This window comes from Pogonomyrmex barbatus, unplaced genomic scaffold (genome assembly GCF_055798465.1).
Source record: "Pogonomyrmex barbatus isolate J1 unplaced genomic scaffold, ASM5579846v1 scaffold2, whole genome shotgun sequence".
Lineage (NCBI taxonomy): Eukaryota > Metazoa > Arthropoda > Insecta > Hymenoptera > Formicidae > Pogonomyrmex > Pogonomyrmex barbatus.
Genome location: NW_028297116.1, coordinates 9,065,670 through 9,194,198, shown reverse-complemented (window position 1 = coordinate 9,194,198; position 128,529 = coordinate 9,065,670). Strand labels below are relative to the sequence as shown.

Here is a 128,529-nt window from a genome sequence, read left to right as displayed (position 1 = left end):
ACACACACACACACACACACACACACATTCTCTTGTGTTACCAGTTTGATTTATCATAACGTGTATTATATGAAATCCGGTCCATCCGGCATTATCTACCCAACTCTATTCTCATTGATGAAGTTATTAATAATAGTATCTCGCTCACATCAGAGCTCAGAGCTCATCACAGAGCTATCACTTTTCACGTACATTACGTAATTCGATTATTTATTTCTCAAACATTTTCATCACTGCGCGAAGAAGCGATCTCTGTCTTTCTTAGTGGGGGACCTCCTCATTTTCTCTCTCCATCGTTCCTCTCTCTCATAGATGTGAGAACCCACTGGCCACATAGATACGACTCTCACCTATGCATCGCAGCGGCAACACACTGTGTACCGAGATAACGCCTCTCGCTTCTCATTGGCGCAGCCTCCGACTCTTCGGCCACACCCACGACACATCTGTGCGAGTAGAATCCCTACTCCTCTACTCCTGCGGAAATGTAGACCCTTGTGTTCTCTCTCTCTCTCTCTCTCTCTCTCTCTCTCTCTCTCTCTCTCTCTCTCTCTCTCTCTCTCTCTTTCCTCCTCTTCTCTTCTCACTCACTCTTTTTCATCCTTTCTCCCTCCCTGCTATTGTGATCCCCGTAGTCGGTAGTCCTCTTCTTTCGAGCTGTGTCGCTACCGCCACTGCCACAGCCGCCGCGCGAGCATCTTCTCCATTTCGCACTGGTTTTTAATACTCTTGCACACGAGCGAATGCACGGGGATGAATTCGCGCCGGGTCCTTCGCATATCTTCCCCGTCGAGGACCGCGCCGTTCCCACCGTTGCAAATTTTCGCCATCCTATTCGGGAGTTAACGCTTAAATTCCGTAACCGGGATGGAAAACGTTCGACGGATCGTCGAAGTTCATCGAGATCGATTGTCTTCCCGGCTACAGGCGCTGTGTTACTCAACGTTTATTGAAGAATATTGTGCAATAAACTTGTGTTATAAATGCCCATACGCCCTCATTCGCACATTATGATTAAATTCAGTAAATTGTATGTAGTATTAAATGAATATAAGTTTTATTGCGCGTACGCCTGGCGCAATCAATAATGAGAGATTTCATTACCGTACATTTCATACTTAATTTCATTTTAATTTCATTTTAGTATAAACTATAAGTTTTATATATTTCAGTTAATTCACATTGAAAATAAATTAATATCTTGTTGAAGTGATAATATAAACATATAAAATTAATGTTATTGAATTTTATTTGCATATTTATTTTATTTACAAAAATTAATTATACTTTTCTGCATGATATGATTGTTGATTATTTCTACAATATATTTAATGCCAAATGAAATATACCTTAGGCTGAAATTTAAATATTTACAAATTTAACATTTTTTTACATCTTAATTTAATATCGTACAAAACAAAAAAAAAACAATTGTACTGAAGTATCTAAAAGTCTAGCCAGATTTGAAATATTATAATAATTTTTTGGGGCTAAAATTATTATATAGAAAATTATTATATAGACCTTAATTTTGATGATAAAATAGCAAAAATTGTTATTCTAGTAACCAACCTGAATGTCATAATTAACATTCAATGTGATGATACATATTTCTATTGTGGATGTAGCGCTTAAACATTTTCAGATAATGAAAGAGTTAATATAAATGCATCATGATGGTGTTTAAAACTATAAACACTATAAATATTTTTTTAAGCGATCAGAAAAAATCTTGATAATATAAATAATATATAACATTATAAATTTAGTGAAAAGTTAGTGGTTTGAAAAGAATTTCCAGTTTTCAAAGTTTTTTGAGTTATTACTTTTACAGCACACGCGATCGTTTATTTTCTCTTGTTGCACATGTTCTTTGTTTATGTCACGTACGTGCAGTTTACGGATTCACCTTGCATAAAACGAAATGCTTTAAACACCTGAAACATCAAAAGTCACACTGAGATGAGCAGGTAGCATTTTTCAGAAAAAACATTACCTTCAAAGCTAGCGGTTGTTCAACGGTACAGACTAATCCTTAAATTCTCACGTTCGAATAATTATGGCGTATTCAGAGAAATCGAAATAGTTCCATAGGAAGAAGTGTATTTGAATCGCCAGTAATATATACTTTTTGAAATTCCTGCTTTATCTCTATGCCGTATTTCTTTTTCCACTCTTTATTTAAAAGTTAGTTTAAATTTTAAAATTAATTAAATATTTTACAGTATTAAAATATTAATGACTGGACAATTATTTATGTACCTTAAAAGTTAGAAAAATCAGTTTTTGATAAATATCTTTTTGAAAATTAAATATAAATACCTTTCTCTTTTTATAAAAATACTTGTCTTTTATGGCAGAGTTTTTTTTATTATCTTTTTTTATATTTTATATTTTATATTTTTTATATTTTTGTATAGTATCTTTCGCAAAAACTTAAAAAAAATTGTCGTGATTTTGTATTAGCAAATTATCAAAATTCTCGCACTTGCGTGACATATGTTTAATTTTAGAATAATTAGAATATTTTATTATTTATATATAGAATGTATATCTCTACACATTCATAATTAATTAAAATAAAATATTTAGTATTATTAATTTTAATATTACATTGTTTTTATTATTTTTTATAATAAAATTTAATTAATATTAATTTAGCTAATATAAGCATTACCACCTATCTTTGTTTATTTTATTTTTAATTTTGTATAAGAATTTAATCAGTTATTTTGATATTATCATAATGTTTTGATATTATCATAATAATGGCTGCATTCTAATATTTACTGCCATTTGAAAATTTATAATATGTATGACACAAATTACATAAAAAATTATGTATTTTTGGTATTAGTAATAAATATCGAAATATAGCTAATATTGACTATCATTTATCAATGTAGAACATCTGTTTACAGTTTTAAATATCTTATCACGCAGCAACCACGCTTAACTCCACATGCTTAACTCCATGTCCACAATAAATGTAAGAGGGTTTCGTCCGTCATCTACCTTTATATATCTAGATATATTCCTTATAAATAAAGAAAGATAGTAGATGGTTTTGATATTTTCTTTGGGCCATAGTACATAAAAAACTTAAGCAAGAAGAGAAATTTAAGAAAATCAATGTTATGAATTTGCTACTGCTTATGTTACTACCTTACGTTCTCGATTGTGATTGGCTGATTCGTTTACTGTTTAAGTTTTTTGTGTGCTATGGCCCTATTATTTGATGATACGCAGATGGAGTGGTTCTCGATTGTCCAATTGATCAATTAAATATTAAATATTAAATCTTTTGATAGGTAATCCATTAGAAAATTCCTAGGAAGGAAGGTCAATTGGCCAAAAAAAGCAATTGGCCAAAGGCGCCATTTTAAACGACGCATAGATACGCGTGGCATATACTTTTGTACACAGAGAGAACGATTTCTTTGGATTCAATAAGGAAATTTATTTTATTAAAAGTTTTTAACACAGCAGGATTTCCGCGCAAAAAAGCATCGTGTGCCGCCAGCTTTAACAAGTACATACATATTTTCTTTAAGAAACTCTATATTTTTTTCTATATTAATCGATTCGATTTATATTGACTAGAAAAGTCCGATATCATTTTGTGATTTTCGCAGCAATTAAAACAATCCAAGAAAGAAGATAAGATAACTATTGCCAAAGAGAAGTCTGAGAACCAACCATCCCGGTCTTTTTCATGGGATCATCGGAAATCCCTATACACTAGCGCCCTCGACTTGCTATTTTAGGCATGGTTGGAATTAAATAGCCATTTTCTGACACTGTCGATAAAATCTTATTCTAGTATCCGTGCTACGAACTAGAATAAGATTTTATCGGCAGTGTCAGAAAATGACTATTTAATTCCAATCATGTTAAAATAGCAAGTCGAGGGCGCTAGTGTATGGGGGTTTCCGACGACCCCATGAAAAAGACCGGGATGGTTGGTTCTCAGACTTCTCTCTGGCAATAGTTATCTCCTTTCTTGGATTGTTTTAATTGCTGCGAAAATCACAAAATGATATCGGACTTTTCTAGTCAATATAAATCGAATCGATTAATATAGAAAAAAATATAGAGTTTCTAAAGAAAATATGTATGTACTTGTTAAAGCTGGCGACACACGATGCTTTTTTACGCGGAAATCCTACTGTGTTAAAAATTTTTAATAAAATAAATTTCCTTATTGAATCCAAAGAAATCGTTCTCTCTGTGTACAAAAGTATATGCCACGCGTATCTATGCGTCGTTTAAAATGGCGCCTTTGGCCAATTGCTCTTTTCAAACTTAATAATTATTTTAGATTACTATTTTAGTATTTAGACTACTATTTTAGTATTCAATTATTCAAAATTATAATTATTTATAATCATAATAATCTAACTTTTTTTGTTATATTGTTATATCTATTTCACACGAAATGTAACAAATTGTCAATATTATATGGACGAAAGAAATTTTTTAATATTGTCAAAACATATAATAAAAAGTGTTATTTTTTTCAAACAATTTATTAAACAAATATTTTATTTTAAATAAAGCTATTTATTATTTGAAAAACTAAAGAATCGAATTTATTGAATCAATAGTTAGTTGAACTATTTCAAAAGATAAATTTCTTTGAATCTAAATTTAAATCTAAAGGAAATTTATCTAAAGGAGTTTTTTGTATGTGTATTATTGATAAAAAATGAAAAAAAATCAAAATTAATGAAGCAATAATTTAAATAAAAATAGGAAAAAGTTATTTTTTTTATTATTTATATAAAAATTTATTAGACAAATAAATAAGAAATTTGAAATTTCTAATAAATCAAATTAAAATTATATATATATGTAAACAATATGAGGATAAATGAGAAAAATAATAAATTTAATAAAATAAAATAATTACAAAATAAATCATGTATAAATAGTAATATAAAATTTAATTTAAAATTAAGTTGAGAAACTAATATTTAAAATTTATATTTTTATATAAAATTGATGCACATGGCACATATTTCTGTATAGTTCGCACAAGAAAATAAATTAATTTGCGATTGGCCAAAGCGTTATTTTATGCAACATATAGATACATCACGTGGCATACATTTCTGCATGTAGTTTGCAATCATTAACCTTTATAGAAAATAATTAGAAAGCAAAAATTTATTTTAATTAAATAAATGTCACAAAATTTATATTTTATTGTTATTAATGTTAATTATTAATATAGTTCTGTTTGAAATGTATATTTCATTGGCGATTGGCTAGAGGCGCCATTTTATGCAACGCATAAATCCATGTAAACGTTTCTCCATAGTTCGTAAACAGTTAATACTCATAGAATAATTAAAGAGCGAAAATTAATCATGATTAGATATATGTCATAAAATTATGTACGAAGGCTGACAAATTAACAAAATTTATTATATTGTTAATAATGAGAAGTTCTGTTTGAAATGTTGAAAATATTAATTAAACAATTTTCCAATAAATTCTGATACATTATGTTTTTATCTTATCACTTTGTTAAAAAAATTTTTCTAAATTCATAAATTTATAAATTTAAATTAGATTTTTAATTAAATTGAAATTATTTGATTGTTGTCAAATTTTTGATAATTATTTTATTTTTGATAATTATTAGACAATTCCAATATTCAATTATATTCGGATATTTATAATTATAATAATCTGATTTTTCTTTTTATTGCATTGTTATATCTATTTTCCACGTTTCGCGCAAAATAGATATAACAATACAATAAAAAGAAAAATCAGATTATTATAATTATAAATATCCGAATATAATTGAATATTGGAATTGTCTAATAATTATCAAAAATAAAATAATTATCAAAAATTTGAGAACAATCAAATAATTTCAATTTAATTAAAAATCTAATTTAAATTTATAAATTTATAAATTTAGAAAATTTTTTTAATGTTACAAAGTGATAAGATAAAAACATAATGTATCAGAATTTATTACAATTTTAATAAAAAAGTAATTGAAACAAAATTAGTTTTATGCGTTTTATAATTACACAACAAAAAATATGTAAAATTTGCACATTATTAATATTCTTTGCAATAAAAATTCTTGTTAAAATATATTAAACCATTTTTCTTAAAATATATTAAAAAATTTTTTCTTGTATTATTTTTAAATATATCAGCCTTTTTTTTTATCAAAATTTATGAAATATTTAAAATATCTTTTTTATACTAAAAATTACCGTTTTAAAATACATATTTATTTCTATCATGTGAGACTACATGATATACAGAAAAATATATTATGATATACATGATATTCATGAAAAATATATTTCTATACTTGTATTATTTCAATTTAAATTCAAATATTCATATATTCCGACCCAATAAATCCGAAGCACGACCTACTGCACCTAGCTCGACGTCACCGCTCATTGGTACGAATATTTTATTTTACTCGAAATTTAGAGCGAATATCACAAAATGGTATTAGATTTTTTTGTTTCCCTTGATCTCTTCTACACCCCCCCAAAAGCAGCTCGTACCCCAACCCTAGGATACTCTGTATATTTATAAATTTAAGTGAATTTGTTTTTTCGAACATGGACATTCAAACATTGATTTTACTCGAATAGTAATTATTTTAAATTATTTGCATATTTCATTCGAATATCAGAAAATTCATATTTATGATTTCATATTTATGATATCATATCTATAATAAATACCTTCCTGATTTTGCTGTTTTTTTCGAATTCTCCAGTTGTAAATATAAGGATCGCTTTTGGAGATAGTTGATCCACATCCGTAATTTTCCATCGGTGTCATGCTGCACACATTAAAAGAATTTTTATCGCGACTAGCTGAACTCTGACGTCACCAGAGTAGGTCGGAACACACAGTATTTTGCACGTGCCGTCAACGACGATAAAACTATCTACTCATCAATTCCGAGCACATATGTATTAAAAAACTGCTCTGACGATCGATCATTATTGCGACTTCCACATCACCAAAAATTCCTAACAGTGAATCGATCGTCGATCAACGTGCGTTTAATGATACAATAACTATCCGTGCCTTTAATAATATCGACGCGATTTTCAGTTTAAAAATAAAATGTTTTAAAATAAAATTGCCGTCGATGTTAGCAAATCACTGTACAAATACACTATAATAAAGACTACTTGCGTATCCTCTCTTCTTCACCTTCCACTGAACTCTCTACTAGTGCGCATTCATTTCACAACTCTCTCTTTTACTGCCGAAACAATGCTCTCCTCTCTCCTCTTTCACCTCCTTGCTCATCCCATCCAACGCTGTTTCCCAATGGGGCAGGTAAGCGAGAGACACCACCCTTATTTTAAGCTCCACCTTTGGTAGTCAGCCGAAGGATCTTCCGCACAATGATGTGCACGCACAATGTACGAACGTTCGCTCTCTCGACTTTCAAGAAAGCAAGCAAAAGAAGAATAAAAAGATTTATGTGAAATGGAATTTATATCGTTATACCTATGAGGTATTATTTATATTTGAATACTATTTTCATGTCTGAAAAGACAACGTAAAAGATTTCAACTTTAACTTAACTTTGCCCTTTTAGTCCTCAAAAAATTCATGCATTTAATAAATAATTTTTATAAATATACTTTTTATACACATTTTATATATATATATATATATATATATATATATATATATATATAATTGCAAACACATTAATGATAATTTAAATATTTTCGGTTTTTGTTTATTTCATTTTTCTAGCATAATTATTTATTTTGTAATTTTCCTAAACTTTTATAAGATAAGGAACAAAATTGATATTCGAATAATGAAAAGCACACTGACTTTATTGTTGACGCATTGGATTTTATTGGACGCATTAAATTCGTGTTACGTGGAACTTTGCAACGCACACAAAGAGAACCACAGCAATTTCTGATTTATTAATCAGCGATTCCCGAGATTTCACTCATTATTTTCGAATTATTTTCAATTGTCAAAATCGTTACCTAGTCGCAAATTTTCACAGCTACTACATACCATTACGACTATAATCCGATATCTACCGATATAGTAAGTAAGCGCGGCGAGGGAAGATGAGGCAATCCAATTTGTGGCCACTACGGTATCCCTACTGAAGTGTATTGAAAACAATTGAATATTGTTAGTCGGAACAAAGGATATGCTTAAATTAGAAATACACATATTGTCTATATGGCATACCTAACTATTTATTCCGATGATGAAAACGTGATGGAGAAGTATGTAACGATCCTCATCGTTAACATCCAGTTTGATTCTTTGGATCAAAAACCGATTGACTGTCAGCTTAAAAGCGCAGAGCGCCGATAAAACTTCTGAAAATAATCAAGTAATTAATCACGAGCCGTACGGCGGATCTGCGTTACTTAGCGCGGCGCGGTGGAAATGCCCGAGCGCGCCCGGAAATGTAATAATATACACAAATGTAAATAAGTGACAAACAACTTATTTATTGTTATTTCGATAATTAGGGAAAAATAATAACCGTGGATCGATCCGAAATCTCTTCCGAGAAACCGTCCGAATTATCGATCCGCGGGGTATAAAAAGCATACAATAGTACGTTCGCTGTCGCGAATGGCCGTCACCTTTGTTTTGTCCTCCGAGAATCTTCCGCAATCCGCACCAGCGTCCGCGACAAGATCGACCGTGACGAAACCGACCAAATCCACCGTTAGGTCCGGAACAGATCCGCGCCTGTGTCCGCATCGAAACCATTCGTACGCGCCGTTCGTACGTCACCGTATTCTATACAGTAATCACCCTGTAATCCGTTGTAAATAACCGCGGGGCCGCATTACCGAATATAATAGGCCTCGTGCAAATTGTATTGTAAAATATCGCTGTAAATACTCGTGCACTAATCGAATGTAAATAATCGCATTAATTAATTCTAATACTACTGTACCGAACTGCGTAAAAGTAAATTATAACTCTTCGTTATAAATATCTAGCTGCGAATTAAACAAATTATAATTCTTCGCTGTAAATATCCGCGCTTTCGTCGATTCCGTCGTTATCTAAGTTGATCTCAATAAATAATTAATAATTAAACCACACATATTCGCCTTTCCGTCTTTCCGAATCCGGCCTACCCGACGAGCATATACATCTGCATATACAAAAATTCACGTACCGGCGAAAAAACAACCCTTTTTAATCCTGTTCGTTTTACCTATCCGTTCTTACAGGTGTAAGACACATGTGCCTCACATGTGCAACACATGTTCGCCATATTCCCAAGGAGCACAAAGTAAGTTTTAACTTTTAAAAAAGTTTACATGATTTTCAAAACGCTTATACGAGCGAATGACATTGGTTTGATCCCAGATTTTTCCTCAATCAGCGGATTTCGGCGGTTCGGAAAGGATTCGAAGAATGGCTCTTGCCAATAATTCCTGACCGAGACTGCGAACGCATAATCTAGTTCTTAAGCCTCTCTTCGTCGGGATCGGAGTTGGTCTCCCTTACGTGAACCCGGTGAATGATTCCAAGAAACTCGAGAATCTCGTCTTATCGCTCGTCTTATCGAATCGGGCCTTTTTATATCCCGCGGATCGATAATTCGGATGATTTTGAAGAGATTCGAATCGATCCGCGGGTATAATTTTTTCTAATTACGATAATAAAAATAAATAATTTGTTTTCCAGGTATTTACTTGTTTACCGCGATTCAAATTCTGCGTTCGAGTCTCTTCGGGCACAGATCCTTCGGGTTCAGATATTTTCGCTGCGCCGCGCTAAGTATCTACGTACGACTTGTAGGCCGTAATTACACGCAAAAATATTAAGAGGTTTAGCGGCGTTTTTATCCAATCCTGTTGGAAGTTGATCGGAACGATGCTAGGCTGCATCGTTATACAGATCGTTATACAATATCGGCCGCTGTAGATCAACGAAATGTTCGCAACGAAATGTACACTGATGTAGATAATATGAAATCATGAAAGGAATGATCTTCATAAAGATAAATTGAAAATGCAGTTTTTCTAATATCTTGATTAAATAATTTCATTGCTCTCTTTCGAAAAACGAATATTGGTGTTCTCGTATGAACGCTGCGCCGCGCCTTTGTGTGTATGTGTGTGTGTGTGTGTTGCTGTCTCAGTGCGGCATTGTTAACTGAGCAAAACATATTTGTAACATATGTTTAAACACAGACACCTGTATCTTCTCAGAGTCCAGTATTCACGCCTAGTGTTTTGTAATATTAATCATGCATTATAGAGAAGAGAGTGACAGCTTCTCAATGTTAAGCGGATACCACAGCGGATTCGCAGGTCTCTGCATTACACATCGGTGTACACAATGGTACACAATGGTACACAATGGTAGTGTATTAAATTTGGAAATTAATATCAAATCTCCGTTAATATACATGACGATGCCAAAAACACGGCCGCCGCAGTGGTCGTAATTCATAACATAGCCGTCGCATAAATTGTAAGTGATACGTTGGCGTGCAATGAGAATTTGCTAAATTGGCATTACTAATTAAATTCAGCATATATTCGCCGGCACATACAGTCGTACAGGTAGATATAATTAATTCGAGTTTGATATTAAAAATAAAAGCTACATTTTAACTACTACATTTTAATACTTTGCGGTCCACCCAAAGACGCTACGTAGTTGGCCACGCTTATTTGGTCAATTTTCTTCTTATACAAATATTAATATCTAAAAAACTATTGAACATAGCTTATTCGAAAAACTTTTATCGTGAAGACTATTTTTTTCTCTATTATTAAACATCACAAATGTTAACTTTTCTGTGAGAGCTTTATTTTCGGAGACAATCAAAATCACGGTCTATTTTGAGCTGAAAAAAAGTTCAAACATTAATATAATCGATTTTTTAAGCGCATAAATAAAGAGGATTGAAAAAAATAAAAATTTTTTTTATAGTATTTATATATATTTCTCTTTAGTATGATAGATTTCAAAACAAGATTCAAGGTATAATCCTACATTACACCGTGGACATATAGTGTTCACAACTGCTAAGATTGTCGATCCACTAGCTTCGGAAAAACAATCCTAATCGTTTGAGTGCTCGTGAATTGCTTTGACATAGCTACGAATCACTATTTATTTGTTTCACGTGTTGCTTAAAACTGCATATATTTTAATTTATCGATAAAACAAATGCTGTCAAATTGCGACGGCACAGTGCCGTCGGCGGACCGTAACGACAAAATGAACGCTACGGCATCATGCCGACGGATCGCAAAATGTTAAAATATCTTTAAAATAAGAATTCTTTATTCACTTAAACGCATTAATTTAAAAACTTTATGTATATAAGAATCTTGTACACATTGTATGATTGTTATTGTATACGATACATTCGATCGATTTTTGTGTAATGAACATACTTGTTTTCAATAGATCCATTTACTATCTTATACATATATAAGAAAATTTCTATTTTTATTTTATTATTTAAAAATTCTTAATTAAATATTAATAGTAACTATTTACATCTAGTATTATATAAATACAATTTTAATATAATATTTATAAACAATATTCTAATTCAATTTACAATTGATAAAGTAAGTGTAAATTATATTGTAATTGTAATTGAAAATTAATAAATATCTTATAGTTAATTTCACAACTAATATTTCCGAGATTTTTAATTTTGAAATCGCAAGCTCTAACAATTTTTCTACTTATTAATTTTTATAGTATTTCTAAGTCAAGTTTTTATAAATACAATTTTAATATACTATTGGCAAACAATAATATTTCAATTGAATTCTAAATTAACAAACATTTTTAAAATAAATATTTTATAATTTACATTTTAAATAATTTTTTAATTTGTAAATCTTAAATTGAAACATTTTTCCTATCTATTTGAATCTTTATAAAAATAATTAATCATTGACACAAAGAACGATACGCTTAAAGTAAAAACACATGTTGTCCAGACGGCACACCTGGGAGTTAATTGTGTATCTTGAAATAATGTAAAAAGTGAAGAATTTGAATAGAGTATCTGTTATTTTATAGATTAAAATTTAGTAAATTTTCTCACTTTTAATAATTTTTACCTCAATTTAAGATACACAATAAATATATAATAATTTTTTTACTTATTAATTTTTATAGTATTCCTATTGAGTCAAATTTTTATACAATTTTAATATACCATTTGCAAACAATATTTTAATTAAATTCTAAATTAACAAATATTTTTAAAATAAATATTTTACAATTAGCATTTTAAATAATTTTTTAATAGTTTATAAGTCATATTTTAATTCAATTTTTAATAATTAAATGTTTTATGAGTTAAAATTTTATAATTAGTATTTATAATTAGTATTTTCTTTATTATTAATATATAATTTTTTAATTTGTAAATCATAAATTATAATAATTTTTCGGTCTACCCAAATTTTTGTCCTTTTTGTTCCTCACAAATACTCGTAACATTTTTACCTAGATTTAAAATAAAAATACATAATTCATACATTTCTAATATATTTCTACATGAAATCAGCTAAAAACAATTTTTTTGAATGTAAAGATAAAATTCTTATGATTTGTTTTTACAAATTGCTTTTATAAATTACTTTTATAAATTTATAATTTAAATAATAATAAGTAAAATTACTATATTATCTGATAGAAGACATTTTCTAGTTTATTTTTATATCTTCTTATGTTTAGCTTTTATTTAAGAAATATCTAAAAACAAAGTGATATAACCGTATTGGCGACTTTTCTCCATATATCAAATGAATTCTCGATGGATAAAGAAACTTCTAGTCCGATCATTTGTACACTTGACACTTCTAAATGAACGATACGATGAATTAGTGTAATTTATTTTATTCATTTAAATTAATGATAAAATGTCGATTAAAAATCAACGATTAATACATAAAATTCATTTAAAAGCCATTGAATAACTCGTAATTATATTGTGTTAATATTAAATATTTTTAGCAATCTTCTCTCTCATACATGCGAGAATCTAGCATTTATGACAATAGCATCTATTCCCACCATACAGCAATACTTTGTATAACGCCTCTTACTTCTCATTGGCACAGCCTCCAACTTCTTGGCCACATCCAACGTCACACGTTTTTTCACGTATAGAATCCTTGCTTCTTTTCTCTCCTGCATAGATCCTTGGATTTTTCTCTCTTTTCTCTTGCCCTTGTCTTCACTTGAAAGAATTTATGAGTTAAAATTTTATAATTAGTATTTTCTTTATTATTAACATATTAGTATTATCTATATTATTAACATTTTTTAATTTGTAAATCATAAATTATAATAATTTTTTTGCCAAATTTTCTATCCAAATTTTTATCCTTTTTTCTCCTCACAAACTCGTAACATTCTTACCTAGATTTAAATTTAAAATAAAAATACAATAATTCGTACATTTCTAGTATGTCGTTTTTCCGTTATAAATTTCACATCTTACAGAAATCCAATTTAATACTGACCAATTGTTTAGTTTGAATATTAAAAATATTGAACAACAGTATTCTAATATTTAAAATAAATAATTAATCACTCTTTAAACACTGCTTAAAATTCTACTTTTCTAATTTTATTACTTAAAATTGAAAATTATAGGGAACTTTAAAGATAGAATGTTCAATGTTAGAATTGTTGAAATGTTCGTTAGAATTACTTAAGACTTATTGAAATTACTTTAAAACTATTTTTCTATTCCTTTAAAATATCTGAATGCTATTTTAAAATTATTTTTTAAAACATTTGTGTTTTCTAAGATTATACCTTAAAATCACTCTTGAGAAATATTTAAAATTTCTGAGATTATTTTAAATTAACTTTTTACACACTTTAGATTATAAAGATAATATATAAATATTTGTACGTGTATGTATAATAAAGATAAACATTTTCTTATTTTTATAAAATCTTTTTAATTAAATTTTTTGCATATACTTATGTATTATAATTATTTTTCTTGCACAAAATAAACTTTGTTATTTTGTGAAAAATATATATACAATCACTTGATAAATTTTCCATTCATAATTCGTCATAAAATATCACAAAAAGTATCACAAAAAAACATCAATATATACAATACAACATTTCATCTCACGAGCAAATGAATTTTTAATTTCTTCAAGCGTTGAGACTGACAGCTGCATTTAACATGCAATGATAGTGCTATTTAATTGCAACTTAAACGCATAAAAATTGTTACAAATATAACACAAGACACTGTTTCTTATCTCTAAACTGTACTAAAATTTTTTTTTTATTTTTGCCAAATTTAAAATTAAACATACAACTATTCATTTTAAACACAAATGTATGTACATACACTAGATTAGTTATAAAAAACAAATTCTTTTAATACTGTCAAAAAATCATATAGTTCTTCATATGTAGGCGTTCTCCCAAATATAAGATATAAAATTCGTCGTTATCCTTCTATCATTTTGTGCCAGTAATGAATAAATACATAAGTAATGGATACGACAAAAATATTTTAAATATCTGACAACAGAAAAATTAATTTATTGAGAATTAACATTACTTTTTAGAATAAAGTTCTTATTTCTTTTGTTTAAATATTTAAAATATTTTTTTCAGTTCAAAAATGTTTATCGAATTTGTTAAATATTTTAAAATACATGCTCGAATTGCAACATTCGTTTCATTTAAAAATTTCTTATTTAAAAATTACTTAGATGCAACTTTGTTTTAGAACTTAAAATACCTCCTATGATAGAGAGTCTTTCTATGGGCACGAATTTTAGAATATTCCGTATGACAATCTAATGACAATATGATAATGTATTAAAATTTATTTATAACAATTTTATAATCTAAATGTATTTATATAAATTTCTTATTTATATAAATTTCTTACCGATTTTATGTTACATTAATAGTCATAGAAAATCTGTGTTATCGATATATATTTTTTTTCTTTCACTTTCAATCTTTCATATATCGCTTTTATATTCAAATATTTTAATATTAATATTTCACATTTGATAGTCTTAATTTATTCTTCGTGGCATAATTTGCAACCATGCGTACAAAATATTCGTATAGAATAACTTGTATTACCTATACAATATTTATAATGATTATTATTAATTATAAAATATTTAATTTTGATTGAATTACATTATCCTGAATTACTGTTTTTTTTTTTTTTTTTTTTTTTTTTTTTTTTTTTTTTTTTTTTTTTTAGATGGGGAAATATATTTATGCATCAACTCCTCGGTTCCTTCCGAGGAAGTGTGGGACTCAGGAGCGCAAAAACCACCCCCACTACCAACTAAAACTCCACCGTGATCCACTTCTGATGCTTTTATAGAAAAATACTAAAAATTATAATAAATTATTATCTCATCTTGAAATATATAATACAAAATATGTACAAAGGGCTTCTCTACTTACTCGTAATATTATGCGTAACATAAAATCATTACCTTTTTTAAACAACACATATCATCCGCATTAATTTTCCCTTGATAGGATGTGTAACTTTGGAAAACATTCATCACAGAAATACCTTTAAGTATCCTATTCCTCTTATATCATATTTTTATCGAATTCGTGTAAAAATGATGTTTACTTAAAGCATTTGCATGCAGAAAATACGTAGATAAATTTAAACTTGATTTATACATCGAAAGAAACTTGATACTCAAGAAAGAGAACTTTATAGATTATAGTAACATTTAATTACCTGCAACAAATAATAATAATTATTATAATATTGATCTTTTAACAACAAGAATGAATGAACATGAACATTACCTCGCTTCATTTCTCCATCTTCCAAAGTCGTTTGCAGGGCGTAACTTAACATAAGGTAAAACGCAAGGTGACCCAATCAGATGGCCCAATCAGAATTCGTTATTCATCTGATACTCAGCATACTGCTTTCTACCATATTCTGACGTTGCTCTCGCTGCTGCTGTTGCTGCTATTGATAATGATGATCATGACGATGATAATGATGATGATGATGATGATGATGATGATGATGATGATGATGATGATGATGATGATGATGATGATAATGCTCGCACGCGTCGTCATTGCAGTTCTACGAGCAACGCACTTCAAATTGATGTTAGTGAACAACAAATTGGTATATTTCATAATGAGGTTGATGTTGCAGTGGCGGCATGCCACCGTTTACCAGCGCGGTAACGCCTATGCAGACTTTGAGAAACAGTGTTACTGTACTGTAGGGGATCGACGATAACATTGGTATAACCGGTCGACGAAGCCTCCACATGGTGATGATGTGGGTGCTTCACCATACAATTGCCGTTATTGTGGTGGTCTTGAGGATGGTCCTGTTGGTAGCCATCGTGATGCTGCAGCGCTGCGGCATTGTAGCTCTCGTTATTGTTGAAGCCGCAATTTGGATACATGGTGACGCCGCTAGTCTCGTTTGATGTCGTCAACGACATTAAATCCGGCGATATATGATAATCATGCGACGAATAGTATCCCAATGGATTGGACAAGGGATTCGTCAAGGGCACGTCTAGGCCGTCATTGCTACCGCAGAAATTCGAAGACATCGAATATGATTGCATCTGCTGGCCGCTCTGTGGATTATACTGTTGTTGCTGTTCGAGAGAAGTATCACCTCGATGCAATAAATGTTGAATGTGTTGCTGTTCCTGCGGGTTGTGCTGCTGAATAGTCAAAGATGCGGCATGATGCAGAAGGTGTTGACGATGCATCTCTTGTTGGTACGACATATTAACAGGATCTTAAAATTAAAAAAAAAGTTAAAATTGAATAAACTGTAATCCTCTTTTATTAGAATAATGAAAGGCTAGTAATTAAAATTAATAAAGAAATTTATAAAGAATTCTATAAAAGAATATATTTTATAAAAGAATTTTATAAATTAATAAAGAAAAACAAATTTTTTAAAACAGTAACAAGATCATAAATGACATTAATCAGCGGATAGAGTCTCAGTGTCGAATAATTTTTCTCTCGTTTCTTTGAATATATATATATATATATATAAATTCAAGGCAAATGCGTCATATTGCAAACTACGTGTCGTTACCGAACTTGCAATGCCCACTTAAATATTACCTGGATTCACTTCTTAATAAATCGACGATCAATTTTCAAAATCGATTAACTTTCCACTCAATGAAATTCTTATTGCAAATAATATCCAGCCAGGAATCGAATGTGGGTCACTCGCTTTTCGAGTATCTCCCAACCATTTCGATCACTGAGGTATGTGGTAAAAAATTTATCGCAATAATCAGATAAATAATGAAAAAGAACACTTGCCAGTACCACAGAATAAACAATAATCTAAGCCAATACATATTTTTAAAATAACAAAAAGATCATCATTTACAAATTTTTTTATTTCAATAATAGCAGTAATGTATATTAATAATAATGAGTTTTATAAGTTATACAATAATATTTAAGAATTAAATAGCTCTAAAAAAATAATGACTATTCCTTTTTCCCTCTTTCAATGAGAAAATAATGAACATTTCTCCTTTAATATCTACTTTCCTTTTATATATTTCCGATAGTTAATAGTCTATATAACTAATAAAAAAATATATAAAATTTATATATTATTATTAAATTATGCAAAATTTATTTAAAACAATCTATTGCATGATATGTGTAATATGCTGTGTGCAAACTAACCCGCAGGCAGTCGAGATTGCAGGTACACGAAGCTCTCCCTTTCCAGACTCGAGCAAGACGATTTTTGCTCGTAACTTAAAATCAATCCTGGGTTCTCAGTGTCTGTCAGCACATAATTGACAGACACGATGCAGACACGGTGCGGACGTGAAAGCATCCGTGAATTATGCACAATCATATATGACTGCATCCACACCCAACCGCCAGTTTTTGTTAGAAATCTGTAGTACCTCGTTGTCACTTGACCCTTGAGCAACACTGTCAACAAATTAACGATGATTTGTTTACAAATTCTTAATAAAAATTAAAGTCACATTTGATATCTCGTAAATATGTATAACTTATAATCTATATGTTATTTACACTAATAACGTTAAATTAAAAAAAAAAAATTTATTTTTTAAGAATAGTGTTTGAAACAAGAGTAAATTGTTGGCTCAATTTCGTTAGATACTATCAAAAATAATTGAAAAGAAAGAAAGTTATTTAAAGTTGAGAGAGGGAGGTTTTAATAATTCAAGAAAGTTTATGTTTCTCGTTTGTGACTTTTCATTAAAAGTCTTGCAGGTATTCATGGAAAGTCATGTGCAATCACGTAAAAAGATATCGAGTGACAACGATGTCATGCAAGGCATAGATATTTTTGCATATCATTATTCTCTTCGAGTCACGTTCGTGAAATTGCGAATCTGCTCAAACAATGATAGCTCAAACAACATGACAGTTTGTTCACTTCGCTCACGGGTTTCATTAAAGCTCCTCTCACGGCTCTTAACGTCAATCTTTTTCAATCTCTTCTTCTCTGTCTTTTATTCTCTCTTTCGCGCGTACCCATATATAATAGTCGTCTCTTTTTGTTGCGTGCAACACGCGAGATAGTCGCAAGATTTTTACGCGCACGCGCGTGCCTCTCTCTATGTAGCGTGCGCACAAATAATGAAATACTCACAAACTCTATGAGCGTGTTGTAGCTGCAGTATATCGCATCCGTGTACGTAGTGATACAACGTTTTGGTGACTAGGTCCGCTGGATCATATCCCGTTAATTCAATTATGCTGCAACACACAAAACGTCATACATAATATAACCCGTATATCCTTCTTCGCTTTAATTTACTTTCTTCGTCTTGATCTACGCATCTTTTAAACTCCAGTATATATTCTCCACGTATATATTTTAAAAATACAAAGAAAAAAAAACTGTTCTGCTGAAATATTTATATAAATTAAAATTATAAATTTGTACAAATACAAATTTGAAAATAATTTTATTCGATAATTAATATAATTATGTAAAAATTGGTTGCCAGAATATTAAAGTTGTTTGTAGTATTGTTGTCATGCTTAAACTGCTAAATCATACATAATTATTTTGATAGTCCGTCAAAATTATTTTTAGATCGGCCAAATATTTAAATATTTCAAGCAAAACCGTTCTTTCCATGTATACATGTTTTATTTCAGTTAGAAAGGACTCTAAAAATTTATACTAACTCGAGTTTCATCTTTTTTAATTTTCTCAATACATTTTTGCCGTAAAGAGGTGCATTTATTTTCATATAAAATTCCATATAAAAGTTACGCATTTATTTCTCGTGTAACATAACTCACAGCTATCTGATATCACTCGCGTGTAGCATTCCAATGGGGAATTTATTAATAAAAGGTTACAAAAATATAGATCTACTGATCACTTTTCGCAAACCAATCTCGTTGGTCATCGCGATTTTAATGTGCACAATCCGTGTAAGCCGATCGACATATATGTATAAAATTTCATTATGCGTTTCTACCCACGCTTATATATATTTATATCGTATATTTATATTTACATTCATATATTCATTTCTAGTGTAAACGTGCTAGTGTGTAGGGCTTGTCAGGACCGGTGGTGGATATTTATTTGCGCGAAAAGGGAAAAAAAAAACACGTGGTAACTAATTTTAATAGCTATATCCCGGCCGAGAATACTACGCGAATCTTCCATCGAAATATTAATGGCGCAATATGACACCTAACTATAATTACATTTGGAAATAAGTAATTCACTGTGTTCTCACTGAGTTAACACTGCTCGCTTCTTTTAGCAGCGCGAGAAGATTGAAGCGAAAAAAGATTTTTGCAAGAAAAATCATAATTGTAGGAAACATATAATTTTCTTATTTATTATTTGCTTCTACCGAGAAACTTTCGTGTGATTCATTGATTAATCTTTATTTATTTTTTTTTACTGGTAGAAAAATATGAGAAAAGGTATCGGTAACTTTATTGACAACTATTCGTGAAAAATATTTTTGGAAGTAAATATTGTAAGAGGTTTATTAGCCATGTGTGTGTGTGTGTATGTATATATATATATATATATATTTGTAAAATCTTACCTTGTATCGAGGAATATAAGCTGCAAATCGAGTGAAGCTCGAAACATGAACATGTTGTGATGCAGTTGTATTTCTGTTTGCAACGAATGGCCGATAACTATTAAACCGATGTTATGGCACCGTCCAACACTGTATTTCAGTTTTAAATAACCGGAACAATGTATAGTCTATAACATAAAATGAAAGTATTGTGATTATGCTATGCGCTTTTAAAAATTTCTCAAAAATATATAATTGTCTAAATTATTGCATATTGAAGTACATATATACCTAATAAGCGAACAATGAACTAACAGCGAATGCAAATTTTTGTTGCTATAATTTGGAAAATGCGTATGTTTAAAAATGCGTAATGAATCTGAATGTTTCGAACTATTGGCTTATAAGGTGGCTCATCAGATGGTCTTGAAGGAAATTCGCGCGCGTTTAGATGCGAATATCTCACTTGTTCGTTGTTTTTTCGTTATTTTTTCGCTAGGTGTACACGCACCTTTAAACACCTTTAAGTAACATGTTAAACTTTTTATATATATATATATATATATATATAATTATATTATAATATATATATATATATATATATATATATATTTTATATTATATATATAAATATTTTAAATATTATTATCAAAAATTTAAATACATTTATTTTAAATATTTGTCATATTAACATGCTTTTTATGAAAATTTTATTTCTTTGCTTTCTTTACCTTGTATCCTTTCGTAACCAGGCCCGCTCTTCTTTTTCCTAGAATGCACTTCATCCTGAGGAGGAAGGCACGTTCCAGATCAATTTCTCCTCGCGAATTTGGCGGTGAAAATGTAAAATCTGCGAGACCTGCAGGGCTTTGCGGAAGATTCATTATGGAAACCATTTCGTTGCGGTCATCCGGGTGAATATATTCAAATATGTTTTTTCCCGTTAACTCCACCTGCACGTACAGACAATTTCCGTCAATAGTTTAGATTAACGCGGATTTCCATTACGCAACGTAATAATATAACATGTACACGACGAGATAATGTGACACATATACAAATCATATAATTTTGTGAAAAGTAAATGAAAAATTACTTTAAAAAATACTTTTGACATTATTCATCTTTATCTTTTAATATTTCGTTGGTGTGTACATATTTAGAGAGAAATAATTAAACTATATCAAGTATGTAAATGTAACCAAGCACGTTGCTAAGCACATCTTTCTGAAACATTGAATTATTAATTAAGTTTGATAAAGGTGTACCTTTTACCTGGGACAAACCTAAATGCACACTAACTGTCTCGCTGATGTATATAATTTTTCTATCCGGTGCCACGACAAAGATAAAGCCATCCAGTGTCTGCAATCAAATAATTATTATTATGTTATGTGATAAGTCGGGGTAAATATGAATAATGATCACTTACTTGTAAAAGATGGCCTAGTTCATCGACGATGGTTTTCAAAGAATTATCGGGCGATGGTGCGCCACTCCGTCCATTTCCTAAATCTGCAAAATTAATGATTATCTGCTTTTATTATCAAACACGAGCGTGCAAAAATATATACATTATATTGATTATTAAACGTAACATTAATTGTAGCATGCAATTCAATAGAAGAATTTTCTAAGATTTTGTGAGAAATGAGCCTTATGAATCGTCTTTTTATCAACAGAATTCAATTCTATTCTCGTATTATTTTCAAAGTATTTTTTGAGGCATATTTTGAAGTTTACTATAAGAAGACAGCACGAATTAAAAGAACATCTTGTAGAATTATTAAGATGCGTAAAAAAGCATTTTAAGAAATTTAATTTGATTATGAATTTTTTTTCCGATATATTACTTTTTGCTAATTCTCGGGTGATTTTTAAGAATCGTTCTATATCACGTGCTATGTCTATATTCGAATGGGACATTTTAGACATTGTCTTTTGGAGTTTTCTTTGAATTTGATTATCAACTGACACGAAAAATCAATAAAGCTGTTTCAATATATAATACGTCTCAGATTTTACAATCTTTATTATTGTACATACAACAGCGCGCGTTTAAGAGACAACTCGATCTATCTCGAAGGAAAGAAATAGTCATCGTCGTGGTTTAAAATCTTTCGCTATAGTCGCGAATCAGAATTCTAACATTAATGAAATTTGATTAATGAAATTATGACGCATAGTGAATATGAAGCATAAAAAAATGAAGTGTGAGAGAAAGTGTTATAATGGACTTCATCGAGATTTGATGTAGACGATTATTTTTAAATAATCTTAAAATCTAAACTGATATTGCTATTATCACAGGCAAAAGATTTGAAATGGCGATGTAATAATATTTAATATCGATTTATTTTCGATAGTTGTTTTGAATTATAGAAAGTTAATCTAACAATGGTAATCGACAGCGATCGAGAAATTTCACGTTCGCTTTTCGGCAAAGCGAGTAAAGAAACGCCTTCAAAAATGTCCTCGTGAAAGTTCTGTATCTCTTTTGCCCTGAGAATAAAGACGGGACGGTCGTTTTAGAGAGATGCAGTCACTTGAAATTCAATTCGTCGATGTTATAAGAGGAGGAACCGAACTGAGGGATGTCATTGTAACATTATAACGATCCCCGTGCTTTGCTTACAAAGCACCAGGGATTAAAAATAAATGTATTAAGTGCGCAATCACATATCTATCTTAATCAATATTACTTGTCTTTTGCGCGTAAGAATTCGGTTGCTAAATTCACGAATATCAGCTCTATACAACCGATTAAAAATAAAAAAAAAAAAAATCACGGATCGATTCGTGATCGTTAACGCTCATTTAACGCACTGAGGTTAAGTTAGCGAGATTAAATAGCGTGTCTTTGGTTTTACATGATTTTAAATAAAGTGGCATTGCTTATAGACATATCAATATTTTGTCAAATTAAACGCGTTTTCGATTATGACAAATACAAGAGATTTGGATAATTGTTACATTTCTTACCGTGAAAGATAGGTCGCATTTTCAGATAACTGATAGTTAATCTGATAACGCTGGCCTTATCTAACTGCTTAGTAATCGTGGCCGGAAGTAGCAACAGGCTTGCCAGCTCTTTAGATATCCGAGTTTCATTTTTGCGGCGCTCTCGCGCTGCTTCCTTATTTTTTTCTTTTATTTCTTGTAAACCATCAGACGTGGTGGAGTTATTGCTGTCTGAAGAACTGCTATCTGCAAAACAGAAAGAATATTAGAAAGAATAATTTTTATTAAATATATGTCTTCTTATTTAAATTATTATTTTTATTATACGATTTAAGAAACTTGATAGATATAATGCAAATATCGATTTAATATTTATAATTATTGCAAATGTATATATGTGCAATTAATGTAAAATATTCTACAATAAATTGTTTTTATGAAAATATAATAATTCGAAATAAACTTATATGATTATTTTATTTATTGGCTATATAGATCAAAAATTAACATCAGTTCTGATTTTCATATCTGATTTTTTTAAATGTTATTAGCTCTTACAAAACAAAATGTAGTTCTTCTTTCTGTTAAGTTTTTGTCTATATTACTCATTTCTCGTTTATTTCATTTTATTTTAGTTGTTAAATATTGCTTATATTAAATAATAATATGAAATATTTATGAGATTTAGGTAACCGGTATGCATTTCGCAACTTCATTTCGCAACCTGTCTAATATCGATTCTCGGATATTCCGAGAAAACACAGCTGTTCATCATATGTTCACCATATTTGCACCATGTGTGCTTTAATACAAAGAATATTATTATTTAAAGGAAATAAAAGTTAAGTCTTGGAACTAAATAATATAAAGTAAAGTCTTGGAACTAAATAATATAAAGTAAAGTCTTGGAACTAAATAATATTTTGTTCTGCTGAATTAAATATTATATAAATGAAAGAGACTTTTTAATATTGTCAAAACATATAATAAAAAGCGTTATTTTTTCTAAACAATTTATTAAACAAATATTTTATTTGAAATAAAGCTGTTTATTACTTGGAAAATTAAAGAATCGAATTTTGTTGAATCAATAGTTGGTTTGTTGAACTATTTCAAAAGATAAATTTCTTTTAATCTAAATTTATTAAATTTAAAGGAATCGTTTTCTGTGCATTATTAATAAAAAATGAAAAATGAAAATTAATAAAGCAATAATTTGAATAAAAGATATTTTTTTTTATTATTTATAAAAATTTATTAGACCAATAAATAAGAAATTTGTAATTTCTAAATCAAATTAAAATTATATATATAAAGAATATGAGAATGAGAGAGAGAAATAATAAATTTAATAAAATAAAATAATAATTAAGGAATAAATCATATGTAAATAATAATATACAATTTAATTTAAAATTAAAGAAATTAATATTTAAAAATTTATATTTTCATGTAAAATCGATGTACATATATTTCTGTATAGTTTGCATAAAAAAATTAATTAATTTTCATAGAATAATTAGAGAAAGAAAATTAATTATGATTTAGCTGTGTGTCACAAAATTATGTACAAAAATAGACAAATTAACAAATTTTATATTGTTATTAATAGTAGGAAGTTATTAATATAATTCTGTTGGAAATGTATACATTTCATTAGCGGTTGACTAGAGATTGGCGCCATTTTATGCAACGCATAAATTCACGTATATGTTTCTGCACATAGTTTCTAAGCAGTTAATACTCATAGAATAATTAGAAAGCGAAAATTAATCATGACTAGATATATGTCATAAAATTGTGTACAAAAGTTGATAACAAATTAATAAAATTTATTATACTGTCAATAATGAGAACTGTTAATAATGAGAAGTTTTGTTTGAAATGTAAAATATTAATTAAACAATTTTCCACGTTTTGGCAAAACAAACATAACAATGTAATAAACTACTTACCCATTAATTCCGAACACGTGTGTATAAGAAACTGCTCTGAAGATCAGTCGTTATTGCGACTTTTATATCACCAGATTCCTAACAGTGATTCGATTGTCGATCGACGTGCGTTTAATGATACAACTTTAATGATATAACTATCCGTGCTCTTAATAATATCGATTTTCTCATCGATTTTAAAATAAAATTGCCGCTGATGTTAGCAGATCACTGTACAAATGTAAAAAAGACTTGCGTATCCTCTCTTCTTCATCTTCGCCACCTTCCGTTGAACTCTCGACTAGTGCGCATTCATTTTCACAATAAGTCTCTCTTTTACTGTCGAAACAATGCTCTCCTCTATGCTTCAACTCCGCTCCTTGCTCATCCCATCCAACGCTGTTTCCCGATGGGATGGGTAAGCGAGAGGCACCACCCTTATTTTAAGCTCCACCCTTGGTAGCAGGGTCAGCCGGAGGGTCTCCCGCGCGGCGGTGTGCACGCACAATGTACCAACCTTCGCTCTCTTGACTTTCGAGAAAGCAAGCAAGAGGCCGAAGAATAAAAAAGTTTATGTGAGACACGAAGAGAAGTTTATATCGTCATACCTATCGTTTATATTTGAATATTATTTTCATGTTCGAAAAGACAGCGTAAAAGATTTCAGCTTTTATTGATCCCCCAAAAATTCATGCATTCAATAAATAATTTTTATAAATATACTTTTTGTACACATTTTACATATATATATATATATATATATATATATATATACAGTTGCAAACACATTAATAATAATTTAAATATCTTCGTTTTTTATTCATTTCATTTTTCTAGTATGATTATTATTCATTTTGTAATTTTCCTAAAATTGTACAAGATGATGAAAAAGATCAGTATTCGAATAACAAAAAGCGTAATGTCTTTATTGTTGTGACGCTCGCATTGGAGCCATTAAATTCGTGTTACGTTGCACCTGCGTGAAACTTTGCAACGCGTACGAAGAGAACCGCAGCAACTTCTTTCAATTTACTTCTTCGCTGCAAATATCCGCCGTGTATTAAACCGATTCCGATCCTTCATTGTAAATAACCAGCCGCATATTAAACAAATTATAATTCTTCGTTGTAAATATCTGCGCTTTCATCGATTCGTTGTATCTAAGTTAATCTCAATAAATAATTAATAATTAATCCCAATATATTCGCCTTTTCGTCGTAATTCTTTCGTAATTTCGAATCCGACGAGCATATGCGCGTATACAGAATATTAATAATTCACGTACCAGCGAAAAAGCAATTCGTTTAATTTGTTCGTTTTACTTATCCATTCTTACAGATTTCCCTCACATGCGCATCATGTGCTCGCCATATTCCCAAGGAGCACAAAGTTGTAAAAAAGTTTACATAACTTTTAAAAACGTTTATAAAACATTTATACAAACGAATGAACGTTACCCCGGATTTTTTCTCAGTCAGCAAATTCAACGGTTCGGAAAGGATTCGAAGATTGGCTCCTGCCAGTAACTCCTGGCTGGGATTGCGAACGCACAATCTCGTTCTCAAGCCTCTTTTCGTCGAGATCGGAGTCGATCTCCCTTACGCGAGCCCGGTGGATGATTCCGAGGAACTCGAGAATCTCGTCTTATTGCTGTCAGAAATCGGGCTTTTTATATCCCCCGATCGCGGATCGATAAATTCCGATGGTTTCGAAGAGATTCGGATCGATCCGCGGGTAATTATTTTCCCTAATTACGATAATTAAAAAATAAATAATTTGTTTGTCACATATTTATTTGTTTATCGCGATTCGAATTCTGCGTTCAGGTCCCCTCGGGCACGTTCGGATATTTTTGCTGCGCCGCGCTAAGTGTCTATGTATGATTTGTAGGTTGTAAGTCGTAATTACATACAAAAAATATTAAAAAGTTTAGCGGCGCTTTTATCCGGCGGACATTGATCGGAACGATGCTAGGATGCATCGTTATACAGGTATCGGCCACTTTTACTGTAGATAATACGTTTTCGAAATCATGAAGAGGATGAGTCTTTAAAGATGAGTTGAAAATGCAGATTTTCTAATATCTTGATTAGACAACTTCATTGCTCTCGTTCGAGAAACGAATATTGGTATTTTGTATGAGCGCTGCGTTTCTGTGTGTGTGTGTGTGTGTGTGTGTGTGTGTGTGTGTGTGTGTGTGTGTGTGTGTGTGTGTGTGTATCGTTGTAATTAGTGCGGCATTGCCAATTGAGAAAAACATATTTTCTCAAATCACATAGAGAAGATCGATGGTTAATCGAACTGTTGAGAGTAGTTGATAGAATAGTTGAGAGAAAAAAGAAATTAATTAAAGAAATAAAAATAACAATATAGAACTTTGAAAAACTACAAATAAGATTAAATTAATTATTTGCGTTAAAAATTTTTTTTTTTATTTTTTTAATTCTTTATTATTTCATACACATATATTAATTATGCCTTCTAATTCTTGTACAATAAATAAAAGAATTATAATAAGATTTTATAATTCAGATAATTCTTTATTATATATAAAAAATACATTTCTTTATTATATGTATTATTATATTTATTATTATATGTATTATTATATTTAATAGTTTTTAACATGTAATTACAGTGATTCGATTTATACTTTTTTTATTGCCTTTATTGCCTATTCCTATTGCTGTTCACTATATGATAAGTTTTACATCACAGTTGTCTCACAAAATTAATTTTATTAGTTCCCTGAAAAGAAAGAGCAAATAGATAATTCGAAGCTTATGCGGTAAATCTATATTACATCTATTTGTCTTCGCGTTTACTATATCAATCGATTTGAAAAACTCTTGTACCGTACATCATATTTCAAGCAACAGACGCGATATATGAAAAATTTTGATAAGAATGCTGATTATCAATCAATGATTTTTTAAAGACATTTTTGTCAAATATTTCTAATGCGTTTTAAATTGTGTAAACAAGAATTTTTCAAAAACATCAATCATTTATTTTATTTCCCTTGTTATACATTTTCTTTGTTTATGTCACGTACGTGCAATTTGGAATTACCTTGCATTTGAAACACCTGAATCATCAAAAGTGACACTTGAATAGATAGATACTGTTTTTCAAAAAAAGCATCGTTTTCAAAGGAAGACCTAATGAATAAACGATATTCAAATTTATTTTCTTGGTCTCATGGGGACAAGCATGAATCGTCACAATAATATGCATTCTTTTGAAAACCTTGATTTTTTTTTTAAATATATGGTTTAATATATATTTTAATATATATTTATATGTTTGTTTTTGTTTTCTACATTTTTTTAGAAATTTATTTAAATTTTGTATATTTTATAATAATAAAATATTTAATAAATAGACTAATATTTGTATATTTTAAAAGTTAGAAAATCAATCTTTGATAAATACGTTCGATAAATAAATAAATATTTCTCTTAAAAATTCTTTTCTTTTTTAATACATAGTATCTTTTATTACTTTCTTTTATAATATTTTATTTCTTTTACAGAGGTTTAAGAAGAAATCTTCATAATTTTCCACTATCAATATTCTTGCATCGTGATATATTTAATTTAATTTTGAAATAATTATAACATTTTATTATTTATGTATAAAATGTATACTTTCACATTAATCAATAAATAAAATATTTACTTTATTGATTTTAACATTGATCTTGTTTTTTTTCTGATAATGTGTCAGTTAATGTTAATTTAATTAATATAGACGTCACAATTTAGTTTTAGTTATTTCATTCTTGTATTGTATAAGAATTATGTTAAATCTTTTGATAAGGATGTAAAGATGTAAAGATAAATAAAATCTATATTTCTTACATAATAATAATAAAATCTATATTTCTTTATAAATGATAAAACAACTTATAATACATATCTTCAAATATTTCGCTATGCTTCTATAATATATGTGACCTGAACTATATTTTCAGTACTGGCAATGAATATCGGAATGCAGCTATAATCAAAAGTATAAATCTATTAGGGGTGCGTTCGAGGAGCTCGCTCAATCCAAAGATTTTAAAGTTTTTGATAAATTTCGATAAAAAATTTAAAATTAAAAGATTAAAATTTAATTTAATTAATATAAATATTATTTATATTATTTATATTTTTTTTATATTAAAAATTTATAAATAATTTTTTTTAGAATTAAAATAATTGTTTTAAACTTTGTTTTTTGGATAATTTTCGATTCTCGGTATATGTCTTCTTGGATTTATATTCCTTTTTATTATTTCTAATTTTTTTCGCATTCGATAGTGCTATTTTGGCTCTGTGAGCTCAGTCGGTAGCGTTGATGGCACGGCGAGCTCCCCGAACGCACCCTAGAAGTGAAAATCTACTATCAGAATGAGGTTAGGTCTCACAAACAATTGAACAAGTTATACTTGGAAAGATAACTTGATTATTTTTGAAATTTAATTCATGCAAAAATAAGCCAAAGGTGTTTTTATAAAACAATTTGGAAGTGCTCGAGGACATTAGTAAACCATAAACGAATATGAGTGACAAGCAAAAAGTCCTTATTTGCGGCGATGTGGAAGGACATTTCAAGTTCCTGTTTTCCAAAGTAGAAGTTATCAATAAGAAGAACGGTCCGTTCGATTTTCTGTTATGCGTTGGCAATTTCTTCGGTGCAGATAATTCCGAATTGGAATCGTATAAAACTGGCGAGAAAACCATTCCAGTACCGACGTGCATCATCGGTCCCAATCGGGAGTCAGATGTGAAAAATTATCCTGATGAGGAAGGATACGATATATGTCACAATCTTACATATCTCGGAAAACGTGGTCTGTATACTACTAGTTCGGGCCTTAAAATAGTATATCTTAGCGGAATAGAAAAAGTCTCGATGAAAAACAAGGCTATTCACTTTGACGAACACGATGTTGTATCTGTCAGGAACAGTTGCTTAAAAGGGCAGCCGAGTTTTCGCGGTGTCGATATCTTGTTAACGTCTCCATGGCCAGAAGGCATTATCAATTTGGATCCTAACAAGCCGGAATACAAGTATGAAGGTTCAAAATTAATCGCTTGGCTTGCTACTCATATTAAACCTAGATATCATGTATCGGCCTTGCAAGGAATTTATTACGAACGGCCACCATATCGGTAAGTGTTATCTTGGAAACATGGAATTGTTCAGAATGGATTCTAATTGAAAATTGTTCAGTTACTTCTCAGATTTCTATTGTCTTCTTTATTGTTTTTTTATAAATAATACTTCTAATCAAAATCTAGTTTGAACACTTTCATCTCCAGAGAGATTCATAAAGACAGAATTGTTTGGAAAAAATGTTGAAAATTATTACAGAAATCAAAGTCCGAGTGATGAAAGTATGGAAATAGCGACTAGATTTATAGCTCTTGCACCAATACTGAATGACCAAAAGAAGAAATGGTTATATGCATTGAATTTAACTCCCGTCGATAGAACTAGACTGTCAGATTTAGTTATGAAAACGACAGACGAAACGCCAAGTCCGTATCCTAAATCCATGTTGTCCGACAATCCAACTTCACAGAAACAAATTCAAACACAATTCTTCTATGATATGGATTCAAAAGACAATGCAAAGAGATCACGGCATCAGAATAGTGGCAATAAGAAAACAAAGATGGAATTTGATCAATCAAAATGCTGGTTCTGTTTATCCAGTCCAGTGGTGTCAAAGCATCTGGTGATATCTATTGGTACAGAAATCTACTTAGCATTAGCAAGAGGTGGCTTAGTAGAGGATCATTTCTTAATTTTGCCGATAACGCATCATCAGAGTCTGTCGATTTTACCAGAGAATGTAAAGGAGGAGATGGATCTCTATAAAAAAGCTGTGACTCAGTACTATGAGAGTACCAACAGAGTACCTGTGTTTTTTGAGAGAAATTTCAAAACATCCCACTGTCAATTGCAAGTGGTACCTGTTCATAAAAACCAAGCACCCGCACTGAAGGAAATGTTTGAGGTATATTTCTTTTCATTACCACATTGAAAAATATTTAATATCGTTTACTTTAGCATCAAACGTTTTTAATTTTATTTTTAGGAACTGGCCGAATGTAACAATTTCAAAATATCGGAGCTACCGCCGCACACAGATTTGCAGCAGATTGCTAAACCCGGCGTACTATATTTTTATGTAGAATTACCAGATGGAAAAGTATTGTATTATAGAATCAAGACGGATTTCCCGTTACAATTCGGTAGAGAAGTGTTAGCATCTGATAGAATATTAGATATCAATGATAGATCCGATTGGAAAGATTGTCATATGAGCCAAGAGGAAGAGACTGAACTGGCAAAGAAAATTAGAAAACAATTTGCGCCATATGACATAGATACTTGAAAATATCCATATTATTTACATCTGGCAAGCATACAATGGTGTATATAGTTATGTAAAATATGTGTAATTATAATCAAAATTTTGTAATTTATTTTAATTTTTATATATATTCTAACAAGCATATATATCCTAAAATGCATGTAGCTCAAAAATATAGAATTATGGCAGCAAAAGAATCAACTTTTAATTACAGATTATTCTAACATACTATTTGCTTGATATTTTAATTCATAATCATTTGGAGTTTTTAATGGATCTAATCCATGTTGTTTCATTTGAACTGCAATATCAAGCAAATAATCGTAACATTCCGTCCTACAAAAAAAAAGAAATACATTTTAAGACAAAAAATTACACAATATCATTGCTTCATGTAACATGTAATAGAATAACTTACTAGAACTTACATAGTTTTTGCCTGTTGCCAAGAATCGCCCCATACGTAAATTCCATGTCTGCGTACCAACACTGCACATGTTTCGGGGTAACGAACGATAGTTTCATCTAAATCGTTCGTTAAGTCTCTCTCAAAGGGAGTATTTTCTATAATGGGTATCACCAATTCCTCGTCATAACGATATGCTCTGCCTAATTTCTGATTCCATATGCCTACATAAGTCAAATAGTTTTGCATCATTATTAATTTGAAATCAACTGCATAGACTCGGAGATAACATAGATGTACCTTTTATCATTTCAAGATGAGTGAGTCTGACTTCCTTGCCAGGCCATAATAATGTTGCCATCACAGCAAATTTGGAATGCGTATGAATCACAGCACCTGCATGCCGTTTTAAATATGCGCACATAAACAATGGTGTACATTGTGACTTCTTGAGTTTCTTTTCTGACGGAGGCAGTTCCAAATCTGTTCCATTGATATCTTGCACAAACAAATCATTGGGCGCCATCCGTTCTTTTTGCACACCAGAAGGTGCTATGTAGATTTTATCTCTGTAGAATAGGAATTTTAATAAATGTCTTTATATATCTTTACATAAAAAGAGACGATCGAGTCTTTTCAGGACAATTTATTATATTGACATTAACTCATGTTTTATGGAGATACCGCCACCGGTACCAGTCACCCATCCAAGATGATAGAACTGCCGACATAGTTCTGGAATAAGATTTCTTGGATGTTCCTGTGTAAAAACAATAAAGTAATATCATTAAAATAAATATCTACATAAATTTTAGAATTAAGATTTTGTTACTAATATATTTTTATCATGCATATGTGAATGAAAATTTTTGAAAAACTTGCTATAAAAGAATTACGATTAAAAATACATTTGTTGATTAAGTAAAGCTTAATTAAATATTTAATATTTAAATATCTTATATAATAAATATATTTAATAATTAAATATCTTAAAAAAAGAATATACTTCAATATATATTCAGATACTTTTTATACCTTGTCGTATTCAGCATCATAAATTTCCGACATTTTTGGGAGCACTAAACCGAAGAATAAGAAATAAAAGTAGCACTCTAAAACAGTACAGTCTACTAAAAAGCAGTTATCAAACATGTCATATATAAGATAACAAAACCAATTGATAACAAAGGAATAAACATACACTTATGTCTTGTTCTATATATGTTCTATATATTCAAATATCAATACATTGCATATGTTCATCTATGTATGTGACAAACAACTTTTATGTCAGTCTATAAAAATTGTTATTGTGCTTCTTGTCGTCATTGCATAAAAGTCATAATAAAAAAAATTAAAGAGAGATTAAAATTAATTTACATTGATATAAATAAACATTGACTTAAACGTCAATGTTTATTTATATCAATGTAAATTAATTTTAATCTCAATTTTTACTTATTTACCTTTGCATAGTTTTAAAAATTAGAAAAAGGCTGAGAATAAATTAAATAAAGATTAAAATTAATAGACACATTTAGAAATGATAGAATACATTTTCTCAATGTATTGCTCAAAATTCTTCTATATGTCCTGGCTTTTATGACTCGCATTAACAGTAAAAGAATCAGCTAGTAAAGTTGTAAAAATTATCAAAAGAGCAAGATTATCATTTTAAAACTCTTGGCCATGATTGGTCAATTTGCTTATAAGTTTATGCCTTTTTTTATAGCTACACTGTACTAAAATTTGTTTTCTCGCTTTTATCAAGCATATATATTTTATCAAGCATCTATTCTTCAAACATATATCTATTTCACTTTAAGTTTACATACAATAAGTGAACATTGGTTCAGCTATAAAAACAAATTTTTTGACTTATGCTTTTCTACGTACTAGCTGAAGAGCAAGAACTATTTTTTTTTCCTGACAACTGGCGACCTCAAGTTTTAATAGATGCACAAGCAAGATGATAATGAGGCCATCTATCGTACAAAGTTAAAAAACATGCCGTACTGTTGTGTAAATTGTGTACATATGCTAGATATTTATTATTGTTGATATGCAGTCGTATCTGTTCCAATTTTATTCGTACGATTTGATTTAAGTGAAATATATACATAAATTTTCCTGACGACGCTGCGTACGTTTTAAACTTCTTCCAGAATGTTTCGACCGGTCTTCTCCAAACCGGGTAAGGTTATGTCATTCGCTCATGTATTTATTGCGATTTTGTCATGCCAAATTGATTTCAGATTTTCATATTGAAATATGCATTGATCAATAACGATTGTCTTATCATTTCGCGCAATATATGTACTTTACATACATACTTTGATAATTCATCTTTGATTATTTATTCTAACCTGTACACTAAACAAAGATCAAGATTATAAAAAAAAAAGACTGATTTTTACATTTGAAATTATATTTAACTTTATCAAAAAGAAATTATTTTAGTAGTAATTATTTAAAATGAATAATGATAGAACCAGCTTTCAGAAATACATAATGTAAAGGAGGAATTGAAGAGTTTGACAATCAAAAAGATGCATAGAAGTCTTATCTGATTCGCGATTCAAAAATTGCGAGAAATCGATTATTAATCGAAAAATTTTATTACTTTCAGGGGACAGCATGTGGCAGGAGGATAAGCCTGACATTGATGCTCATTCATCGACACAGTTCGTTTACAATGCGCATCATTCGCTGGCACTTGACATGCAGCGTCAGCGGCTGCCCATATTCAAAAACAAAGAACATATTATCTATTTATTGGAGAAATATCAGACACTAGTGTTGGTTGGTGAAACAGGTTGTGGTAAAAGCACACAAGTACCTCAGGTAAGATTTAAATCAGATATACATTGAAATGTATAAGATATGAGAAGGAGTTTTGGCATCTGTATTATATTCATTATATTTACATAAATATCCTATAATTTCTATAACTATAACGGTAATCAATAATCAAAGTCAGTATTTCTGTAACAATATAAATTAAATTAAAAGGTTTTAAAATTTTGTTAAGAGAGACAATGGCTACTTTACCAAACAGCCAATGGTTTCTTTATTTACAGCCAACGTGAGATAATTTCTCATTGAGTAAAGAACTTATCTGAAAGAAACGAAGTATAATTGCCAAAGATTAAAGTTACCAAAGTTACCCAACCGGTTGGAAAAACCGGCCCTTAAATTATAAAACTGAGGCATCTTGTAGTTACCTATGTCTTAAAATAAATACATAAAATGTTAGAAGTTCTCGTTTAACATACTTTTCATATCAGATACTTAATGTATATTCAATATGTATCTAACTGTAATCAAATATAATGAGTATGTTGGAAATATTTATATTTATCATACTATCACAAATATTAAAAATTATATAATGACAAGATTAAATGATAAATATTTATATGAACAATTTATATGATAATGAACAATTTATATGATAAATTGTTCATTACAAAAAGTGTCTGTATCGTGCTGATCTCACGCGCGGAATAAGTACTTTTTCATTTGCATTAATTATCTCGATGGATCACAAAGTGTAAAAATTGAAACTCTCAGGCCTCCTCTTGGTTCGCATTCAGTTTCAAGCACGGAAAGCGTTGTACAGCATTTTCCGCTTGTACATACACGACCTTTACATGACTAACGAAATTTAACACCGCGCAGATATAAATAGAATTCTGCGCAGGAGAGTTTGGGTCTAACTAGAATTTAACTGTGAACCAAAAGAGTTTGGTCGTGGAAGATACTCCTCGGGTGAGAAAAGTAAGAAAAAGCGCGTGGAAAGACACTTCTTATCTCGTGCTTGTTTTATCTCCGGGCAATGTAACGCGGATCTGTTCATCCGCGAGCGTTACATCTTAACGCGATCCGCATTCAACATTCATTCACAGCGGACGCGGAAGCGGACGAGCGAGTTCTCTCGGATTGGATTAATGATAATCGCAATCGAATCTTGATATTGATCTATTACGGAATAAAAGTGAAGCCCGCAATCGGGGTGAAGGTAAACGTGGGACAGGCCAGCCGCCTCCTACCACCGATGCGGCCCGCGCGGTTCCGTGAATCGTCAATCGCGCGCGATTTCTCAAGGAGAGACGGAAGAGTCGGCGGACGGCACGTGCGTGATCCGGTCGTCTTCTTTCTATCCGGAGTAGACCGAAAATAATGCGGTGTCATAATCGCGGACACGAGGAAGACGCTGATAATGTCGGCTTAGTCGGAAACACGAAATCCGTCACGAAATTGATATTTCCAAATAATTCAGAACGCGCGCGACGTTGACGTTTGACGCGACAAAGGCTGAATGGGACTTCGTCCACGAGTGTCCTGCGACGACGAAAGTGACGTTCGATTCCGACGGCGCGGATTTATTAATTTTAATTTAAACATAATTTTCGTCGCTGGTCGAAATAATCGCGCGGTCATCACGACGAAGAAAACAATTTTCGCAAAACGAGAGTTTCCTTGCGTAAAAAAGTTGGAGCGATTTAATCTCGAGTCGCTGCTGACGTGAGCACACGTAAAATCAGAGAGGAATAAAGATCATCGAGGACCATCGAGAAAAATGTTATAGCGGTCGATCGACGAGGCGACACGAGGGCATGGTACTTAAATCAAATTTTTCGTCACGCGTATAAAATGCAAATTATACTCACTGATAAGATTAAATAATAAGGATAATCATCGACCGCGACAAAGTACGGTCAATTCTTTTAATCAAATGGAAAATGATTTGACAAATAACAAGTCACTGGTCAGAAAAACTGCAATTGAACAAACAGAGGTGCGGTGTTATAAGAGGCGAAAGTCCAGAAAGATGATGCGCTTAGCGGCGTTCGTCAATAGCACGTGTCTGGCGTTTTTGCTGGTGTTCCTGATGTACTTCGTCGGGATGGATCTGCTGCTCTACTTCAGAGTGCAGGACTACGACGTGCGTCCGCGCAGCAACGGCACGCACGTCGCGTATTATTCGCCGATCTCCTGTGACCTGAATCCGATTTGCACGGTGACGGTGAAGGCCATGACGCTGGACCACCCGAATCATTATATTCTAAGCCCGCTCGCGTCCCTGGTGGATTATCTGCTGGATATCAGCAATTCCTGGACCTGGCTGACGCCGAACTCCATCAGCGTTTCTCACGTGATGGTGGCCGTGATTGGCGCCCGGTACGTCACGCGGAGTTCCCTTTTTCACAGACGAGTGGGCGTCGTTCTGTTTCAAGTCAGGGCCTGGCTGGACAATCTGGACGGCCACGTGGCCAGGACGAGGCTGAACGTCAAGGGTGAGAGATCGGACGTCGGCTCGGTCGGTTACCTCGTGGACGGCCTTTGCGACGGCCTCGGCTGCATCGCGCTCACAGTCGCGGTGTTTTTCTTCCTGAGACGCAACAATGTCAATCGCCGCGCCGGCTACGAGCGACTTCCCGTACGAACATTATCGTCACTATCCTCGTCGCCGTCCTCGTCGACGACGTTGTCGTTGCCATCGTACAGCGCCGTTCTCTCTACCTCCATGCCTTGGAAATCACCTCTGTACAGCATGTTGATGGTGGGCCTTCACCTTTCCTTGACGAGCATCGCTTGGAACCGGTATATATTCGTGTATCAGGATCTCCTGGAGTCCGACAGGACGGATGCCTCTTCGACGATCGACCGGCAGGATCTCTACGATAGGCAGACCGTCGTTTTCAGAAGTCCCTCCTTCTGGACCGTCGCTCTCGCATGGAAGATCTTCAACTTCCACGCGATGATGGATTATATGCTTCTCGCGATATTCTTGGATCGTATTTGGGAATACGTTAGGCTCGCGTGGTGGCAGCTACCCGCCTTTTTATTGCCGCTTATTTTTGTCAGCGAGCTTCACTACATCAATGCCTACACTTACGTGGAAGTATCGTCGGCGAATGAGAGCTTACGGTCCTCGTACGCGTTTCCTGATTCATAACCGATTGTTTCTTGTTAACGCGCCTTTACACGATTCCAATAGTGGATGTTCGATCGAAGAGCTTATTTCTTCAACTCGTCTCGAATATCTACTTCATTTATTAAGAAGATCTATTAAGAAAGATTATATTAGTAACGGTATTATTATTATTATATATATTTTAAATAAAAGTGAAAATTTAAATGCGCTGCTAAAATTAAAAGAAATTAAAATTAAATTTATTTAAAAGAGATTAAATATTAAGCAGAAATTTATTTGAAATGTCGTTATCATAAATTATTATTTTATTTTTGAAACCGTTTGATCTATTGATGTATGATTAAAAAGAGTATTAGATATCTCATCTTATTGATATCATGATTTGTTTATTTTTGATACATGCAAATATATTTTTTATATATGTGATACGTGTTATATTACAAGCTGTATTCTTAAATTTTAATCGATATTAAAACGTTTAAATGTTATCGTTAGCGTAACAAAAGTTCTAAAACGTAAATGAAACAATTATATGCAACGCGTTTTAACATTTCCTTTTTTTCTTATCGCTACAACACAAGATGACTTGTATTATATTTACATATGTTGAAGTGGGTCAATTATTGACTGTAGTTAAATATTTTTATCTAATCTCCGTTGCCAAGAACACCTAACTACGCGTATAACGAACATATACAAAAAATTGTTACGTGAGACGAAAAACTATTAGCCTCGTTATGCTTTGGACAATATGCAATCAAGTGTCGACAGCTGTGACATAAAATTCCGGCTAGTTTTATAATGCTACGCCTTGTATTATTTTTATAATGAAAATATGCAATAAAATGTTTTTATATAAAAGTGATTTATCTCTGAAATATATATTTATTTGTTTCATCATACATTTACTTGAAAATATATTCTTCAGTGAAAATATTTTTCAGAATTAGACTAGTAGATTTTTACTACAAACGTTATATGATAAATTTGACACCCGAGACACTACAGTGTCTCCTGATAATAAATATTTATTCACATACATATTAATATATAATAAATTTATTAATATATACATTTTCATATATATATATTTCATATATTTTAATATATTGTCTTTTTACATGATAATATGTCTATATGAACATATTTATCATCGAATATGTAATTTTATATCTTAACATAATACATCTTGAAGCAAATTGATATTGTAGTATGCATACAAATTACTATTTCGCTTTTCAGTATCTTCTTGAAGCAGGATGGTGCGCAGATGGGAAAAAGATCGGCATCACGGAGCCCAGAAGAGTTGCAGCCACATCTCTAGCAAATCGCGTGGCTGACGAACACAATTGCATTTTAGGAACCACTGTGGGTTATTGCATACGTTTCGATGATTACACTGATGAAACGACTAAAATTAAGGTATAGCATCGTTGAATACTTAATTCTGATTAAACATTCAGCACTTAATTCTAATTAAACAGAGTAATTCTCTAATTTATTATTGTGAGACGTCATAGATCTTTGAATATTAATAAATATGAATGTGTATAATGTTTTTGGCAAACTGTTTTTCTGTATTATTTCATTAACCAAAGATTAAGCTAAATCGTCTTTGCAGTATATGACAGAGGGTATTCTTCTACGGGAATTAATGAGCGATCCGTTATTAACAAGCTACTCGGTCATTATCCTGGACGAAGTGCACGAAAGAACGCTTTTGACTGATATCATAATGGGATTGCTGAAAAAAATAATCAGGGTAAATTCATTGACGTTTATTGATAGACATAATTTCCCTCGCGCGGAACGTGATAAATTGATGCTTCTTTAATCAATGTTATAGAAACGGAAGAGTCTGAGAGTTATCGTTTCGTCGGCGACGGTCGATGCAGAGGAGCTACGAGATTTTTTTAATGTGAATACGACGAAGGACTCGAGTAAAGATAGCGCCGTTATCATGAGCGTCGAGGGGCGGTTATATCCGGTAGATGTGTTTTTTCTAAAAGGTACATATACGCACACATACGCACGCACGTAGAGCCGCACTCGTGACTTTATAACTCTTACTGTTTAATTAAGGTCATATCGCGTTACAGAGCCGGTGGCGAATTATGTTAACGGCGTAGTAGACACCGTCCTAAAAATACATGAAACGGAGGAGTCGGGTGATATCCTAGCATTTCTCACGGGACTCGATGAAGTCGATCAAGCTGTCTCTCTTTTGTCGGAACACGCAAAGCTCATAAAAGATGGCAAACGTAAGTAAAACGATGGAGCAATTTCTCTTTCCTGGGCAATACTTATTATAGAATGTTTAATATCGAAGAGTCTAGAGAAAAGAAGCAGAATCTTAAATTATTTTATTAACTCTTAAAGTTTGATTAAAAGAACCGAGCTTTAATTCTTTCATATTTCTTCAATAACACTTGAATTTAATTCTCTGTTATTTTATTATTTTTCATTGTTATTCGTTATAAACGCATTAACAAGAGGAAATGTACTATTGATAAAAACTACTGGGCAACTACTACTACTATTTGATAAAAATGGGGAAAAAAAGTTTTATTATATTTATAAATTTGTTATTAATTTGAATAATTTATTTTTAGAAAAACTACTTCCGCTACCAATGTACGGATCGCTTCCGAACGCGGAGCAACTTAAGGTGTTCTGGAGGGCCGCTAAAGACACTCGCAAAGTTATCGTAGCAACCAACATCGCGGAAACATCTATTACTATCCCAAATATTGTTTACGGTATATTAGCCACGATATATTAGTGCGCTTTTTTCTCTTTTCGGCGCTTAATTCGATGATATTAAATAATTGAGACTTTACAATGCGCAGTAATTGATTGCGGCTTCGTCAAGATACCTTGGTTTGAAGCGGAAACGCAGACAAACAGCCTTGTTATTGTGCCTGTATCAAAAGCTTCCGCCGATCAACGAGCCGGCCGCGCAGGTCGCGTCCGTACTGGAAAAGCATTTAGGTAAAGAAAACGAATTAGCAATCGTATTAATTCGATAAATTCTTTTTTTATATTTATTCTGAACATAGATGCTATTGCATAAAAAACTGATTTTACAATTTTACAATTTTATAATAGATTGTATACAGAAGAGGCTTACATTGGATTGTTTGAAGCTACCCCACCGGAAATGCAACGGTCAGATTTGGCGCCAGCGATATTGCAACTTAAGGCCCTAGGCATCGATAACGTATTGCGATTCAATTTTCCATCCGCACCACCCAGCAAAAATTTAGTTACGGGATTGGAATTACTTTATGCATTGGGCGCGATCGATAGTAATGGAGATTTGACAATGCCGTTAGGTTTGACGATGGCTGAAATGCCTTTGGAACCTGTGCTTGCAAAATCTTTAATTACATCCGGTACATATTAACAGATTTTTAAAATAATACATTAAAATATAATGTAAAAACGCAAAATTCCATTAGAAATCAGTAACATCTTGCAAAGTCGAAATTTTTTAGTCTCTGAAAAAATATAAAATATACAAATGTACAAATGTACAATGATTGTAATAAATTATATACATACACACACACACACACACACACACACACACACATACACACACACACACATATATATATATATATAATTATAATGGTAATAAGTTTTCCGCTAATTGATGATAGGTGAAATGGGATGTTCCGCGGAAATCACGACGATATTCGCCATGCTACAAGTTCAGAATGTTTTCGTGCAACCTGGCGGAGGGCAAGCGGCTCTAAAAGCAAGAATAGCGCACCGCAAATTTGAGGTAGAAGAAGGAGATCTTCTCACGTTGTTGAATGTTTATACAGCTTTCGATCAGAATAAAACACCCATTTGGTGCCAAAAACATTTTCTCAATCACAAAGCTTTGCGGAGAGCTATGGAAATTCGCGTGCAGATGCATAAAATGCTTAAACGTTTGGATATTCCACTGACATCCTGCGATGGTAGAAATCTAAATCTAATTGGAAATGTAATTACATTTATATTTTCTAATTTTAATAAAAAAAATAATTATGAATTTTTCAGGAAATATTCAACAAATTCTCAAATGTTTGACCGCTGGTCTCTTTCCCAAAGCTGCATATCTGCATTATACAGGCACTTATAGAACAGTTCGAGGCAACAAGGATTTGTATATTCATCCAAATAGTTGTTTATATACTCTGCAGCAACCGCAATGGTAAATATTAAAAAAGAAATACTTTTAACTTATATTCTAATAGACCTTTATTTATTTCATTTGACATTATATTCCAGGTTATTATTTTGTGAAATTCTGCAAACAAATAAAACTTATATGAAGGATTTGACTGTCATTCAGCCAGAAATGTTATTGGAAGCGGCACCTCATTTTTATGAAAGAACATCTATTGAATCCATTTAAAATATCAAATAAATGATTATTGCAACAATTTTACTTGAGATACGCGCATCACAAGTTTATTGCAACAATTTTACTTGAGATACGCGCATCACACATAATATTTAACATTCATTCTTTCTTGTATATATGTGTTGTATATATGTCAACTTGTATATGTGTCGTTTAATGTAAATAACGAAAAAAATAATTATAATAAACTTCGAGTATTACAATCTTTGTAATTATAATACTCGCAAAAATTCTAACTCAATTTATAAATTCAATTTAAAAAAACAATAAGGTAAAAATGTTGATACAAATCAAAACTTCGAATATTATAACTTTATGGTTCTTTGTACTATTTATTAACTTTATAGTTTCTTATGAATTATAATACTTAGACTTAGAATTATAATACTTTTTTGTGAGTTGTATCATCACATACAACATTTTAAGAATTTCTGTCATTGCAATCGCTATTTCTTGTCTAATTATGTTGTTCTGATATTTTGTTAAGAGATTTCTGAAAATAAATTTGATAATTTTAAAAAGTAGATAATAGATAGTAATAAATTAAACTTGAAACAGGTATCAGCTAAAACGCGAAAGTGAATTTCAGGCTTCTCCACTATGATCCATACATTATCGGCATGTTATCTATAACATTATTATCGAAAATGCATTAACTTATAGTTGAAGAAAATTATCGCTAGGTGCATAGCATTCTTCGCGTATTTCTAGAATTGCATTCCGATACTCACTGTCAGTACTGAAAATATATAATTCATGTCACATATATTATAGATTTTCAGTACTGAATATTCCGGCACTGAATATCGGAACGCAGTCTGAATTTTTATATAGTCCATGCTTGTCCTGAATGAAGATTAGGTTAGGTTGCAGATTTGTTGGAAGTTCCGGTTGATCCAGGTCGATTCACATAAGCTGGATGCAATTTAAGACGACTACGATTATCTGTCATATTTTCTACCAGTATTGATTTTGTGCCTGAGCAATTATGACGTACGTATCTTATACAAAAATTTTGCAAATTTGTAAAGTAGATTTGAAACTGTTCTTGTATCAAAGTATATAAACAGTATTTAAGAAACCATATGCTCTCTCAAGTGAGACATCGTACAGAACAATGAACACAAAATTTAAGAAAATATTGATTATACATTAATAAAGAAATTCTAGAAATTTAGAAAAATATAAATCATATATCTTATACTTGCATTATTTAAAATATCAAATAAACTTGGATTGTAAAGAATTTAAAGTATAAATAAAGTAACTTGCTTTACAATTTAATAAACCGAAAATATTATTCAAATAACAGAATATAATAAATAGCAAATATTCGTCGAAGCAGGATCTTAAATGCTTAATAATCTTATATTATTGAATTTATGTAAATTTAAAAAATTAAAATGTTATATATAAAATTATATTGTTTTGCTAAATATTTGTCATGTATGACATTCTGTTATTAAACATTATTTTCAGCTTATTATATTAAATTATTAAAACTAAGTTATTTTATTTATATTTTCATTTCTTTATAATCTACCTTTATTTGATATTTTAAATAATACACATATAAAATGTATATATGTTTTCCTAAATTTTTAGAATTTTTTATCATTTTTAATGTTTTTAAAAAGGAAATATTTGTAATTAACATCTCTCTTAAAAGAGGATTAAAAACTTTTGATAATGAATATCTTTGAAATCAACTGTAAAAAACGAAAAATGATATAGAAAAATTTTAAATTATAGATAAATAATTTACACACACAGAGAGAGAGAGAGAGAGAGAGAGAGAGAAGAAAGTGATGTATATTAACAATGACAAAATGAAAAAATTTAAAGGTTATAAATTATTTATTATAAATTATTTAGTTTCAACATTCAATAGTTTCTAGGTTATTCACAAAATTGTTCAACTTTTGCATAGAAATTTATTAAAATATGGTACAATTACAAAATTTTTATGTTTTTATGAATGTTTTGATTTATTTTACACACACACACACACACACACACACACACACACACACACACACACACACACATATATATATATATTCTTAATATGTTGCAGGTCCAAAGTTACTTTCAGAATAACTCTCACATCCGATCCTAATCTGCCATATAAAGTGTAAGTGACTTTAAGATATAAATGATATGTCCAATCGCATATGTTAACATGCAAGCCACTGGTTCTGAGATTTTTAAGACTATCGATGCGTTTCTCGCGCTATTGCAATCTCCAGTTGCTACTGAACAAATGACTATAGAACATGTGATGCAAGGTTTCAATTGTGCTCATTTTATCGAGATTACCATTGCCAAAATGCAAGCTGAAGACAAAAAATTACTTTTCGAAAAGTGCTTACGTCAAAAACTGGAGCGAAAATTATATCCACATGAGAATATTACATGTTCTGATTTGGAGAAAGCCTGTGACAAATTGTTGGAATGTTATTTGAAGGACAATCATATTTCTACGGTAATGGTAGACGAATATCTAAAACTGTATACTCAACATTTTGGACAAGACAGATTAAACGCCTACCTAAAACAAACAATAAGTCATGCTTTTGCCGTGAACATAGTTGTTAATTGTTTAGAAGAATTAGGAGTACCATTCTCTAGTATGGAAGACGAAGCATTAATCATGTCATGGCAAATGGCATTAGCTAATGGCGATCAAGACGAAGTAATGAAATGCATAAACAAGATGATAAACGATGGTTGTGTTTCAAGATTGGTGTGCTTAACAGTTGAATCGCATGATGATACTATTAAACAATTGGTTACGCAAACCTTTACTTCAAAGCTAGTGGACTATGATTCTGATATATGTGTAGCTCTAGCAAATACCAAAAAGAAGTCGCTTTTAAAATTGCTTCAAGACAGTGATCGATTTTGCATAGATTTCGTCGATGCGATATTCTACTTTGGCCGAAATATGTGTCTAGTGGATGGAAAATGGCATTCAGATTTTACCTTTGAATACGAACATCTCTGTCAAATGATGAAAATGTTATTAAATGGTCCTCGCGTAATTCGAGAACCAATATACAACAGAATATCCATTGTTAAAGCTCAACCTGGTAGCGAGATATGGACTGATATTGAAGCAGATATTTTTAGTTAATTCTCTAAATTCGATGTGTTTTGTAATATGAATTATGCTTGTATCGTTCTACAATGTAATTTTTGCAAAAAAATGAATAAAATTTTTTTTACACATGGAAATCTGTTTGACAAAATAATCATCGATCCTTTATCATGAGAAACATTTAAAACAAAAAATTATGTATTAATTTATATATTTCGATGATATTTCTCTTGGCATTGTATAAAATAATGTTTCGAACATTTTGTAAAGTAAGAAAAAAATATGTATTTTTTTATTAATTGCAGACTTAGCGTACCAGAAAATACTCCATTCACTGCCGTACTAAAATTCGCTGCTGAAGAATTTAGAGTGCCACCAGCTACGTCAGCCATAATTACAGACGATGGTGTAGGAATTAATCCTCAACAAACTGCAGGTAAAGCTTATAATATGTCATGATCTCTGTTTTTTAATATGAGTATCAATCGTACAATTTCTGCTCTTTCAGGAAATGTATTTCTTAAACATGGCGCGGAACTCAGATTGATCCCGAGAGATCGCGTTGGATGTACTAGATGAGTCGTGTAATGTATTTATTTTTATCGCGTCTATGCATATTGTTTAAAAAATGAAAAAAAAATTATTGCCAACGGAATATTATAAAAATATATATGTATATGTATATAGATCACATCCAATTATAAAAAAATTATTCACATTATTAGTAACATTCCATATATTTTCTGAAACTGATTGATATCCAAATTTTAATAAAATACACAAGTCTACTATTCAAATCAGAAACTTCTTTATTTCATATTTCTAAGACATAAGTAAAATTTATATTTATTAGATAGGAGATATTTGGGAATCAGACATTATTCGAAATTTTTGATAAAAAGATTTTATAGCTGAAATACATGAACGTTATAAGATCGAGATATAAAGGTACATCATTATATGATAAAATTATTTAGCTAGCAATGATTTACAGGATACGAGATTGAGTGATGAGGAAATGTTCAGTATTTCATAAATTTTCTTTTTTGTTGTGCATTTCTATCTCAAATCTCGTGCTGCAAAAGATCACGCTTTATTATTCATAATCTGTAAACAGATAGAGCTTGCTGAAAACTACAAATTGAATTATAATTACGTACAATACATAATATATGAACGATCAAATGTAATGTATGAATAATCAAATAAAAAAAATTACATTAAGATATGCTATATCGCCATACCTTCTTTCTTTTTTATAATGCAATATAAAGTCAGTAATACAGGACATAAATGGCAGCGATAAACCAAGTTTCATCGTACTCTTTATCTTTGACACGTATAGAAAATTGTTTTAATACTTTCGTAACGTTTTGGAACATCTTATAGGTCTAAAATGTGCAAGATACAAAAAATACTGTCGATAATGGATTTTTGGCACTATGTTGATCAAATATATTCGTGCCGAGATATGAAGAATGAGATAAAGAAGATGTACATAATCGTTATTATTAAATTTCTCAAAGAAAAAAGATAATATTGGCATTTTATATTATTAAAACTTGTTTTTAAAGGATCATCATAGTACCATCATTTTTTTATAATTCGTAAAAACACAAAAAAAACGAGATGAAATATTTTGATCTGAATATTTATATGATAAGATTATCGCTTGATAAATTGATAATTATTATATTCGATATTATGATAAAAAAGTTCATTGTAAAAAGGATCAGTCATCTTCTTTTCTTAATTAATATCGTTTGGATCTTGCAGATTACTCAATGCGATGTCGACAGAGCATAAATTGAAGTATACTTCACCATACAATTCAATTATCGGCTTACGATTACTTATTTACGCGCTGTATTTATTTTGTATAATGTCTTTTTTTTTATATGTGCGTATAAGGATACGAAATATCGTAAAAAACCTCTGCTTCACAATTCTGTGACAAAATTGTCATTTGCTCTATTATCACACAGATACGATGATAGATTATATTATGACATATACATTGAGACCATTATTGACATCTGGTGTATCTGGGCAAAACGAAAATAAATCTGGCACTGATGTGGCAATAAAATAAATTAAATAAGGAATGTCGATTTTTATCACGGAATAAGTTAACATTTAGAGATCTAATGATATTGATTGTAATACTGTTTTTTTTTCTCTTTTTTATTAACGACAGACTAAATACTGCTTCGCAAATGGCACATGTTTCGAATCTTCTTTTCTTTAGAAATTCATCGTCCATTCTAATATATATATTCGATATATAATGAATTAAATATTCGTCAATAATTGTCTCTGACACAATTGATATTGTTCACACTTGGTACTGAAAAGCATAATAAATATACTAGCATATACTTGCTCTAAGAAGAAATATTCATCCATTGAACTCCCAAACTGATATTCATTAAATAGATGGATGAAACTATTGTCAAATCGTAATACAAATTTCTCAATTCTCTTGACAATAATTAAGCATACCCTATATCTAATAATCTCTACAGTGATATATTATAGAATTATTTGTAGATAGAAATACGTACGTGAGAGAAATTAGCAATTAAAAAAAGATGATTTGGGACTAGAGCTATAATCGCATTTCGATTTTATAAGAACAGTGTTATCATATCAACACTGCATTCTGTATCAAACATTGGATTAATTACATCGCCACATTAAAAAATCTCTTGTGTCTTTGTTCTTTTTGTTTAGTGTTTTTTTTACTTTAAATTAATGTGATTTAACAAGGCCTGAATTCTTATTTCTACGCGTTGAAAAATGCGTTTACAAAATCTTAAGCTAGATTTACCAAAAAATGAGTATTGTTGTAAATTGATATAAAACACTGTACTTATTCTCTTACTTCCTCCACAAAAGAAAATTGTTGGAAGTATATCACTCAGATACAATTTGCCTCTTGCTCTATACACAGTAACACTGCGATACTCTTGCCATTCGCGCGATATATAATTCTAACTTATAAATAATTTACGCGGCTTGAACAACTACATTTAGATATTTACTTCATCAGTTTGCATCTATCCACAAGTCTTCAATTTTCACTCATCCTAAAATATAACAAGTTTTATTATTAATTATTATTTATTATTGTCAATTTTTATAGATAAACGAATTTCTTTTTCCACATTTATTGTTTATTATTTTTATTGACGTGTAAAAAAAAGAGTAATATGATTCTACATTCACACATAATATATGTAGCTAAAAGTATAGAAAATTAAATTACTACATGATGAATCATTACTTAAAAACCCGAATGGTAACATAGCGAATAGGATCACCTACCCATTCATGTTCCTCGACACCTTCCATGTGATCCTGTTCTAATGAACATTGGATGACATCTCCCACAAAATGGCTCATAGTTTTCTGGATCTAACATACCACACAATACACTCAAACATGATATTACATAGAAGCAAGAATCGCGTCGCGATAGAAATTTTAACAGAAGAGAAAGATAATTTTTCAAAATAGTTTTGAAGCAATTTTTCAAGTAATTTGCGTCACATCTTGTATCATTGAATAATACCATCAATCGAAAGAAATAATTTATGATCAGGCTTGTGTCACACTTCACAATACCGCAACTCATTAGAAAATCTACACATCAATGTTGAAGCTTACACATGCAGCCGTTCAATTGTGATTTTATTCTTCAACAAAATCTGACATTATAAATATGTAATTGTAATCTTGCAAGAAATAATTTTTACGCCCAATGTCCATTTATAAAGTACATGCAAAACGCGCAAATTTAATTGTTAGTCTTACCTCTTCTTGTTTTGCTTTGATATCCGGATTCCATCCTAATCTATTGAATGGTTGTGCAGTAATACCGAAAGGAGTTGATAATGGCTTGCTTGCAATTTGAGGAGGTGTAACTGCATTTTGGGACTGATTCTCAGTTACTATAAATAAACATTCATGTGTATCAGATATTTCATCAGACATTTCTCTTCTATCATAATAATATGATATCTTTTACTTACAATTATCCATACCAGGTGGTTTAAGACTTATTCTAGATGGCTGCTTATTGCCACCATTAAACCACTCTGATGCGGATAAAGTCGATTTCCAGATAACTTTAGTTGGAGGAAAGAGATCATCTTGGAATAATTCGCTCTAAAATACAGCAGGGATATACATTAGTATTTTCATGCTATTGATTTCATCATATACATAGTGTATATGTATGTATTAGTCATTCATAGTATATACCTTTATACGCGGTACAGTAAAGCTTAAAGGCTCTATTGTATTATTCGTTAACCTCAAAGCTGAAGCGAACTCCACACTGGCCACGTCACATTTATTTTTTGGAAGGAATGACAAGCCTTGATGCAAACTACTGCATCTGTGATGACTCAATGGGCAGCAATAAGGAGCTTCCTCAGTTACTTCAAATGCATATATCGTGGAATCACCCTAAAAATAATATTTTCATTTAATTCAATTAAATTTCTCATGTAACTTATTTAAAATACTTGAGTATAAAAAAAAATCTTACACGTCCAGTTAAAAAAAGCGTGGAACTGTCTTCATCATAATATGGCATTAATATGGCAGGTGAGACGTCCAATCCAACAGTATTCAAGGGAGCATTCAAATTGTCCACTTTAAATACATAAATCTGTCTCTCGGAAACTCTGAAAAATATAAATTTTGATAATTTCTTTCTCTATATATTTTTTTTTATTATGCCAACAAAATATGCAATTCTTTGTTATACTTACTTATCAAAACCCATTACAACAAGATATTTGCCTTCAAGCGCCCATATAACTCTTGCTCCTCTTGTCCCAACGGGACCTTTTCCTTCTTTCACAGGAACATCGCTTGATCGAGGTTTATAGATTCGCAGTTTACCATCCTTGCATGTGCTGGCAAGGTATTGACCGCACGGTGACCATGCTAAACTAAATATTTGATCGGTATGACCAGTCAATGTGATTTTTGCAATCGCTGTTTCAGTAGATGATAACAGTGATAGATCCCAAATCTTCACGGTCATATCGTATGAAGCGGATGCGAGAACATTTGCCGCCAGTGGATGAAATTTAATCAGATAAATCTTGTCAGTGTGGGCTTCTATGGTGTGTTTCGGTTCGTTTGTTGGTTCTGCTAAACCAGACTCCGGTATTTCCCACAAACGAATTATTCCATCATCGCAAGCTAGCACAAGCAAATATTAATCTCTTTCAAATCTGATAAAATGATATATTTCTTTTTATTATAATTTCCAACTTCTATACTTACCAACTGCTAATCGTTGATTATCAAATGGATCCCATTGAAAGTCCATCACAGTCGCACCGTGAACTAAAGCTGGCATAACACCATCCGGCAGTCTTCCAGTCTTTTTCAATTCCAGTACCGCTATCTTTCCACCTGGACCACTCAAAGGTACTGCCACTCGATCGGGATTAGCTGCAAATTTACGGAATAGAGACGCCCATGTTCATCATATTTAAAAATTTGCTTCAGATCTAATCTTATTGAGAAAGAGATAATTTTACCATGAAAACCATCGCATTCACCGGATATCTGGCGACTGATATTGCGTATATTTTCAATATGCGTAGATTTGTGTCCCGGAGTACCTTTCAAGTGCCGGAATTTGGATACTCTTCCTATATAACAGTCAAAGAATTTGCATTAAATTAAAAAATTTCAAACAAGTTTTGAAAAAAGTTTTGAAAAATCAATTCTTACCAAAAACTGTCGATGTTCTTTTTGATGCTGGCGTAACAACAGGCTCCACTTTTTCCAATTTAGGATCCATGCTCTGCTGTCGTAACATAGGGATAGTCTTCTTCGTTTCGTCTTCTTTAATCACTTCGCTTTTTGCCTTGAAGGAATCCCTTCGTCTCAACATAGTTGGCGAACCCATCGCTTTCTCTGCTAGATTTCCATCAGTGACGGACACAGATCGACTTTCATAAAGACGCCGCCTTTCAGCAATTGAGTTTCTGTTCATGCCGCCGCGTTCAAAATTCCCAGCATCCTCGTTCTCGGGCGATTCATCTTTCATTTTTGTCTCGAATACCTTGCGTCTTTCCGCAGTACTCGGTGTCTTCGGCTTGTAACCAGAATCGCTCGAATTAGCATCTTCCTCGATAGAACTCGAGTCACTCTTGCCATTTTCCGTGTCTTTCGTGCGATCATTCGATATTAAAGTTGGCGATTTGTCTGTTTCTGTATTATGCTCTATAGCGTTATTAATTTCATTCTGATAACCATTCGTATTGTTGTCATTATTAGGTGCAATTGGTACTGAGAAAACTTTATCAAACGAGAACTCCTGGCTACTCGACTTTGCCTGGAACGGTTTAGGACCGAGTCGGGGCTAAAATAAAAAAAAAAGCAAAAAATTTTTAATTACCTCTCCTTACCTCTACCCTAAGAATTGTTGTAATGACCGTTAATGATGATATGATAATAATGATGACATGAACGTGATAGGAAAAACTGGCTGTATGCAAAAAATCACGTGTTGTCACAATAATCAAATAATACCCCTTATATAACATTAGTGTGGTTCTTTTTTAAGTTGATTACAACCTTATATCCGCCAATCGCATTAGGATTCACTGATGTAACTACTGATCCAGGATTTGGCGATGTACGAGGACGTGCCACCGGTTTTGGTTCCTCCTCGGAGATACTGTTGGTTCTTGATGCTCTTGGTAAAGGTTTCGGTGGAACGGTTTGTCCATTCTGTATCTTGGTTTTGTCTTCTTCTACCTCAGGTTTTTCGGGTTTTTTCGTGTCATCGAGTTTCTCAGTGTCGTTCTCTATATTGCTGTCATTTTCGTTCACGTTGCTCGGCGCTTTCATGAATCCCTTCGGCGCGGTAATGACCAAGGGTTTTGGCGGCCGGTTGTTCGTTTGTTCTACTTTAATTTCGCGTTGATTGTCTTTGAGCACCGCTAAGTTCCCTTTGTGTACCTGGAGGTACGGTAAATTCCTTAATGACCGCAAACCGCATGCAAACCAAACTACACTGTCCGATATTTCGCACTTTATTTATGTACATTTCTGCATATTTAACGCGATTATTTAATAACAGCGCCAATTTAGCTACATCTACATCATTTTTACATACATATGTACGCATGGCTCGCATTTTTGTACAAGAGACAGCAGTATATAAAAAAAGAACACACAAGCTCCAATAATTAAAGCTTAAAGTATCTCACGATTAAATTTGTTGAAAGCAAATTTACAGAAAAAGATCATCTCATGGCTGTATAGACAGTACAAATGTTTTTTTACATTTCATTACTATTACTTACACTGTAGAATAAGCTACAACATCAATTGCCACTTATATTACACGTGCCAGGAATAATAGTTTGAATGGTGCTAATGTATAAATTATAAAACATATATCGGATATCTGAAACGTGAAAAAAAATATACACAGAATATAGAGAAAGAAATTGAATGGCGCAAAAAAAATGTATATAATTATATGTAATAAAAATAAATTCCTTTTAATAATTCCGCAAAAGATTAAATATAGAAGATATGTAAGATATGTAAGATATGTAAGAAAAATATTTTAATGCTCAAATCGTATTCTATTAATTTCTTACATTTATGACATGTGATATTGTACTAGCAGCCACTGAAAAATTTAGCACTTTATATATAAAAAATACATTGCAAATATTTGTTATATAGAATCGTCTTAGGCACCAACATTAGTTTAGTTTTACGCGAGATTAATATGTGTCTGTCTATTTATTTAAAAAGAAAAATAAAGACAGATATATGTTTAAATCTCGCTTAAAGCTAAAATAACGTTGGTGCAACCGAGCCTTATATACTTAGAAAAAATATTTAAATTAATATTTAAATTAATTTTAATATTTAAATTAAGTTACATTTTAACATTATTATTGTTTTCTTTATAGAATAAAGAATCTTCCATAAAATAAATGACACCATCCCAAATTAATTCCTTTTTTCGTATTTCAATTTTAAAATATATAACATAAGATTCATTTAAAAATATGTATTAAAATAAATATTGTAAGCAAATGCATTGACATCACACAACCCAATATTGATTCTTGAAATCCAATTATTTTAGAGCTGATAATGCAAATGAGATGATAATGCAAAAAAAAAAAACATTGTGATGAAAAGCATGCGATGATTGATGATTTCCAGTTTAAAGCAATCATATAATTGATATATACAAAATGAGCAAATGAATTTGTTTAACGGTCAAAACTACTTCATGTGTGCCAGATTATGAGCGATATTTCCATGACATTTATCAAAATGTTTACTCACAGTAATCAATTCTTCGCCTTTGTTTCTTTTAGCAGGATCTAGCGATATTTTTGGGACAGGCATATTATGACCCTTAATCCATGCTGTTGCATTATTTTGAGCAATGGGACCAGACGTGTCTGGATAAATGTCTGCGTGAAAGTCTCTGTATGTCTAAAATTCAATATTTATTGAAAAGTTTAGATATGTGTCAATTCATATATAGATAGCATTAAGCACAACCAACCTTTCGTGGCACTTGATACATGATCGGGATCACCATATTGGAAGTGAGTTGTAAGAGTCTATTAACTTCAGCCTGCATTACATTTAATGCTCGTTTAGGAACCAAGCATACTCCTTTAGTTTGCTCACCACTGTGACGAATCCCTTCTACTAGATATGGATCTTTATCCATAACTTCCATGTATATAATAGTAGTATCTCCTTTCCCAGCAAGGAAAAGCATATTCGTGTCAGAATCAAAAAGCGGCATCAGAATACTACAAAAAAATATATAATACAGACATACAAGCAATTACTTTGACAGTGCAACGTGTTAGCGTACAGTTAACAACGTGATTAAATTTTATTTCCAAATATAGGACTAAATTCAATTTATATTTACCCAGTACTGCAATCTAATTCCAATGTTTTTACCGGCTCGTTTAAATGCCTTAAGTCCCTAATGTAAACCTGACGAAGTCTCGCCGCGTCAAATCCTGTGGTGAGTATTCTGTCACTGTTTAGCCAAACTACTCTGGAATCTTTAATACTTTGATGACTCGAACATGAATTAATGACGCATGAAGATGCACGCGGATCTATAATCCTCATTTGTTTGTCCTTGCAAGACGTCGCTAAAACGGTACCATCTTCCTTCCAACTCACAGATTGGATTACTTCGGTATGGTCGCTATTAGCTGCAGTAACATAAATTTTATGAGTATAAGTAATGAGTATAAGTAAAACAGCAAGTATCGGTGGAGTTGTGAAATATTTACAGAACAGTTCCTGTTGCGAAAGAACGTCCCAGAGTGACAGATTGGTGAATGACGCAGTGGTTAGAAGATGTTCGGCAGAAGGATGCCAGCATACTGCTTCTACTCTTCGTTGGCGATGTGAGAATGTACATTCTGGATTGCACAAGGATTCTTCTAAGCCACTTTCTGGGATGTGCCACAACTTTACCTAATTTTATACGCACACGCAAATAAAGTCAATATAACCTTTAAAGAAATGCATATTTTCTAAACAATATTTCATATTGCTTAGAAATAAAGTTTTAAGATGCTTACGAGACAATCCTGAGAACCAGTTGCAAGCAAGCCGTCATGAAATGGAGAAAAATCCATATCTGTTACGGTATCTGCATGGGCATGAAGCAACGGCATAGTCTTGCTCTTTCTGCCACAATCCTCTAGTGGTAATACTGCTAAACTGGATCCTTTGGAAGGAAGGAGCTTTTATTTTGAGAATAGTTTACGAATAAATTAAATCTAAAAAGTAGAGCCTATTAAAATAAATACAAGTGTACCATTATGATCAACATTGAATGCCATGAACGCTGCGGATGCTGTTATGTTATTTCCATAAGTCTGGTACGATCCCACGGAGATATCCCGAATACAAGCCTCCGGTTTGGGCACAATCGGCGCTGCATTTTTGTATTTGGAAGCTTTGAAACGCCAAGCCATTTTGACACTAGTAACTCAAATTTAAATGTCCAGCACTCTGCTTAAATCATGTAATCTGGAAGAAGAAAAAAAACAAGTTAAATCATTATAATTTCATTAATTTTGAGACATATTGAACATAAACAGGTATTATTTGCTTCGTCTTGAAAAACATAAGATCAGATGTTTGGCGAGAGCGTACGTAAAGAGAATGGCAACATTCGAAGACATACAGACACGACTTTGGGACAGGACAAAGACGAGCGTCCGCGGAAACCCTTCAAGGAAGTGACTCTCGCGAGAAAACTCTGTTTCCTCAATCTCGATTTCGCGCAGGGACACTCGAACACATGCGAATATCTCGCTGGGCGTTGCTCTCAGTGTGGATAATGGTAGGGAGAAAAATCGACGCCGGAATCTCTCTCTCTTTCGCGAGGTCAGGCATCAACGGCGTCGATGGCGGTGACAACAAGACGAGCGACGCCGACGCGATTCACTCGGCGCCGCCTGAGCAAAATCGTGCGTGACTAATAATTTGGGGGTGGAGAACCACCCTTCCCTCCGTACGACGTGGGGCCATAGATTGCCGCTTGGCGTTGCCGCAATGACGCTGTCAGCAGCGACGCGTAATCGGTAGGCGAGAGACGCCTGGACGGAGATGCCTGGAGTCGGATACTCACGATTCGCAAAATCGAGACACGTTCACACGCGCCGACCTCTGCGATTACGTACCTCGGCAACGAGTACCTAGGAATACAGCTGGCAACAAACACGAGAAGGCTGACGACAGCCAGGCGTTACCGCTACTCTACCGAGCTCTGACCAAGCTCTACAGTTGACAGCCGGAAGCAGGAAAACCCCCCTCCACCCTCCTCCGAGGCGCTGCACTTTATCCCTCCCTCCCGATGACATTGTTTGAAGTCTCTTGTAGATATATCAGCGATCGCTTTCCTCGTATTCGTGTTGGTCAATATATATCTCAGAATCATATCTATTCATTTTTTGTTTTTTTTTTTTGAGTATATATTTTTTTAAGTATATATTTTTCAATATCAATATTTTCGCAAATATGAAATTACGAAATAAAATCTATGGAACTAAAGAATCCATATAAACATAAAAAATTACATATTTTACAATAATGGTTTTTATATATATATATATATATATATATATATATATATATATACGTATAGTAAAAGTAACATTATTCTTTTAGAAGAGCCAGCTGCAGTAGAGGCATCACTTTTAGCGAGGATAAATCTGCTAACACGGCCTGAAAATAGAAGAATGTAACAATTGCATATAATTTATATCAATATATAGTATATCACTTCTGTACCTCTACATTTTGTTGGGTATTAACTTGTAATAAATTTTCTTTTCGAAAACTCAATATTGTTACTGCCAGTAGTGAAATAATTTCCAAAGAATCATAACCGAGAATTAGATCCCAAAGATATAATAATTGTTCGGGCGGTAAATGTCCACTGAAGCCTCTCATAAGCCATTTGAAAACTATTTTTATGCTGAAAATATACACATATATACATTAAATTAACAAATGGAATTAAAATTAGAGAGAAAAAGAGAAAAATAAACTCACGGTTGAATGTGTATATTTTTGAAGTGGGCCCACAACTGTGGTTCGTGGCATTGCAATAATCGTTCGAAGAGTAAGCAAAGGGCAACTATACCTTGCTCATGATTCGACACGGTATGCAAACGAAACCAATATCTCAGATAAAACGCTCGGAAGGTGTAATACATGGCGCAAGAATCGTCGTACAAATAACAGAACGGTGTAGCTGACATGAAAATATCGACAATTAATCAATTAAATTCAAAGACCATGTCATACTTTCTCCGCAACCTGCTTACCATACATCGTAAATCCATGAAATGGAATAACGCCACTTGGTGGAAAGACCAATGTATTTTCTAATGTCGCCGGTTTGCCCTGCAAAACCGCATGGATTACTTGACCCCCGGCACTTCTGTCTGTTGTAACCGGCGCAAGTATTTCCGAATCTCTTGAGAAGCACAGCATTGTTTTATACAAAACATCTTCGAATACAAAGTATTGATCGTCATTTCTCGCCGTTAATTGTACATCCTATAGTTGTATTAAGATACAAGATATTCTCGTTTACTTTTAAAATGATAATATAATTTACAACAAATTACCATTATTATCAACTTGTCTACCACAATATCGTATTGTAAAACCATATTTTTCAATTCCTCATAATACTCTATGTCCTAAAAGAAAGAAATTATTTACATTGATAATCAGAGGTGACAATCTTCAGTTTAATACATACAATACAAAGGAAAGTATCAGTCATACGTTATCTTTGATAACAGATCCAAGAACGAGCGACCAAAGGCGACCGCGCAACGCTCGAGGAGATCCTCTTTTAAGAAATTCTTGAGCAATTGGTGCATGATTCGAATTTAATACTTTTTCGCCAATATGCGTTCGCTCGGCTTCTAGATTTGGAAAATTTTCTGTTGCTGGCATATCGGAATTTATTCCTAACAATGGCATTCCCTGTGCTAATTCTGAATACATACGCCTCTACAGAGAGAAGTCTTTTATATATACATGAATAAAGAAGAAATTACATAGAAATAACCGAATGAAATTCCTACCAATTGCGCGAGTGTTTTTACACTAATCTGTATGTGACTGAAGTCCCAATTTAATTCGTCTCTGAAAAATGTTTTGAAAGAACTTGACAATGTATGGATATTTTTATTCGAATAAAGCTGACTTCATTTTTATACAAATTTATAATTACACACGGTTGTTTTTTGAACAAAGGATCGCGTACGGAGAACAATACATCCAGGAAATCCTTCGGCGCGTATAACGGTCGGTACTGCGACAAATCTGAAAATTCAAATTCTATGGATAAAGTACAGGGGAGATCTACATTTTATTTTTAAATTCATCACAAACATACCAATGTCATAAGTGCTTAGCTCGTTCCATTTTTCGGCCAGCTCTTCTCTGTCAGCAGTGGGTCTTATACGAGCCAACGGAATATTCAATTCGCTGCACGTTGAGTTCAATGATTTCTGTATGCGTCGTTCCCATTGTATCTGAGTTTTCTTCAAATAGCTCAGGTCGGCCGTTTGTATGTGCGAAGTCGAACGCGAATGCAGCGAACCCTGAAAAAATTCTGTTTATACGAAATTTATACATATTCTAGAATTGAAAGGGGGTCAATCGCATACCCGTGATCGCGCCCAATGAAACACCGTGTTACGGATTTCCGTCTCTAAGCCGTTATCTTTCAGCACTGTAAGCAGGGAGTTCTTGAAATCGTCCTTGTTTACGATAGGTGACGCAACGAGTTTCTGCCACAATAAATAAGTAAACAATTGAGAAGACAAGCAGTGGGTTACCCTCGATTTCGACGGGTTTGAGTATCGACTCGTACCTGTATTTCGTGATAAAGCGCTTTGTAATTCGACATATTCTGTATATCGTCGGTGAGCTTCCGCGCCGTTTTGTCGAGCGAACTCGCATTCTCCGCGGTCTCCTCGTTCATTCTCTATAGTTTCTACGTTCCGCCAATTGTGCGCTCCTCGAGGAGGAAAATCGAAAATATGCGCCATTTTTAAATGCGCACGATCGTCATGGCAACGCGCGCAGTGCTGGACTTGGTCCACAGTGGACCCGGAATTTGAGGTCCACGAGAAACAGATGAAAATGAACGGAGCAAGCACACGCTTAGTCAAACTAAGAACTCAGACATAATGAATGCCAATAAGAAATAAGAATTTAAAAAGTATGAAGAATTTAAAAAATTGTTTTTAATTAATGAAAGAATACCTTGATATTCTTTTTTGAAGATTGAAGTATAAATTCCTATATGTCGAAATTTAATTGTTTAGTCCTAATTTCTTACTTTTCATTTTAATTTTTAGATGTTTTGAACATGTTAATTGACTATATAAATAGCAAGATCAAGTCTCCAAAAGTTCTTTATCTTATAATTAATCAATACATTAAAAAAATTTTAACTCTTAAACTAAAAAAATAGAAAAGTGAAAGTAAATTAAACTGAGCTTAAAATTAACCTACAGATAAAACCGAGCATTAAAAATTTCGAAAAAAATAAAGAGTAATTAAACTGAAATTAAAATTAAATCAAATAAACATTAATAGAAATGAACATAAGACTTAATCATTCGTATTCCCGATTATCATAACAATATTCATCAAATCTAGAACATTTTTTAATTGTTCGATTTTTCATCAGAATGCTCATGAATACTCAAGGTTGTCCCTTTTTATAAGAGTGTTTCAATCTTTTATGATAACGATCACTCTTAGAGGGATGCGGTAGGTCTCACCGTATTCGGTTAACTTTATCATGCGATTTTAAGAATTGCCAACTGGTAAACTGATCATTAACCTAATTTTGTAATTATTTTAATTAAAATTATTAATTTATTATTATTTGAAAATATTACATTTTATATAAAAAATAAATTGTAATTTATAGAAAATTGAGAAAAATTATGAAAAATGATAAAAATTTAAGGAAAACAAAATAATACAATTAATTTTAAATATTGCAGTTGGCATTTATACAGATCGTAATTTATAGAAAATTGAAAAAATGATGAAAATTGAAGAAAAACAAAATAGTACGATTAATTTTAAATATTGCAGGTGACAATTCTTAAATTTAATCGACCAAGATAATTAATCGAAAAGAGTCGGCCCATAATTTTTTTCGTAAGACAACCTTGTTTGGCTCATGCGCATCACAACACGATTATATCGAATTTCCGGGTCACGAGTTGATTTCCAGGAACGAGTTGATTTCGACCAAACTTGAATTAACTTGTTGAGTAATACTCACATTAACATAATCAAAATTATTAAAATTATTAAAATTATTATATTTTGTTGATTAATGATTAGACAGAAAAATTAAATTAAAAAAACCAAAGTCGATTAATTTTTATTAAAATTACCTGCACCGTTTTGTTAACACGGGTAAAATATTATTTACTGTTCGATAAAAGAAGAAATTAAACCAAGAATGACAAATCGAACAGTCGGAAATTTTATTATAAGCAATTTTGACGATTAATTAAATATCGGTTTCTACTAATATAGATTAACTTTAATCTTTTAACTTATTCTTCTTTCTCTACCTTCCTAGTTCATAGAACTAAAAAGAGGTGAGAAATGAATTCAACCGAAAATGAATCTCTACCGGAAGAAATAAACGTAAATTAATTGTTGATTAAATCAGAGTGTGGTTGAAAACGAGCGCCGTTTCCACGTTCGAGAGACCTCTCTCTATCAATCTCTTTCTCTCTCTTTCTCTCCTCTCTTTTCTCTTTCTGTCTTTCTCTCTCTCAATGTGCCATTTCATCGGAACCGGAATCTTTCTTCCAGTGCAGGTTTACCTAACGGCGTCGCAAGGATATTTGCGTTTTGCGGCTAAATGCAATCCTATCGCGTTGGTCAATTCACGTCTGTGACTGGCCATGCTTTTCTGTAGGGAAATGGCGGTCCAGTAGACCCGGTGTTATTTTGAAAATTACGTCCCTTGCTGTCGAAGCTGCGGACGCATCATGGATATTTCGAGTATGCTCGAGGTGCAAGTGAAGGAGGAAACAGACGTCAAGGAGAATGGTGAGTTACACAACAGTTAGTGAGAAGTCAGCGACGATAATGCGCGATTCTGATATCCTAGAAATGATCTTTATGAGCGATGCTCTAACCTAATTTCTGTGTTTCTCACTATATATTTTCTGGTTTTTCAGTGACACCAAGACAGGATCAGGCGTCCAGCGCGACCAGTGTGGTCGCCGCATCAATCTCTCAGGACGAGAGCAATTTCTACAAACTCATGTTTGGCAGTGGTCAGTTCACTAGACAAGTATTCACATATCTCTGCTTGTAATGAATAGTGTCTAGTTTAATGTCGCTAGCTGTTTGCATTCTAATATCGCGAGTTTGTGGCGAAGAATATGAATATACAAGATGCTTTTCTTTCCTTCCCTAAGGTTGCAAGAATCTTACATCTTACTATGAATGTTTAATTCCTTTTCAGAAATTGCATCTGTACGGTTTCGTAGAATTCACTGTACAGCTTGTGATGTACACATTGGTTCTGCTCCAGCTCAGGTTCACAACATGTTTGAACATCCTGTATTGCGTGTGTTGTTGTGTAGGAACTGTCGTGATTTTTATGGAGATGGCACCTTTGAACAGGGTAACATGATACATGATACCATATTTTACCAAACATTTTTGTATATTGTGTTTTTGTATAATATTGTATTCTTTATTGCATTCATAGGCGATGATGCTACGGATATGTTCTGCAGATGGTGTGCTAATGGTGGCAATTTATATTGCTGTTCGTATTGTAGCAATACATTTTGTTATAAATGTATAAGGAGAAATTTTACATCTTTAGTAAGAAAGAAAATTGAAGCGGATGAAAAGTGGAAATGTTTTGTTTGCAATCCAAGCGATTTGTATGGTGCAAGAGCTACGTGTTGGGCTCTACTTCAACATGTACAAACAGTGACGAGGTATCGTAAAGATACAATGTTAAAAAAATATAGCAATTTTTTCATTAAATTATCATAAAAATTAAAAAAAATCCTTATCAAAATTCCATGTATTTCAGAATACTTGCACACGACAAAAAAATGAGCGCCAAGGAGATCGAAGAAAAAATGAATTTGGACGAGGCGTTATGTTGTCCACGCAGGAGCAAACGTAAACGTCGAAGACTTGAATCCACTTCTGAGGAGGAAGATGAAACATATTCGCCTAAAGCCAACGGAATACCAGCAGGAAATATAAAACGTAAACAGTTGAAAAAGTTCAGGCGAACCACTCAACCCATGTTTATTAATATGAACGGTGTTATGAGAGATTCCTATAAGAATCCAATACCCATCAAACCGCGACCGTTGCCCCAGAGTAGTCAATCTTTGGTTACTCCACAAACCGAACCGCAATCTGTGATCAGTCATAACAATTCAATCGTAAATCCGTCAGAAAGTATTGTCTTCTCATCACCTGATGTTGTAGAATCAAATACTTTGCTACCATCGAGATTCGATTCCAATGCACTGCAACAACAATCTTCCATGTATCACACATCTTTCATGAATACCTCGGGATCCAACACTTATATCCAAAGGCCTGTCACGATAGGTCCTACAGGTCGGATTCTTCTTTCATCGCAGCCGCAACTAGCTTCGTATCAACCTCAGCAGGCGAGTTTGTATCAATCATCGCAACCACTTCAATCTTCGCCGAACACAATGGTATCCATACCACATCCAGTGGATAAGCGTGGCAAATCCTTGTTTCTCCTTCCAAAGCCAAAGAGTGTGGATACGATAGTGACTCCAAATATAATCGAACTCGATAGCGACTCTGATGATGAATTGAAGGTCGTCCAGCAAAATAATTCGTCAATCAATGAAGGCAACAATGCGGACATTAATTCTGCCAATAAGGTGGTACCTGTCGCTCTTACTTGGGAGAATAGTGATGACGATGTGAAGGAGGAACAACCTTTGAGAGAGATGCACACAACTTTGAAAAAGAGGAATCTCTCCTTCAGGAATATAATGTTACCACACAGTCAAGAACTCGATAAACTTTTAAATGATGTGAGAAAACAAGTGAATGATTTCGACTTAGATAATGCAATTGAAAACATTGAAGTGACAGCGGATCAGAGGATCAAGCATTTTTATTGTAATATACGCAACACAGTTGTTCAGTTAGTGCACATTAATGATCGAATATTACGCCAATATCTTGATTGGAGAAGATCTTGGAAAACGGAAAGAGAAGTGTCATCTTCGACCAGTAAAGATGCATCATTATCTGAAAGAAAAATAGAAATTCCTTTAGATATGATTTGCGTTAACGAGTCTGATACTGAATCTGATTGCGAGGATCAGAAACATCAGATCACAGAGCCGTCTGATTTAATTAAAAATAATAACATTGTTAAAGATTTGTTATTTTCTAAAAAGAGTTTTGTGCATCGTGGTGTTGGTGATAATAGTGCGCATTTATCTGTGGATAAAGCGGTACAAGTATACGACATAGTTTCAAGGGATTATGAAAAACTTATTGGTTATTCTATGCTTTCGAAAAGTGATCACGATCCGAAGACAGATGATAGTGTTTTGAATACAGTAGTCGCACCTGACAAAAATTTCGGCAAATACGAGGAGCAGTTTATTTTCTACTTACAACACATCGAAGACAATGGCATTCAAACAGAAGATACGAGAAATTTGACAGATTTGAATAAAATTCCAATTCAAGAACTTACGACAATAAATTCACTCTTTGTTTCGCAACTTCTCCAAGATATTGATTCATCTGTCACACCTGAAATGAACACTGATCAATCAAAAGATGAAGAAAAAAAAGATTCGACGAATAATATTATTTCGATGACTAAAGATGACAAAAGTAACACACTAGATATAAACGATATAGAAAATGTTGATAATTTCAACACGAATATACAGGCATCACAATTAGATGATAATTTGCAACAAACGGAATCACAGAAAATTCATGCGGATACAATAGATAAATTAATTTTGACATCAGATAATGAAGCAAGTTCAAGTAAAATTGATGATATGACAGATTTGAATCCAAATTTGGAAGTAGTTACTACCACAGGAAGCGAAGAGGATTGTACTATTATCGATGATTAACGAGAAGAATTGTTTATTAATGTACAGGTTAAATACTCTTATATTATAATGATAAATTGCAATTAATTATTATGTAATAAAATTATGATTTGGAATTTTTGTACTGAGCGAGTGCAGTGTCTCAGAAACAGTTTACATTGTATCAAAGTTGTACATTTTATTCTTAGATTTTAAAGAGCTCCGACATGAAGTAGAAATCTTCATAAAAGTAATTAAATCCATTCTTTTTGCGTTTATTTAAAATAATCTGTATCTATATATTCTAAATATGTATTTGTATAGGCAATTTTGTCAGAAATTTATTTTGACGAATATCTTAAGAAAGTCGACGAATATCTTACGAAATCTTTAAATTGTATGTGTAATTGTAATTGTTTAATTCAATCAGCGAACTAGCAATAAGTAACGTAAGTTTTCTTGGAAATTTATTATTTACTAATCTATTTGCACATCTTGATTCTCTGTTTTTCTTGATAACGTAATATTATTTTTCGATGCTCTATATTTCTATTAAAAAAGAGAATAAAAAAAAAGTTTATTAATAATATTAATTTACTTAAACCAAAAAGCTCTTTGCATTAAAATATTTAAATTATATCGAAAGATTTGAAAAAGGGTAGGAATTAAACGTCATAATATATATTTATTTTTTATATTTTTGCATATTACTGTTCCTAATGAAGTAGCTTTCAATATTTTCAAATCTTAAAATATTTAAGATGACTTAAAAGAATTTTTTTCAATTATGCTTGAAAATTTGTGCGTTAATCCCATAATATTTCTTATTACTATTATTATTCCTATGATAATTATAATATACATTTTGTATATTAACTATTATAGGAATAATCGAAATAAATAATATTATACGTAATATTATTCTTTTAGAAGTCAAACATGTTGGATTTATTTCTTTTCACATTGTATACGTAAAAATTGTACAATATAAAACATTTAATATTTCTCTTTAATCCACAAATAGCGTTTAAAACAGAATAAATATTGAAATATGACTTTATCTATTGAAAATAAACCCAATATTGCTTTTCATTAATGAATAGTAAAAATGAAAGACTTGAATTTTATTTAAATATATGTATATGTATATGTAGTTTGCAATGTTTGCATTACGTTGCAATTCATATAAATTTGTACATAGGAGTGTCAAACTCTATGTAAAGTACATTTAGACTTATAAGTAAGACATGCTTTTTCTTATATATTACCGTGATACATTACATTACGTAACAGGTCATTGAACGATGGTTTTTATCTTTTTTGTCATACACATATGCTATATATGTTATAGATATGAATATGTGTACTTCTCATACTTATGCCTAGGTACATTGAAAATTTATTAGAGAAAGAAGTGTATGAAATAAATAAATTGTTTTATATAACACGCCTACATATTAGACTACCTTAGATTTAAACTAATTTAAACTAATTTATGCAAAATTAAGTTTAAGTTTCATCACAAAATTATTGAATATTTTCTTTCGGTAACTGTAACGTTTCGACTTCGTCGAAATTCTCAGCTTTGAATTAATTTAACATAAACAATCAGTATATAAGGGCATATAGTTGTTTCCTATAAAATGACAACCTTTATTTCTAACATATTTTTATTTTTCTTGTATACACATATATATATACATATATATATATATATATATCTCAATTCACAGAAACGTAACATTTGTCTAGTCAAGTAGACATCTTATTTTTAGCGTATTGATATTTATTCGATTTGTTACATGTGAAGACGCATGTAAGTCACGCTGTAATGATTTCATCAAGGAAAATTATTTATTTTTTAATTGTATATACTCTTCAAGAATTTTGTGAACATAATGATTGTATAAAAAAATGTATTTAATAGAAAATTGAAGAAGCATCAGATAGCATAGCTTTTCGTGGACATTTTGTACATAAAAAAGATTTTTCTATCTGTCTATTTCTACCAATATGCGAAAGATTCGCGTTATGTTACTCGCTGTCGTTCGTACTTACACTTATGATTACAAATATATAGAAACTGATGATATAGCTCATAGAACGTACTTGAGCAAGTAGTGGTCCTTGTGATAATGATTTATATAAATAATAACGTTAAAAACAGCATTGGTAATGTCGAGTCAGCTTAAATTAATAAATTAATGATAAATGCGATGCAACGAAGAGAGCACATCGACACTTCGTCGCTGATGACATTTATACGTTGCATTGTGGAATCATTGTTGTAGTGTTGTTTCCTAGAGCTCTTCATTCGTTCGTAACTTCTCAATATCGAAATTGACCTTTTCTGCCCATTCCATTGTGGTACACTCTCAGCGGTGTGTAATTTCCGTTTCCATTCATTGCTACATTTGCAAAATTGTGAAAAAAAATTATGAAAACGATAAAAATTAGAAACATAACGCGTATTCGGAGACAACTGACGGACATAATTTTTCACGATGCATGCAGAAACAGGAAGAATCTCTCAAAGAAATACTGATCTTTTCGTATAGTGATGGATCTCTCCGATTTATCATCGAAACCAGAAAAGCTAGTTCCGCATAGAGAAGATATTACAGGTAACATGTGTTTATATATTACATAAGCCAGTTCCGAAGAACGTGAAGTAGAAAAACTTGATCATGTTTAATCACTTACTCAATTCGTAGTCTCTTATGGCAGCTTGCAAAATTGAAAACGAAGTAAGAGGAAATGTGCAAACCTGATTAACAAATGTGCGTGCGAAAAGCTGCTTACCTTGCACGATCGTGGGGGGTTGACGGGGACCTTGGATAGTGTGTGCGTGACATCTTGGCTTTAGTAGACCGTGATACAATACAAAATATAGACAGGCGACGATAGCTGCCGCTACTGCCATACAACGATACACAAATCTCAGCGATTGTACAATGTCGTCGCCGAAATTGATATAAGCACCGATGACGGCCCCGAGGCACCGGCCTGCGCATCGGACAGAGAAATCAATAAGTCAGACTCACTGACTGCACGGTTACGACATAAAATCAGGGAACGTACCGACGCAAAAGTGAGCTATCACAGGTAGCGCTTGGGCAGTCACAGTCAAATGACGCGGTACCAAGTGTCTTAGATAGAGAATGGCAGTAATCCACATTATTCCTAGGGTGAATACTTCTAAAGCCTCCGAGATTAGAGACCACCAAGGGTCAGATATGAGACTCAGTCCGGTGAACCTGATCAAATTTATCAATTACATTCAAATTTTGAATATTTTTTAAAAATATCTAGTGAATGAAAATATCTAGTAAAAACTTTGTAATTGAAATCTTCCTTCAATTAAACCGATACGATTGTCAGATTAGAAAAAACTTACCTACCTGATTATGTACACCGTGAAGGCAGTGATGAGAAGATTACTGTGTCCACAATAATCTACGAGGTGCTCAGATTTCCAGAGGAACAGAAACGCGGGTATCGCTCCGACGGTCATAGCGACGCCAATGGAAAGTTCATCGCCTCCTAATCTTTGCAGATGCCTGCATCGAAGAAAAGAAAGTTTTTTTCAGAATTGAATGAACGTGTTAATAAATGTTTAAAGTATTTATTTTAATGATTCGAGGCTATTTTAATTGGATTCTTACAAAGGTAGATAACTGTCCATTACGCTCCAGAAGGTCCCCATGACTATGAGGACAAATACCAGGGCAGCAGTCTCGCTACCGTATCTCTTGACAGCGCTCATCGGCAATGCCAACATGCCGCTTCTCGTGTGCCACCACCATTCTGGTGGACTAAGTGGCATGCCGTTCGCCGACAAGGCGACAACAGCCGAGAGAAGCATCAATACGGCATGCAAGACAAACGGCAGCCAGAAAGCTGGCGCGAGTTTGCTCATTAGAGTGTTTAAATAACCAGTCAATGGTCCTAGGAGAGCGAAACCGAGGGAGCCGAAGGCCAATTGACGTCCTACGTCGCCGCGACCGCATGACGTCTCCCTGGTCGCGATCACTACTGCCGCGTCGATCAAGGCAACAGCGGTCGTCGGAAAGATATCTGCGATCGAGCGCACGAATAGATACATCCAAAATGCTGCCTCCGTCCAATCTCCGGTACGTTGGCATTGGCTTTTCACTAGCACGCCGCCTGAAACAGGATATTATCGCCGATATAAAAGAAGATATTCTGTTTCTCCATTGTCAGCACGAGAAGAAAAAAGAAGAGAGAAGAAAACAAACGAAGACAATATACATTTGGAATCTTTCCAGATTTTTATTCGACAATTGCCGCGAGAAACGAATATCACCTAATATTATCGTATAAAGATATTAAAAATATGATTGTTATGACAAAGAATGAATTTAACGAATATTCTTCGACGTGTATATTGCGTTCCTAATCATTTAATTCAATTTTTTTAATATTTAATTTTGCATTGATTGTGTTACCCGGGAGAGTATACGGGTCGACTAGGTCGCATTCTATGGAACAACTCTGATTGAATTCGGCCATCCTGATTTCCAACTCGGACGGTATGCGACAGGCAAAGTACTCGGCCACAGGATACGCGCACCATTCCTCTTCGTTCTCGGGATTCAACGCTTGTCCGAGGCTACCGTTCACCGGTAGCATGCCGGAATATTCCGTATAAACGTGACAGACGACGTTATCGTTCTCGTCCTTGTAGCACAGATGTGGTGGCTCATTCTCGGCCATGACGTAACGACGAGCTTTTTTCGTCTCATCGCGACTTTCCTGCAGGCATTATAATTTATGTAATTATGTATGTACTGTCTATCTTGCAAACTAATACATTATAAGCCACTGTTGACATATTAAACTTCTAATTACCGTACATGAAAATGCTTGTTTGAGATTAATAAGAAACAAAAAAAACGAGAATATATTATAATTATGTTGTACTATCTTGATCTTTTATTTTACTTTGATATTAATCAGTGTAAAGTAAAATAGTAATATAACATAAATAGCGAGAATGCTGAATTGATTATTTATTTGCTTTTATTACGACTTTTTCTCGATGTTCTTTATAATTGGAAATTTATTTTATCAATTTTTTATGATAATTTTAAAACTTATTACATAAATTAATATAAATCAATTATGAAAATGACTTACCTGCGGAAATTCATTGACCAATGGCGCGACAGTCGTCTCGCCGCTGCCGTCGAAATCGGCCTCGGGTTCAACATTGCTCCGGAACGTCGTCGTGCCTGCCAGTTCCGAGTGCCAGCGTCGCCAGCCAGTCGGGTAGCAGGCATAGTTGCAGTTTTCCAGCAACATAGCACCCACACCGCTGTCATCATCAGTCCAACGATGACAACCAAAGCGGTCTTCGCATCTCTCTTGTCGCACCTAAGAAATCGATATAATTAAAAGAATAAAATATTTTAATAAATAGTATCCAAAACAAACAAAGATATGTAAACTGATGTAAACTGAGATAGTCCAAGAAAATTCAAACATTACTCGATCAGACAGGATTTTTAATTAATCTTCTAATTAATCTTGTAATTTTCAAATTTAATTTAGAAATATTCAAATACTTTATTGATTCTGTATAACTAAGATACGTATAACTAAGATACTTTTTATCTTTTAATTTCTTTTTCATTTCTCATCTCACCATCGCTCCGCGCCGATCGCAATTGAACTTGAGACCCGGACCTTTCCCAGTCGGTAGCGCGCGGTCCACTATGGGGACCAGCAGCAGCAGCGTGTAGAAGAACGCCGAGAAAACGCAAGCGACGGCGATCATCACGCGGAGGTAGCGTCCGGTCGATGATTTGTCATTGTTGCTCTGACGACTGGCGAGTTTGTCGGCGATCGGAGCCGCTATTAATGGGCCCAATATCGCGATCGCCGGCGAGACCATCGATACAAATCTGATGTTCTCAATGCTCAGGCCCACCCTTGTCATGTGCAACGGAAGAAATGGAAAGAGACAGCCCATACCTGAAGAAGAGAATGATCTACACGTTAGAGATCGTGTAAATTGAAACAATTGTCCGATGTACCGGCGCTTACCTCCGAAAAAGACGAACAGAAGACACTTGAGCGATATCAGATTCGTATTGATGAGCTTCTTCTTCGGCAAGTCTTTGTCCTTGTCCATGTCCATCTTCTCCGTTGACGCCGTCGTGGCCATCGCGGATGGTTTCTCTTACTCGAGGACGATTGCGAGTGTGCCAATTAATCGGGACGACCTGGGGTCGTCTACTATGCTGATCGGTCACTTATCTCCATCGCGGTGCGTCCATCCTGCGGATGCGCTTAAGATTACATCAAGGGAACAATTACGCTACCGATAATAGAGCTATTTATAAATATTTATAAAGACATGAGGGGGAGTGATGAAGAGCGAGCGACTCGTGCTCGTTTAAAGCAAAGCGATATTTCGACCAATAATTATTGAAAAAAAAATCTCATCTCTCTCTCTCTCTCTATGAACTCTCTCTTATAAATTTAAATTTAAATGTAAAAACAGTCAGTATAATTGAGATTTAATATCCAGCTGGTGGTCATCAATTAATTGTCTGACACAGTTGAGTGCATGGCGATGGCGGTCGACCGAGTCGAGGTCGTCATGCGAATCGGCCACGTGTAATCGGACAGGAAGACGATCGCACTTGTACGCGCGTACGGGACATCAAAGGCAATCCGCGCGGATGTGATATATCGACGCCACGTGGTCCGAAACGCGACGACAATGAAACCGTTGTACCATATTTGCACCTCCGCTCGTTGGCGAACGTGCCTCGGAGGCGAAATGTCCAATGTACGTCGAACCTATCGATTTCCTGATACGAAAGACGTACGCGAGTTTGTAAAAAGATCCTTCTCTCGCCTTCTTGATACATAAAAAATTATAACAGATATTGATAGAAATGAAAGAAAACTTGCCTGTGAAATAAAAAAAGTCCAAGGTAAAAACGCGATTATGAGAATATCATATCAAGTAGATGAAAAATTTTATGAATCCTCCTTGAAGTGACTCGTCCTTCGATGAGGATTCGCGCTTATTATTAGATATCATATTGGGAAAAAAAAACGTTCCTTCGGATTAATATAAGTGGCTCGGATCAGTCGGCGACGAGAAAGATAGGAGGTCGGCAATTAATATTCCACGGCGCGCGCGATGTTTTCTCTCCTCGCTCGCGGCGTTTTCGCGACGAGACCTTCGAAAGATCTCGAAAACGAAAGCTTGATTGGAAATATGTGACATTAAAATTTTCTCAACGTCTCATATCGTGGCGAGGGGAAAGAAGAATTCTCGGAGCATCCTCGGCATTCGCCTCCGTCGAATTGTGTGAAGGTTCCACCGGTACGCGAACGTGACGTTTATCCATGAATGAACGCGCATAGGGTGTAACTCGCGCGTCGAGAATTTATGCCAAGGTGAAAACGCGCGCGTATACGATTACGTGGATGTGCTGCTCCTCAAGTATTGCCGTATCAATCTTTCGATCCAGATGCGACGAATTCGGGGCATTCGAGGCGCATGCAGCCTCGTGCATGTGAGCGTGCGTGCGTGCGTACTTGCCGTGAGTACGACGATCGATCGTACGACGATTCTCACCGAGAGCGCGCCGTGCTGATACACTAATTATATTACAACAAACCACCTCTATTACATCACACCGTTTTTCAATGAAAGTTGACCTCAGAAGCTGAAAGAAGCTCTTCAGAAGGAATTTCGATATTTGCCTCCTCCACAAAGAGCGACATGCGTGGATATGCATTAAAAGGGATTCCCAGAGGAGCTTCTTGGATCTCCAAGTGTCTGTGAATTTCCGGGAAAGCCTCTCCGGAAATTCGGCGTTTCCATAAGAGTTTCTGAATAACGCCGCCGAGAACCTTCCGAAATCGAAATTTATTACGATTCAAATAATTTATTTCTCCGCTTTCTATTTACAAATAAATTTTTCATATTTAAAGAATTCTTTTCCCGATTCCCACATTATTTCTCATTCAGTGTTATTTCCATTTGATGATTGCGTTACAGCGGGAGCTGCGAAAAGGGGAGCAATTGAACGATCACAATTTATCTTCGTGTATCCCCTTGTCTTTCCGGATTGATTATGTCGCCGTCGTAATTGTCGTTGTTACGTGTAAGCTACAAAGTCGGTTATGTAGCTTAAGTTATCTCGCCGTTCTTTCAGCGCGCGTTTTTCCTCCTACGCCGATTCGCAATTAAATGTCCGCCTCCTCCTTCATGCGGTCGATCGGCACCTTCCGTTCTGTAAAATTTCGCGCGGTCAGCAACTGCGGAAGCGACATGAGCGAATTTTCGCCGAGAGAACAAACTCTTCGGACTTTGTCCTTGTTGTTGTCCGAAAAATCTTCTTACGTCTACGTTTAATTAGTCGGAAGCTAATCTCGAAGTTATTATCTTCCGACTTTTCGTGTACGTATGCGATACGAAAACGGTGATCAGCATATGTTGCTTAAAAACTGAATCTTTTTATATATTATTCTGTATTAATTCTGTTAATTTGTATTTATTAATAAGATTTATCTTAAATTCTGCGTGATAAACAATACGTGACATATCTATGGTGATCATATTTTCTTTGAGAAGATAAAAGAAATAAAGGAAAATTTTAGAGCTTCGTTTCTACATGTTTCCAAGTTTGTGACTGTCAGAAATCTGCTCATTGCGAAATTTTCTTGCGTTTTAGTATATCAAAATAAAGTATTATGCAGTTTTCTGATAGGTTTATCAAACTGGTTTGATTATGTTTGATTTGTGGAACAAATCCTTGATTTAAATTTGAAATAATTCAAGATAATAAAAAATGAAAATGGATCTAATCTGAATAATTTTAATTAAAAGAATTAAAAAATTATATTCATATATATTTATATTTTATATATTTTATTTTAAAAATTTATTTGTTAGTACAACATTAGACATTGAAACTCTAATTAGAAAAGAATTTTCCGTAAAATAGAGATTAAAACTGAATTTTGAGAAAATAAATAAATCTAAAGGATAAAGCCTTGAAATAAAGAACAGTTCAAGTTCTGTGGTCTTTCTAGAATAAAAAAAAAAAATGTATGATCACCATACATATATCACGTGCAGACGACAGCATTTTTTTCTCGCTCGATCCTGCAAGTTACGGGCACAATTGATTGTAATTGCGACAATAATTGTTGCGTACTTATCTAGGGAATCAGTTCGTCGGTCTTGCGAAATTGCGAAACAGGCTAAAAGTGGGCAGTGTGTGTACTGGAACGGCGGCATTCCTAACTGGGTTAACGACAGGTTACGGAAGCCTCGGACGTTTTTGCCCGTTTTATGAAGAAAGCGTCTGTCGTGCTTGCCCCTCATAAACGTGATGCCGACACGAAAATCCATGCGCGTTTCTACAAACAATGGCGCGTTATAAAATGGAAACTAAATTCTCTAATGTCATGTAACAAAACACGCACACTAAGCTCCTTTTCAAAGAAATTCACGAGTGTTTATCAACACGTATATATATATATCGATTACTCGATCTAATCTCATCAACCGGCAGCGTAAACTCCATCCGTTATGCTTCAACGCGAAGCGAAGGGGGATTTTAATCTTCTCACAGCGCGACTTACGACTGCGATTTGCTACTGAAAAAGCTGCATGCATAAGAATTTTCCACGCGTTTTCCATATGTATTATGACCGTCGGCTATAAATAGGCGTGTACAAATGACTGGGCGGGATACATCTAATCTAACTACACTTACGATCGTACTTCGATGGACGGAAATCATCAAGTCCACATCAAGCGCAATAAAATATATCTGGCATCTTTCCCAACTTAATTCAATAGATATTTCACGGAGTATCTAAGCTTTATGTTTTTATAACAAATGAATTCTTAATTTTTCTACAGAAAAAAGATTAATCTTAATTTTAAATCAAGACTATAGAGACTCCCTGGTAAGAATATTATAATCTTCACATAGAAGATTTTTAATGTTGAGTTGAGTACAAATAATACATCAATACAAATTCAATCAAATTAAGGCTAAAATTTTTAAAAAGATTATAATATTCTTGCTTATGAGAATATTTTTTCTTAATTTAAGACTAATTTTTGCGTTTTCTTAATTTCTACAATTTCACACTTCGCCCAAATTTATGAATTATTTGCTTGCAGAGATATATTCGCTCGGAATTAACAATGGAACGTTCGATGCGATATCTTGTACGAATGTAACACGTCGGTTTCGGATCAGAGGAAGGTGTTCTTTTTTTTTTCTTTAGATCTAAATGTCCTCCGTAAGACTGTTATGTTACGTCACTGAGAACAGGTCTCCGGTTACGTCAATATCCAATTCTATCGTCGCGAGCCGAATATTCTTTATATCTACGACCACGAAGAATGACCACGACGGTCGAAGTCACTCCTTCTAAAAATAATCTTTACGCATCTCGGAAAGCGGACGGTGTACCTCATCGGGTGTAATAAAAATTCTGATTTATTTCCTGGTAACGCGAACGCGAGGTGCACGGGCGCTTATGAAAATTACTATTCACCGTATCCTCGCGGAACTGATTTTCTTTGCTCGTTTTCCTTTCGATCGAGATCACGAAGAATTTTATATTCAGCACTGTAAATTTTATATTTATTGAAGTACATCTATATTGGCGGGATGTCGATAACGATGAAAACCGGACGTCTTACTCTACGAAGATGCATCAGCTGTCCAAATCGAGAAGTACTTTTCTCCAATGGGAAGCGAAAGATTACGTCTTCTCTTGAACGAAGAAGAGCAAAGTCGTCTCCTTTTCAAGGGACTATTATCCAACCTCCCACGAGGATGTGGACAATGGTTACTCGCGCAATCGCTTCTTCTCATTTTCTCGAGTCCGATAATGGAACGGCCGTATTTCGTACAGCGTAAAAAAAAAAAGATCATAAAACGCAATTCGCGCTTCCCCCCTCCCCCTCCCGTGGGCGGGAACGAAAGTTTCCTCTTCAATGGTCTGGGGAGCCCTCGGCCCGAGAAAGTAGCGATTAAATCTTTCCAAAAGCATGCAGATCGCGTGTGCATACGAGATCGGGCATGCTTCGATCCTCTAAATATAGCCTGTGCTTTATTACAGCCTGCGGTTCAATTGCGCGCACGTGCTACGCGATTAAATGAAGCGTGAGAAATCGACGCGTAACCGTTGTTCGACAACATCTCGACAGACCACAGCGTGTTTTATAAATATAACCGTCGGTCCATAAGCGTGGACTTTTTACAAGTAAAACGTGTCGAGGATCCGTGAGGTAAACTCAGGAAGTTATTTAGAAAGCTACGAGACAGGTGAATTAGGCATTTCGTTCGATTCGAGCGTCCCAAGTCGTGACGTCCGCATGAACATTCGATCATGACACTGGCCTTTGTCGCGAGATAAGAGCGGCTCCTCTCTCGAGGCAGCCCTTTACAACGTTATTTCCTGCTATGGCTATCGCGCCGTTTACGTTACAAACAATCGTCGCTATCTCGCGCGCGGTTTTCAGGCGGCCGCGCGGCACGCAAACCGCGTCCGCACCGCTATTATCCTTATTACGCGAAGAACGCGCCGTGTCATCGCGCGCGTGCGGCCTTCCGCCATTCCCGCGGATTAGTCTAACGTGCGACCCGCGAAATTGGGTTAATGAAATCGTAGGAGGAGGACGGGAATGACATGAGCTCTCACCCGATGACGATCGCGACTGTGTTCCTTCTATAAATATACAGGGTGTTCCGTAAATCGAGGTCAATCATTCGGGGAATGAACGAGGACTCAAAAATAAGAAAAAAAAGTTGGCATGAACATAGGTCCGAAAGTGCGTCGTTTTTTGAATTATCGTCATGTTTACGTTATGTTGAAATTTAAAATTGCTTTGCTTTTGAATTTTTCTGTCAAAACTGAAAGAAGAGATCGTTTCGCAACATAATTAAAGTTAAATAAAAGTCGCGGGCTGCTTTGGCACTACTCGGGATGCAAAACTGTGGAGTCTTGACCTTTGCCAAGAGATGCTAAGTGGGTTGCATTTTCACGTAGTGCATTCTGTATAGTGCCAAAGCAACCCGCAACTTTTATTTAACTTTAATTATGTTACAAAACTCATCTGTTACAAAAGACCATCTCTTCTTTCAATTTAGACAAAAAAATTCGAGAGCAAACAATTTGAAATTTCAAGAAAAAAATAATGATAACGCGAAAACGCATTTTCAGATCTATGCTTATATTAACTTTTTTTCTTGTTTTTGAATCCTCAATTACCTCCCGAGCGATTGACTTTTGAAACACTCTGTATAAGAAAATTGAGACCGGCATGCTGATCCTGCGTAATCACTATATCAAGGTAATTATCCTAATACCCTATTTTTTTCCCTTTCTTCTCTTTTTTTTTTTTATTAATTTTACAAACGATCTCCCACGCATCTCTGCGTTCATTATGACGTAACACTTTCCGGGCAGAGTGCAGAAGACAAAGTAATAGTTTTTTTTTTCTTTTCTTTTTACGATAATGGAAATTCGCATTAGCGACCGGAATAAGGTACATATTTGCGACAATATATATGTGCTCGCACATAATTTGTGCGCGCACGTGTGTGTATATGTGTTTGCGTTGGGATGTACACAGGAAACGCGTCAGCGTAACGGAGAAATCTACGGAGGTGGGCCTTTCTTTTTCTAGGAAAGAGATGAAAGGCCGCGATATCTGTCATTGATAGATCACGGAATTAATAACTTTGAGTTACGTGGGGTAGAAAATAAACATCCATTACGGATATCACCCGTACATTCTTGAAAAATACCCACCGACGCGACGCAAGATTGCATCGTTGCAACCCTCGAAGTCTGCGTGTCGTAACGTTGACAACTGGAATACAGATTGACCTGTATACCTCAGGGTCGCATCTATACCAGGCGATGACATTAAGTCGTTGCGAAACCTTTCTTTTCAGTAATTGATCTCAAGAAGATAAATTCGCTTTTGCGAAAGCAACACGAAAAACGCATTAGAAATTATAAATTCTGTAATTTCAAGCATTACGCGTAAAAGGGCTTTTCAATTATTACAAACACGAAAAGACATAAAAAACATAATTATATAAATTTAACATTTAATTACATGTCGCTCGAGGCAAAATAACGTTTTTAATATTTTAGATAAAAGGAAGCGAGAGAAGAAAGGATTACGAGTTTCGCGGGATTACACGGAGATCTTTCGCACGTAAATAGATAGTTTACGTTACGTCCGCGGATACACGGGAACTATTTTTATCCGTGGACGTGGATATCATCCGCTGATTTACGTAGTTGCCACATAGACGTAGGATCATTGTTTCCGCGCGGACGCCAAACGCCGGCTCCAAAAGTGGAGACCTGCACCCCTACCACACCACTACGAACGAGTGAGTCAATTGAGGAGCAGCGGTGTGAGACGTGGGGACATGCCGGGACAGATTTCGCGATCGATGAGAATCACTCGTTCAGACCGTTGCACGACCGAGCAACTAATTCCGCCCCAATTCGGCCCCTCTCTTGTGTCCCCCCCCCCCCCCCGATGCCTTCGGGCTGCACCCCTCGGATGATGGTACTTTCGACGGAATCGCGACGGGGGGAACTTGCTTTCCCTGGCATACCTCTATAGAAATGGTAAATACGATCGGGCGCCGAATAATCGCCCGATTCCATGGGCGCAATTCCGCTCGTGCAATCCGGCGACGCGTCTCGACCTGTTGAGGTTTTCGGAAATGTTCGCGTGAATACGTTGAGCTAAATCACAAAACGAAAATAGATAGATAGTTGAATGAAATTAATTCGAACAATGTTCGGTTAAAAAACACAATTGTCATATTGGAATGTTATTAATGTCTGTGTTAAACTACGAAACGTGTACAGATCAGAAATAGAAAAAAAAAAAATGAATCTTAAATCAAGACTATTTTCATATATAAGCAAGAATTATAATCTTCATAGATAAGATTTTTAATCTTGAGTTAAGCAAAAATAATACTTGCAACGATACAAATTCAATCAAATCAAGACTAAAATATTTACAAAAGACTTGCTAATAGTCTTGCTTATATTTGAGAATATTTGTCTTTTTTTCGAGACTATTTTTTTCTATGAACTATTCAGAAAATCTCTTAATTCTAATTAATTAATTTAATAAATTAATTTATTTACTTTAATTTTAATTTTTTTTATTCTGACTGGAATTAATCTTCAATTTGCGATCCCATTCTCGAGCTCTAATTCATAATCCGACATAGATTTAAAGAGAAAGAAAATTGGACTACGCGTATGCAAGCATCACCTCCATAATCGATCGCTGAAGAACTTTTCAGTTCACACAAAGAGGAAATTATCTTACAGTCGAAACTTTCGCCGATTGTTGCTGTTATTCGCGGTTATTTTTAGTAATGAGAAATGACAATACAGCAACTTATTCATCGGTCGACGCGCTCACGCTTTACATTTCTCCATAAATCCATGCATGATGAGCATTACATCACGTAGACGCGATCGAAGGTTTTGCGAAATAAGTGAAGGTTTACCGTGGAAGTGTAGTAAGATCAGTACAGCGATACCGGAACGATAGCACTTTTCCAATAACCGATTTCGTATTCGCTCCGCTAAGTTCCTCGGCACAATTGCGGTGCCATCGCCAGGACGAGACGGCCGTCGCCGCCGTCGTCGTCGTCGTCGTCGTCGTCGTCGTCGTCGTCGTCGTCGTCGTCGTCGTCGTCGTCGTCGTCGTCGTCGTCGTCGTCGTCGTCGTCGTCGTCGTCGTCGTCGTCGCCGTCGCCGTCGTTGCCGTCGATATTGTGATCCTTAGTATACAAAGATATCCTCCGGAAACTCGCATGGAAGCGATCGATCCAGTTAGCAATTCAAACATATTCGGTATGCATCAGAATCTCTTTTCGTTGACTCTCTATCGCAAGACTCGACAGAAAAATGATATCGCGCAGGTGGAAAAGATGCACACGAAATAAAATATTAAAAAGGATAAAAGTGGATGGAAAAAAATGTCTTGTAAAACTGTCAATATTCTCTTAATCATGATTGATGGTTTGTAAAAATATATTGCTGGGAGAGGACTCGAGCTTTAATTCCATGATAACTCAATCGCGCTCAATTATGTTTTGCAATATTTGATCGTTGAAAAAAATTGTTGCCTACAAATCGCTTCGATTTTGCCTCGTCACTTCGTTCGTTTTTTAGCCCGATCGCATACACGGTGTCAATAACGCGCGGTGTCGATGCCGCTGTTTATTTTCTCCGGACGTAAAAGCGTACAGGATGCCCGGCATGTATTTGCCGTGGATAACGGAACCACGACGATGTCGGAGCGTGGGCAAGAGAGAATCGGCGAGAGAGAGAGAGAGAGAGAGAGAGAGAGAGAGAGAGAGAGAGAGAGAGAGAGAGAGAGAGAGAGGAAAGGAAAAAGAGGAGGTGCAAGGGACGCGAGAGATGGAAGAACGACGGATAGAAAGAAGGTAGATATTTCAAGGAAATGAAGAACTCGTGTAACAAGACTCCGCGATGTCTAAGCGTTTGTGATTCTATAAGGATAAGGGAAATGTGACTTCAATGCTCGTTCTAAATGTTGACAAAGATAACAACGAAGAGTCTACCCAAACGGTTCGGTATAGAAAGGAGGCCCGTTGTTTGTAAAATCTATTGTAAGCGTGATTTCATACTTCAAATAGGCTGTACAAATTACAGGCGTGATTTGTTTCTTGTAATAATAATAATTGTATCCAATTATATAAACGTATCCAGGATTTTTTTTTTTTTTTTCTTTTGAAAGAAGGATTTATCAATGTTCTGTTAACACATAAACAACAATCTTTTAACGAATTGCTTTTTTTGGATATTTTAGAGCTTAGAATATCTTTTCCTTCCTGATTTTGAATGAGAAAAATATTAGATTTATCGTAAGTTATAATACATTAATTTCAACTTTAACTTCTTTTTTTTTTTTTTAATTTTGGAAGGTTTGAACCCGTCCTCTGGATACGTCCGTGACTATTATAATAATGCAAACCCCGTGTTTAATCGCGATTCCTCGAATTCACTGGAGAGCGCGTTTCGCGAATGCTTGAGTGTCTTTTTTTTTTTTTTTTTAGACGAGCAATTATTTGAGAACCTTTGAAGATTTTGCCGTCCGTACGAGCGGAGGCGCTTGTCGAAAAGTGGGCACTTTTAAGTCGCGGTATGTGCATTCACCGCACAACCGGCTACCTAGGCGAGCACTCGGGTCGCGAGGCGAACGCTCGCGTTACGCGCGGAGTGACACGAGTGTTACTCCTGCCCGCCGGCACAATGGCACGCTGCGCCGTGATGCGTTATGTGTTAGACCGGGAAGATCTTGTATATGATAAGAACACAGGCGGTGCAGAAATAGGAGTCCTACAATCTGGCTCGCAACAATGTTTGCGTCGACACTCGACTCGATCGGCTCGATCGAGACTCCTAGAGGAGTGACACTTGAATCAGCCGATTCATAAGAGATATCGCACATTTGCACATATTATCGCTGAAAAAAAAAAAAATAGTCCTGCAGTCACAGCGGAAATCATTTAGATACGAAAAATTAGCTAAAATGGATAAGTGACAAGCGAACAAGCTCCGCGATATCGCTGTTGTAACGTTTTGTATTTTAATCGATATAAGTGACAGAGGCAGAATTTATATTTGAACGATTTGTCAAATTTAGCAAGACCGTCTTTCTGTGGCGTCCAGTCAGATAATAGCCAGTCATATTTCTTATAAAAGTGCGATTTAGTTATGAGACTTAAATTTTCCAGCATATATTGTTAGATGTTGCTGCTATAAGTTTTATGTAGGACAGACAATTTTCCAGTGGATAGAAAAATGATACATTTTTAACTCTAATATTTAGAATTCTAGCTAGACCAGCAAAATATTTTTTTAAGTGTGTATGTCTTGTAAAGATACACAAATACTCCTGATTTTAGGAAAGACACAAAGAAAAGGAAACTAAATTTAGATATAATATATCTTAGATTTAAATATATCGAAAGATATATTTATATATCAATTATCTTACACAGGAAAAAAATTAGTCTTAAATCAAAATTATATATTCTCATACATAAGTAAAAATATTATAATCTTCTTAGAAAAATTTTAGTCTTGCTTTTTGAATTTAATGCATAGATATTCTCATTTATAAGAATATTAATTTTCATACAGAAACTTTTTAGTCTTGAGTTGAACAAAAATAAAACTTGCATTAATACAAATTTAATCAAGACTAAAATCACATTAAAATTAAATTTTTAAAAAAGTTATAATATTCTTACTTATATGTGAGAATATTTGTCTTGACATTTGTCTTTAACACCAATTTTTTTTCTGTGATATAAAAAATAAATAATTATGTAGCTTGATAGCAAGAAAGAGAGAGAAAGCATTACTCCCTCGACTGTCTTCAAGGTAAATGTTAATGATTCTCCAAATGTCTTGTAGATTGCTTTCGTCGATGGGACCGGATGGTACCTGTTCATCGATCGATATAAACTTGAGTATCATTCCGTAATCCACTTTCATATTGCAAATGCTAATATCGCGGAATCTCCCTAGCGTCAAATGTATGATTGAGACGAATTGGATTCTAAAGTCATCCCTTCTACAAGAGCTACGTATATAGAATATGTACATAGCACTCTATTTCAGTGAGAGCTACAATAACACATTGTTATTATTATGTGCGAAGTAGCTGAGATCATTCATCTTTTCATGAAACGATGATTTGTTAATAGATAATGCTCTATACAGACAAAAAATTAATTTTAAATCCAGACTATATTCTCATATATAAGCAAGAATATTATAATCTTCTTAAATAAATTTTAGTGATGAAAGTATATATATATATTCTCTTATTTAAAAATAATTTTCATATAGAAAATTTTTAATGTTGAGAATTGTACAAAAGTAACATTTGCATCAATACAAATTCAAATCAAAACTAAATTTTTTAAGATTATAATATTCTTGCTTATATATGAGAATATTTTTCTTAATTTAGACTAATTTTTTTTTCTATGTACAGATAATATTTTTATTGCTTGCGGAAACAATATTTACCGGGCGTGAAATAATTTCTCTGTGGGAATCGTTTGATAATAAAAATTTCGCTCGGTAGCTGAACGCGGAAATGATTAACGCGCGTATCACGTATGCAGCGATGCATCACGAGAGACTACGAACGACGAAGGGAGATGGAGTAGCCAGCGAGGGGAAAAGGCAACTGGGTAACGTCGTGATGTTCACGGGGGTTTGCGCCCTTACGAAGCATTTCGTCATTCGTTCGCCGATGGACTCGCTCGCGTTGAATCAGACACAGCGCCTTTCATAACAGCGTAAATTGACAAACGATGTAAACGAGAAAAACTGATTATGTCATCCGATATGCAAAGATTTAATAGAATGAGAAGCCTTCTATAAAAGGCTTCGATTAATATCCAAGGACTTCGCTCGAACGAGCTGACGCGACGTCAAAATTAAGCATGTCGATATCACTGATGGTGGGGACCAGCGATCGCATGCAGCTTTAATATCTTCGTACTATGAGCGTTGATTAGGCCAACATCGCGGCCGTCACGATGGTTATTCAGTCTTTTGACGATACGATCTCGACAACGAGACGCCAACCGAGAAAGGAAAAAAAAAACTACATATGTGGATGTTTCATCGGTCGCGAGATGCGCATTTTCATTTGCTACTGAAAATGTTGATACACTGTCGACGAGGAAAGGCGAAATAACTGCTACTCCGAGCCTCGCGGTACCGATCGAGGAGTTAATTAACATACGAGATTCCGGAAACCACAGACGAACGGACGGACGAACAAATGAACGGACGGGTCGAAAGTGCCCAGGAGGATGCGGGTCCGTTAAAAACAATTGGACTCGGTCGAAAAGCGGGTCACGTAGATACGAATGGAATGAATGAATGAATGAGAGAGACTCGACGACGGCGACGATGAACGGCCGCCTTACTACCGGGTTGCTTCGATCGGCGCTACTCGCTCGGGAAACGTCGTTAGTCTCCGAAAACTAATTGTAAGTTACGAGAGATTCCATTAACGAAGACGTTGACCTCTCGAAATTCTGATTTTCCCACGGTAAATTGATTCTGTCGCCAGCGCGCGGTTTCACATGAAATTCCACGCGAGCCTCTTTCTTTTACGGAAGTACGATTTAATAATGGCCAATTTAATTTCACAAAAATTACCAGGAGGACCACCGTTGCAAAAGCGGAGTGACGCAATTTCGGAACTTGAATTGGAATTTTGCCAAAACTCGCACGTGGTTAGGCAGAACGATACTCCGATCACAGCTTTCGAATCAGTAGCGGGGGCTGTTTATCTCTTATCTCAGCATCGTCGCTGCGACACACAGATGTACGTATTTCGACGAAAGAAACAGGAAGATCGATTAAATGAAATTAGCACTAACTCGCATTAGTGCGACCGGCCCTTCGGACCGGTCACACACTAGTTAACCAATTGCGATTGGCGATATTGCTCTCATTCTCCACCTAGCGATGGTGCCTATGGTGTAGATAGAGAAGGGGAAGATTAGTTAATCGCGGGTGAGCGCTAACCCACATTATGCCATGGGCCCTTTGAGGTCAGTTACACTGATCATGTTGCCCGACCACCTTGTGGTCACCTCATTAAATCCACCTAGGTTCTCTCATCCCTTTCGTTTTGGACGACAGAAGCTGCTGGCTGCTCGAACGGTTACACGAACGGAAAACGGATGGGTACGAAGTCGGGTGTAACGGTAACCCACATCGCACAGTGCAACCAACCCTCTCCGGGTCAGAGGTGCAACCCGGGAGGCAGCCGCGCGCGCGATCGCATCGCGTCGCATCCCTCGGCGAATCTCCAACGTGTCGGCAAAAAAATAAAGAGAGAAAAGAAGTCATATAATTAGATGATTTATGATTACTTACGAGCCTGAAGCGACGATGTGTACGTGCAACGGGAAGTATAAGTATCCTGTCGACTCTCTCGGGAGAGGAAGGAGAGGAGGAAGGGAGAAGAGCGACTAAGAGTGACGATCGCGGCGGACAATCACGAGATCGTACCACTGGATGCGAACGCGTGCACCCCAACGCGCATATCGTCACGATATCACCGACGCGAAGTCCAGCGAGCGACTGTTGCGTCCCGGCGATTTGCCGCCCCGCGCGACGCGGCGCGGCGCGACGCGACGCCGCCGGCTCGGCTCGGCTCGGCTCGGCTTGGCTCGTCAATGCGAGGTGGTTCCGTACGTACGTGTTTTACACACGGTCATACGCACGCCGCCTCCCGTCTTCCTCGCGCACCTCACCTCATGCCCTCGCCTTTCCTTTCGCAGCCTCGCGCGGCACCTCCAAAGCGCCAGTGTCTCCCCGAAGTTCTCCTCGAGGTATGCGTTGCGCATACCTCCATGTATCAACCCTTGGTTATCATTTTCTTCCTCTTCCCCCTGCTGCTTCCTCGTCTCACGGCCTCCTCAATTATGCGCGTCTTTCTTGATTTACGACGTATGACCGGAGGTCGGTCTTGTGGAACACGGTCCAGATGCCGTCGTGATTTATAGAGGTATATGTACTAAGATGCGACTCGAGCCACTTGAAGCCAATTTCGCCAACGTTTATTAACTAATGTTTAATTGGCTGTCCGTTTCCTTCTGGAGGACTGACTCTCGTTACCTATTTACGTAGGCTGTCTCGTCAATTACAGTCAGCGCCAAATCGGTCGTGATAGAATCGAGTTTAAGAATAAATATCGCAGACAAAAATAAAATAAAAGAGAAGGAAAAATAGAAAATGGCAAGAAGGATCGCAATTTACTCTATGTTGTTAACTCTATTGTTGTTAATGATCTTCCGAGCGAAGTATCGCGTGTTTACACCTCAGATCGTTGATTAATCTTCATTACCGTCTCGGGTATTAACCGGGGTGTATCTATTAAGTTGTTTCCTGAATATCTCCTCTCTTTCCTTCCTCCTCTCCGTTACCATTCTATTGATCGTAAATTACAATTACGTAGTTAACGACTGAGATTGTCGGTGGTGAGAAAGGCGCAAGATGCGTGTATATCACTGTCTACCGACGTTACGCGGAAAAAAATTCGTTATTTTTATACCGTCGATCGGGTTTTCCCTCCGCGCGCCGCAAAGCGGAGACGCGGACAGGGGCGAGGGCGGTTAAAGGGGGGAAACGCTCGTTAACCCCTTCGGCATACTTATACGTCGACGCACTGGGAACTTGATACGTGCGAGTGTACTCGCGGTCGTAGAGAAAATTAACTGAGAATATCCGATTCGCAAAAATATATCCATATATGACAAGTCGAATTCAGAGTATTGTAGATTACTCTAATTAGGACTAGACTCCCGAAGGAAATTCTGGATTTGCTCGTGCGCGATGTTATATTTTCCCGAGAAATTATGTTTCTCGCTTTCCCTCTCATCACAATCGCTGTTGGTTGAAATTTATAAATGTGCAAATGTAAATTAATAAGTATAATTAATTTAATAAATACATAAACATTTACAAACTGACAAAAAGTGCTTCAATACTAGAAATACATAAAATGGAAATTTTTCAATTACAGCTAAATCTTGGTATCTAATAATTATTTTTTTAATATATTTATGTATATAAATTATAAATTCTAAATTTTATATATATATATATATATATATATATATATATATATGTTCTTTCAATAGAATTTGTTTCTACCACAAATTGTGTATTATCAAGGATCTCTTTAAAGGATAATTTAATCAGTGCCAGAATTATATATCCTCTTTAATATCTCGATAATCGATGATATCGATTAAATTAAAAATATAATTAATTTAGATTAGATATAATAGATTAAGGTTAATGGCACATAGGAAACCATAAACTTTAAATAGTAAGCGAATTGACCAGACAAAGATTGTTTTAATAATAATCTTATATTTTCGATAATTCTCCATTTAATTCATTAAGAAAATTTTTTTACCTATATTTTTCTATTTACTTTTAGTATAACAATAAGTTAGATAGAAATTAACGTAGAAATTAAATTTAAGTTTGGCTAGGTTCATTGTATTAGAGGTAAGCAAACAACTGTGAAAGCGAAAGTCCTCATAATTCCCCAAAAATTTCCCCAAAAATAATAAAAAAAAATGTGTGTGTGTGTGTGTGTGTGTGTGTGTGTGTGTGTGTGTGTAAATCATTACTTCTAGAATCCTGCTTACGGAATAATGACATCTAATATTCTGTTCTTTGACATTAATATTTATTTTTACGAATGTAGATTAATTTTAATCTTTATTTAACTTACTCTTCATCTTTTTAAGTTTAGAAATTTGAAAAAAATAAAGAATTAATTACCGAATTTATTAAATTCTGATATTAAATACCGAAATTGAAGTCGCTCTACTTTGATAGAAATATCATATAAAAATATCATCCTTTTGATGGTTCCAAGCGACATGAATGTATCGAAGACTTTCCACGAGGGAAAAAGTAGTAAAATTTTTTGGGTAGCAGAGGGATGCATGCACGCGGGTAGGAGGTGCAAATCGCGCTACGGCCAATGACGTAGTGTGTCGTGTTTGAATCGTTCAGCGACGTTCGACCCGGCTCGGCCGACCAATGGCGGACGTGCGCGAGCCGAGTTTAGGATCGGCGCGTCGCGTTGCGTCTCGGCCACCGTCGACTGCAATCAACAACAGTTCAGCAGGATAGTTGAGCGTGCCGTTTCACGCGCCATTATGGATTCGCTGGCGAATTATGCCAGTGACGGTGATAACAGCAACAATTCGGACGACGCGAAGGTGAGCGCGAAAATCCGGGTTCACTCGTCATCGTCATCGTCACCGTTATCGTTATCGTTGTCATTGTTGTCGTTGTCGTTGATGACCGTCGTTATCAGAACGCCCCAATATCGGCGGTGCACACCACTCGACATGGCTCCGCGATGCGCACTATTCGATGCCGCAACTTACATCCGGTTTGAAGACACGATCGCGTCTCTCGTGTCGCGACGTTTGCGAATCGCCCTGCGAGCTGCGAGTTTATCCGCGAGATTAGAGTCGTGAACGTAGCGGCCTTGCGTAGCCGAGGTTAACCGAGCGATCGAAATAATTGATCTTGTTTCTTTTTTTTTTTCTAGACGCCGACCCGAGGACAGGAAGAGGCGAACAGAAGGGCAAGCGATGCTAACTACGACCCGGTGCAAATGGACATGAGTGAGGTATAGTGAAAGCACACGCCGTTAATTCTTAATTCTTAATTGTTAAGTATGAAACATTCGGACAATGCCTAAGAAGACACCACAGTGACTTTACGGGTGCTGTATGTACATGCAAAGTCTTAGGCCTGATATATAAAGGAGATAATATCTGGTTTTGCAAGGTCATGTCACATTGAGTCGATTGGTTAATCCTATTTAATGAGTAAATTACAAATTTGCAAGACATAAGAGTAGTGTGTCTATGCATACGCGACAGTTACATTCGGGTTGTGATTGGGTATAAACTGCAGTGTATTCATTATAAGCAAAAGTTGGGCAAAATTCGCGTTTGGTGCTCGTAGTCCAAATAAGACAAGACCTTGAAACTTTATTGAATGCAGGATAATCAGGTTCTATCATTGACATAATTAAAATTTAAATGATAAGTAAATGGGAATAGTGCCATTTCGTGAGACAATATTAACACGTAGCTCTGTTGGTAATACATGATACAATATCTACGCATCTCGGCAAGGTCTATGCTGTGTGAGGGTCTTTCAAGACTACCCCCAAGTCCTATTCAGAAGACAGAGGTGAGTAGAGGAAGCTGGCAGAAGGTAACACTAACAAAACATCAATCATCAAAGAAATCACATGTACAAGTATACTCGGGTGATAACTAACTGCAGAGGCAGATTGATGTGAAGGGCCCTCATATTCCTCTCTCTCTCTCTTTCCTTTTTGTGACATGGTTGTTTCGTACATTGGTTCTATTTTACATGTCTCAGTATAATTAGTGTATACAGATTATATTATTGAATACAGCGACATGCGGAAATCTGTGTGTCGCCAGACTTTTGTATCAAGTACAACCAAGGATGCGAGAAAAACTGAATTTCCACCTTTTATACAGAGGAATTCTTCGGGTTTATGTTAGTTTTACATTCAGTATATAAGAGCGTTTTCTCTCTTTGCATAAAACGTAGGTTTCTATAATACATATTACTCACTGTCAGAGAATCCAACTTTGCGTGTATTGAAGTTACGTAATTCTAAAATAGTTTTTTGTGGTAGGAATTAAGCTATTTCTTACTTAGTAGAATATATAAAGGAAACTTGTACTAAAATTGATAATTTTTCTTTTCTCTAGGAAAGCAATAACAACAATTCATCCAGAGAATCCAGTAGCGAACGCACAAACAGTCCTACAACGGCTCAGTCCAATTTTGGCTCGAGAACGGAATCATCTCGAACTTTGCCTTCTCCTTCAGACCAGAGGTAGGCTGGTTTGTTGACTTTATAAAATATATATAGTATTATATAGTATTATTATATTTTGTGTATACATATACAAGCGCGCTACATAATGATACTTTATAGATATCAAACTTGTTATGAAAATTTTATGGTATATCTCACTAAAATTATAATCGTATTATACACCTCTGTCATATGTACAGAATAATAATACGCATCTGTGTGGTATACCCCTGCAGAACGTAATCGTTTTACAGGCGAGCCGATCACGAGAATCATACAAGTTCGAAAGATGATCATAGGCGAGGAGACCGTAGCGAACGGAGTCGTTATTCGTCCGATAAAAGTCGGCGCTATGATGATCGAAAACAACGTGACAGTAGTAGTAGTCACAGGGACCGAAGTAGAGATCGAAGAAATCGAGATGATGACAAGCGTAAAACATCTCTCTCGTCTAAGGACGAAAAAAATGATGACAAAGAGAAAAGCGGAGACAAGGATCATCATTATAGAGACGATCGAAGGGATCGTAATCGTGACAGGAATGACAGGAATGACAGGAATGATAGGGACAGACGCAGGGATCGCAACGATCGCAATGACCGCAGCGAACGTGACCGACGCCACTCCAGGGATGACCGATCGAAGGATCGATATCGGGATGAACGTTCAAGCTATCACAAAGAAAGAGCTCGCACGCGATCGAGATCGCGTTCGAGGGATCGCGCACCACCATCGTCATTCAGGACGATGAGTTACCGGGAAGAGAAAGGACGGAACAAACTGGCACAGTTGGAAAAATTGGGCATAGAGTTGAAACCACCGGAAGGTGGAGACACCGTGACGCCGGGCATCCAGGGTGAACAAAATTATTATAATCCATTGGCGACGGCGTCACAGGGCAAATATGCAGAGCAGATTCAGAAGAGGAAGCTTTTGTGGGCGAACAAGGTGACAATTATACGATAATAGTATCTATATCTAATGAGCATATACGATAGTCTCGTTTTACAATCACGTTTGTCTCTTTGCAGTCGAAACAAGACGACGGTAATAACACATCAACCACGGCTTCTGCCGCCAATACATGGATGGGAACGACTTTCACGCACGATCAGGATGGGAAAGTGACGGCCAAATTCAAACGATTGATGGGTATTAAGGGCGACCTGCCCAATGCATCAGCGGTAGGAGCTAAACCGGATATTTTGAAGAAACAGGAGGAAATGTTTAATAATATGGAGCAACAATACGAAGTAGCGCGTGCTACCACGCACACGCAACGTGGAGTAGGACTGGGTTACGCTACCGGTGGCTATCAGTTTCCGCGATAAAGTGCATTGAAATCTTATGCTTATTTAATTATATTTAATACTGATAGATGCATAGATAATGATGACGATGATAATAAAATTACATTCAGCGACCTTATGTCGATTCGGTCTTTTTTTGGACTGAATCGCGCTATTTCTAAGTCTTTCCCTGCGAGTCATGAAAATGATAGCAAACTGCAGCTAACCCAGGTTCAAAGTTCACCATACGATTGCAATGAAGTATGGTTATGTATTTGCGCGTTATAAGCACTGAAAATAAATTTATTAAGATTATCTAAAAAAAAAAACAACTCTGATATTGTTCATCTAAAGATTAAATTTCTCTTCCGATTGTCCCAAATTTACAAATTATAAAACTCGATATTAAAAAAGCAAAATTACATTTATTTCTCATTTTATATATATTCTCTATTTTTATTTAATGTTATAATTTAATTATATTTAATGTGATAATTTAATTATACTTAACATACTCCATTCAATTAGTAATATAAGTACTATATGTACTTTCTGTTTTTTGGACCGCGCCTTTATTAACTGTCGACCTTGAGTGAGTCAACTCTAACTCTTTATCTTTCTATGTTGGGATGTATTAATTTTAATTTAATTACAGTGGAAATTATATCTACTATACCTTGAATCTCGGAGCCGCTGCCTTTTCTGGAAAGGAGCTTTCTACTTGGATTCACAGCAATATCTTTGTATCTGTAGTTATTTATGTATGTTAGTATATTAGAGATAATTCAAAAGAAGGACAAACGTATTTGAACGTAATTATACTTAAAATTTTGAAGTATTTTATTATTTTATCACTATGCACGAATCTTGCTCTTGTATCTGCTGTTTCCTTTTATCTTATTTATCTCAAATTTAATCTAAATACAAACAAGAATAGTAAATTAATTATTTACATCACAAATCTGTTACATAATACATCTTTTATTTTTCAAAATTAGATTCATTCGAATATCTTGAATAATTTATTAGTCTCGACTATTCGACTATTCGGTTAGTATTGTATTCATGATGTTATATAATTTATATTCGACAACTTATTTTCGATCTCGCCCAGAAAGTTGAGTAGATTGAATATTCGCGGATAACATGACGGACACACCTGTGGTGGCAACACTGTAAAACGGAAATGCGCAGCAAGTCAGAGCACGGAATCTCTAGCGATCAGTACGCAGCTGTGCCTCATGTGTTTATCAATATGGCGTCTGTCGTTTGATTTGAATTTGTTCGTTAGCCTAAGGCTTGCCCGACGCGAGTGTTGTGCTGCCGATCGTGAGGAAGAATTCTGTGAGGTCTTGGCGACTGGTGTTGAATTGACGTCCACGTTTCCTCGACTACGCACAATGGATAACTTCATAAAAATAGAGAAAATCGGAGAAGGTAAGAGTATAGAAACGTAATGAAAAACTGTTGTTGTCAAGCTGTTGCATGCGTGTGCATCACGTGAGAGTACATTAGTAAAAAATATTCAAGCATTTCTTTGGCCGGTGACTATGCAATGTAGTAAAAGATATTTGTGTTTTTTTTATAATATGTTTTGAAATATTATATGATGTATATCTAAGCGTTTTTGGTCAGAGAATTATAAATGTTGAATAGGCAATGCAATGTATTTCTTATAGTATTTCTTATCTAAGACCATTAGTAATTGCACTTGATTTTAAACAATATATGAATTTCATAAAACATCAGCATCTAATGTAAATACAATATGAAATTTAGAGCAATATGTTTTAAGAAACTTTTGATTTTTTTTTTAGGTACGTATGGAGTAGTATATAAAGGAAAGCACAAGAAGACTGGAGAAATTGTAGCGATGAAGAAGATTCGTTTGGAAAGTGATGACGAGGGAATACCATCGACTGCTATTAGAGAAATTTCATTGCTTAAAGAGTTATCTCACCCAAACATAGTTAGCTTGATCGATGTGTTAATGGAAGAATCAAAACTTTATCTTATTTTCGAGTATCTCACCATGGACTTGAAAAAATATATGGATAGTTTAGGCAACAAGATGATGGAACCAACTGTAGTCAAATCATACTTATATCAGGTTTGTTTATTTAAAAAAACCATCTTATCTCTCTTGAAATAATATTAGATAATGTTTAGAAACATTGCCTAAATAACTTTGTATATCATTTTATTCTGTTTATTGAATGTTAAATAAGGATAAAATATTATACAGACATTTGGATGATATTTCCGGATTTAGCCTTAATCTCTTTTTTTTTATTATTTTTTAATATTATTAGATGTTTAAGTTGTTAGAGAAAATTTCATCTAGATTAATCATATGTTTGTTGCTTGTTCTTTCAGATTACACGTGCAATTTTGTTTTGTCACAAGCGTAGAATATTGCATCGTGATTTGAAGCCACAGAATTTGCTGATTGATAAGACTGGTATCATCAAAGTAGCAGACTTTGGACTAGGAAGAGCCTTCGGAATTCCAGTCAGAATATATACACATGAAGTTGTAACTCTATGGTATAGAGCACCTGAAATTCTTCTCGGTGCTACTAGATATTCATGTGCGATTGATATGTGGAGTATTGGATGTATCTTCGCAGAGATGGCAACCAAAAAACCATTGTTTCAGGGAGACAGTGAAATTGATCAACTTTTCAGGATATTTCGGTAAAATTTTTATACATTAATATAGAAATGTGCTATCTTTTTTAATAAAATCATCTAATGATTTCATCTTCGTAGGATACTAAGAACGCCGACAGAAGAAATATGGCCAGGCGTAACGCAATTGTCGGATTACAAAGCGACATTCCCGAACTGGATGACGAATAATTTGGAGTCGCAAGTAAACACGCTGGATGCAGATGGATTAGATCTATTGCAGGCTATGCTCACATATGATCCCGTGTACAGAATATCTGCTCGGGCGGCATTACAACATCCATACTTTAGCGATTTGGATACCTACAAAATACCTGCTGCATAAAACAGAAATCACTCGAAAAGGAAAGAAAAAAGGAATAAATTGTTATTTCACATTTTTAATCGTGTGACTACGTGAAGAGTATGTCTCAAGGTGTATTCAAAGTTAATTTATTCGAGTAAATGTCCTTCATTTTATTTAATCATTTTGTCGAAGTTTACATTTGTATTTTTTAGTAGAGTTTTCATGTGCGAACAAGTGTGGTTTTTGTTAAATTACATAAATTTCATACATATATAAGTTACTGTAATAGTAGTAATAGATTATTCTGTCTAACGTGCTGCATTTAAATAGTAGTAAAGTTTTATGCAGTACTCTGTTCACAATTTTTTACTTAATGATGCTAATTTCATATATTTTCTTGGATTTAACATTTTATCGATTCATGTTTAATTAATGTTAATATTACATATCTGAAGGTTTCATTTTATGTTTAATTCATTTTTGCTATATGATGCATAATTTCCTATATTCATTACTTTAAAAGAATTAATTCTAACTAAAGTCAATTCAGATATCAATTAATATAAATATCAAAATTGAATTATCTTTGTGCCTTACTCGCTAATTAATAATAATTTTAAAAAAATTATAATTATAAATTAATTATTAATAAGAAACGAGATCGATATTTTGTAAATGGAATCTACTATATTACATTTATATGCCTTAGCAGAAAATTTACATATTATATAAGCGTTGGTCGCCTTAATTCTAATGTAAAGGTTTTGTATCTAACAAATAAAAATAATATTTTATAAATCTCATGTAACAAAATAACAAATCATTTCATAAAATTGTCATCAAATTATCACCATATGGAGCTCACTTTAAATCACATTTATTTCTATGAAACATGAGAGAGCCCATATATAGATAATTAGTAATTCTCGGAAGGCATTTATACTATTGTGTTCACATATATGTGAATGCGTCATCACGCTCATTGGCATAATTGCACGTCAATGATAATCTCATATTTTTGAAAAAAATGTGTAAGTATATAGAAATTAACAATATTAAGTTTATTATAAAGAAGAAAGATGAATCAGTGTTATCGATTCGTGATTACTGAGAAAAAGTGCGACATGTTCTGTATCTCGATCCTTGTTTGTATTCTGTATCCCAGTGAATGTGTGTGTGACCCGTAATTGATCGAAGAGTGGGGCACCGCTCACATAAAGTCCATCTCCCCAGTGGGACTTGTGTTTATAGTGCGAACAGAAAGATCGGCAGCAAGAACACTTCACAGTGAGTATGCTTTCCATTTCCATAACTTCAATATTTCTCCTGATATTTTTTAAATTGTTTTATCTAATTTTTCACATGATATTTCTACAACAATTGTACACGTTGTGGCTTTATTTAAGTTTCTATTCTTTAGAAAATCTCGTTTCGCTCTTTGCGTTCAAAGGAAAAAAAAGACATTGTTTATTCTTCGTACAAGGCAAATTGACCGAACGGTAGTGATTAAAAACGAATGTTACTTCTACTTTTCACGAAGTAAATCCTGATTTCGTGTCTGTAAATAAAAAAGACTTTCCTACGAGCAGGAAGAAAGACGTTAATTGATTTACATTGGTGCGCACATGGAATGAAAATTTTCTCAGCGATGCGGAGAAAGGTCGCGATAGGTCGATCCTAATCATGCATTCATCGGTCGTACATTTATTACCGTATATTTATCATCGAGCAATCGTACCGTAGAAAAAAGAAACGAAGATACATGTAGCCGCCAGTAATACGAGAATCGGAGGTCCTTGCTCCGCGATGCGTGTCCAAGGCGAATGAATCATACTCGATCGGTTGTAGTTGAGATCACGGCTATACGCGAGTCTAAAAAAACTTTTCTTGTACATGAGTCCGCATATACCGGATATATTGTTGCGCGTACTGAGAAGAGTTTACATTAAAATTGAAAAATGCATGACGTCATCGCTTCCGTCGAAACTTTGTAATTGCGTCGTGAGCAAAGCTTCATTCATATCGCTCACAGACACATGTCATGAAAGAAATACCTTTTAAATATTATTCTACATCATATTTCTATATATCTAATTATTTTTATTATATAATAATTGAACAACTCGCAATTACTAAGCAATTCTTTTTGTGTGTTATCAAATATTAAGAATATATGAGTAAACATTTACTTATCAAACTTGTGGGAATCATAATCTTCTGCGTGAGAATCTGAATCATCTAAACAATGTTATTCATTTTCTTATCTGTTCTAGAAAATGCAGTTTCTTGCCTGTTTGGTATTGGCGGGATGCCTCGCTTTCGCACAGGCTCATACGTACCATATGGGTCCTTGTCCCATAGTGGAACCTATGCAGGGTTTCCAGATGAGCAAAGTACGTCAATTAATTTACATTTATTGAGGAATATTATATACAAAATACTTTTATCGATAGCAATAGATGTTTCTGTAACAATTTGCAAAACATTTCATCCTACAATCAAATTGATTTCAAATAATCTGTTTGTTAAAAATTTTAGTTTCTGGGATTGTGGTACGTTATTCAGAAAACGTCAACAGGTAGCAAATGCATCACTTATAATTACACGCGAGGAGAGGAGCCGGGCGAATATGTGATAACACAGGACTCGGATCATCTAATCTTAGGTAAGGCAATTAAAAAGCAATAAGGGCAATTGATAAAGAAAGAAGACAATACATGAATCTCTACGGAGCGTGTATCGGGCTCTATCGAGTCATAAAAGCGTCAATGGGATAAATGTCTAGCAAGTGGGATGAATTATCCGTAATTGTATGATGCATATGTACAGGTCTTACACCATTGAAGCACGAATATCACTATACTGGCCAGCTTTCTGTACCCGAACCCAGTACTCCGGGACGTATGGAAGTTCGTTTTCCTCTTAGTAAGTGTTTTAATACTAGAATTTATCTGATTTCTATTTTTTAAATTAATATCTTCTTTATTAAAGATATATAATTTTGGAATTACTTTCTTTATTCTTATGAAATTAGTCAGACGATTGTAATATTCTATCCTTAATGCTAGAAAAAATATTAATTAATATAAATATTAATAAATATCAATAAATAATAATTTATAAAATATTAATAAATATTAATTTAAAAAATAGAGAAGAGAAATTATGCCAAAAATAATTGCTTGATACTTGTAATGTTAAAGTATTAAAAAGATTATAATATTTGAAAATGGAAGAAGGACACATTTAATTTTATAGAAACAATGCTGATGAACATTTCGTACGTTATATGGCAAAAGCTACAATTAGATAATAGATTCAGTTATAATCGTGACTTCCTCCTTAATTTGTTTATAAATGATAAGATGACAGGCAAACTGAAAATAAATGTGCTACATACTAATCTCTTATAAACGATGGGTTCGCGCTTGACAATTTCCATATAAATTGCAAGTTACTACCGTAATGTTGTGCAACTAAAATTCGTACTTGTGATTTAGATGTGGCCGGAAGCGCATCCCACGTGGTATTCACGACGGATTACGATAATTATGCTGGCATATTTACGTGTCAGAAATTGGCATTCGCCCATCGACAGAGTGCCACGATTCTCTCAAGGACCCGCACGCTGGACCAGGTGCAAGTGGATAAGATACGTCAGCGGTTGGGTCAATACGGTGTCGATCCGTTCGAATTGAGCATCATCGTACAGACCGGTTGTCCACAAGCAAACGAAGATAATCTAGACATCAATATCGATCCCAACACTTTCACTTCTGAGAACTTGGGCAATGTGGTGCGCAAAGCAGGTGAGAAGATCGGCGACGGTGTTCAGTGGATCGCTCAAACCGGAAGTCAGGTCTATCACAAACTGACCGGAACGGAAGAGTCTCAGACATCATCGACGACGGAACGAAACAGCCGCGTGACAAATGCCAAGAATAACAGTGAAAGATTAGAGACCAACGAGGTGGAGTGGATACCATAAAAAGTCGAGCAAATTTATTATGTTATCCGCAATGCGATCTTGATGTTAGACGTTCGATAGATCATCCATTAAGATCATTGTACTGATATATATTTGACTTTCTGTTATTTTACCTGATGATATTTTGTTTGATGATTTAATGACTTTGAATGTAAATAAAACTGCGAGAAAGGAATCAATATCGATTGATCAATTATCATATATAATTAGAAACATTATCACTTAATATATATTAAATCTTGATATTCAATAAAACTTTGACAAAAAAGCATGATGTATCTCTTGTCTGTATTTTATCTTTTATCTTAGTTTGTAATTATTTTATCATTGCTCTTTGATCTTATGCACACCATGCTCCGATTTCATTACATCATATAAACTTGTGACAATAGCTACAGGATATCCTGTTTGCGGAAGTCAACAATATCGATAATTTTGCGAATATTGTATTAAAAAGATTATACTAAAAGATTATCTTTTTCAACGATCAAACTATTTGCACAATTAGATTATATAAATTTCACAAATTTCTCAAAAAAAAAAAAAAAAAAAAAAAAACCGAAATCCACGAAATCCTCTCATTGCTAATTGTTGTAGACAAGAACTACTTTGTCTACAACTATTTACGGACAATGCGGATAAATCCATCGGCACGCTTTACAATAGGCCTCGAAAAAAATCAATTGCTCTCTCGCGAGGTGCTCCACATAAACAATCTCCATCACATGATTTAGACTCTCCCCCAATGCGTGTTTAACGCGATTGGTGCACGCGTTTGTATATGCGTGATTGTGAATATTAGTATTCTGACGTCTCGTACGAACCATCAGTCTGATAGTGACTGCTGAGGAGAGACGAGCGGCGGATTTTGTGGTTCCAAGCAGCACGTTCCATCTCCGATATCTTCGAGCGCGTCTCACAAAATCTAGGCCAACGGTAAACCTCAACATATATACGCTCATATTACAAAAATGTCAATATCCTTACTTTGCTGATCGTATTTTTTTGTTACTAACGTAATATCTGACAATTCCGCACGTATTGAATTTTTTTTCTAATAACGCTTGTAACGCAATTAATTTCTCGATATTAGCGCGAAGTATTTTATTTTTTTAATTAGGAGAATGTTAAAAAATTATAAATTATATTTATATAGATTAATATTATTTTTTCTCAAATTTCAAGTAATTTTTTTAATAATATCGTTTTATTCACAAATATAATTTTGCAGGTTTAATTAATTTCGTGATTATCTCTTTATCGCAATATTTTACAAGCGCTGATAAGACACGTTTCAGTTTACATATCGATATATTGACATCTCACTTCAAAAATATCGTGAATATCGCTTGAATACAATGGTCCGAAGCTTGCTGAAAAAAAATTAATGTTAAAAAAAATTCGCGTAGTGTGACAGTAAATATCTACCCTCACGCAATGACGTGTTCTTGCCACAGTGCGGCATTAGGCATTCTGGTTCAATAACGCTATTCCAACGAATCAACTATCGCTATGTGTCTACATCACGCTTTCCATATTAAAGCTGTTTTATAACGATTTACTTTTTTTTTTTATTCCTGACATCTATCAAAAGTCGTGTGATATTTTTTATTTTCACAGCTCATTCGTCACGAAAGGGTACAGATAAAATTGCAATTTATAAACAAATTGTCTAGGTGAAGTTTAATAGTTGAAATATTAATGTGTTAGGCCGACAAAGTTACGATTTTTATGAGTTGCAAGAATACAGCTACACATTCTTCTTAACCCACTATTTACGCACTGCAGTGTGCGATCAGCTTGGTGGATCCGCGGGGGTGAGTTATGGGATGCGCAGTTTGGATTCGCACCGGCAGTTTCGCGCATTCACCGCGTTTCCGTGGCTTCTTCTTTTAGTCTTTATTTGCGGCTTTCCCGGTTTCGCATCGGCGCTTCGATCATCGCGTCTCAATAATCATGCGATTTGTCGTATAAGCGACGTAAGTCTTCGATAGTTCACTCAAATTGATTTCATTTCTTTATCTCGCGTGAAAATACAGTGAGTACATGAAATTATTGATACTCTTTCCAAGTTATGTCAAGAAAAAGCTTTCTAAGTATTGCCATTTATTTTACAAGTTTCTATTTTATATCGTATTGCAATATTGACGAAAAATTTGTCAAACTGAAATTTTAATTGAAATTTATTAATTCTGAAAAAAAATTAATTTTTAACACTTTCCCGTATTTATTATTAAATATATTTAATAGTAAGTGGATTTTTTCTTAAATATAAAAGTAGAAAAAGTTTTCAAAATTTAAATCTCACCTTGTGCATTGCGTGTTATAAAATTTACAAGTGAATCATTCCTAATGTTTTAGAACGTATATTCATATGTCAATCTTTTCAGAAAAAAATTATTATTAGGTTTTTGTTATCAGTTTTATTTTTGGATAATTTTCTCTAGATAAATATTCCTCGCAATTTGCATTCCCGTGCTGCTTTATACGCACATTTTCTCGTAGTCTTGTCTGTGCTCTTGAAATTATAAAAAAAAGTAGTGCGTAAAGATAGATACATGTTACATCTCTAATGGCTGAGCAGTAAAAGATAACGACTCATTCTCTGTTCTGTGCATAAAGGTTGCGTTGTCGCAAGAAATATAGATAATATGACGTAAAAAATGCGACAAAGTATGTTTTTAGATGTTTTTGTTCTATAGTCCGTGTCACGAGTTGTTTCCGTCAGCGTGGCACCACCGGTCAAACTGATTTGATAATAATCGCAATTAGCAATAAACGATAACGATGTCATACTGTATAGATACGTCACAATCGTCCAGACTGCGTCCGATTATAATAGAGCTGTCCTGCTGACATACATCGGAAGGCAGGTTCAAGAGACAAGTTCGATAACGATCTTCGTTGACCCATATCAGCAATTATGCAAGCTCATATCGGAAAACGTAAAAGAGTCAATAATGTAATTTTTTAAATGTAGTTTCCTATATAGTTGTGTAATGATAATCAATTTTCTATTATAGAATAAAATTTACGACAAAAAGTAGAGATAACGATTTGTGTGTGTGTGTGTGTGTGTGTGTGTGTGTGTGTGTGTGTGTGTGTGTGTGTGTGTGTGTGACGCTTTTCTACGAAAAATTTTTCTAAAAAATAATAGAAAAATCTCCATTTGCAAAAGATTTATATAAAAAAATAAACATATATAACAATTGTAATTTTCACCGCGCGGAGTTCACCACGAAGTTTTTAAAGAGAATATGCTTATGTAAATGTAATCGTTCGATGTCCATATAGCGCCTGAGGCATTTCGAATATTTTGTAGAGAAGAGACACTTTATTTCTCTCTGCGATTGCACTTTATTTCACTTTCGAATTTAATTATCTTCTCGATAGCATCGCAGATTGTTGGCTTTATAGTTTAAGCAATGGGAGATAATCGACTTGCTCCTTTAAAGCATTATGTCGTAATACAGCCTCCAATTCGGTGGTCCGTTGCTCTATCCGAAGCTATTGCTTAACAGTTTAGTGTACATTATTTCGCAATGCGGAGATTTTGTCGTTTTTGAAAACTACAAAAAATGTCTTGTTTAATTAATTTAAATTACATTAAATTAAAATAATTCACATTAAGATATTAAATTAAGGTAATTCAATTAAATATTAAATTAAAATAATTAATAGTATTAAATTAAAATAATTGTGTGTTTCTTTTTTCTTTAAAAAAAAAAAAAAGGAAAAATATTATTACATATGTTGATAATAACGTTAGACGCAGACTTAATACGAAAAGGCGAGCGTTTTGTATGAAAAATTCATGTCATGTCGCATTTTTCTCTTCCAAGTCCAGACGGGAAGAACGTGAAACAGACAGACAACGTCGGTGAGATGATAATGACGGCTCACGATGATCGTTGTGGCAATCGTCACGTCGAATTAGTTTGCGAGACGATTCTGTTGTCGGCATCCCCCCGGGGCACAGGTTCAAGAGACAAGTTCGTCAATGGGCTTCGCTTGACCCACATCGCGGTCGTACATCGTAGTCTCTTTCAGGACGCGCATTCTCGCTTTCGCGATCGGCCTGAATTGAAACGACCCAAACCGAACCGAGGTCGCAAACTAGTTCGATTCTCAGAATTAGATGTATCCGCTGAAAGATGAGGACCTCGGCCATCCGCCGGCATCCGTTCGCCGATGCGCTCCGACACGAAGATACACGCGGGACGTGATATTTTCGTCTACGGATTACTACACTGCGCGTCGCTTTGGCAATCCGTAATATATTAAATAACGGCTATGATAAGTGGCTGATTCGCACTCAGTTGTTAAATCCTCTCGCCGCCACGAAGAGTCGCTTATTAAATTTCACAGATAGATAAAATCGTTAAATCTCTCGATTGCATAACCGAGAAGTTGTACAAATATATTAATTTCATCACCCTGCATTTTTTATTTTGACCTGCCGTGACGAAGAGTTTCGATCAATAGCCCAATCTTCAACGAGAAATGTCCTTTAACATGGCAGCAGTCGAGTATTAATTTAGGCGTTCGAGTGGGCCTCTTTCGTTTCTTCTCGAAAGTTGTTCGTGAGTGAAAATTCTCGGCGGTGCTGACGCCTGAGTGACCTTCGTGTATTTTTCTGAATTCGTGACGCGTGATAGAACCTCCGTCCAAATAGCAGTCAGTCATTTTACACGAATCGTTCCATGTGGTTCGGTCCTATGATCTCTCACTGTTTACAGATGCTCGCTGTTCTGCTCGGCGTTCTGCCGATCCTCTGGGCCCAAAGGATCGGAGCGAGCGTCCTGGTTGCCGACACCACCATGTCCAGGATGGTGGAGCTGAACGCCGATGCACCCTTCTGTGCTCTTTACAACGATCGCGGAGTTATTCAGAGGATGGTCCTCGGTGCGGATCCCAGAAGAGTTCGACAAATTTCCAGCAACCTCGTCGCCGATCTCGAAGAGACCTGCAAGGCCTCGCGGAACAAGGGGAAGGTAAGATTGATTGCCTGAAAATTCTAAATTGTTATTTGATTCTTTTCCTGTTTTTTTTTCTCTTTAAAGTTTTTTTAAAATTTCATTTTTCGAATGTTTCATCGCTAAAAATAATAAATCGAGAATTTAAATAATATTAAGTCTACCTAAATAAATTTAAAACGCGTTTAAATAAAATTGAGATATCTCTTTTATATTTTAATATCTATAATCACTGCTTATTATTTTTTTATTACTTCTTTATTACTTTTAATTACCTTTTTTAAAATATCTCTATTATTATGTTCGCAAATGACTGGTTTTTTTCCAAAAGATAATTTAAATTGAATGATATTTAATATTTGATAAATCGTATTTAATTAATTATTATTTTTTTAAGAATCAAGCGCCAGGTGGTGGTTTAATATATCCGGGTACCAAGTGGTGCGGACCAGGCAACGTGGCCAATTCCTACGATGATTTGGGACAACATGCAATCGAGGATGCTTGCTGCAGGGAACATGACCACTGCCCCTTTACGATAGCGCCGCAACAATGCATACATGGCATATGCAATAACTCGCCATTTACTCGCTCGCACTGCGATTGCGACGCCAAATTCCGCAGATGTTTGCAGAATCTCAATACCGAGGTGGCCAATACCCTCGGCGCGCTTTTCTTCAATGTGATCCAAGTTACCTGCTTCAAAGAGAGACGACCATGCTCGCAGTGGCAGAGGTATGTATTGTATTTTATACAAAAATAAAATTTTGATGTTTTACAAATTTGATTTATTTCCACACGTTTTATATATTTATTTAATAAAAAGGAAATTTTATCGTACAACTGAGATAAACTGAAATGGATGTCTCATTGTTATTTAATTAAAAAAAAAATACAATGACTTTGACGTCCTTGTCATTATACATGTAGAATCCTTTTAGCTGCGATTTATACTGGGAAAGGTCCTCCACTTATTTACCCAACGATTTATCGGAGAGTAGAGGATTTCGAACACCGCTGTTGACGACCTTCTCCTTCGTATTCAGAGACTTAATGGCCAGAGAGAGGAACATTTTTCGAGCCATGCCTTTTATCTTTTGAATTAAAGGATCTTGCCGTAAATGTTTTTTTTTTTTCTTAATTTTTTTCCAGCGCTTATATGTGGCTTTTGGTGACGATTCCATTGTAAAATTACATAAAAATTACATTGTAATTGTCCATTAAATTTATCTGTAATTAATCTCTATCTCAGCGTGTGGTGAAGGTTTCTTTAGGATACTCGGATACAATGAATAGAAATAAGAAATAAAGAATTAAATATAAGGAATTAAGAAAAAAGTTATTTTTAATCAATATAAGAACCCCTTGGTATCTTTCGATTATGTACTAAAGCATGAACTCCTATGTCAAAATTCACACACACATGTACAATTTTTCACTTCAAATTCTTTATTACAAATATTTTTAATTTCTTGTTGCTTATTTCTTTTATTTGTATCTGAGCTCTTACTATATGAAATTATAATGCTTTTGGGGTAAAAGCTATTTTACAACCGACAACTGTTCCGCGGACGTGCATTCGACGAATATTGACCGATAAAATTTATTGCAGAAATGGCTACGCGGAGGCTGTGTCCGATCGATTGTGCTCGCAATACAAATTCCGGCCCAGCGACAAGTACGTGCCCATGATGCCTCTGAGCATGAACAAATAAATTCCGAAAATGCGAGAAGAACGAAAAAAACCAGCAAAGATTGATGCCTAGTACACCGACCATATCATTTATATTATCAAATTATCATCCCCATAGTCGCGCCCTAACGTTATCTCGAACGTACCATTCTTAGAAATTAAGTTACAATAGACCTTTCACAACGTGACAACTGTAAATGTTATTCGTAATTTCCGGACGGTGGAGTTCCCTCAATCCCTCGATTGTACATATTAATTTTATTTTTCTAATAATATAACTGAGTAACTAGTTATATGTAAAAGAAGAATATTTAGATGCTAATTGATTTTCTTTATGTCGTAGACTTCCTCTCATAAAAGTATATGATAGAAATAGGATTGCTTTTTAACAAAGCAACGACATGACATATTTAATGCCTTCTTCCCATTATTATCGAGAGTGATAAATATAATGTGATTGAACGTTTAAATTGTGTTAGTGAAATGATATAGTATTTTGCATAGTGTATTTATCACATGCGTGCCATAATTTACAGTATTTAATTTTTTATTTACCGATTAAATATGCCGGACTTGTAGTCTCTATGTTTCCTCCATTATGAAGGAAACATGTCTCCAAAAAAATAGGATGATATATGCGATGAATATTATCTGTATCTCTTAATCTGTATCTCTTAATAGTTGTTTTGAAATATTATATTCAAAGGCAGCTAAATCTATAGTAGAAATCAAATTGTTCTTTTTTTTTTAATTAATTACGTTGATAGATTTCCACACGTAGAACGGTATTCGTAATTCGATTTTGTGCTCAAGATCATCTCTTTTGCGAAATGGTACAATTGTATATCTCGAGATTGCATTTAAAACTTGATTGATTTCAAATATAAGATCAGATTATGAATGCTATTTTATAAATTTTATCCATGAATTTCTTCCCTATTAATTTATAAAATAAGAAAATAATTTTTTGAACAAATTCCGATTTTAATTTAATCGTGATTAATTTATCATGTAATATATACTTGTACTATTTCATTAATTAAGTTAGAAACATCGATCTTTTTATTTATTAACACACAAAAAATAAAAACAACGAATTATATAATTTGAAATTTTATTTTAAGGACTTCTGTTGTTAAATTAATCGCCAATTAAATCGCAATTAAGATTAATGTCCTTTTAGGAAAATATAATATATTATCAAGTGTCTGTATTGTAAAGTGTCTCAAAACATTTATATATTATCATTTTTATAAAATACTGATTTTTCAATATGATTTTTCACTAACATATCTAATGTAGGAGATAGATCCAAATATATGGTCCAACTGAGTTCAGTGAACTCGAATTCGAGTTTCAATTAATTTTCAAGATCCTTTTACTCAAAAAAATAAAATTTTATTTATTTTATTTTTAACCATAGGATCATCCTTTTTCTATAAATTCATCGTATTATTTGGATTCAGACTGTATCATTTAAAATAAAATACACTCAAATTCGGAATTCTAGTTGTGTTTCTTTAAATCTGCTCGCCGAAGCTTCCCGACTCGGCCGTTCGCGCGGGGCGCGTCGCTGCGATCGCGGTTCGGAGCGCGATTCGGCTCTACGCGAGTCTTACGTCCAGTGGCCGAGCGGATGACAGCGGAGTGGGAGTGTGTCAATCGTGCGTGTCGTGATGGATCGAGTCTCGACGAGCGGTAGGTCTTTGCTCACGGCGGAAAAGGCTGGCATTGCGACGCGGCGATGGAGTCACGCGACGCTCAGACGTCGGACGTCGCGGTGACAACTCGTCGCACGCGCGACGTGCTTGCGACGGAACGTCGACGCTTGAAACGCGTCGCATTTCGCGTGGGCGTTCTACCTTCCGTGTGTGTGTGTGTGTGTATGTGTGTCTCTCTCTTTCTCCCTTCCTCGTTCTCTCTCTCTCTCTCTCTTTCTCTCTACCTATCTCCGTCTCTCTCCCATATAGCCCACGCTCCTGCATTAAGTTTATCGCGTTTATGCGCGACGGGCTCACGATGAGCCCTCGTCTTCGCAATACGTGGTGTTTTATGTTTCTGTGGAGCGACTGTATATTACGCGTTCCGATCTCCAATCCCTAGATTCTGTTGCTCGTCTCAGTTGCTCGATTATTCGCTCGCTATCAACCGATGTCAACTGTGATTCATATTTCCTTCCCAAGATACATCCCTCGGGCCCGCCTGGCCTTTCATTTAAGACGTGATCACACGAGTCACTTTCGTTGATCGATATGTAAAAAAGATTCTCTTTCTGCAAAAGAAATTTTTGAGCGCGTGAAAAATGTTATGTTTGGAGTAATAATATGAATATAGAATCAACAATCATTGATACGCCAATAACAAACAGTAATTTTTTGTTACAATTAAAAAAGAAACGACTTTTTTTTTAATACAAAATATTACAATGTATTTATTAAATAATTTTAAAAAAATGAAGATTACCTTATTTATATATTATATGATAATATATAATAATATATATAATGCTCATTTATTATTTATGATTATTTTGGATTTTTTAGATTTATGATTATTATGAATTTTTTAGATCCAGGAGGTGAGGAAGGTAGAAAAACATTAATATGTGCCGGTTGTCTCAATGCTATTGAGGACGAATTTATACAGGCATTGAACCAGGAATGGCACATTGATTGCTTTCGGTAAAGATGCTAAACATATGCTTTAAGAAAATAGCATTATGTCTATAAAAAACTATCACGATGCAATCTATTAATTATATTATATTTTTACAAAGATCTAATATCTTCTAGATGTTCGGCGTGTGACATTGGTTTATCCTCCTGGTACTTTGAGAAAGATGGTTTGCTATTTTGTAAGGATGATTATTGGGCTGCTTATGGCGAAGCATGTCAAGATTGTGGCCAGATCATCACAGGCCCTGTCATGCTGGCAGGTGACCACAAATTTCATCCAGAATGTTTTGCTTGTACATCATGCGGTGCTTTTATCGGCGATGGCGAAAGTTATGCACTTGTTGAACGATCCAAGTTGTACTGCGGGGTTTGCTACAAGCGACAAATGCAACCGCTTAACAGGACGTCAAACTATCCTTTTGCCAGGAAACCGCACAGCATTAGACTGGTCGAAATACCACCCAGCACAACAGATCCAGATAAGCAAAGAGGAATCAAACTCACGTTAGACACAGCTCCCAGTCCCCGCAGTTGTGGTGCTTTGCTGCGCATTTCAGAGTATGTACAATTATATATTTCATATACCTATAAATATTTCATTATTTTTAAAGTAAAAAAAATATGCATTTACATCATGAATGAAATTTTTTTGGAAACAACGAGATTTATATAATATGTTATATATAAGCGATATTTATTAATTATAGTAAAGTATACAGATATTTTTATTACTCTAGGGTTATACGAATATAAAACAGTCGCTTTTCTAAAACATTTAACAGCGCATGATAATCCTAATAATTATTTAAGTGAGAATAAATGTATATTAGCATCTAATAACATTTAACTAAAATGCAGGTTAATGAGAAATATTCGTGGAAAGATCAGTAAGCTGCTAGCCTCTGTGATGGAGGTTCTATTTAGGCTATGCTGCCACTTCTCTAATCATAGGTATTGCATAACAAATCAATAATATGCACTACATACTGTTAACTCTACAGACTGTGCTCCCATTTTAATAGCAGTTATGTTAATAAGCACGTGAAAATGTAGAAAATACGTTTGTGCATTTTTCACTAGTATATGTATATGTAACTAGTATATGTATATGTATATGTAACAGTTTTACTATATCAAGATATATATATATATATATATATATATATATTCATATATATATATATATATATATATATATATATATATATATACATCATAGATATTAGAAATATTATTTATATTTTTTTGTTATATGCATGCTCAATGTGTAGTTTATCAAAAATCAAATTCTATGTCGTGACTTTGGAATCAACTTGATGTTGTCATTTGGAATTGGAAAAATTTGCAAATATATTGCAAATATTTTTGTTTTTATGCACTCATCTTTTAAATGAATTTGGTGTAAGCTAATTTAGCTACAATAATTTAACTAGAAACGAATACTTAATTTGATTTCTAATGTCATTTCTAATAAGTGCCTTGTGCTTTTTATGCTGCTCAATAAGTTTCTATGTTTTATTTTGTATAATAATCTTGTACGAAAGCAAGCATTGATATTATATATTAATATATAAATTATATATTAAGACAGAATAATTGCGATTAAAAAAGATCGGTGATGTTCTCATTTCAATAAATATTTTTTGACACTTGTAATATTTCCTTATTATTGTTTGAAATAATTTCGTCTGGCAGTTATTATGAATTGTCTTTTTATGTATGTATTACAGTGAGGAATGTATGCAAATATTTGCATGTCTTATTATAATGATTTAGCAATGATAAAAATATTCTGTCAACTGAATGTTGCAGATTGAACATGTCCAGCGATCTCATATCATTACATATTGGCGATCGAATCTTGGAAGTAAATGGCACCCCTGTTAAAGACCAGCCGGTGGAAAATATTGAAAATCTCATACAATACTCGGACACAGTTTTACAAGTAAGTTCACATTTTTTCAAAGTGTGTCATTTCGTTAATATAATAGTTATATTGAACGTCAATTGAACGTCATATTCGACGTTTTAGTTGACTATCGAGCACGATCCAGATGCAGTATCACGACGGCCCACGTTCTCTTCACCGTCCTCGGCGGCGCTGACATGTGTCGGTAGTCCCAGGACAAGTCCCGAAGGCAAAGAGCGGTTATTTAAACGTCGGGACGAAGGTTACATTAACGGTGCGCGGAGCCGACAATTGCGAAGAACGAGAGATCCTATGCATAAAGAACGTAGTAGTTCTATGTCGCGATTGCTCGACGGGTAGGACAATTAATACATGATACATTAAGTCTGTTCAAAATTTGGCTCGCAAGCTAAACGCTTCCACCTCTTCATTTATTTTCGTTTATTCTCCTTTATCCTTTTTTGTTTTTTTCTCTATTTCTCTATGTCTCAACAACGCAACGAAGAGGTGAAAGCGGTTATAGCTATCGTGAGCAAAATCTGTTGAACAGATCTGCATTAAGCAATCACTTAATAAATTATCGATGTGATTCGCTAAATTGCAGATCTTCTCCAACGAATCCTACTTATGATTTGAGCCGCACCAGATCCTTCCGTGTAGAACCAAAGAATCAGAGAATATTTCGAGCAAGTGATTTGGTGAAAGGCGAACTCCTGGGCAAAGGATTCTTTGGACAAGTATTCAAGGTGACGCATCGCGATACGGACGAGGTGATGGTTCTCAAGGAATTGTACAGAGTGGATGAGGACGCGCAAAAGAACTTTTTGAAAGAGGTAACTTTTTAATACAAGTTTAACTTACACAAATGTGATAAAATTGAAAAGACTGCAAATATATTTTATATACACACACACACACACACACACACACACACACACACACACACATATATACACAATTTAACGTTCGAATGCTCAGATTTTGCATTTTCTGTGTATTTCAGCGTTAAATAGATGTTAGATTCAGTTAATTTTATGTATTCTTCCCTTTGAAAATAATTCAACAGGTTGCGGTACTACGTTCATTACACCATAACAACGTTCTTCGATTTATCGGTGTTCTTTACAAGGATAAGAAACTGCATTTGGTTACCGAATACATAGCAGGTGGCACGTTAAGGGCCCTGCTTCACGACACGAACGAACCATTGCCGTGGGAACAGCGTACGTCTTTTGCAAAAGATATCGCTGCCGGCATGGCTTATTTGCATTCTATGAACATTATCCATCGCGACTTAAACTCGCACAATTGTCTCGTTCGCGAGGATAAAACTGTTGTTGTTGCTGATTTCGGTCTGGCGAGAATCATTCAGAACGGTAACTCGCCAGACAATCGCAAATATAATCGACATTCCGATGGAGAGGTGAAGACTTCGAAGAAAGAACGAAAGAAACGATACACAGTTGTCGGGAATCCCTATTGGATGGCACCCGAGATGATGAAAGGCAACAAATACGATGAAAAAGTAGATATATTCAGCTTTGGTATCGTCGTCTGTGAAATTATAGGTCGAGTTCAGGCAGATCCCGATTATTTACCAAGAACCTCAGACTTCGGTTTGAATCAAAATGTCTTCAAAGAAAAATTTTGTTCCAATTGTCCAGAAACCTTTTACATGATCGCATTTCTTTGTTGTGATCTGAATCCCGACAAGAGGCCGCCATTTGAAGTTATGGAGGTTTGGCTAGAAGGATTGGCGATGCATTTGTCTGTAGGTGCCGAATTGCCAGCAGATCTGGACTTTGATATCAGGAATTACAAAGGACCGAGTCCGAGCAGCAGTGAGTCCACGACTCCAGAAACTCTGGCACCACAATTGAAACCTATCAAGGAAGGCCAAGTGCATCAAGAGAAAAAGCGGTCTACTGGTTGCGATGACAGTACTTTAGAACGTGAGATAGAGCCCTCGTCAGGTAATATTCTTCATGTGCCTGTGAGTCCACGTAACAGGTATACGAGACAAAATAGTAAGAGCAACGATAGTTCGGGCAACACGGGACGTTACTCGAAGCAAAATTCCAAATCAAAAGACTTCGTATCCGACAAGGAGAAGCCTGACATCGTGATTTCACCCGATTCCAGCGGTTTCAGCGGACGATACATGAGGAATAACAATATCAAATTGAAAGATACATCTCCCGACATTCCAAATACTTACGCTTACTCGAAGCAGGAAATATATCCAAGCCAAATCGAAGCGAATGAGCATAATCTGACTCGGATGCCCACCGTAGAGAAGATAAAGTACGTAGGAAACGCGAGTCCATATGTGGTACCGGATGCTTCGGAATATATAATCGACAGTAAAGGCTCGTATAAGATCAACATAAAACAGAAATCCGCGGAGAAATGTAATGATACAAGTGGTCACAAGACGAAGCCGGAGAGCAAATTCAAGATACCAGATGCCGCAGGTTCCGTCGGCACTTATCTAAAACAAATTGGTAAATCTATCGGCGCTATAGAGAAAGAAAATAAAATGATTAATAATACGGCAAACAACGGGGATACCGATTCGAAAAGAGTGATCAGTGAAGGCACAAAATCTGCCGGATCATATTTGCGAAGAACAAAAATATCGCCGACCAAGGAGACATCGAAGAACGCATTTTCTAACAAAGAGACTGTCAAAGATAAAGTTGATGGTATTTCGCCGCTAAAAAAATCCGAATCAAAAATCCCTCCAAATCAAGAGAATATCATGGGAAACGAAAAGGATATTAAAGATAGATTATCTAGGCAGGAAAGCAATGTCTCCGACGTTGGCAGTATCTTGTCCAGAGAAGGAAGCCTTACAGTATTAGATTGCACATCTAAATACAAAGATTACTCACCATTCAATACTTTTACAAAGAGTGATTTTTGTCAAGATCATTCTTTCGGAAAGCAAAGCTCAGGGCTGTATCATACAGACAGTCTTTATTCCAACTCCAGCATTTCGAAACGAGACGATCTCATCATACCTAACAAGCAAAACACGAGTAATGACGTTGTTGGAATGAGACCGATGGACAATGGATCAAAAAGCTCAATGATGACTTCGTCTATATATAACAACGATTTAAAGACGATGCCAAGCTGTCTGGCTGAATATAATGGATGCTACAAGGGTATCGATATCTGCAGACAGGACAGTTTTGGTTCCGACAGCGCCCTCGGCACTATGAAGAGTGATTTCTTCGCGGATGTCGATTTCGCGCAAATAAGAGATGGTCGGCACACGCCGGACTTGTGCCATACATCTGAAAGGTGCTGCACACCTAATCGTCCGACGTCACCGATAGAAAGTACTGCTTTATAAATCAAAATGCGCTACGGGAAGAGGATTGTTATTCTTCTTGAAGAGAAGTTGTTGCTTTACATCGAGATACATCGAGATAACGTTCGTAATCCCCGACGATGAATGAATCTCATTTGCTACTAATTTGATCTCTTTATTCATATAATTCATAAACTTTATTCAATAAGGGCCATGTTAACGTGCTTAGTTTTGCAGTATTAACTTTTTATTTTAAGAGTTTATTTCGTTTATTATTTTTATAAAACATTGAGCGATAAAAGATTGAATTCGTGTTGACCTTATGCGCGACATTTTAATATCTGTTTTGAAAAATTTTCTGAAAAAAGATATAGCTTTATTTTATTATTAAAATTGTGTATTTTAAAAATTTGGAAAGTTGATGATAGGCGCAAGACAGACGCAGGAACTTCGAACTGGAAATATTCCCGTTGAACACACAAATCAAAATATTGTCTTGCTGGGAAAAGTAATGACACAATACTCAGTATTAACGAATATTCAATTGCCGGTTTACGAATTTTTAGGTCGTAATGGCATCAGTTAATTAGCCGTAAGAATTTCGATTACATTCCTAAAAAAAGATGATCTTGCCACGTGGTTTTTCAAACGTGGGAGTTTAGGCGATGAAACGCGACTCCCCCGACAAAAGCCATTCCATCCAAAATACTTGTAGAATCGGGATTTTGATAAGTACAATATTATTAGTGTGCTCGAAACAGCAGCACTGTGAATACGTCGATTTTTGCAAATTACGAATGACACGACTACAGAATCAAAGAAACCGTCAAAAAGTCGAAGTACTAAGTACTAAGTAGAAGCTATACATTTTGACTTTGTAAGTTGGTGCAAAATACGTTTTCCCTGAGACTGCACGATCATGTAAGTTTTTCTGAAAAATTGCGAGCACATCATGTAGACTCAGTTCTTGTAGAATACGGTGTAAAAATGGTATATTTGTTTCAGGGCATACAGATGTACATCACAGTGTAAAATATTGTATACGTTTTTGTAATACTGCTGTATATGTACAGATAATTGATATATTATATATGTATGTATACATACGTGCATATAAATATATACATATACATGCGACGTTTATATCTTCGTTACGTCCATAACTGTTCTCGATGTACTCTGATAAGAGATTACATTGTACATTACAAATGTGAATTATATTTATGTATTTCTTTTCTACCGACGTATACAGTACGCTTCTTCTTTAACGAGGATATAAACGATGGCAGAGTAGTAAATAAAACGTGTGTATAAAAAAAAAAAGAAACAAATGATTTGTATATAAGTTTGTATATATTTGTATTCAAATATTTGTAATTTCCAAAACACCGATCGAGATATTTGAGTAACGATAAGTTTTATACTTGCGACATAGGTTCTATTCCGAAATATATTGCCGATCCTTTTTTTTTTTTTTCTTTTAAATCGCATGTCGACTATAATTTCATGACGATTTAGATGAAATTACATTGCTTTTATAGACGCAGTTCCAAGCAATAATTTTAATAAAACGTATAATTTCATCACATTTTTATCCCACCATCAACAAAATCATCTCACGTTAGATTGCATGCAAGCGACCACTTTCCCTCACCAGAAAAAAAGTTTCGCGGTTTCCGCAGTTACACGTTTGTTAATATATTGTTTCGAAAATAAAAAAAAACGTTTATTACTCATATAATAAAGGCATTCTCGAATTGTTTGTATCTATAACATATTTTGTGATTAGTCTGACGATCGTTTTTCCTTTTCTTTTTTTGTCTTAAAATTATAATTGACCGCACGAAAAAAGCCTAAAGAAACAACCCTGATCTTTATTTTTCTCTACGTGTTAGTTTTACTTTTAATTCTCTCACAAATTGAAGACAAGCGAATCTAATCTATATTTTTTTGACTTTTAAAATCTGAATCTTATGCTCTGCGAATCCTAGCATTTTTTGTAAACTTCCACCGAAGAAAATCCTAAAGAATTACGAGATTTTACAGTATGTCTCGTAAATACATGGGGTAATTACTAATCAGCCGTTCTAGGCTTTAATATATAATTTCTACAAATGGATTCTAAATTAATCTCGGGGTTTAATTTATTTTTTATTCTTTTTAAATTCTTAGAGATTAAAAAAAAAATTAGAGTAAATTTAAACCGAGATTAAAATTAAATTACATTGGTAGAAATGGACATAAGCCACGCGTCACCCCTTCTCTCTTCGTATATGTGGCATGTAATGGGAACACACACATTATCGCTAAATGTTACGAGCGTTTATCACGTAGAACAAGTTCCAAAACATCGCAAACAACGCGTGTCCAGTCATAGAGACGGACGTTGTGCAATAACTGTGCGGCTTGCTGTATGTATACGGTAGAGACTAGCCTAAGAGAATCGTTTCACGATCCTTGTCCTTAGTTAATGAGAGCAAACTAATTAGCGACCTAAGGTAGAGCGTTTCGTGAAATTGTGAGATTGCGTCATGGAATTAAAAAAAAAAAAAAAAAAAGAGTTTACGTTCCGCATTAGCGGTTGACACGCAGCTATCTGATTCCGATTCTGCGATGCGACGATCATCTCGACGTTTCTTAATTAAATGCGGAATGAGGGAGGCGGATGTATAGTCATGAACACGGAAAAAAAAATTAGTCTTAAATTAAGACTATATATTCTCATATACAAGCAAGAATATTCTAATCTTCATATAGAAAATTTTTAATCTTGAATTGAGCAAAAGACTTGCATCAATACAAATGCAATCGAATCAGGGCTAAAATTTTTAAAAAGATTATAATATTCTTTCCTATATATATATATATATATATATATATATATGAAAATATTTTTTTTTATTCAAGACTAATTTTTTTTTCTTGGTGAACGTGTTAGCTGTGTCGTGCCGTACGAACGCGAAGCGATCGAATGAATCAAACGCGAAGAATATATATGTCGAATTGAAAATATGTATAATCAATTGTCATACGGATCGCTTGGAATTTTCGGCGATGCGAGAAATTGTAACGGATGTCGCGGATGACAGTATTAACTCGTTACGTATTGTTGCTTGGTAGTGATGTGTACGTTTGCTATCATAACTCCTTAACACATAGCGGGCACAAAGATCGCGATTAAGACCTATAAAGAGATATCTGGGACGGGTAGACGTTATTTTTATAGCCCCTGTAAATTTTTGATAGCTGACACGACCATCGATAGATTGATATACGGAGCGCCCGGGTCATTAGTGCGTTAATTCATTAATTAGTAATGACGGGGCGCTCTATGTAATCCCGATCATTAATATTTTTATTCTCTCTCCTGTAAATCGATTCGTTTATCGTGGTCCGACACGTAGTTTCGAGCAGATATTTTTTTATATAGATACCATAGAGAGAAACTCAAATATATAATTGACGCCATAATTTTGTAAAGGGAAAAAGAAAGGATATTCTTGTAATTATTGTCGGCCTAATTTTCGCATAGAATCCCGCGGTGATCTTTCACACGCAACTTCTGACTTTGTAATTAAATTACGGTTTTTTTTTTATATATAAGGATAAAGACTTTATTGTACTGCGAGGTAATTTGATTTTCCCTTCAATCTAATTAACGCTGTCGCCGCAGGCGGGCAAATGCAGCGAAATTCGACGCGATGCGAAAATGATATGTGGCTGGCGATAGAAGAAAAAGAAAAGAGACAATCTTGAGATGGGTTGAATTTTCGCATTTATTGGTGTGCATTCGAAATCATTCCCAAATCATTGAATTTTTAAGCGAGAGCAGAGATTGCGTTATCGGCCATGAGACTGCGTATATTGTTTTTTGTTCCCAGCTGGCAAGAGAACAAAAAAAAAAAAAGAAAATACGATTTCGAACGATTCGTTCGCCATCGCGACAACGATGACATTATCGATGATCCTGACGACGATTGTTCTACGTCAGCAGACGTTCTTTTTATATATACCACTTTTAGTGCGTATTCGTTACCTACGAATAAAAGTCTACGAATGAGTTCTCGCGCAGAGTTCTATGTGAGATGAGCGTTTCATTTAACATTCCGACTTAACTTAGCAAAATAAAAAAAAGATACAAAATAAATCGTTGACAGTACACGGCGCGTTCTCTTTATAATCCCTCATTTTCTCTCAAGTATTTTTTTTTAATTGCGTATTTCAACAATTATATTGTTTAAAATTATAATTTTATTAATTAAGACGCTAACATCCGAACGATTGTTTCTTGTGTTTAAAATTTACAAAAAAAAAATTTACAAAATGACATGCGCGTCGTTTTAATTAAAATATTTAATGTTCCTTTAATTACCAATCGATAAATACAGAGACGTCGTTCCAGCTCGCGTTGCAGTCAGCTGCTGGCAGATGACAGCACGCATCGCGCTCGCCGAACGAAATATCGCCTCAATGTTGTGACTCATGAAATGGGAAATCTTCGGAAATTTCGCGAATCGCTTGTGTCTTCCTGTACGGGGAATAAATTTCTTGAACGTTATGTCGCAACGTCAGCGGTTCCCTTAAAAGCGACAGACAGCGAGAGAAACGACAACGGCGAAAAATTGTTCTCTCCCGCTGAAAAGTCCCGCTTGCTTAGAAAAAGAAAATGTTCTCTGTGACGAAAAAAAGAGAAGTTCTTTGCTCCGAAAAAATTCCTTTGTACGAGCTTTCTTTGGCAAGCAGGAGAATTGTTTTAACCGCGGAAAACCTGGGTTCAACAAAAACTGTACGCGCAGCATTTTTCGCTCGAAAGCTGATATCGCGGGCATGCCAGGCACGAGTACGACCTGAACGTAGACGCGCGTGTGTACAAATTTTCCAAGCTGCGAGTTCGAAGATTCGAATTTGAGGAAATCAAGACCGGTCGATATTCTGCAACGCGCGTTCGACCGTCGAACGTCGTCAGTCACGAAAGACAAATTAAAAGTCTAATCTGTTCGGAATCAATACGTGTCTTTATAATCCAATCCTATCGTCCTTCGTCCTTCGTCGTTTTCTTGATCTCATTATCCCCCGAGGGGTGGTATCGCTACTACAATCATACGTATCCTTTATTCTAAAGGACAATCCTTTCTATCTTTTTGATTTATTTTCTCAAAATAATTCAATTTTGTCCTTTCTTTTAACTCTTTTACTTGTTCTTTATTTTATAGGAAAATCTTTTCTAATTAGAGTTTCAATGTCTAATGTCATATTGATGAGTAAATTTTTTAAATAAAATATATACATAATTTGCCTCACGTTAATTATATTTTTAATTTTTTTTTTAATTAAAACTTTAAATTAAATTCGTTTTCATTTTTCCGAACCTGTTCCAAATTTAAATCAATTGTTCCAACAGTTGAACCAGTTTCAAACTATCATAGTATCTCATTTTATGGTATACTATGCAAAAAAATTTTATAATGTGCAGATTCCTGACACAAACTGCTTTGAAAACGTGTAGGAATAAAGCTTTAAAATTTTCAGATTTGTCTTTTGTTTTCTTATTAAAGAAAACATGTTCACCGTAGGTATCGCTCATTTACGCGAAATCGGCAGTTAAACGTACTCAACATCTGGGAGAGTGCACAAAGACTCGGATGCAAATAAGGAATTGCTTCGGGGGATAAAAATGACGTTTTTCGCGAGGAAACGTCGATCCGCGAGGAAACGTCGCGCTTCTGGAACGCGCGACGTCGACGCGCGAATAATTTGTCACCGTCGTCGGCGACGGCGGCGGCGGCGGCGGCGGCGGCGGCGAAAACGGCAGGAGGAGAATCGCGACGGGGGATGCGGCGGCGGCAGCGGCGATAAGAAGGTAGGAAAAAACCAGCGTCGGATTCGAGCGCGGGAATTTATGAGTCGCGACGTGTCGACGGAAACCTTAAATTTTAACGTTCCCCGTGTCGCGCGAGAGCGACCCGTAGTTCGGGGTCTCGGTTTAAGGATCTAGAAAAGGGGGATTACGACCCGAGGCGCGCCACGCCGCGCCGCGGGAATGGCAGCGGCGGGGAAGGGTGGGCGGCAGGGAGAATAGCGAAAGGAGGGTGGATGAAGCGGCGGCGGCGACGACGGGTTGTAACGCGGTGCATCTCACGCGCGCGGAGCATCCGCGAATAAAATGATAATAAACCGCGCGTCGTATCCCCACTGACGCGAACGCGTTTCGTCGCTTCTGCCTTCCGCGACGTGAAAGCGTTTCTGGATACGCCGGCGGCGCGGCCTGAACACTCGCCATTGCCATCCACAGTGACGCCACCACGACGACAACGACGATGACAATGTTCAGGATTGCCATTAACGACCGTTATAACGCGAAGTATATAATTCTTGCGACACATCTTGCGAGGACGCGACCTCAAATGGAGGAGGGGTGGGGTCAACTCGGCTTTAAATGAAATATGTATCGTTCAGAATTAATAAAAAGTTATAAAGAATTCCAGAATTTATTTTCTAGATGACCATAGATTTCTGTGGGATTTGAAAGGAAAAATTGACTTGTCTTATTTAGGAATAAATAGAAGACTTTAATTTACTCTGTATTTTTTTCTAAATCATAGAACTAAAAGAAGATAAAAAGTTAAATCGAGATAAAAATTAATCTACATTTTTGCACAAGTGAATATTAGGCTGATATTTACTTGTCATTCTTATATTTAAGATTGTTGAATTTGACTTTAAATATTTCAGGAACGTTCGGGAAAAATATTTTTAAAATTCTTCACAACTTTTTATGCCGAACAAGATGGCATGCATGTTTTAAACCCCAGTCGATTATTTGAGATCGAATTCTTAGAATCAATTTCAAATGGCGGACAGAGAACTTCGAAAGAGAACGTCTTTTATCAGGTATTTATTTACAGTTACAGAAACTTTCTGGATAAAAAAATTGGTATAAGGACATAAAAGAACTACAGTGTCGAGTTTGCAGAGGCACGAGGAAGACACGGGGTATACTGTCTTCCTTGGGATTGATCGTTGAGGAAATGTTCCGGGATGGTCGGTCGCATCGCCGATGCTTATCTAAAACTTTTGGGGTTCGTCGGCGGTGCGTTATGGCGTAATAAAGTTTAAGTAATTTCGCCGCCGGATCGAGCTCGGCTGCTGCGTCTCGCCGTAACGCAGTAAAATGCTGGCGTTATAAAAGATCGGGGGCCATAGCGCACAAAGTGCATTTTAGGAAATAGGAAGAAATGCGATACGAAGGATTTTAAAAATCCGACATATAGATAGCTATCTTGTCTAATTGCTAATTTGCACTAAAATTAGTTTTAATTAATTTTTTTAAAACTGTGAGACACGGTTCTGGTTTTTTTTTGTTATTAATATAATTTCTAATTATCTAAATATAATCTTTAAATATCTAAATGTACTTACGAAAAGCGAAAGAAATTCAGATTTTTCTGTCAGACACTTTGCGATTGACTAAAGCAAAGCGCGTTTAAATCCAAAATGCACCTACACACAAAGGAAAGGAGCGCGAAAAAGGGAGGCAAAGGAAAGAAAGAGGAAATGTAGATTTTCTCTCTCCTTCTACTCCCCCCCCTCCCTCCTCTCACTCTTTCCTTTTCTCTTCGTAAATCTTCCATGCGTGTAACTCATCTGACGAGGAAGCCGCGCGGCGCTCTCGTTGCGAACGGAGTTGTTTATGCTTTCCTGTGCAGCGCTTTCTGAAATATGCAAATCGCGCGAATTCGCATAATGGCGTTATCGCGGTGGGATGCCGGCGACGGCGACGGCGACGACGGCGACGGGGCGAGATAGCTGGATTCACCTCGCGGCTTTTTCGCGACTTCAAACGACGCGCCCCGTCGGCCTCTCGTTCGTTCGAAATCATGGAGAGAATCAACATCTCCGATCTCTCATGGCAGGATAGACTGACGCGATTCGCGATTCTCGCGGCGGAACGAAGTCGCCTTGTTTCGCGTTAATATGTTAAATGTGTGTAAACAAGGTGTCTACTACCTGGGAAAACCTGTAAAACCTGGAATTCAGAGAATTTGTTGCCTTAAAAATTCAGGGAGTTTTATTGAAAATTAAAATTTTTTTTAAATACTTTTTTTAATAATTTGTTTTTATACTATAATCGGAAGTTTTACGACTGAATTGTTAATGGTAACATTGGGTCATTAACTATTTACTCTAAACATCAAAACATCAAAACATTTTACGATTAATTCAATATTCAATATTGAAGACAACGATTTCAGGTGCAATTTTGTTTAATAAAGACGAATATTTATTTTAATAATTTTATAAAAATTGAATTTTGATTATATATTAGATAATTTTTTATTTTGTAGTCTTTGAAAATAAAATTTGAAAATTTTATGCAATATAAAATATTTATTTTTTAAAATCTTTATAGTTTTTTTCAAAATTTTTTATATTCAATTATTGAAACTTCAGTGATTCTTAATTTTATTTTATGATTTATAAATTTTTATAAATGGAAAATATTATAAACTTTGCGAAATAAATATATATTTATTTATAAGATATATATTTAAAAATGTTTTGTGAATTTTTAACAAATTGCTTTAAAAATCAGGAAATTTTCAAGGAATTTTTTTTTGGGTGTCTGGTTTGAACAGACACCCTAAAGCGACAACGAACAATGCTACTTATTAACAAGTACAATCAATCGCGTTGTTTAGAGATTAAAATAAATCTTATGGTATCAAAAGTTATTTTCCATCGAGCACGCGAGTTTCCATTAGAGAAATTTCCATTTGAGAAGTTAATTGAAGCCAACGCGCCATTTCGCGTGTTGCAATCCGCAGTTGCGACACACACGTATGTCTAGCTAAATCTAAGCTGAACGATTATTTAATTATTAATTATTGCCGTTACGGCAATAATTATGAGTCGAGAAGGCGAGAATTGAACAAATTCGCGTTTGTGTCTTTCTCTCCTTTTTTTTTTTTTTTTTTTTTTTTTTTCTATATTCCTTTCCCAATATCTCGGCCGACTTACCGGCGCTCGGGTGGAACGCGTTTCCGCGGCGCATTTTGCGGCGCGATAAAGCGAGGCGCGGGAATGCGCGCGCGAAACGGACGGCCTTACATATTATAATTGATACGTTACAAGCGCTCCTACACGCCGGATAAGTTTATCTCCGACGCGCATCGACGAAAACCGGTTAGATAACGAGACGCGCGCGCGCGCGCGCGCACTCGCGCGCTGCGCGCCCGCTCGCTACATCATATAATAAGGTTTAATTATTCGAATAATGAGAGCCGCGCGCGGGCACGCAACGCCCGTATGCTCGTCTAATGACAAATAGCCGGGCCGCGTCGATGCGATACCGGTGTAACGCGTTCAGCGAAAACGACAAACAGCGCCGATTTCACGTCCCGCCGCGCTACCGTGCACACCTCTGTTACGTAAAGGCCCACGATCGATACGCGTCCTCTACGCCTGTTATCGAAGACGAAACGGGCCAAAACGGGACACGCACTTACAGTTGGCTTCTCGCTTAAGTAAGTTGAGGGACCTAAATTCTGGGACGAAATTACAGGTCGTTCGTCGCGATAACAAAATGGTTTTGCCTTCGAAGGTTGCGCCGCTCGCTTTGTTCCGCGAGCTTTATCGTACGCGTTATACAATGCGCGCGACGCGTTAACGATTTTTTTCGTTCAAGCGCGGAATGGATGGAAATTCGTGAACTCCTCTGTTCTGAATATATATTTCACGATCTACAAATTGCCGATCGAAGAGACAAATAGGGGAGATGCGCAAAATCCTTCATTCGGCTCGTTCTCCATTTTAATTAACTCGTCACGTTCGGCGTTCAGCTAAAAATGCCTGCTGGTTCCACGGTGCTTTTCAAATTTGAATTCTCGAGATCGTAAAGCACACCGATGTAAAACCGCCGCTACCAACACGGACGCAATCAACGCGAAAGATCTCGAAGGCGATCTTCGATGCCACGTCGAATTCCAAGGAGATTTTAAAAAAAAGGAGACTCTCGGACGGGAAGGATGATGTACGTTCTAATCGTTCCGAGAGAAAGGAAAGAAGGAGGGAGGAAGGGAGAGGGGAGAAAGAAGCACGTCGTATCCACGTTTTCGACGATATTTACGTGTGTCCGTACTGCGGTCGGGACGGCTGTCGAACAGCGGGTTTTACAGCACGGGGACAGCATATATGTAGGATCGGGAACGCGCGCGTATCATCGGGTTCGGGGGCGACTGTTCGCTTACACGCAAGTAGATGGATGAAGGTGGCCGCCGAGGAGAGGGGGGGGGGGAGGAGGGGGGAGGTGGCGGTTGATGGGTGTAAACTCGAGATAGCATCTCCGACTGTCCTCCGTCGACTGGATCTACCGACTCCTACATCTCTCCGTCCGGCTAGACCTGTCGTCTTTACCCGGTTTTTAATTATCTCCCCGGGTTTACCCTCCGCACACACAAAGACAAAGGTGCGTGTCACGAGCGCGGCCAGGTAAAAAGAGGCGCGCTCCGCTGCCCGCACTCCTCGGAAGGAGACGCGACGGGGTGACGTTTTGACGCGTCTCTTATGACGAGACTTTAGAGAGGTGATCTTCCGTTCGGTGATGTATCGTTTTCGGTCCACGAGCCTCCCCTGTTCGTCCCGCCCCGTCGGAAATTTTTTTCTGCCGGTTTCTCGCCGGATATTGTATCTCTCGTATCTTGCATCGCGAGCAGCGACGAGGCTATCGTTTAGCAGCCCCGAAATTTCTGTGAAAAATCATCTTCAACGGACACAGAGTCATAATTGGTATCGTAAATAAATAAGATAAATAAGATAAAATGTCCCTTTGCGCTTTGCGCTTTAGCGCACGAATTTTTACTAAGTGAATTTCGTAAAGGCGCTTTTAGAGAGATAGAGAGATAAGTTCCATTAAGCGAAGGCACGAGGCTCATTTACGAGGATTTCGAGAGGGAAAAGCGCGATTATTACTTTATTACCTCCCCGGCGCCGCTTCTTTCAGGCCGGGAATCGCGATCGTCGCGATCGTCGATAATGCGGATTTTGCGGATCGACTTTGTCGCGCGCGCTCGGATCGCAAGCGGGGGCAGGTCGGGGAGGGACGGAAGTGACGAATAGCCGGGGCAGGTCTTTTGAGCGGTTGATCCTCAAGACCGGGAGAGAGGTATACGGGAAAGACACAAAGCGCCGCTATCCGCACCATCAGTGTCCGATACTAGGCTCAGGTGACACGCTTTCCGAAAAGGTATCCACGTACCCTTATTAAGGTGGGGACAAGATGGGCCCCTCGACGGTGCCCCGCCGATGACAGCAAATATTTACAACGTCATGCTACCTAGACTGGGCGTTCTCCCGTGTGCGTGTTCGGCCGTTTCACCGGCGCCGGAGGTTTCTCCTCTCTCGGAATGAAGCGCGTTTTTAACGTGCGACTCTGTCCTTCTTCCCACTCGATCGTATTAATAACTCGGTTAAACCCGAAAGCAATTACGTCGGCGCCTCGAAACCGTTTGCATCGAAACTGTTTCCGGCAAAAACGCCGATTTAAGTAGCGCGGATTTTCATTAAAATTTATATAAATCGAATTTGCGTAATTTATATTACTCGAAAATTATTATCGCGCGCGCGCGCGCCCCAAGATTTTAAGTAGAGCCCAAAAGATTGCTAATGATAGCAGAATCTGATTTTGTAATTGCAGAAATTTATGATATATCAATTTATTCTTTTAAAATATATACCGATTGATTATGGTCGCCATGTATTCTATATTTTGATACTCTTGTTACCACGAAATTCATATAATAATTAATGAATTGCGGGCTGCTCTCCGTTAACATATTAATTTACAATCAACAAGTTAATAGTTACGCGATTAAATATGCAATAAATTGAACCAATCGAACCGTATTCTGTTTTCGGGCGTTTAGTCATACATATCGATAAACAAAATGTAACCGCGATGTTTTAATAATATATCTCAAATTACATAACTCAACATAACGCGAATAATAATATTAATTATTTTTCTTATTTGTATACTTGATTTAATCGCGTATAGTTTCTACGTAATAAAGTGATGATAAGATCTTTTTTTAAATTGTGCAGTGTAAACAACATAATAAATACGTATTAAAAGTCGCGACGGAGAATTTTTGCGTTCTTCCCTTTTCGAACAGTATTTTTTTCTGCCATCCACAGTCCGACTCTGTCGAAGCGTTAATTTTTCTCGTCTTTCGAAAATTCAAATTTCCGCCACGTGAGCACGCGCTCGAGACGAAAATCCGAGATATTCCGCTGTCAATCGTTGCGAGGGAAATTTTCAGTGGTATCGAACAGGGCGAAGCTCAGGGGCCTGATGCTGGGCCCCCCCGCTGAGGTATCGGTTACGCTTAAACCGCGTTTAAGACCCTCGAAACGCGGCTTTTCATGCGAGCTGGCGGCGGGCCCCCCTTAGAAGAGGACTTACGAGAGGGCCGGCTCTCGAAGGGCCCCGAGACGGTGGCGCCAAGAAGATTCGTATCTGGCGCGAGGCCCCGAGAAAGGGCTCCTTCGTCGGCTCTTCTCCACCAACGGCGGGTCGTGGGCCTCGTCAAAGATAATATCTGATTCCGAATCGTTCGTTCGTTCGCTCGCTCGCTCGCTCGCTCGTTCGCTTGCTTATTCGTTCGTTCGTGCAGGCTTCCATGTACTCAGACTCGTTTTCTCGGGCCCGGGTACGAATGTCATCGTGTTCACTTCTTACGAGCGGAACCGGGGGGCCCTCTCTTTCTCTCTCTCTCTCTCTCTCTCTCTCTCTCTCTCTCTCTCTCTCTCTCTCTCTCTCTCTCTCTCTCTCTCTCTCTTTCTCCCCCTCCTTCTTTTCGGGGTCCCCTTTTCGTGCGCGCCGAATTAACGATCGGAAGGGTGCACGATGCGCACACGGTCGGCAGGAGTACAGAACGATCGAGATTAATTGCGAACCGCGACGAGGGAGGAAGGGAGGGAGGGAGGGAGGGAAGAGGAGCCCCTTTTCGTGGCAGTCTTTAAGAATCGACGCTCGCGATTCATATTCCCCGAGTTTCGGCTTCGCGAATTGACGTGCCTGATAATGACGCATAATTGAAAGCATACCCCGTGACGCGGCACAATGAGCTTCTTAATCGAAATATTATACAGCGATATGATTAACTCGCTCGGATCTTTCAGTTATTATCGTCTAATAGATACAATCAGCAATCAGCCACGATATCGCGGATCTTTCTTCTCGGTACGTTTTTCCGCAATCTGAAATTTCGAGAGATACAAGAAAAAGATAAAAGAATCGATAACGAAAGTAAACGAAGTATTCAAGAAAATTGTTTGAGAGATATATGAACAAGTATGAATAATGAGTAAACCATTGTGTTATTTTATCTCTCATATATATATATATATATATATATATATATATATATATGATTAATCTTCAGCTAGACTCCGCTTAAATATATAAAATATTTGAAAATTATTAAATCTTTTTAATGGATGATCAGATAAAACCATCGGTTGATTGAGAGAGTTTAATTATGAAACTTACATAGCGAATGGCAAATAACAATAAGCGAAGTAAAAATAAATTATCGAATTATTATAGATTTAAAAAATATCGAGAAAAGAAATTAATACTTCTGATAGAGCCTTGATTGTTTTATATCTTGCAAGTTGATTACTTCGCACATTGGAGAGTTTTAGAATTGTCTTTTGCGTGAGAATGACAGAAAAGTAATGTAGTAATTGATATTAATTATTCGCAATCAATTGTTCATGTGAAATAAAACATATCGCGACATCCTAACTATTTCGACTGAGTATTTTTGTTAGAATATCGAAATAATTATTTCAATTTCTGTCATTTTAAAGATTCCAATTTTGCGACCTGTACTTTCTTTTCAGATTTCGTTCTCCTTCCGATAGAAGATAACGTGTTTTTTTAGCGAGCTATATTATCCCTCTGCGTGTACCTCGGGGCAAGGCGCGTCATCTTCGTCGCGTGGAAAGCACCGGCAGCGCTAGGCACGGCCAACGAAACGCGGTCGGCCAGTCAAAAAATCAAGCATTTGTATTCCGCGGAGATTTTTCAACGGCGGCTGGACAGTTTTCTCATTTCGTTTATAGCCGGTCGTAACATAACTCCGGACCTACTACCACCGACCACCACCACCACCACCACCACCACCACCACCACCACCACCACCATCACCACCATAGTCCTCATGCTCGCTCGCGCGCGCTACTCTCGCGGCAGCCGTTTTAACTTCCTCTCCTCTCGTTTCCTCTCCTGCTCACTGGCTGATCACCAACGCGAGACGCGTTTGCGTAGGTGGAACGAGCTTTGGTGTGTCCGCCCGGCGAGCGTTTTAAGCGCGGCGCAAACACGCGATGTGCTCGGCATTCCTCGTAAATCGTCCGGGACGACGGGAGGTCTTCGATTGTAAAAGTCCCAACTTCCGCCCGACTTTTCCTCGCGATCGCGCTGTCAATCGTCATTTACGGATTATGCTCCAAATATCGCCGCTCGGTATCGTCCGTTCGATAAAATCGAATCGCTCGACGATACAAGTAACGGAACACGACAAAGACCCGGCGCCACGGATATATTAAAAGATCAATTTCAATATACATATATAAATAAGGAATTCTAGTTCGTTCTCTAATTTTAGAGATCTTGTCGTTAAATGCAAATGATAGCGTTAACTCGAGCCGAAGGTCGAGCGAGCTTTTATAAGAGTCAGAAGATATAATGGGCGCGCGCGCTCCACACATACACTCGAAATATTTATTTTTCGAAAATGAAGGAGCAGAATCTCCTTCTGGCTCGAGCGGTTCCAGTCGGAGGACAGGTTCACGCTAAATGGCGGTCAGACCAGGCATGTCGCACGCCACGGGGTGTCCCGGTCAAAAGCGCCGACTTCGCCTTCCTCGCTGCACGACGTCCTATCACTCCTCTCCGGTGTGCACCCTTTATCTCATACCCCACCACCGGACAAGGAGGATTAATTTTCGGGCCGCGTTGCGCGCCCGTAGCAGTTTTAATGGCGTCGCTCGCTTGCATTACGCAATGGAAGAAGGAAGATTAAATTAATCGCGGTTAATTGGGAATAATAATACCGACAACTCCGAGTTTGTTTCCTTAGTGTTTTCGCACCGCGCGTCGAGTGGTAATCGGTAGTGGTATGTGCTTCTGTCTAGTGGTATCTTAAAATTCCGGTTGTCGGCATATATGTATATATTTGCGCAGGTGCTCGCGCAACCCGCGTAATTCCGTCGAGGCCTTAACGGACTCCCGGTCACTCGGGTGTAACAAGGTATATCATTAGCTTAACAGGAACTAGCATTGGAATCGCGCGTAATTCAGGGCGGCGCCGGGACGCGCGATTTTTCTAGATGATTTACAAATTAGCTTCCGTTCCTACCGGTCGTGGGGAGATCGCCGGCCGGGATGATCGGTGCGTCGAGGGTGAGGTCTCGTTTACCACAAGGTTGCTTCTGCGAAGAAGGGCTCCTATTAGTACTTCTGGCTCGGGCCAGCCTTGCCGCCCACCTCCGCAGCCGCAGCGCAGGATAACATATGGTTAGCTGAGATCTCTCGAAACTCCATTAACATAACGCCGATCTCCACCTGCTTTACGAAAAACGCGAGAGGAGAACGAGGCGTGGTGGTAGCTAAGTCGATTGCGAGTTCTCTCCCGAGAACTCGGAACGGCTGTCGTTACCGCGTCCCTTTCCTTCACGACACTTTCTTCCTCTCCTCGCCTTCACGATTTCCAACGACGGCGATTGATCAGACTCCTCCGAGAGGGAAAAGAAAGGCGCTGTATTAAACGTTTCCTGCGCTCGGCGGGGACGTTAAACGAATGAAAAACATCAGGCTTTCTTAAGCTCTATTGCTTCCGCTAATACGATAACTTGTCTTAATTCAACTCGTTGAATTTCATCATTTTATCGTTAATCTTATCAAAATTGACATATAACATATACGATAATCTTTTAAGTTAAAATTATCCACCTTTGGGAAATATCATTCAGATAAATTAAATCAAATCAGTTAAATCTAATGTATATAAAATGTCACATTATTAACATATACGCGGTTGAATTATAAATGCTAGAGAGACAGAGAGAGAGAGAGAGATAGAGAGAGCACGAGAGAGGGAGAGAGAAATATTAATAAAGATCCATTTTGAAATATGTACTATCGCTGATGAAGCGAGGTAGAATTTTGACGGGACGCACTGGCCGGTTTTATCCCGAAACAAATGTTTTTACTTGAATCGCCAGTCACGAAGAGAAGCGAGCGCTCTCCGCCGCCGCTTTTTTTCTCCGCCGCGACATAAATATGCCGGGATTAATACGCGGCGCACAAATCCCAAACTACTACCGTAGTTTATTGTCCGATATGCGTCTGCGGGCCACCGCGTAATAAAACGAGGAGGAGATCTCCTCCCGTTGTTTGGGGGTCCATGCGTGCGCTCGCTCGTCCGCTCGCGCGCTATCGCCTGACCGGATCGAATGCGTGACAGACTGCGGGCAATATTGCATTCCTATCTCGCCTATGAATTTCGCTAGGAATCGTCCTGCAGTCTTCGCGTTATCCCGCCAGAAGGGGACGAGTACCAATTTTCGCGCCGTAGATTATCGGCGCCACCGTGACGAATATCTATCGGCGTGATTTCACGTTCTTCGATGCGGAATTCGGAGAAACGGCTGGTTTCAGGAGCGGTTTCTCTCAATATGTGACATTATCTTTTCGGATGCTTAACGGATGAATCACGATAAGTGTCGCCAAGATAATAGGACGAGATAATGTGACATCGTTCTTGTTTATATATTGTGCATTGATGCGCGTTTCAGCGGAAGGATATGAGGGAAAGAGGAATTATTTTTTTTTTTTTAATAAAATATATATATTTTTGCATGTTTTAGAATGTTTATTCCTCGGAAAAATCTAAGAGATCTGAAATTCTTTTTGGGGAATCATAGAATTTTATTATGAGTCAGGAAATTTTTTATAATTTTGACTTTAATTTAAATTTTGTCCTTCTTAAAATGTTTTTTTAATGCTTTTATTTTTATAATATAAATAATTGAAAATTCGTCAATCATTCAAGTTAGCTATAACGTTAATATGAAACACACATTCGCATGCATTGTGAATATTTTATATGTAACTTCCGAATTTTTGTAGAGAAATCATGTTCCCATTA

General features: G+C 35.2%; 15 protein-coding genes and 1 long non-coding RNA gene across 45 annotated transcripts; 11 read left to right on the top strand and 5 right to left on the bottom strand.

The window, feature by feature from the left end:
* Positions 1-15,266: 15,266 nt before the first annotated feature.
* LOC105427679 (single-minded homolog 1-like) lies at positions 15,267-24,011 on the bottom strand. The gene is given in 9 exon segments (XM_089076511.1): positions 15,267-16,235; positions 16,237-16,810; positions 17,734-17,991; positions 18,683-18,789; positions 20,115-20,281; positions 20,825-21,046; positions 21,369-21,458; positions 21,526-21,608; positions 23,076-24,011. Coding segments are annotated over 9 exon segments (1,599 nt in total). The 5' UTR covers positions 23,095-24,011; the 3' UTR covers positions 15,267-16,156.
* Positions 24,012-27,410: 3,399 nt separating this feature from the next.
* Positions 27,411-33,788, bottom strand: LOC105427574 (putative methylthioribulose-1-phosphate dehydratase). 11 transcript variants are annotated; one of them, XM_011639361.3, is made up of 6 exons: positions 32,803-32,962; positions 32,433-32,527; positions 32,068-32,336; positions 31,790-31,991; positions 28,061-28,149; positions 27,411-27,736 (listed from the first exon to the last, which is right to left on the bottom strand). In XM_011639361.3, the coding sequence occupies exons 1-6, from the start codon at positions 32,917-32,919 to the stop codon at positions 27,729-27,731; spliced, it is 780 nt and encodes a 259-aa protein (XP_011637663.2). In that variant the 5' UTR covers positions 32,920-32,962; the 3' UTR covers positions 27,411-27,728. The 11 variants fall into 11 exon arrangements, with proteins under 11 accessions (XP_011637663.2, XP_011637670.2, XP_088933796.1 ...); XM_011639363.3 differs by lacking the exons at positions 27,411-27,736; positions 28,061-28,149 and adding exons at positions 31,356-31,697; positions 33,664-33,788 and having other exon boundaries at positions 32,803-32,846; XM_011639364.3 differs by lacking the exons at positions 27,411-27,736; positions 28,061-28,149 and adding exons at positions 31,356-31,697; positions 33,664-33,747 and having other exon boundaries at positions 32,803-32,879.
* LOC105427576 (pre-mRNA splicing factor CWF19L1) lies at positions 29,344-31,558 on the top strand. Its single transcript, XM_011639369.3, has 3 exons — positions 29,344-30,150; positions 30,353-31,001; positions 31,083-31,558. Exons 1-3 carry the CDS (start codon positions 29,537-29,539, stop codon positions 31,380-31,382), a joined length of 1,563 nt encoding a protein of 520 aa, XP_011637671.2. The 5' UTR covers positions 29,344-29,536; the 3' UTR covers positions 31,383-31,558.
* On the top strand, positions 33,783-42,364 carry LOC105427573 (putative ATP-dependent RNA helicase DHX35). Of its 3 annotated transcripts, XM_011639359.3 has the most exons (12): positions 33,783-33,961; positions 34,397-34,611; positions 38,951-39,130; positions 39,330-39,470; positions 39,555-39,717; positions 39,808-39,969; positions 40,321-40,467; positions 40,558-40,699; positions 40,817-41,103; positions 41,374-41,679; positions 41,762-41,915; positions 41,993-42,364. In XM_011639359.3, exons 1-12 carry the CDS (start codon positions 33,934-33,936, stop codon positions 42,117-42,119), a joined length of 2,052 nt encoding a protein of 683 aa, XP_011637661.2. In that variant the 5' UTR covers positions 33,783-33,933; the 3' UTR covers positions 42,120-42,364. The 3 variants fall into 3 exon arrangements, 2 of the variants coding, with proteins under 2 accessions (XP_011637661.2, XP_088933793.1); XM_089077667.1 differs by lacking the exons at positions 33,783-33,961; positions 34,397-34,611 and adding an exon at positions 35,559-37,684; XR_016139422.1 differs by lacking the exons at positions 33,783-33,961; positions 34,397-34,611; positions 39,330-39,470; ... (6 more) ...; positions 41,762-41,915; positions 41,993-42,364 and adding an exon at positions 35,554-37,866 and having other exon boundaries at positions 38,951-39,090.
* A 573-nt stretch (positions 42,365-42,937) lies between these two features.
* On the top strand, positions 42,938-45,949 carry LOC105427577 (Ubiquitin-fold modifier 1). The gene is made up of 4 exons (XM_011639374.3): positions 42,938-43,121; positions 44,206-44,262; positions 45,534-45,664; positions 45,737-45,949. The coding sequence occupies exons 1-4, from the start codon at positions 43,117-43,119 to the stop codon at positions 45,805-45,807; spliced, it is 264 nt and encodes an 87-aa protein (XP_011637676.2). The 5' UTR covers positions 42,938-43,116; the 3' UTR covers positions 45,808-45,949.
* LOC148936626 (uncharacterized) lies at positions 44,269-45,365 on the top strand. Its single transcript, XM_089077669.1, has one exon. It carries the CDS (start codon positions 44,284-44,286, stop codon positions 45,262-45,264), a length of 981 nt encoding a protein of 326 aa, XP_088933795.1. The 5' UTR covers positions 44,269-44,283; the 3' UTR covers positions 45,265-45,365.
* Positions 45,950-46,116: 167 nt separating the features above from the next.
* Positions 46,117-56,116, bottom strand: pod1 (coronin). 5 transcript variants are annotated; one of them, XM_011639376.3, is made up of 18 exons: positions 55,968-56,115; positions 55,097-55,311; positions 54,858-55,006; positions 54,564-54,750; positions 54,188-54,482; positions 53,807-54,062; positions 53,581-53,733; positions 51,838-52,224; positions 50,989-51,622; positions 50,793-50,906; positions 50,533-50,703; positions 50,010-50,448; positions 49,784-49,922; positions 49,495-49,701; positions 49,263-49,398; positions 49,045-49,181; positions 48,556-48,645; positions 46,117-48,317 (listed from the first exon to the last, which is right to left on the bottom strand). In XM_011639376.3, exons 2-18 carry the CDS (start codon positions 55,254-55,256, stop codon positions 48,309-48,311), a joined length of 3,663 nt encoding a protein of 1,220 aa, XP_011637678.2. In that variant the 5' UTR covers positions 55,257-55,311; positions 55,968-56,115; the 3' UTR covers positions 46,117-48,308. The 5 variants fall into 5 exon arrangements, with proteins under 5 accessions (XP_011637678.2, XP_011637680.2, XP_011637679.2 ...); XM_011639378.3 differs by lacking the exon at positions 55,968-56,115 and adding an exon at positions 55,438-55,676; XM_011639377.2 differs by lacking the exon at positions 55,968-56,115 and adding an exon at positions 55,469-55,676.
* On the top strand, positions 56,060-56,626 carry LOC105427579 (uncharacterized). Its single transcript, XR_967910.2, has 2 exons — positions 56,060-56,201; positions 56,455-56,626. It is a non-coding gene; the product is annotated as an uncharacterized LOC105427579 (long non-coding RNA).
* Positions 56,234-59,342, bottom strand: LOC105427578 (TBC1 domain family member 19). The gene is made up of 11 exons (XM_089077668.1): positions 58,685-59,342; positions 58,479-58,601; positions 58,205-58,412; positions 58,044-58,131; positions 57,891-57,951; positions 57,586-57,816; positions 57,423-57,497; positions 57,117-57,351; positions 56,842-57,043; positions 56,578-56,764; positions 56,234-56,511 (listed from the first exon to the last, which is right to left on the bottom strand). Exons 1-11 carry the CDS (start codon positions 58,793-58,795, stop codon positions 56,443-56,445), a joined length of 1,590 nt encoding a protein of 529 aa, XP_088933794.1. The 5' UTR covers positions 58,796-59,342; the 3' UTR covers positions 56,234-56,442.
* Positions 59,343-60,529: 1,187 nt separating this feature from the next.
* LOC105427582 (ADD domain-containing protein 1) lies at positions 60,530-65,386 on the top strand. Its single transcript, XM_011639380.3, has 5 exons — positions 60,530-60,903; positions 61,035-61,133; positions 61,325-61,486; positions 61,574-61,811; positions 61,910-65,386. Exons 1-5 carry the CDS (start codon positions 60,843-60,845, stop codon positions 63,981-63,983), a joined length of 2,634 nt encoding a protein of 877 aa, XP_011637682.2. The 5' UTR covers positions 60,530-60,842; the 3' UTR covers positions 63,984-65,386.
* LOC105427583 (uncharacterized) lies at positions 65,038-84,358 on the bottom strand. Of its 7 annotated transcripts, none has more exons than XM_089076486.1 (11): positions 84,341-84,358; positions 70,011-70,244; positions 69,610-69,938; positions 69,102-69,338; positions 68,411-68,717; positions 67,607-68,108; positions 67,343-67,501; positions 67,023-67,198; positions 66,744-66,947; positions 66,645-66,668; positions 65,038-66,537 (listed from the first exon to the last, which is right to left on the bottom strand). In XM_089076486.1, exons 2-11 carry the CDS (start codon positions 70,129-70,131, stop codon positions 66,395-66,397), a joined length of 2,202 nt encoding a protein of 733 aa, XP_088932612.1. In that variant the 5' UTR covers positions 70,132-70,244; positions 84,341-84,358; the 3' UTR covers positions 65,038-66,394. The 7 variants fall into 7 exon arrangements, with proteins under 7 accessions (XP_088932612.1, XP_088932611.1, XP_088932609.1 ...); XM_089076485.1 differs by lacking the exon at positions 84,341-84,358 and adding an exon at positions 83,961-84,183 and having other exon boundaries at positions 70,011-70,255; XM_089076483.1 differs by lacking the exon at positions 84,341-84,358 and adding an exon at positions 83,961-84,183.
* A 2,288-nt stretch (positions 84,359-86,646) lies between these two features.
* On the top strand, positions 86,647-90,109 carry LOC105427584 (uncharacterized). 3 transcript variants are annotated; one of them, XM_011639385.2, is made up of 6 exons: positions 86,772-86,830; positions 87,169-87,249; positions 87,764-87,821; positions 88,379-88,506; positions 88,743-89,436; positions 89,520-90,109. In XM_011639385.2, exons 3-6 carry the CDS (start codon positions 87,768-87,770, stop codon positions 89,817-89,819), a joined length of 1,176 nt encoding a protein of 391 aa, XP_011637687.2. In that variant the 5' UTR covers positions 86,772-86,830; positions 87,169-87,249; positions 87,764-87,767; the 3' UTR covers positions 89,820-90,109. The 3 variants fall into 3 exon arrangements, with proteins under 3 accessions (XP_011637685.2, XP_011637686.2, XP_011637687.2); XM_011639383.3 differs by lacking the exon at positions 87,764-87,821 and having other exon boundaries at positions 86,647-86,830; XM_011639384.2 differs by having other exon boundaries at positions 86,762-86,830; positions 87,169-87,821.
* A 138-nt stretch (positions 90,110-90,247) lies between these two features.
* Cdk1 (Cyclin-dependent kinase 1) lies at positions 90,248-93,551 on the top strand. Its single transcript, XM_011639386.3, has 4 exons — positions 90,248-91,214; positions 91,595-91,887; positions 92,154-92,473; positions 92,549-93,551. The coding sequence occupies exons 1-4, from the start codon at positions 91,019-91,021 to the stop codon at positions 92,790-92,792; spliced, it is 1,053 nt and encodes a 350-aa protein (XP_011637688.2). The 5' UTR covers positions 90,248-91,018; the 3' UTR covers positions 92,793-93,551.
* Positions 93,552-93,901: 350 nt separating this feature from the next.
* Positions 93,902-97,012, top strand: LOC105427586 (apolipoprotein D). Its single transcript, XM_011639387.2, has 5 exons — positions 93,902-94,040; positions 95,027-95,146; positions 95,292-95,418; positions 95,583-95,678; positions 96,254-97,012. Exons 2-5 carry the CDS (start codon positions 95,030-95,032, stop codon positions 96,739-96,741), a joined length of 828 nt encoding a protein of 275 aa, XP_011637689.2. The 5' UTR covers positions 93,902-94,040; positions 95,027-95,029; the 3' UTR covers positions 96,742-97,012.
* A 509-nt stretch (positions 97,013-97,521) lies between these two features.
* LOC105427587 (group 3 secretory phospholipase A2) lies at positions 97,522-104,758 on the top strand. Of its 4 annotated transcripts, none has more exons than XM_089076493.1 (4): positions 97,522-97,677; positions 101,481-101,735; positions 102,115-102,452; positions 102,659-102,833. In XM_089076493.1, the coding sequence occupies exons 2-4, from the start codon at positions 101,481-101,483 to the stop codon at positions 102,816-102,818; spliced, it is 753 nt and encodes a 250-aa protein (XP_088932619.1). In that variant the 5' UTR covers positions 97,522-97,677; the 3' UTR covers positions 102,819-102,833. The 4 variants fall into 4 exon arrangements, with proteins under 4 accessions (XP_088932619.1, XP_088932616.1, XP_011637691.2 ...); XM_089076490.1 differs by lacking the exon at positions 97,522-97,677 and adding an exon at positions 98,565-98,720; XM_011639389.3 differs by lacking the exons at positions 97,522-97,677; positions 102,659-102,833 and adding exons at positions 98,571-98,720; positions 103,330-104,758.
* A 225-nt stretch (positions 104,759-104,983) lies between these two features.
* LIMK1 (LIM domain kinase 1) lies at positions 104,984-115,472 on the top strand. 3 transcript variants are annotated; one of them, XM_089076475.1, is made up of 8 exons: positions 104,984-105,108; positions 105,980-106,091; positions 106,203-106,643; positions 106,944-107,036; positions 107,898-108,030; positions 108,118-108,350; positions 108,599-108,827; positions 109,061-115,472. In XM_089076475.1, the coding sequence occupies exons 1-8, from the start codon at positions 105,087-105,089 to the stop codon at positions 111,353-111,355; spliced, it is 3,558 nt and encodes a 1,185-aa protein (XP_088932601.1). In that variant the 5' UTR covers positions 104,984-105,086; the 3' UTR covers positions 111,356-115,472. The 3 variants fall into 3 exon arrangements, with proteins under 3 accessions (XP_088932601.1, XP_011637692.3, XP_088932600.1); XM_089076474.1 differs by lacking the exon at positions 104,984-105,108 and adding an exon at positions 105,125-105,777; XM_011639390.3 differs by lacking the exons at positions 104,984-105,108; positions 106,944-107,036 and adding an exon at positions 105,123-105,777.
* The last annotated feature ends 13,057 nt before the right edge of the window (positions 115,473-128,529 follow it).

Excerpts from the sequence above, each read along its gene's own strand:
- LOC105427578 (XM_089077668.1), bottom strand. The coding sequence starts at position 58,795 with ATGAACGAGGAGACCGCGGAGAATGCGAGTTCGCTCGACAAAACGGCG. Across the intron at positions 57,044-57,116 it reads TCATGGATTTACGATGTATG|CTACACCGTTCTGTTATTTG; the intron begins GTAAGCAGGTTG and ends TTTTCATGTCAG. Across the intron at positions 56,765-56,841 it reads AAAAATATACACATTCAACC|CATAAAAATAGTTTTCAAAT; the intron begins GTGAGTTTATTT and ends GTATATTTTCAG.
- LOC105427584 (XM_011639383.3), top strand. The coding sequence starts at position 86,768 with ATGGATTCGCTGGCGAATTATGCCAGTGACGGTGATAACAGCAACAAT. Across the intron at positions 86,831-87,168 it reads ACAATTCGGACGACGCGAAG|ACGCCGACCCGAGGACAGGA; the intron begins GTGAGCGCGAAA and ends TTTTTTTTCTAG. Across the intron at positions 88,507-88,742 it reads CCTTCTCCTTCAGACCAGAG|GCGAGCCGATCACGAGAATC; the intron begins GTAGGCTGGTTT and ends ATCGTTTTACAG.
- LIMK1 (XM_089076474.1), top strand. The coding sequence starts at position 105,735 with ATGAATATAGAATCAACAATCATTGATACGCCAATAACAAACA. Across the intron at positions 107,037-107,897 it reads TGCCACTTCTCTAATCATAG|ATTGAACATGTCCAGCGATC; the intron begins GTATTGCATAAC and ends TGAATGTTGCAG. Across the intron at positions 108,031-108,117 it reads ACTCGGACACAGTTTTACAA|TTGACTATCGAGCACGATCC; the intron begins GTAAGTTCACAT and ends TCGACGTTTTAG.
- LOC105427587 (XM_089076490.1), top strand. The coding sequence starts at position 98,571 with ATGCGCAGTTTGGATTCGCACCGGCAGTTTCGCGCATTCACCGCGTTT. Across the intron at positions 101,736-102,114 it reads CCTCGCGGAACAAGGGGAAG|AATCAAGCGCCAGGTGGTGG; the intron begins GTAAGATTGATT and ends TATTTTTTTAAG. Across the intron at positions 102,453-102,658 it reads CCATGCTCGCAGTGGCAGAG|CTGCGATTTATACTGGGAAA; the intron begins GTATGTATTGTA and ends GAATCCTTTTAG.
- LOC105427574 (XM_011639361.3), bottom strand. The coding sequence starts at position 32,919 with ATGTTTGATAACTGCTTTTTAGTAGACTGTACTGTTTTAGAGTGCTAC. Across the intron at positions 32,337-32,432 it reads GGTATCTCCATAAAACATGA|AGATAAAATCTACATAGCAC; the intron begins GTTAATGTCAAT and ends CCTATTCTACAG. Across the intron at positions 28,150-31,789 it reads TGGCAACAGGCAAAAACTAT|GTCTTCCTTTGAAAACGATG; the intron begins GTAAGTTCTAGT and ends TTTATTCATTAG.
- pod1 (XM_011639376.3), bottom strand. The coding sequence starts at position 55,256 with ATGGCTTGGCGTTTCAAAGCTTCCAAATACAAAAATGCAGCGCCGATT. Across the intron at positions 54,483-54,563 it reads TTCGCAACAGGAACTGTTCT|CTAATAGCGACCATACCGAA; the intron begins GTAAATATTTCA and ends ATGTTACTGCAG. Across the intron at positions 50,449-50,532 it reads TAATCAACGATTAGCAGTTG|CTTGCGATGATGGAATAATT; the intron begins GTAAGTATAGAA and ends TGCTTGTGCTAG.
- LOC148936626 (XM_089077669.1), top strand. The coding sequence starts at position 44,284 with ATGATATGTCCAATCGCATATGTTAACATGCAAGCCACTGGTTCTGAG.
- LOC105427582 (XM_011639380.3), top strand. The coding sequence starts at position 60,843 with ATGGATATTTCGAGTATGCTCGAGGTGCAAGTGAAGGAGGAAACAGAC. Across the intron at positions 61,134-61,324 it reads CAAACTCATGTTTGGCAGTG|AAATTGCATCTGTACGGTTT; the intron begins GTCAGTTCACTA and ends ATTCCTTTTCAG. Across the intron at positions 61,487-61,573 it reads AGATGGCACCTTTGAACAGG|GCGATGATGCTACGGATATG; the intron begins GTAACATGATAC and ends TTGCATTCATAG.
- LOC105427573 (XM_089077667.1), top strand. The coding sequence starts at position 36,506 with ATGGAAAATGATTTGACAAATAACAAGTCACTGGTCAGAAAAACTGCA. Across the intron at positions 40,700-40,816 it reads CGTACTGGAAAAGCATTTAG|ATTGTATACAGAAGAGGCTT; the intron begins GTAAAGAAAACG and ends ATTTTATAATAG. Across the intron at positions 41,916-41,992 it reads ACTCTGCAGCAACCGCAATG|GTTATTATTTTGTGAAATTC; the intron begins GTAAATATTAAA and ends ATTATATTCCAG.
- LOC105427586 (XM_011639387.2), top strand. The coding sequence starts at position 95,030 with ATGCAGTTTCTTGCCTGTTTGGTATTGGCGGGATGCCTCGCTTTCGCA. Across the intron at positions 95,419-95,582 it reads CTCGGATCATCTAATCTTAG|GTCTTACACCATTGAAGCAC; the intron begins GTAAGGCAATTA and ends GCATATGTACAG. Across the intron at positions 95,679-96,253 it reads GGAAGTTCGTTTTCCTCTTA|ATGTGGCCGGAAGCGCATCC; the intron begins GTAAGTGTTTTA and ends CTTGTGATTTAG.
- LOC105427577 (XM_011639374.3), top strand. Across the intron at positions 44,263-45,533 it reads CCTAATCTGCCATATAAAGT|ACTTAGCGTACCAGAAAATA; the intron begins GTAAGTGACTTT and ends TATTAATTGCAG. Across the intron at positions 45,665-45,736 it reads TAATCCTCAACAAACTGCAG|GAAATGTATTTCTTAAACAT; the intron begins GTAAAGCTTATA and ends CTGCTCTTTCAG.
- Cdk1 (XM_011639386.3), top strand. The coding sequence starts at position 91,019 with ATGTGTTTATCAATATGGCGTCTGTCGTTTGATTTGAATTTGTTCGTT. Across the intron at positions 91,215-91,594 it reads AATAGAGAAAATCGGAGAAG|GTACGTATGGAGTAGTATAT; the intron begins GTAAGAGTATAG and ends TTTTTTTTTTAG. Across the intron at positions 91,888-92,153 it reads TCAAATCATACTTATATCAG|ATTACACGTGCAATTTTGTT; the intron begins GTTTGTTTATTT and ends TTGTTCTTTCAG.
- LOC105427576 (XM_011639369.3), top strand. The coding sequence starts at position 29,537 with ATGAGTGACAAGCAAAAAGTCCTTATTTGCGGCGATGTGGAAGGACAT. Across the intron at positions 30,151-30,352 it reads TACGAACGGCCACCATATCG|AAATCAAAGTCCGAGTGATG; the intron begins GTAAGTGTTATC and ends AAATTATTACAG. Across the intron at positions 31,002-31,082 it reads CACTGAAGGAAATGTTTGAG|GAACTGGCCGAATGTAACAA; the intron begins GTATATTTCTTT and ends TTTTATTTTTAG.
- LOC105427583 (XM_089076486.1), bottom strand. The coding sequence starts at position 70,131 with ATGGCCACGACGGCGTCAACGGAGAAGATGGACATGGACAAGGACAAA. Across the intron at positions 69,939-70,010 it reads TCTGTTCGTCTTTTTCGGAG|GTATGGGCTGTCTCTTTCCA; the intron begins GTAAGCGCCGGT and ends TCTCTTCTTCAG. Across the intron at positions 69,339-69,609 it reads GCGATCGGCGCGGAGCGATG|GTGCGACAAGAGAGATGCGA; the intron begins GTGAGATGAGAA and ends TCGATTTCTTAG.